Genomic DNA, 143,805 nt, shown 5'->3' with positions numbered 1-143,805 from the left:
TGTGTGTGTGTGCGTGCTTGTGTGTATGCCTGCGTATGTGCCTGTGCATGCAAGCGTACATATGTCTACTGTGTGAGTATGTGTCATACGTATGATTACTGTGAATGTATGTGTGTGTGTGTGTGTGTATCTGTTTGTGCACATGTGTGCACATGAAATGGGTTAACATGACCCCTGGAGGCAAACATACGGAAAAAAATGGTCCTCCTAAACCCTACGGTTTTCGAGATATTCACAGAAAACTGTGTCTGCCCTACCCTCCTTTCGGGGGGTCCAGTCCAGCGGGGGGGCTACAGATCAAAACGAAAAACGATGGTTCCATGCTATCCATGTGGGGTTACATGCCCACCAAGTTTCGTGTACCCCGGTCTTTCAGTGTCCCGGGAATCATTGACAGAAATTTGGGCATGCGCCGCTGCGCGGCGGTCATAATAATGTCAATTGTTATTTACTGCAGAAACATGGGCAAATATTTTCTAATCTGAAGTAAACTCAAATTTTCCATATTGGCACAATTTATGTATGTTCCATTTAAATTACGTTCACATTTCATTTGCATTGCCAAGACACTATAGACAGTACATAACAACTAGATAGATAGATAGATAGATACTTTATTGATCCCCAGGGGAAATTCAAGAAGTATGCAAGTAATTTAACATTTAAAATGCTGCAATACACTTCAAAACTCCAATTAATCTGTGACCATGATTTGTTACATAATTTTCACTAATAGACCTTTTCTGTGATATAACACTGAAATATGGCTTGCATGATTACATTTGAAAGATTGCCTCTCACTGATATTTGCTGGCAGTGCCAGTCTAGTGTTATTTTCACCCATTTTCTTGCACACTGGATATGATTCATATCCCGGACACCTATTTGAATGTTCCACCCTACAAATGTTTCAAACATCACCTGGCCTACGCAATGCCTGGCAATGCCTGACCAATGAGGTTTGCCAAATGTTAGCCAATCAAGGTGCAATATTATTCATGTCATATCTCCAGGGATTCTGACATCCTCCAATTAAATGTGCCATTATGTTACTAGTTTTGGACTATATGCCTGACCAATTATGGCTAATCATTGTAGAACTTGTAACCATTTGACAGATACACAAAAAAATATATTTTTATGAAGAAATGAAACAAAATGAATTGATCATTTGAATTTTATTCCACTTCATTCAAAATGAGTAGCTTGCAATAGCACACTTAAAGATTATGGAGGACAAAGAGGATTTGAGAAAACTGAGAACTTATAGAGAACTGTTTTAACAACATTTGAAATTTGCCAAAGCAATTGGATAAAATGTCATTAGGGCACCACACACTATTGATAATAGCCAGGAGAGCTGGACCCCATGGCCAACAGCCCTGCACTGGACACATGGCTCATCCTGTATTTATAGCACTGCCCTATGTGCATGCCACCACAGATGTCACACACAGACCCAAAGAAACACGGCTGTCAACTTTTACTGCCACTGTAGTGCACTCTGCTGTCTGTTGAGTGACATGTCTACCTAGATTCATTCGAATCAGATAGATAGATAGACACACACACACACACACACACACACACACACACACACACACACACACACACACACACACCTGAAATCACTCCCTATCAGGTTGGAGTAAACATGATCCCTGGATCAGCAGAGCTAAGAGGCCCAAAGCACTCCAGAGATCTCCACCATTTCGACATTCACTCATCTCAGCTTTCAGCCATTACCTTTCACGTCCTGTCTGCTCCTCTCCTCACTGGCCTTCTCTCTCTCCGGCTTACGTACTTCAGTCCTACTACCGGCAGGGTGATCTTCAACTTGTTTACACACAAACACACACACACTCACGCACGCCACACACACAACAAGGTCCTCCTCCGGCATGCCAGGCCATCCCTCACGGAAGTGTGTTGTTACACTTCCAATTATAGAACAATATCATCACACCACAAGGCCTCTGAGGAGGCGCCAGACTCCGACATAAACTCCTCCATACTCCATACCCGCCACTCCACAAGGAGCCGGGCCAGACAGCTGACACCGGGGCCCTCCCAGGGAATGCATGTATGGTCACCACTGCAGCTCTAAGGGACTGGGGAATAGAAATGGGCTTTATGTTTCCAAGTACTGAATCTGAGATTTAGGCTGATGCCTATAGGGCATAGTCTTTTGTGCAGCCAAGCCATAATTATTGATCAGGTAAACTGCAGCTCATGGGAATATCATTCATTTTGTACGCCTTGTACTTGTCCTGATGCACAGTATTTGCATTGAGGAGGTTTGCTTTACGTCAACCAGTTACAGTGAGCTGTCTGTCACTCCGGTCCACCGACTTTCACAAGTGTGTGGAAGTGGTGATAGGACACCAAAATAGAAAAGGGTAAACACAGAGAGTTGAGGTCAAAGGTTAAGATATCACCACCCTGGAGATCAACAGTGGTGCTAATATTAACTGTACCATTAATGATTAAAAAACAGAATGGAAAACATTTTACCGGTACTATATAAATGTGTAATGATGTAAACATTGGATAAATAAAAACACAGAAGAGAATTGACTATAAAGTATAATTTATTTAGTGAACTGAGGGAAAGTACATCATATTGTAACTCAAAACTAGATATTGACTCTGATGTAACAGCTGTTGAAGTCATGTCACATGACTATGTACACGGTACCAGCAATTTAATTGAATCTGGTCATTAAATTTCATTCACTTCACTGATCAATAAAACAATAGAACTGACATAAATAATGAATCAATAAATGAATTGAATTGGGAATTGATTGCAACCAAGTATTCCTGGGCTATCTAACCAAGTGAACTGCTGATGAGGTGAGGATGAGGGAGGAGGGTATTGTATTCTTATGCATTATAAGCTATATAGTTAGGGACTGAATGAGCATCTATATTCCTAATGTTGGCGCAACATTTGCTTCAGAGACTTTTGGGCTGTTACAGTACGAAGCCATTGATTAAGCTTTGTTTCAGCAAACTGCCACCAGTGTCCGATGTGGTACCAAATCTAGACAGACCCCCAATGACATGGCTAAAGTGCGGAACAGGCCGTAACACAGCCCCATTGAGAGAGGAGGGTGAGGCACGTGCCGGTCAGCCGTCAGCCGTCCACGCTCACGGTGGAGACGGTGGTGGTGGTGAGCGAGGCAGAGGTGCCCGTGTTGGAGCCGTCCGCGCCCTTGACCCGCGGCCTCATTTGCTCCTGGGTGTTCCGCTCGGGCTTGACCAGCAGCACGTAGCACTTGGGCAGGAAGATGCAGGCCAGCAGGCCGAAGCTGGAGGCCAAGATGGCAAAGATCTGCACGGCCACCATGAACTTGCCGCGCGTGCTCAGGTAGGCCGGCACGAAGGAGATCCAGACGATGAAGAAGACCAGCATGCCGAAGGTGATGGACTTCGCCTCGCTGAAGTGGTCCTCCAGCTTGCGGGCAGTGAAGGCGAAGCCGAACGCCAGCAGCGCCAGCAGGATGTCGTAGGCGAAGATGCAGCTGATGAAGACCACGCTGCCTGGGTCACACTCCAGGATGATCTTGATGTTCTGCGAGGCCATGTTCTTGGTGGGGTGCGGGGGGAGCAGGCACAGCCACACGGTGCAGGCCACCGCCTGGACGAGGGTGCACACCACCGCCATCGCCCGCTGGTGGGCCGGCTTGAGGGCGTCCGCGTCACTCTTGGGCGCAGGGGGAGCCGGCGTGGTCTGCACGACGTCCGGGCTCTGATCGGCAGCAGTGTCGGCGGCGGCTGCTGCTGCTGCTTTGGCGGCGGCCTTTGCGGCAGACCGGACTTGCTTGATGGCACGGGCGCGGAGCATGAGGATGACGGACTTGCCCATGATGGAGGAGAGGCAGAGGGCGAAGCCCAGGGCCAGGGCCACCTGGCTGGTCATGCACGACCAGGGATGCGGCTCGCCGAGGAAGACGATGGAGCACAGGAAGGTGACCACCAGCGAGAAGAGCAGGAAGAAGCTGAGCAGCGCGTCGTTCACCTGCACCATGGGCGTGCGCAGGTGCACCAGGAACACGCCGGCCACCACGATGGTCACCAGCGCCCCGAACGCAGAGATCGCAATCAGCGTGATGCCCAGGGGCTCCCCAAAGTCCAGGAACTCGATGGTCTTTGGCACGCAGGTGTCACGATTGGCATTGGACCAGTAGTCCTCACTGCACTGGATACATGCTCGAGAATCTATGGAGAGAGGCCAGAAAAGAGACCAGACAAAACACTTAAGGGGATAGACTGTCAGGTGCGGGTCAGTATTTTGATGGTCGTTATGGTGTCTGGCGAGGGGAGTGTCACATGATACGGGGTGGGCTGTGTTTGTGTGAGTTCATTTGAGCTCAGGCACAGCTGCTGCACTGCATTGGGTGTATGACTTCATACAGCACACAATCCCAAAGTGGTACATACATAGAGCATGAACAGGACTTCGACTACACTCACACACACACACACACACACTCACACTCACTCACATACACTCACACTCACTCAAATTCACACACACACACACACACACACACACACACACGCACATATGAAGATTTATTTATCTGATGTGTTTTTGCTTAATTCTTCTATTTTGATCTCTTTGTTCAATTCATATATAGCCATTTTGTACTTTACTATATTCATTTGTTTTCATTTGTAAAGCGTTTTGGATCAGCTTTTGTTGTGTTAAATGTGCTCTATAAACTGACTTGACTTGACTTAACCATGTGAAGTCCTCCTGTGTCCTGTTAGCAGCAGTGCAGACAGGATACAGCTGACATACTATATGCATATGCAAATAATGAGCAAATAGATATAGTATCTATTAAAAATCTATTAATAGATATTGGCTCTGTGAGTAACCAAAACTATTCTATCCTCAACTTGCACATAGTAATGTCGACTACTAAGATCATACTACATGACCAGACCACTTATACCAATTTTGAGCCTTTTTTGCACTCTGATGAGTTTGCCCAGTCACCTGTAGTGTTACTGATTTCTCCATCTGCACAAGGGATGCAGTCAAAGCAGCAGACAGGCTCCCCCTGCCTGATGCCTTTCCTGGTGCCTGGTTGGCATATCTCACTGCACACAGAGCGTGGTACCTAGAAACAACCAGCAGAGGGCACCATAGACCTAATGAGACTCATGAGTGTTTACAAGGTCAAGTCTGCGCTGCACATGTGATCTGACCAGACATATGATAGGCATTACTGGCACCACCCAATTAAATGTGGGCATTATGGACAATGGTAATGACGGACATTATGTCCCCACTGACCTCTAGGACGTCGTTGTTCCAGATGATGGAGGCATTGTTTATGGTCATCCTGGAGTTGTCTGGAGCGGTGCTGTTGTAGAACCCGACCTGTACGTAAGAGAGCTCCCCCGCTGGAGTCATCTGCCAGTTCATGATGTCATACAGGCCATCCACATCTCCGTCTTTGAATTCAAACCTCTCACCAGTGTGCCGTACAACGAATTGCACGTTTTTCAAGTAGTACATCAACTTCAGGGCGAAAAAAATTAGCATAGTTAGCATAATACACATGCCGTTGCACAACAAACCACATGAAGACTTTGCTGTTGTGGCCATGTTAAGTGTGTATGAGTATGTCTGAATGTACATCATCCGTATGTGTGTCAGTGTGCCTGTATTCATGGTTTGGGGGGGGACTGTGTGGACTGAAGTGCATGTGTTTCTACTGCGCAACCCATTACCAACAGCATACCCAGCCACCCACCTGCCAAGGTTCAAAGTTGTCAATGTCTGCGCAGGTCCCGTTCTCAAAGGGCCCTTTCCCTGGCTCACAGTGCTCTAGGTTGTGCAGGGCATGCGCTACAGTGTAGACGGCCTTGTAGACACTGTAGGTAAGCCGCAGCTGGGACACGTCTGTGTAGGTGTTGTTCAGATGCTGCAGGGACTCACGGCCTGAGCACAGGCCCTCCGGCACCACCCTGGCCACTGCCCGGGTCGCCGTGGTGTTGCTGGCCTCCAGAGCCGCCCGCACAGCCCTGGCCTTGGCGTTGCGCAGGGCGCGTCCGTAGTCCAGCGTGCAGTTGAACGCCGTCTCCCAGAACTCCTCGGTGAGCGGGTGCTCGTACGGGTCGATGTTCAGCAGGTGGCCCTGCAGGCCGGGGATGTCGGCGCGGCGCAGGCCGAAGCCCAGCGTGCCGCCCAGCACCTGCTGTATGCCCGGGTGGCGCGCGATGGCCGCCGAGGTGACCCAGGCCTCGCTGGCGATCCACGTGCGGTTGGTGACGTTCTGCCGGAGCAGCTCGTCCAGCAGCGGGCTGAGGTCCACGTCCGAGGAGAAGACCACGACGATCTTGGCAGTGGACTTCACCACTGCCTGCACGATCCGTCGGATGTCCTCGGACGAGCTGACCTTGGGCAGTGTCTCGGAGAAGGAGATGCACACGCCCGCCTCCTCCACCTGCTCCTTGAACTCCTTGATGCCGTACTTGCCATAGTCGTCATCAGACGCTATGGTGCCCACCCACGTCCAGCCGAAGTGCAGCACCATCTGGGCCATGGCTGAGGACTGGTGGACATCACTGGGGATGGTGCGCAGGAACGTGGGGAACTGGAACTGACTCTCCAGCACAGAGCAGGACGATGAATAACTCACCTGCAAATGATTATCATGAAATATACAATGGGATGAAAATATAGAATGATAATATAGGGTGTGGTGACGCATCTTAAACAAAACTGACGAAATGTTATGGAATCCTATATCATGTGACTATAATACATTAGAATTTCAGTGAATTTATTATGTTAGAAGTATATATGATATATTTGATATTGCATTGTAAAAATCACAGGCCTACTTAATACATAAAGTAATATGATGTCAGATGTGATTATGTCTTCTGTGAAAGAGCGGTCATGTCATGTTCTGCACCTGAGGGAAGTAGTAGAGGCCTAGGATGCGAGCTGTGGCGATGGAGAGGTCAGACCCGCCCGCCCCCACTAGAGCAGCCAGTGGGGGTCCAGAGCCACAGCGGTAGTTGGGCACGGCCTCGTCCTGCCCTGTGAGGTAGGTCAGGGTGCCCTCCACTGCTTTGGAGATGGTGAAGCACGAGTCATAGATGACGTAGCCCAGATCTGTCTCTGGCAGCAGGTCTGGACTAGCATTTATTTCCTTAATGGCAAACAGCATTGTCTGTGTCCAGCGGAAGGCACGGAAGTTAAATCTGAGGGGTTAATAATTTCATCAAAATATAGACCAAGGATAATAATACATTATCTAGCCTATGACAAATGCAGGAATCCAAGTGCCACATTAAAACATTTGATCAGTTGTTTAATTCATTATTCAGTTTTCTGTTGGAGGCAATGGTAATAGCGCAGTGTCTTTTGTTGGGTGTAAAATATAATTTTAGCCACCAGGTGACGCCAAATACATTCAAGTAAAGGAAAAGTCTTGAAGTGAAAGTCTGTGAAATCAATAGATTGGTGCTGGTTATTGTGGTGCATAAATCGTGGCTGTCATTTGATTAGTCAGTGAGAGACGTAATTTAATTGGTTCTACGTCAGATGCGGTGGTCGGGCATGACCACTTGGTTCTTTATCGTAATAGGCAGACAAGATGCCAAGATAGAATAGGCCTAACGGACATTGATATGAGACGCAACAAGATTAGTCTATTTTTAGTGAGAATAAACCATATAGAGAGTCATAAAGATTAACTAACAAAGCATTAGTGAAATGACAACAAAACATCTATGCCCATGTAAACTCTCAAACCAATGTCACGCAAGATCATGATATTCTTACCCTTCGCATCCAGTCGATACAGGTTCCGATGTCGTGTTGCTAGCAGTTGAAGCAAGGTGGTTGTGAACGGAAAACATGCCGCCTATGACCACCGTTTTCTTTTCCACACTTTTATAACCATTTAAATTGAATTTGGCCTTCAATTTACAACTCGCCTGCGCGTCAGCCGTTGTGCAAAAATAAATAACTACTATAGCATAAACTAGTAACTTACATTTAGTCTCATACCCCCTGAACTCCATGTCAGTGAGTGAGAAGTAAAGCCTACCTGTTGCGGATACAATAGAGCTTGCACTGATAATTGTTTTCACAGGTAGCGGCACCTTCATCATTTCCCAAGGGACTTTTCCTGTTGCATGAGTCAACCGCAAGGCTGTGCACAGATTATTTGAAAATGTTTCATGATTTTATTTCTAGACTTTATGTTGGCTATGGGTAGCCTATATGTGCAAACATAATATTATTAATAAAAATCAGGACATGAAGTTCACATTACAGGTGTTGAGGTCAGTTGTTGCACAGAGACCACTAATGTAGACTAGGCCTCCCACTACTAACCAACTCCTCCTCCATCACTACAAGTCTGCTACTACTACTAGGCTAATACTAATGATAATAATAATAATAAATAATAATAATAATAATAATGATGATGATAATAATAATGATAATGATAATATAATGTTGTTGTTTTGATAGCTTTCTGTAGCCATACCAGTGTTGTAACACCACAAGTTGTAGGTACAAGAAAAAAGTTTCCTGAATAGCCAACACACTCTGACCTAGAGGCCTCCTGCCTAGCTTAATTAAAATTTCAGAACTGGAACAGACAGCCATAGGGGACTTGACCTATCAAACAATGCATTAATTAACACATTCGAGAAACATTTGAGTGACTATCAAAACATTAAATGCTAGGGGATCCAAATTAATTACATAGTGCATGCAGTGGCTTGCAAAGACTCTGCTTGAAAGCCCACTTGTCATTAGGCAAGCTTTCCCCTGATGTGGGTAGCATGGTAATGGTCTCCATACAGTATCGCTACCATCCTCTGGGATGGAGTTGTTTAGACGTTGTGCTTGTCACTACTCGTCCTTCAGTGAGACGTGAGTCTCACACCTGTGCCCTGATGTGTCAGGGGAGCGGGGGAGTCAGGGAGAGTGCGCCTGCAGCCAGGGTTCAGCTGTCAGTTGTTTATGAGACAATGATGTCGGGGGGAAAATATTGTAATAACCTTAAAAAAGAATGATTTAATTCTACAGAATTATAAAATATAGAGAATACATTGTGAACATAATCACATGTTCTGGATAAACTGATGAATTAAGATGCACACATAACAAAAGCTTAGTTTCTATGTCAGCTAGTGGGGCTTGTTAAAAGAACAGAGGAGATGGTGTTCGATCCTAGAGGAGTGGTCTGAGGCCTGTGGTCATCCACAATGAAACCATCTCACTCACAGTGTTACTGTTTTTATTGATAGTTCACTGACCAGGAGCACACATTGATTCTGTTGCACACATTTTGTCTGGATTTCTTGCAGCAACTTGACCAGAGGTTTATGGTAGTCTTTTATCAGGTGATCTTTGGGATTTTAATCAGAAATGTTAAGCAAACAAGATTATATAACCTATCCATCTCACATGCCACACATTGAGTAACATATAGTGCCATTGGAGAAAAGGTTTAGAATATGCATTATATGAATTATATGCAATTATTATACATCTTAGTTATTAATTATTATAAATAGTCAAAAGGCTGGACATGTCTATTTTTTTATATATTTTATATTTCTTTTTTTAGTTTTGAAGGCCAAAATCATAAAATGACACACATGGGATTAAGTAGTAAGCAAATAGTAAGCAAAAAGGTGAAAAAGCAATACGTGTAATATTAGGCCCATGAAATGGTTTTCCAACTGTCCTGAAGAAGTTCCCATACATGTTTAGCACTTGTTGGCTGCTTTTCTTTCACTCAGGTAAATAAAAAGAATACTAGGTGACTCTCTAGCTTGTGAGGTCAAGGTTACATGGGGTCCTATAAGTACTGATTATGATACGTGAGGTCAATAATTAAGGTCACAAGGAGTCTTCTATGAAATACAGGGTTTGCGCAATATTGGCTGAATGGTTTGCCATATGTTCATCAAACCTTACATAGTTACTCACTACAAAGTCTAAATGCATTGATTACACACTCAAGGTTGTGGGGTCAAAGGTCAATGTTATGTCATCAGATGTCAAGATATAGTTTGCTGCAGTAAAGCAGGCGGCAGAGGCAACTCAAATGTAACTAAACTACTTTGCTTTGAATTTGCTATTATTTAACATAAAGTTTTCTTTTATAATGTTTTCTAGAATGTTTACTGTACATTTGTTCAGTACAATCAATTATTGTACACTGTACAATACTTTTTATGTGGTTTGATGTCCATGCTCTTTGCTGTCTTACCCTGTCTTTTGTGTCATTTGTGGATGCCTGTAACAAATCTCCCGCATTGTGGGACAATAAGATGAATACTGAATCTTAAATATTTTGCTGAGAAACGTTCATATGGCTACTCTTCATTTACACAGTGAAAATTGAACTGTCAAATCTTCATCTCATGTGTGTGACCTCAGCTCCTTCCAGCACTATCTTTTTACATTGAGTTTTGTATCACTTCACTTGAGCACTTACCACTTAATTAAGTGTGAAAAAGTCATGCTGAAACTGTAGATGTGACATTCCTTGAGCTGCACCTGAAACAAGTTTGCCATGTTAATGCTCTGACCTGTTAACATGGATACTGAAATGAAAATGGACAGGCAATGCAGGTACCCTATATGTTAAGTAAGTATAAGTAAGTATATACTCTTTTGATCCCGTGAGGGAAATTTGGTCTCTGAATTTATCCCAATCCGTGAATTAGTGAAACACACACAGCACACAGTGTACACACAGTGAGGTGAAGCACACACTAATCCCGGCGCAGTGAGCTGCCTGCATCAACAGCGACGCTCGGGGAGCAGTGAGGGGTTAGGTGCCTTGCTCAAGGGCACTTCAGCCGTGCCTACAGGTCGGGGTTCGAAGCGGCAACCCTCCGGTTACAGGTCCGAAGTGCTAACCAGTAGGCCACGGCTGCCCCAATAGCCTATAATAATAGGCCTACCATTTTGTTACTGCATTAACCATAGAGATGTTCTTATTGAACATTAAAAAATACTAAAATTAAAAAGTAAATTGCATTGTGGGGCTGTCAAGTGATTATTGCAATCATCATTGCAAAATCACATAAAAATCCCCCAGGCTACTTGGAACATCTCTTTAAATTGTGCTCAAATACATTTCTATGGAAGATGCTAGCATGGCGTGCTGGTTTAGCCAAGGCCTAAAGATCATGAAGGATAGTATGTAAGACATTGAGCCATGAGATGTGCAGTTTGCTCCTTAAAAGACGTGCAATGTTAATTTACTCACTGTTATTTTTATTTAATTCATCTTGAGATGTTTTAGGTTTAAATTTTAGCTCAGTAAAGCACTTAAAGCACCAACAATTCATTAAGTTACTTTTCTGGTCGGGGTTCGAATTGGCAACCCTCCGGTTACAGGTCCGAAGTACTAGGCCACGGCTGCAAACTGTTGAAAACTGACAAAAAGGGGAATTCCTACATTGTTACTTTAAGCATTGAGCTATCCTATTGCTGTAAACTATATATGATACATATAAAGATTGAGATTAGTTCAGCATAATTCCATTTTAACTCAGCAAAAAATAAACATTACATCATTTTCCCCATTAACTGAGGAATTGCAGGGTAATTGCAGGGTAAGATCTAGACCTAGATCTAGTTTGATATGTCCATTTCTTTAGTACCTGTGTCAAGCTGTGGACATGGACTATGAAAAGGATAACTCTTACACAGTCATTTAAAATACATCTAATATGATGAAATCAAATCTTATTGAAATATTCCACTTTGAACCTAATACCATCACATTGTAATGACATCTAAAGCCCACTAGTGGGCAGGATTGTATTATCCAAATAGTATGGATCTCTAAGCGAGGAAAGCATCCGGTATCAAAGACTGAATATTTTTTTGTAGATTACTGATGTACACATTTTGTGGGATGCAATATCAGTTTTGCTTGGCTAAAAAAATAAACTCTGTGCACCATAGGTTGTGTAACAAATAGTTAACTGGAAATCACGCCAAGCACATTAGGGCTTGGGAGGAACGTGACCGACAAGCCCACTGCCTTATGACTGCATGTTAGCAAAAATCACATTAGCCGATTCTTCACGTTACACATGAATGACATTTCAAGGCCACTGGTCAGGGAGTTCAAGCAGAGCTGTGTAGAATGCTGGCCAGTGAAGGCCAACGGCCAGGCCAATGTGTTCCCTCCTGGCTGTCCATATGCAAATAAATGTTAAAATAAAAACAATTTGAATTTGACTTTCAACAGAACTTCTTTATTAAAGCTTGGTTTTCATTATACAAATTTCAGTTTTAAAACTGCATGCGGTGGCTTGGTTTGAGGCACAATACTAAATAAAGGGGGGAAAAAGCATTGTTCATTAAAAAATAAATCCAAAACAAGGAATTGCATAAATTAAACTGAAATATTATTCCATATTGCAGTTCAACCCAACTACGTAACTGTCTATTCATTTTGTGTTTCTGTTTAAACATATTCTCTGTAAAATATACATGTAAAAAGGCGACACCAGATAACATTAAGAACAACTGTTTGCGATTTAAGACAATGGATAAAACTGATCTTGCATGGTTGTTTGCAATCATGACCGAAAAAGTTCGGATAAAAACTGAAAACATATAGACAATAAATACCTAGCATGTTATTTATATCACCACCACACTGCAACATGGATCTACAGCAGAGTTTCAGGTGCAGGGGGGGGGGGGGGTCTGTGGATCTATGACTGTCCATTAGCAGGCCAGTGCTAAGGTCATGGTGGGAACATCTGTAGGGTACAAAGACTCCTACAGTCCCCCTCAAGAGTCCGAGCTGACCATAACTTAGAAATATTTAATTCACCCGTTCTGACCACAAGATGAAGGGAAATGTTCTGCTTCACAGAGGACAGCAGACACCATCTCTTTCAGTCTCCACGTCATCCGTTACTGGGTAATTGAAAACGCTATTTCTCTAAATGCAAAAAAAAAAGCACAAAGGCTCATGGGTACACAGATGATGCCATTAAAATGTGCAAAACGTTGCCAAGGCAGTGAAACCATTGGCCATGATTATGTTTAATGAAGACACACCAAAGAGTCCGTCGCTACTCTCCCATACTCAATATCTACACAGCTTTCTTCTCATCTTTTAAAAAAAAAAAAAAAAAAAACGCAGCATGAAAAATGTTAGTCAGTCCACTGGGGATGGCTGTAGTCCCCAAATGAATGAAGGAAAACAAAGAGGAAAAAAAAAGAGGAAAGAGGCACAATTTCTAGACGACCCTCATCAGAGCGGGGGGCTTCCGTCACTCATGTTCACACACACTTCCGCTGTTCACAAGGTCAGAGTCGCCCTCTTAAGGACGAGCTTCCTCTGCCCCAGATGCGACATTGTCAACAAAATTTGGCAAAACAGTTAAATGAAGCTTATCAGCTTTTTTCTTTTAAAAAAGAAAAGTAAAGTAAAAGTTGATTGGTCACGTCACCATGCCGGGGCTCAGCTGTCTATAAGGGGTGTTATGGGTAACAAGGCCGGCTCAGGCCAGGCACGCAGAGCCATGATAAGTGAGGGCCAAAGCGCCAAGAGCCTCTGAGTGACCGGACGATCATCTCATCTCACTGCCGTTTGGCCACAACTTCATGAAACAAGGCTTTTGTTATGCGCCTAATGCTGCTAAGCTCCATGGTATGTAACGCTAAAACGACCCGGTGACATTCCGGGGCTGCTCTATCTGATGCACCAGTAGGAGGCACATGACAATATAGGAGGCAATCAACCTTTCTGCATCTCAGCTCTCCCATCCACCAATATACACCAACATCACTTGCAGAACTCAAAAGGTAAAATGACAATGCATCGTTACATATGGAAAACTTAACAAAAATAAAAAGTTATTATCATTATCGACAATAACAATAATAGCAATAATAACAATTAACCTTTTTTTATTCAACATTTCAACCGCCCCCCTCAAAAAAAAAGGAGGAGGTGCATAAAGGTAGCGGCTTCTGGTGTGCGCTGATCACAGTACAGCCTGCCATCGTGGGAATGTTCCGATCGCTGCGGGTCACTGTCAGGGCGGGGTGGGTCAGGGAGGGTGCGGGACAGGAAGGAGGTGCAGGAGGAGAGGCGGAGGAAGGAGGGGTGGAGATGGACCTCTGGTCTACTCCCACTCAGTGGTTCCTGGGGGCTTGGAGGTCAGGTCAAACATTACCCTCGAGATGCCAGGGATCTTCTTGATCTCGTTGACCATCTTCATAACAACCTAAAGGGAGAGACCAGATTGGTGGGAGTTAGTCAACGTCTTGACTTCTATTAGGTTCTTAAAAACTCAAAAGGAGCATGGTGCAGGAGTGTGTACTGAAACACATAAACCTAAAGCATGTATGTGGAATTTCACATGGGAATGTTAAAATGCCTCAAAGACCCCAGTGTTCATGTAACCCAAAATCCTGAGGGCAACATGGTAGCTTGAAATAGTTCTGAACATGGCAACTTAAAATCATAAGTCTCTTTCAGACCAAGTAGTTATAGGAACTTATTCCACTGCTTGGTTGAATTTCCCATTGTCCTACGTAATTTAGAACGACCATTAACCGTATGCTATTTGCACACCTATGAAGTAGATCCATTTTTTTGGCCGTATCACACTTGTATATTAATTCGCTGAACTCCTTGTGAAGTTCAAATGAACTATCACGTTGCATCCAAGCTGTAAAATGCAGACGTTCAGAACATGGCAACATTGTAGCATATGACGGAGGTGGCTTTTAGCTAGATGGATAACAGCAGGCTAAGTAAAATAGCAATGTTTCAAAGCTAAAGTTCATCAGAATCTTGGGATACGCCCGCTTGACAACGGGAGAGATAGAACGACTGGCCTTTGGCCGTAGCAACCATCCATTTAGAACTAGTAACGGCAGTTTGTCCTGCAAGTTGATGTGTCGGAAGAAATTAGTTCTACAAACAAGACAGTTTTAGCGATTAAAACGTTAAAATTGTATCAGGAAATGAACACAACGCAAGAGTCAACAGTGGAATAAGCGGGATAATGGACTCCACGGTGGTCTGTTCATAGAAATTAATGCACTTACGAGGTTTAAACGGCCATCCGCTTCGCGTCGGGGCCGTTTTACAACCTCGACCGTGCATTAACTTCTGTGAACAGACCACCGTGTTGTCCATTATCCCTTACTTAGTTATAGGAACAGTCCCCATCTAAATCACTTCTACTAACTACTCTGCCCCAAGACCCGTTTTAATTTGCATTCGCACTGGCAATACGATCCGGTACAAAGTCAAAAGTGACGTAAGTACGGCAAAGTTGTTTATAGCGTCGTCACTTGGTACGGGGTTTAAAATAGGCACCCACTCGCCTCACCAAATGAGAGTAAAGTAGCGTACAATTTGCAAATATTTGAATGACCCTCACTGTCTACTGTCACTTCAAACAAATCCTGATGCTACAAATGTTTTGCTTGTTTTGCTGTTGAAATTAGCATGCTAGTTAAAAGTAACAGATTAACATAATGCCGTTTGGCAAAAAGGATTTATTCCTGAGAGCTCATCGATGTTTGATTTCATTGTCACCAAAATAATAACTAACATCTGGTATTTAAGTGAAATTGATGCCGTGTTATACTAAGTTAAAGCTGCAGTTGGCAAGTCTGACAGATTGAGGGGACTTAGCAAAAATTTTGAATGTTTACAACTCTCATGCCCCTCCCCCACTACCACGACCACCCTCTCATCGAGTTTGAGCTTGTCAGTGCGCACCAGACTGTACCAGACTGTGATTGACAGTCAGATCTCACACAGCCCTGCTCTGATTGGACCAGAAGAACCGGAAGCTGTGGGGAAAAAAAAATACTGCACGTAAGAAACGAGACTAACTTAAAGTAGGGGAGAGCCGGGGCAGTTCAAACACTTTTTTCAAGCCTAATTAAAAAAAAGATTGTACCACACTGAAAGCTAATATTTTATCACTAGGCATAAAAAAAAAAAGGTTTGGTTCCTGTTGGTTGTCAGTTGAGGCCATGGGTCGGTAGGGACATTTTTTTTTTTTTTTTTTTTTTTTTTTCCAGTGGCAGTAAGGGATACAGTAGGTAGAAAATCAATCCCTCCAGGATTTCGCGAGGTTTTTTGAGACTGTTGCGACCTAAAATGCCTGGATGGAAGTTGCGGTGATTTTAGCTGTTTCTTGTGGAGAAATTGCGGGAGGAAGTGAAAATTGCAAAAATAGTTTAAATTTAGGGCAATTAAGGTTAGTAAGACCAAAATCACACTGATAATCTTGATGCTTATTAAATAGGATAATCAAAGGTAAACAGTAAGGATTACAGAAAATCAAAGTAGGCCTACTTTATTTGTGAAAATGCTTTGACTGAGGTAATTCACAAAGCAGTATAGTAGAACTGTCCAAAAAAGACAGTCACCTAAAGAGATGGTATCATGTCATATGTTTCAATACATTCATATATTTTGTAATTCATATTAAGTTCATATCTTTTTAATAATTCATAGTCTGTGGCCTGCATAATTACTAATATCCAAGTAAGTATCTAGTAATTTCATATTGATTTAAACTATTTGACTACACTTCTGTTTAATGTCATTACATTGGTGGTGTACGTCTAATTGACTGCCTGCCCCTTTAAGGACGTGCGAGTAGCCTAATTACATTTCTGAGTGGATTGGAAGGCTTGCATCTCACTGTGTTCGGCTACAAGTGTAAATCACTTTTGCATAGTGCATTTGTGGATGCAATTGGGAATGTCTTCCATGTCATTAGTTAAAATAAATGGTAAAAAAAACAACTCGAATGAAATTATTCTTGGATCATAGAAGAGGTAAATGTCTTGCAATTTTATTAATTTCTATGATTTTGGTAGCACTACTCAAACTAAGCCCACAAGCTAGCAAACATAAGCTTGACATAAACATGACATAAGCTAAAAGGACATATCCAGGTAAACGTTTGCCAATGGGTTGCATAGCCTACTCAAATGTCAGTAAACCAAGTAGGCCTTAACTTACTTTCATAGCCTAGGTAGGTTAGCAACACCAGGTTGAGAGATGCAAGTAAGCAGATCGTTAACGTTAGCCTTCTATTTATTGTCATCAAAACTGCAGAGGAACAAACACTTAGGGCAGTCTTTGGCGTCATATGCAGAAGGTGCAGAAGTGTGCCATCTGGCTCAATATTCTGCGCGAGGGACTGTTGCGGTAGGTGACATTTCACAGTGAAACTACGATGATTGGTCAAATTTGCGAAAAAGTTGCGGTGTTTGGACAAAATTGCGAGTGCCTTGGTAAGTGACGAAAACAATCGTCTTCGTGAACAGCTGTGCATAGGCTATTTTGTAACAGAGAGAATACGCTCATCCCTATACATAACGCAATTAATGTAATTATAGTTCGCCTTTTATTTGTGGATTTATTTAATGTAGCCTAGACTATTTAGTGTTATTTCTTCCCCAAGCTCATAAAATAAATTTGGGTCGCACATAAATTGACAGGGTCGGTCGGAAACCGGAACCCAAGAATTTTTTTTTTTATGCCCTAGCAACCTACACCTGTCCTCTGCCAGCCGTCTCTGAACAAAACCGTTCACAAATTATTTTAGCAAAAGTAGGACGTGCGTAAAGTTTCATTCATCCCGACCGCTGACTCTTGGTTGGGAAGAATGAAATATACAACTTAAGCCGTATAAACATCCCACACTTTACAACATACAAGGGAGTAGGTTTGGTCTGAGCTTTGGTGGGGACACTACCCACTCATTTTTATCACAGCAAACAGTGGCTAGCTAGCACCGTTTAAAAGCTGAGAAAAGGCTCTTTCATGTGATACATGTGTGATGAGTAGCCTACTTCTCGAGGAGTTCTACAGAGAAGAATGGGTGAATTTGGACGCACTTCATGCTTGTAGTGAAGTAAAGCTGAAGCGCTGCATGCTGCGGCTCACTGGTAGTTATAATAGGTAACTTCAAATCAGCGCGATTACAGGCTACTTACAGGCTACTGCACATTACAAGATCTGTACGAGATGATTCGCAGCACTGAAGTGAGAAATGATTTAACTCTGTGTAGCGCATTGAGTTTTTTCCCCATTTCAACCTGAATATTGGTGGGGACATTTCAGTCGTAATTTGACATTGGTGTGGACACGTCCCTCGCTCCCTACGCAAATCTACGCCCCTGACAACATATCATGAATGGTAATTCCATTTTATTTTAAATAGACTGGTGCTAGGCTATGTCCTAGTGAATGTCCGATATCAACTCTTTACCATCATTGTGAAGCGTGTAGCCCACCTCGCACTTATGCAGGGCTCCAGACTAACTTTTTGCACTGGTGCGCCTAACTTTTTTTTCTTAGGTGCACCAGCACAAAAGTTAGGTGCACCCAAATTTTCAACCACATCGCATTTAACACCGCAGCAGGTTCACTTTTTTTCCTTAATTACTGTCCTATATAGGTTGTCCTATGACTTATGATTTACAATTCTACAAGAAAAGTAACTTAATGAATTGTTGGTACTTTAAGTGCTTTACTGAGCTGAAATTTAAACTTAAAACATCAAGATGAATTAAATAAAAATAACAGTGAGTAAATTAACAGTGCACGTCTTTTAAGGAGCAAACTGCACATCTCATGGCTCAATGTCTTACATACTATCCTTCATGATCTTTAGGCCTTGGCTAAACCAGCACGCCATGCTAGCATCTTCCATAGAAATGTATTTGAGCACAATTTAAAGAGATGTTCCAAGTAGCCTGGGGGATTTGTATGTGATTTTGCAATGATGATTGCAATAATCACTTGACAGCCCCACAATGCAATTTACTTTTTAATTTTAGTATTTTTTAATGTTCAATAAGAACATCTCTATGGTTAATGCAGTAACAAAATGGTAGGCCTATTATTATAGGCTATTGGGGCAGCCGTGGCCTACTGGTTAGCACTTCGGACCTGTAACCGGAGGGTTGCCGGTTCGAACCCCGACCAGTAGGCACAGCTGAAGTGCACTTGAGCAAGGCATCTAACCCCTCACTGCTCCCCGAGCGCCGCTGTTGATGCAGGCAGCTCACTGCGCCGGGATTAGTGTGTGCTTCACCTCACTGTGCGTACACTGTGTGCTGTGTGTGTTTCACTAATTCACGGATTGGGATAAATGCAGAGATCAAATTTCCCTCACGGGATCAAAAGAGTATATATACTTATACATACTATTGCAATGACTTGCCATGCTCGATATAAATGTGTCCATTCAATTCACCGTACACAATTACCAGTTATACATGAAGGGAATATTCAGGCTTTAAATGTAGCAGCGATATTCGGTTTGCGGCAAATACCGGATTAAATTGATTGATGCCATCAGAATGAGTTTACACAACTCGCGCGCAAAACAAATATTGCTGTTGAAAACCGGGTTACTCCCTGCATGTAACTGCGGTCAATGACGCACTCCTTTTCGGCGATATCTGTATCTCTGTCGTTGGGGAAGGCCTTGTATGCATTGTTCGCAATTTTAAGACGTCTTTTCATCTGCAATGACTTTGGTGCAAGTGGCATTCCTGTACATCGGGTTTACGTTCAAACTATTTTTCTGATGAATAATTATTTCGGACTGAACTTGGTGAAGGGAAGTTTCACTAGGCCTATCGTAGGCAACGATAAACTTGATCATCATCTCGGGCTCGTCTGATCGGTTTGCTGCTGCCAGCCGCCGAAAGGCAGTGGGGAGAGGGGACATTTATCTTGGCCTATGTGACCACACTGTAATGCAACTACATCCACTCTGTTTATCTGATCTCTGATCTCTGATCTCTCTCTCTCTCGGCCAATTAGAGGGGAGGTCCCGCCCTTCACTATCTGTGATTTGTTTAAACCACGATATTGGCCAAATATGTGTCTGTTATTGAACCAAAGGTAGAGTTTCAATGCGAACATGTTTTCCGCTCTCGAATAGTTGGTCGCACCGATTTTTTTTTTAGTCACACTTTTGAAAAATTAGGTCGCATATGTGACCAAATTGGTCGCACTCTGGAGCCCTGTTATAGAAGTATCATGCATATGGATGATTCTGCCATTTTTATAGGTAGAACAGTAAGTGTTCCCATTTATGTTTCTACCGTGCAAAATGTTATTTCACTTGTTTATAGATGGGTTAGGCCACTGCACATCCAAATACGACACCCAGCACGTCAGTCTCCATAAGTTAAAGGTGCGATTTGTAGGATTGTTAACGAACGTTCTGTAGGCCTAAAATAAAACACTGGTGAACGTTCTCAAGACTACCAGACGCGAGCCTCTTCTGGGTTGCCAGATGTAATGAAGACTTAGCTAACGTTAGTTGACCTGCAGCTGCTTTAACGTTTCTCCAACCATGACCCAGCTACACATTACGGAAAAAGTGAAAACAAAAAATACCTCTCTAACCAACGTAACATATTTAGCTGAAGTTAGCGATGCAGATGAAGTTTAGCATAGGCTACCTGTTGTGGAGAAATATGGCCAGCTCTGCGTCAGACTTGATATTCTTAGTTTGACGAAGACGTCACCATCTCAGGAAGCTCCTCCGATGTCCACTTAATTTGTTTCTTGTTTTAATTTTGGAAATTTGCCTGCCTCTTGTAGGCGTTCATGACTACAACTGACAGCTGTTGACAGTTGGCCTTTGCTAATTTGGCAACCCAAATAGGAGGATGCGCTAGCCCATTATTAATACGCTATTCTAGAATTAATCGTTCAAAACATAAACGAAAATTCCAAGAGATTCCGCCCCGTAACTGATTTTTTTTCATGGGTTTTACGGGGTTTCACGTAATCGAGTAATGTTGTCAAATAAGCCATTACTTCAATTCATCGTGTTTCCTCACTCTCTGACAACATATGGTGATCATTTTTGGAATGGTTACAGTTTATTTTCCATTATTTCCTACATACTGGACCTTTAACATGGCTAAAACTCGATCCCCTACCTAACATCTTTCTTAGGCCCTATATGGATATATAAAAACATTATCATTGTTTTGGTCTTGTTGTTGCACAATTGACACTAAAGCAGTCAGTGAAAACATGCAGTGGGCTGCTTTACTAATGCAAATTTGCAAACTATTACAATAATTTTGTTGCATTACTCAGCATGGTTGCACAGAGCTTGCATGAGAAATACTTCCCAAAACACCAGTAATTGTAAGGATGCCATTTAGGGGCGTAAATCACAAGTTTCATCACGATTCGATACAATATCGATTCTTTAAGCCGATGTGTCACTAGGGTCTGTTGTCCATAGGAAATTATAGATTTTGGTTAATTTTCATGGATTCAAAAATGCCAAATCTTATAGGCTTAATTATAGGCCAAATACTATAACATAGACTGTGGAATCAGGTAGGTTACACAGTTCTCTTTTCCTCCCCTAAAACCTCCTGTCACTAGCTAGATGCTTTTGAATTTAACATGGTTTAAACTCATATGTTGCAGTAGAAGTAGAAGTGAAAGGAAACTAGCCTATTTGGAATATTCTGTAGGCCTGCTGTTCCTTTTATGAGAACAATTTAATTGACTGAACAAGCTTTCATTAGGCTATTGAATGGTTTAAATGTGAATGCTATATACTTAATTTACCATTAGCTACATTAGAGTGGTTCTATACACAGTTGTCATCTAAATGCAGTGTTTTGTAGGATATTCAAAGCATTTCCTGTTCATCACTCGTGGTGTAGGCCTATGTCTTGAGTGATCGCTGTCCATTTAAATGTCTGGGACTTTAAATTACGTTTTAACTCCGTGCTGTTTTTGTTGATGGACGGCGCCGCCTTTGATTCAGTTTTCCTACCGTTTTAATAACGACACACGCAATTGCGTGGTTAAAGTAAGGAATCGTTTTCTTGCAATTCCCACATAACATTATATACTAGGCCTAGGTTACATTACATTTTTTGTCGGTTCTTGTCTAGTTCGAACTTCGTTACTGACAGGTGGAATAATTTTATTATAGTACGGTTCTGGATGATCAGTCAGATGGCGGCGCCAGCGTCAGCGGAACGAAAGCTTATACACTAGCTTACACACTGATCCATCACAGCCTCACCTCTTCAGGGATGTGGTTGTCAGGTGTGGCCGGGATGCCGGTCATAAAGTCACTGGTGATGAAGGTCCTGATGACCACGGAACGCCGGCATGAGGGCTGCTTCTGCAGGGGATCCCGGTCAAAGTGCAGTGGCGTCAAGATCACAGGCATCTGACTGATCTTACGAGAGTAACCTGTATGGATAGACAAGAGGAGGTCATGGACCTTGACCTACAGTAAGATTGCTTGCTCACTAATCCTAAGGTGAAATCAGCTTGCCAAGCATGTCAAACACAAAGTGCTCTCAATGGGGGAACAAGGCACCTAATGACACTTATTAGCACTACAACAACAAGGCACGCGTGAGCTAATCGAGTGGAGTGATAATTATTTCAGCAGCACAGCAATGAACTCTCCTGTGGCCTCCACTGAGAACAATACCTAACAGGAGCTCATTTGTGAGATCTGAACATCAAAGCCACTCACTGACACCTAAGTGCTTTTGAGTGGAATTGAGATGAATTTGTGTGCCTACAAAATGAATATAAAAGTTAGAATAAAATAACAACCACAACTCAGACATTCTGCTTTTAGTTCTTACCAGACTCCCTCAGGATGGAGTGGGCCACATAATCCGCCTGTCTGAGCGTGCTCAGTACGCCTGTGGTCAGGAAGGTAGGGGTGATGTCGGTGGGTGGCTCCTTCACTGGCGTCCCAAACACATACACCACTCTGGTATCGGCAAAAGGAAAAGAAAAACGATGAATCACTGTGAAGAGATGAAATCCTGTGGAATACTCAGAAGAAAATGCCACCTGTCTTGGTAGTGGAGAGACGAGGGGGAGAGATGGTGTGGCATTACCTGTTGATGGTGTGGCAGATGCGTGGGATGAGCCTGGACAGGAACATCAGAGACTCCCAGTGAGGGGGATCTTTACTGCACACACCACACACATAGCTATAAGACCGCGAGTCACCCTGCACACACAAATGAGAGAAAGAGGGAGAGACAGAGAGAGAGGGAAGGAGGGAGAGGGAGACAGAGAGAGAGAGGGAAGGAGGGAGAGGGAGAGACAGAGAGAGAGAGTGAAGGAGGGAGAGGGAGGGACAGAGAGAGAGTGAAGGAGGGAGAGGGAGACGAAGGGAAGAGAAAGCACAAAGGTCCAGTCAGGCTTTCTGTTTAATGTGTCATACAGTCTAAACCTCAAATGACTCTCTGGGTCACGAGTGCTATTTTTACTTAACAACTTTCCAGACATATTTAACAACACTGCTGAGACCAGGCAATAACATTTCCAAGCTAGTTTTCTGGGCAAGTTCCAACTCCAAATATGTGAGCGATTCACAGTCTCAGTAAAGAGGGGAGAGGAAGAGGGCCTTAACACTCTGCTGACCTGCCTGCATTAGCAGCGGCGCTCCTGCCAGAGTAGATTTAGCCTTGTGGGGTGACTGAGCAGTGTGTCTGGCTCGGCTCAGAGAGCCAGTGCTGCATCAGTGCTCTCCCCGCACCGTGGTTGGTGTTTTCATACTGGGTGTGTGATCGGCTCGCCACTTCCCTCCCACTCACTGGTCAGCCACAACTCACTAACACAGGCCTCTAGACACAAACATCCTGAAGTCTTCCTTTCTCCCTCCTACACACACACACACCTCTATGATGCACTCTTCAACATACGACCATTCTACAGCAGACTAATCTTTCACGGTCAACATGTTTACCTCTCCAACATTAAAAGTCTATTTAAACCCCAAGACGCTCAAAGCTTACCAGGTCAAAAGAGGAAGCACATATAGAATAGAGCAGCTATTTTCAGAAAGCGCCAACTCATTCATTTATTACATGGACACGGCTACAGCTATAATGATGTGTAGCTGACGCAAAGCACAACGGTCTTAAAAAGACAGAAAAGGGCAAGAATAGGAATAGCGTTGTCCATAACCCCCACCACCCCACAAAAAAATTAACTTTTCCGTCCAAGTAAAGTTAACCACAGGGTGAGGCAACATGGCAAAATCACAGAAACAGCGGTTCCAAAAATACTTAAGGCTCGAGACAACAACTAGAAAGACCACTTGTGTTCAGAATGCCTGGGCAATTACAAACTTAAACTAAATGATTAGGCATAGGCAAGTCTGTTCAGAGAAGTCTATTTTCTACAAGCAGTCCCCCCCCCCCCTTCCACAATGCAGACATTGTCTGAACCCTCTATGGAAACAGCCATTTTTCCTTGGAGGAGAAGCCTGTTCTACTTCCCTGGCTATACAGCAGCACTGCCTGAGTGATTTAGCACAGTTGGCTGAGCAAGTGAGATGGCAGTTACTACTGTTTACTCTGAGAAACCTGTACGATTAACATTAACATATTAACAGTAACAGTAATAGCACACTAGTCACTGTTCTATCCATCCTGTCTCAGATCTCAGATGTACCAAAGTGAGCACTTTGAGTGCCGAAGTGCGGCAAGGGGGCACATTTAATGGCAGTCCTAATATGTACACTTCAACAGATTTGTGCAATGGACTTTCTAGTGTCACGTTCACTTACATGAAAATATGGCCAGATTTCATTTATATATACATCTGATTGGTACTAGCCCATTTACCATTTATATTGGGGACTGCATTTTTGGACAGCATTTTTTAGGGCAAAATACAAACAAACAAAAAAGACTATCAAGAGCAATTTGCTTTTCAAAAGAGTGTGTATTTTAACCTTTGATATTTTTTGTACACTTTTTGGTGCATTTCTTACTATGAAAAAAACCTCCAGACTTTTGAAATGGTAAGTCATTTTTTTTTCAGCTTGAAATTACTTTGATTTCTGTGAGCATGGAAACCATATCCCCAGAAAGTGGTTTACTCTCTCACTCACACACACACACACACACTCTCTCTCTCACCTGGACGCCCACTGTTTTGATGGGCAAAAGGAAGGCATTGAGTGAATGAAGGCTGGTGATCTGCATCAGCTTCTCCTCCTCTTCATCTGATATGCATGACTTTACCCTCTGGAGGAGTGTATGAGGCTGCATAAAAGACAGGTACAATTGTATAAATCATCTGTAACAATCAGTTTGCTAGCTGTAGCTGTTAAAGGACCACTACAATAGTTTTCCTCCAGAAGTCCAGAGGCCAATACCTTTTTGACACTGGCAGAGAAGTCTGTGATGATTTTAAGGATGTTGTTGGTCTCGGCAAAGTCTTTGCAGACGTAAGGCTCATCTGCACATATAACTCGGATGGCCAAGCCAGGACCTGTTGGACAGAGGTATGTTAAAGTAAAAGTTTGATGACCCATATTGATAAAGACAGCATATCAGAACATGCAAGTGGACCACACTCACCAGGGAAAGGATGTCTGCAAACAATCTCCTCTGGGAGCCCAAGCTCCCTGCCTAGGGCTCGAACCTCATCTTTGTGGAAGTCCTTCAATGGTTCTATTACTTTTCCCTGAAAAAAAGTGACAATCCATAGGAAACAAAGTTTGTTGTCAACTGTTCGAACTTGCTAAACAATCAATACCCTCCATTATTTACAATGGCTGAATTAAAACTACAGGGTCACACTGCCCAGTACCCATGCTGTTGGAAGGTTCGTACCTCATCCCGGAGCTTGCGGATGAGCTCGGTGTCATTGTGGTGCGTTTTGATGACCTCAGCCTTGCCACTGGCAATGATGGAGGCACTCTCAATCAAGTCAGGCCTCAATGTGCCCTGGGCAAGGAACACCTCCTCAGGCTTCAGGTTCATCTCCCCAATCACCTCATTGGCTACCTGTGGAGATAGAACCATCAAAATGCACATTACTACTCACGCTGCAATAAAAGTATTGCTCAACACAAAGAGACAAGACTATTTAGGCATCCACATGCCCACGCACACATGCACACACACACAGTTTTAACAGAAGGAATATCGACCAACACTAAGCACCTCATGATCAAACATCAATGAGCCAATTTCCAACAATGTCATTTCATCAATAGCGGCTTTGGTTAAAAACAAAAACCCATGGATTTTCCTGAGAAAAAAAGGCCCCATTATAGGCCATGAGCATGCAGCGATGCTAATACACAAATGAGAGTTAGTGGCATACCTTGACAAATGTGTCTCCGATAATCTTTCTCTTCTCCTCGGGATTTGTGGTCATATTGAGTGTTTTGCTAATGCGTTTCCTGGGGGTCCGATCTTCCTCAGAGATTGGCAGGGTTGTTGTGCCGTTATAGAAAGTATGTGCTGCGTTCACCACTAGATGGAACATGGTATGGCAAATTAATTATTATTTTGTAATCAAAATTACCCATGACAAATGGCAATAATAAAAATCACTTCAACTAGTCCATCAAATCACTCAATCTTGGTGTACAGTTACACTTACTACTACACAGTAAATAGAAAACTACTGAGTGGGAATTACTATAAAAATGGCTTATGGGTGTAATAGTGACAGTATGGGTGTGATAGAGTAACGGCGCTACACTCTGTGGGCATGTCCGTGATCCATGTGAAAACGGGTTTCGCGGATTTCTCCTTTAGCATATGGGAACGGGGTCCTATGCAGGCCATGTGTTGATGGTGGTTGGTAAATCAGGGATCTTACCTTTTAAATTGATGCCCAACTTTGTCAGCGCCTCCTCCACACTCTGGCTTTCCCGTTTCCTCATGAATCCATTGTCAATGTGCACAGCGATCACTTGGTCTTGGTTCAATGCCTTGTTGAGAAGAGCAGTGCACACTGTAGAGTCGACACCCCCACTGAGAAGCACCTGAAAGAACACCACAGCATAGTCCCATTTGATTTCAACCAAACAACCATAACCATTCAACCTGTCAACATTGAGGGTCAAGTTTTACATGTCAAACTTAAGTGTCAGTTTGTGGCAAATCAGGTCAATCCATGAGAAGGGTCATTAATCATACAGGGACACTCATCCCAATGGGACTTTTTTCTAGTACAAACTCTGAAAATGACAGTCATACATATAAAGAAAGACATAATCAATACAATTCAATGAATCCCACGTGCCTAACAATTTCATTCTGAATTGTGACTCTGTGAATTGTGTTCTTAGACAGCCTTTCTAAATGAGTCAGCCTGTTCGGTTTGGCAAAGACCACGGCTTAATTAGAGAGTTTTTGGTGGAATCAGCTAAACACACAATTAACTCGATAATCACCAATCCGCAGCACTGGGCAGACAATACTGGACTGAAGTGCATTGGATTCCTCTACTGCTCTACAGCGCAGACTATGCCAAGTGGGAGGGACTGAGTGAGAGGTTGAGTACATGATTTTCCAATCTAACCCATTTCACGTCCCCGGAGAGCAAACCCACTTCACAGGAGCTCAGGGGAGCCAGGCAATCACCTTCCTCCAGGAGAGAACGCAGATTAATAGGAACTCTTAATTACTTGGCACCAAATCCTGACCCCCCCAGCACCCATATTCATGATCCAATCTGTAAAGTCTGAACACACATTACATCACAGTGTGTTGCTGCCACTGTGCCATCCTGATTAAGTGGCTGAATGTTGTTTGATTAATCATTAAATCATTTCCTGGCGGTGATGGGGACCGAGAACACCACATTCCATCCCAGGCATTCAAACAGACTAAAGATAACCCGCCCCAGGTCAGTAGTAGTAGTAAGAGAAACATCACAATGAGATGTGACACTTGAACTAAAGCTCCCGTCTCACCAGGACTTTGGACTTGTCCACCTTCTCCTGGATCTCCTGAATGCAGCCCAGCTGGCGGTTCTGCACTGTGAAGTTGCTGCTGCAGCCAGCGATCTCAAACAGGAAGTTCTTCAGCATATCCATGCCATTTTCTGTCAAGTCCACTTCGGGGTGAAACTGTGTTCCGTACAGTTTCTTCTGTTCATTGGCAATGCCTAGCAATGAAACACAAGTAGACAGTCACTTAGAGGCACACTGCACAGGCTTGCAATCAAGTTCCAGGGTGTGGTAGCATGAATGGTCATACACTTCAAATCATGCATAAACACTGGCACCCCCATTCTGGTTGAGGAGCTTCCTTTTCCAATCCGTACCTGCAACAATGTTCCCAGACTGGGCGACCACTTTGAAGCCATCGGCGACTTTGTCAACACTGTCTCCATGAGTAAGCAGAACCAGCTCTTCCTTTTGAAGACCCCTACAGCGGAAAGAAATGTCTGTTTAAACCAAGTGGGTAAGTCGGAGCTAGTCACAGAAAGTTCTCAAGCAATGTGTGTGCGATAAGACTTCAGGCTTACCGGAAGAGAGAGCAGGAATTGTCAACGCCAATGCGAAACACACCATCCTCCCTGACACTCTTTCTGTGCACTGTGCCTCCAAAAACTTTATTCATCATCTATTAGGGGTAAACAGACATTAGAAATACATAGCTCAAGAGTGGCAAATAAATGAGTGTTGATTCCTAATTTAACAATATCCCTCAATGAATACTGGGATAAAAGACAATGTAAACACAATTATATGACTGTGGCTATTCTGAACCATCATCTCACCTGCATGCCATAGCAGATTCCCAAGACAGGCTTGCCAATCTTGAATATAGCTGAATCAAACCATGGAGCATCCTCAGCATAAACCGAGTTTGGACCACCAGATATAATAATAGCCCTGAAGACAACCACAAATTCAGTTAGAGCTAGCAGGTCAAATTTCAAGAAGATCAATACTCTTGTACACACTACACCCTAGGCATCATTGGCAATCTAAAGCAAAGGGTCCAACAGTGTGTCCTAACAGGATCCGAGCGAGTGAGCAACTGTCTTGTAGGGCTTGTAGCATTCAAAGTTATCTGTGTACACTGAATCCTTTAAGTATGCCCTTCTTTGCATCATATGTCTCATTCAAAATAGCAGAGCAACGCGAGCAACAGAAAGAAAATAGAAACGAGGCTTCCAACAAAAGCTCTCGCTAAAAGTTTGCATCACGCTGCACAGCACTGCTTCGCGTTGCGCACTGTTAGGACATTCCAATTGATGTAATTATGTAATGTAATTAAACGGATTTATTCGCTTGCATCGGATCCTGTTAGGACACGCTGTAAAGTTGTTCCTTACTGGTCTTCGTTTTTAATCATATACAACCTTATTACAGTACACATAGACAATATCAAACAAACTTTTGTCATGCTACCTCACCATTGCACCATTTTATAACGATGGTGTACAAGGAAATGACAAAATGATCAAGACAGAGAACACTCTGAGGAATCATCACAGAAAGTCCTCTCACTATGATGTGATATTTCCAGAAAGGCTGGTATTCTCTCACTATAATTACTCTGGAAGTAGTCACATAACAACAACCTCAGGAGTGTGAAAGACGAAGGCAGCCTGCATTCTCTAGATCCACAGACATTTTAGAGGCTAAAAATGGAGCTGGTGGTTTCAGTACTAAGCAAGGAGGAGACTAAGGAGACTGCAGTGAAGAGCCCACTGGTAAAAGCAGGCTGGGATGGCTGGATTGGAGTAGGTCTTATCCTAACCACGAAGAAAACATAGCACCTCACAGATGCTAGACAGATGAACATGCTTAGACCATAAAGGACTACCATTCCAAAGACAAACACATTTGACTTCACTCCTAATCTCTGAACTTTTGTCCTTTCAAGGTGGTTAATACTATGGAACCTCTAGTTCCTTCCTAACACGTCTCCACTGAACATCTATGTTAACACACAACAGCACAAGGGGTAATGTCAGCTGAAATACAGGGGGCTCGTTTGGAAAAACATTGATATCTGTTATTCTACTGAAAACTGAGGCTCATTTTTTAGTCAACTGAAACCACAAGATCAACATTTTATGTGCCTTTAGAGTACTCATGTAGCCATGTTAACTTTGGCTGCATATTCAAAAACTGATGACAGATGCTTTTTTTTAAAAAAATAACAGGATACTATGGGATAGGCCCAAGGGTTGGGATGACAGGCAACGTGCTTTACTCCTACAAGCAGACAACTAGTAAACAACTACTACAAAATAACTAAGGACTAATAATAGTCAACTATCTTCCTATTGCCTTTTCTGAAGCACTCATGCACCCAAGAGTTCAGCAATGACCTTAAATTTAAAGTTTAGCTGTGACTGCCCTGGTTTAGCCCTTAACCCACAGATCACTCATTAACACGATTAGATGAGAGATAAGAAAACAGACAATGACACAGACAAATAACTGGGACATTTCAAACCAAAAAATGACTACAAAACTCAAAATACGGAATCTAGCCATGTCCATAGTACCATATATAGAAAGCAAAATCAATCAGTTAGACATGGACATTTCAAGCTCAGGAGTTGCAAGAATATTATGGCATAGTTTTACTAATCAGTTAAGGTCATCAAAAAGAAATGTCAAATCATATTTTAGTGTTTTTTATATTGTGTATATCAAAAGTGCCTTAAGTATGGATATGTGCGTTAACTTTACAAGGTCTTACCGAAAGCCCTGCTCTTCGATGGCAAATGCTGGAGTCTCCAGGGGCAGGATCTCTGACTGCACGAAAAGCTCTCGCACACGTCGATCAATCACCTTTCCATACTGTGCTCCAGCATCTAGGATTACCACTGCACCATCGTACTGACACGAGCTGACTTTGGTCTCTCCACTGATGTCCAGCTGCAAATACATTTTTGAATTCCCATTACAAATCATATTATGGATTACCAACAAACAAAAAAAGTTTACTTTTGACATGCCCCCCTCCCAATTTCAGGATCAAAGTTAAATGGCAGCCATTAATTTCTTGTTTCTTGACGTAATTAAGTAACATGTGAATGCATGAGAAGTCGAAACTGCGTGGATGGTATTAGTAGCACACAGATGCCTTCACAGATTCATGTGGACAGTCACATGAATCTCAGAAGTAGGTGCAACATGCCCCATCTCTATATGGATACAATCCAGTTACATAAGCCCAGCTACTGCTGCCTACATGCAGGGGCTATTCCTGAGCTGAGGAATCATCACGTGTGTGGTATAACTATGGCTTTTAAACATCCTCTGGTTTTATACCATCACCATGATTAAATGCAGGCGTTTACTTTTCACTGGTGCAAAATACATAGGGAATCCAGTGTTTCCCACAGAATTGAATTCCATTTGTGGTGGTTGGTTTGCAGAATTAACTTGAATACAACAGTTTTTAACAAATTATCAAAGCGTGGTTATGATGCTAACCAGATTTAAGCACAATTAAGTACAACATGGAAAATCATTGTGTGGTGGTAAATGTTGATATTGTGGTGGGCCGCCACAAATAAGTCAATGTATGGGGAACACTGGGAATCACTAGTTATGGCTGGCATGCAACTGACCATCATAAAAACGCTAACGAATAAATTGTTCACACGAATGAGGAACAGCAAGTTGTGGACGACACAATAACATGACAAAGAACATGATAACGTTCTTTGTCAGGGATCTTGCACACCAGCCTGCTGAAGAAAGAAGTGCAGTGGAACTTTGACGTCATGAGAAGAGTAAGAATGTATCAGTTGTGATGACCAAAACCTGGAGAGAAGTACAGCTGGCCACTGTATTTCAATTTCAGTATGACTTCCTATGACAATTTACCGACGCCTTGAAACTGATCAGTTAGTGAGTAACTGATTATAAAACTTCCCTCGGGATGAATAAAGTATCTATCTATCAATCTATCTTTTTATCTGATAGCCTATGTCTGACAGGTGAGAGTTAACTTATGCTGCTTACTCAAATCGGCCAAGAGTAACAAAGCATAGTGAAAACAACACTATAGTCACGTTATCTGTCCTAATTAAGGACCACTCCCCCGTTAATTGCTTGCATTTATCAATCTACTAACTTCATCTAAGACTAAGTCATCCAATGCATACATGATAGCTAGGGTTATCACTCATTACTGTGCTTCCCTTTGAAAACGATGGGTAGTAAACGCGTGGTAGTTCCCACGTGGTTTCTGCGACTCTTCCGTCAATGCAAAAACAAAAAAAAGAAAAAAACTTGCAGATGGTGGTACAATAAACACTAAAATACTATCATCTCTGCATCAAGGGTATCGACGTTGAAGTATTAGTGCAGGCGTGTGAAGTCATCAGTGTCGGCAATCCAGAAGTGGAATGAGAGAATCGAAAATTGGTGGCCTATCAAATATCAACACACTACCGCTAGCTAGCTAATAAGTAGACTAACGTTAGCTGTAGCTAGCTGGTTAGCAAGGTGAGACATTCAAAACAAGCTAGAAGTCGATGTCATTTTGAACCCAGCGTTGATGTAGGAAACACTACACTCCCAACAAAAGCACAACACACAAGTTATAAATAGATAGATTCATAAAAAGTTACTGGAGTAACATAAAGCATATTCTACAGTCCGCTTAAGGCTATGGTGGCTAGCACTGTAAGAGTTCACAGCGGGCTTGCTGCTAGCTAGCTGGTTCATTCCACGCGGTTCAATAACAGGGTGCAGAGGGGGTAACGTTAACGCACTCTTCGCCGAACAACTCACTTTCAGGTAGAGCTGCATTGAGAATATATGATCGGTAGCACATGTGCTAATAGAACGTTTTTGAGCATATGTTTTTTTCATGAACCAAACCCCTATGAGATCGCAACAGGCATATCACCCTGTAGAAGCAAGCTGCAAGTTTCACCGAAACGACACAGGCCATAACCGGGGACTATCCCAAGGACCAAACCCCGCTCTAAAGGCATCCAGAATACCGCTGGGGTACTCCGGGCTCTCAACGCGAAAGAGACAGTGTTCGTCCATCGGTTACAAGCAGTAGATGTGCCAGCCAGCATACTGACCTTGGATTCCCCGTTACACACAGCCATGAATGCCTGGAGTGTGGAAACAGACTCTCTCTTCCTGGCCCTTCGTTAATGTGTTTTAACCGAGGGACTCAGCACGGGTTTTTCTTTCGCGCCGACTACTGCCACTGATTACAGCCTGCTCAGCGTTTCCCACAATGCCGCGTCCGAGCGTGTGATCTTCCACTACCTCCGTCTGGCAGGACCCGACTGACTAGCCTACTAGACTAGAGTTATGTCAGAGTTAAACTCGGCGACTCTCAAAGGAGGAGTTTCAGTGAGTTTCACGTGAATGGGAGATTGAGGGCAGAAAATGTTAGGGCCACGAGTCTACATGTGAATGCAATTTAAACCGTGCAACTTTAATTTGATCCCGGTTTCGCGGGTTTGATGTTTTTGTGAAATTGCATTCTAAGGGCACATGAGGTAGATGTCGGTATAGGCTAATCATAATGATTTTACTGTCACCACCTTTCTCAACTTCTTGTATTTCTGTATCAGAAAGGAGCATTATTTATGTACTATAAGGCAGAGTATATAAGGCCTATATATATATATATATATATATATATATATATATATATATATATTGTTTTACTCTGCCACAGTTTGACACAGTGTAGACCTAATATTCACACTATTTACACATATCTAAAATTAAAACCTTTTTATGGTTGTTCAGAAAAAATCTTGTATAGACTTGTGTTAAAGAGCATTTTGTTTTATCCTCTGCTTGAAAAATATGCAGGAGATGCAGATTTTCCTTCTCATGCATTTTGATTTTTCAGAAGTATAGGCTACAATAGTACTTTTTCTACTCGGCCTATTACCTTTAAAGACACAAAGAGTTGACCGACAGTGGGTAACAAGAGTGTCTCTCATGGCTAGTCTAGTCACATGCCATTGACCCATTACCAAGTTCACATGTCCTTGATTTCTCACTAGCAGTGCAACATACAGTCACTCATTACTTGAACAGAAAAGGAAATTGAACCTCCTGATCGAGAAGATGCCTTCAGTCATGCTCTAGTCAAAGTCTGCTTTATTGTCAATTTCTTCACATGCCCAGACATACAAACTAGGCGACTATCCCATTAATCTTGTCTGATTATGAAGTCAGGGATAGTAGATATTTAGTTGTTGATTTTGATGAGGCCTACCTGAAAAAAAAAAACTCAGTGTTAAATGTAATTAGGTGTCAGAATGTTAAATTGTATCAATCCAATCAATTATGAAATATGTTAGAGCTGTGGCCATCAGCCTTTCTCCAATACATTTCTTTACACCAATTGTGTACTTTCAAAGACCCCCTTTACTGTAGTGAGTTGTTGTAAAGATAAAAGCCAAAGAGAGTGTTACATGTTACCACCTACGTGATAGAACCCCCCCCCCCTTTTTTTTTTTTTACAAATGTCACACCTCTTGCATAATACAACTCAGATCAGGGAGTGCAGGTTTACTATTCAACTGCACCAGGTAAAATATATGTATAAATATTTAACATTTGTGTCAAGGCATGTTTAAATGCATCACAAGTTCAGCAATTGGTTCATGATTCACAGAGCTGACTGAAGTTCAGAACCAATGTACCTCCCAAGATGAAAGTAATAATGCAAGTGGTTGTTTTTACTCCTCACTGTGTTAAATTATGTGTAGCAACACAAAGTAGTAGCCTAGTAGTAAGGACTGAAATATGAATGATCAAAAATTACTTTAGTGTATGTAAATAATTGCTCAAGTAATTGAAAATAAATGTATCTAAACAGTGTGGTCATAAACAATTACAATTATTTTCGGCATTTCTTTTATTTATGTCTTTAATTAAAAAAGAGTTCCTAACCTCCTAGTCACCTCTTGTAGATTTGCCAATGGTGTCAAACTTGAGGCAGCCATTGCATTATAATACATTTCATAGTGTATTTGGGGAATTATTTATTCACATACACACTAAAATAATTTTGAAATCAATTATTTAAAAAAATCAGTTGAATAACCGCAGCCTTTGAATAGCCATGGTTGGTTTGAATTTGCTTTGCTATTGCCACTATTCAACAATATCGCTAAACTCATGAAACACAATGCCCACAATGACACAATGATTAAGAACAATATTATCAGACAAATATATGCACATGTGCTGCGGGTGCGAACTGTATTAGGCCATTTTAGAGCACCGGCGGAACAAAAATGTCGTGCTTAGTGACACGTCATCTGAAGTATACGGAAGTGTTTGAGAGACGCACCACTTCCTCAGTCTGCCTCATATCATCATTCAACGCCGGGTACTGATTTTCCTGAAATGCTGACTATTTCACCCATTTTAACTTTGCTTGAGAGATACTGGACATTCACGGGTTATAATACAAATATATGATTGGTGTTTTCTGACGTTAATTCATCCTTTTAATCGCTCTGTCTTAAGTGGCATGTGTTTCATCGTTTCAGGTAGGCTACTGCGCGTCACAGCTGGCACGAGATCGTTTGTTTTCGTGTTATGTTTGTGGCAAGGATTGTATGTTTTTCCCTATTATATGTTGTCTATTCGTATGTATTTATATAATTCACTGGCATTGTACTTTTCTCTCTTTGTGGTCTGTCTCTGTTGTTTTGTCCTACCTGGAAACCTGATCCAAGCCAGATTAGCCAGGGCCTGTCATTCAAACAGCAGGCTAGGTGTTCATGACCGTGTTGTGTTTTGTTTTTACTTTCATAGCATACTTCAAATAATCAAACAGCTACACTTTAACTTAAGTTCGTCCTAGACTTACCTCTTGCTATGCTTTTTCAGAGCTATTTCTCCTCTTCATTGGTGTTCAGTGTAGAATCTCAACTAAAGTCAATTGTCCTATTCCGTAGATCTTCCGTGGGCACAGCTGGATTGATGCCCCTCAAGTTACCATGGAGTTGCATGAATCAGTCACACACAAGAACGGGAGGCAGAGGAAGCCCGTTCTTCCTGCAGACAACATGAGACATCAGGAGGCTAAGTCCTCAGACATGGACACTGAAGAGGAAGAGACATTGCTGTGGACTGAGGAAAACAAGGTCCGCAAGGGCATCAAAGAGGAGCTGGGAAGCGTCTTGCTGCTCCTTTTCCTTTATGTCCTCCAGGGCATCCCGTTAGGCTTAGCAGGCAGCATCCCGCTCATCATGCAAAGCAAGAATGTCAGCTACAAGGATCAAGCTTATTTCAGCTTTGTCTTCTGGCCCTTTAGTCTTAAGCTGCTATGGGCTCCACTGGTTGATGCTATTTACTTCCAGCAGTTTGGACGTAGGAAGTCATGGATGGTTCCCACACAGTATCTGCTGGGCATCTTTATGCTGTACCTGTCTGTCACAGTGGACTCCTTACTTGAGAGTGATGAACACAAAGGACCTGATGTCATCACTCTCACTGCAGTCTTCTTCATGCTGGCCTTCTTAGCTGCCACCCAGGACATAGCAGTGGATGGCTGGGCACTAACTATGCTGTCACGGGAGAATGTGGGTTATGCATCCACCTGCAACTCAGTTGGCCAAACTGCGGGCTACTTCCTGGGTAATGTGCTCTTCCTGGCCCTGGAGTCTGCTGACTTCTGCAACAAGTACCTGAGGTTTGAGCCTCAGGAGAAGGGCATCGTAACTCTCTCAGGTGGGCATGTCAAACACAGTGCTAGTTTAAATATTGAAACAAGTCAAAAGATTGACCAAAATTGCTTGCACTGGCTGGATTCCTACTTATTATCAGTGTTTCAGATTGTGTCAATGTGTCAGTTAGCATCATTGTTGTTGTTGATGTTTTCTGGTTTATCATAGTTTGTATTATTTATTTCGCAAAATGAGGTGTGGCAAATCTCCACTAATTAGTTTCTTGCAATATTGTCTTGCTCCCACCACTTGCTCACTTGTTTACTGTCTGTCAGTGCTTTTTTATCTCCTCAATGAATGGCATGGCATGCAGGCTACAGTAACACAATACTGTGGGTATAATGGCACTGTTGTAACTTGTCCTTTCTTTGTATCTGTTTACAGACTTCCTGTTTTTCTGGGGGATTGTGTTTCTTGTGTCAACCACCCTTGTTGCCATCCTAAAGAAGGAGAATAACCAAAAGGACCTTAAGAAAAAAAAGAGGGAGGAAACACAGGGTGTCATGGAAACGTACAAACTGCTGTTCTCCATTGTGAAGATGCCCACGGTGTTCACCTTCTGTGGTCTACTATTGACTGCCAAGGTATTGTATAAAGCTAAAACTACTAAAATTCACACATTCAACTGTAATGTAATACTTGATCAAGCCATTTGTAAATTCATGTTAATTCATGTATGTAGCTTGTAACCGTTGTTTATATCTCTGTGTGTGTGTGTGTGTGTGTGTGTGTGTGTGTGTGTGTGTGTGTGCACCATTGACTTGTGTGTTCCAGATTGGCTTTTCTGCAGCAGACGCAGTGACAGGGCTGAAGCTGGTGGAAGCAGGTGTTCCAAAAGCTCAGCTGGCCCTGCTGGCGGTACCAATGGTGCCACTGCAAATTCTGTTGCCCCTCATCATCAGCAAGTACACAGCTGGTCCCAAGCCTCTCGACATCTTCTACAAGGCCTTCCCATTCAGGTACTCTCACAGCTTCACTTGAAATGTTTGGACTTGCAAGAATACAGACAATTCCTGTCTGTCCAGGTTTTGGATTTCAAAGAGGTTAATGTCCATAGGTCAGAGATTAATATCAGAATGCAGGGTGCATGTTTTAAGAGTTACTTTTCCATTTGTCTTAGGCTGCTGATTGGTTTAGGGTATGCACTGCTTGTATGGTGGACCCCGAGTGTGAAACAGGAGGAGGGATATCCTGTTTACTATTACGCTGTGGTGTTGCTAAGCTATGCTTTTCATCAGGTAAACTCTCCATGTACTTTGGCATCATTATGGGTGTAGCCACAGTGGTTTTCCACTTTAATCCATTATCGTAAAAGTACCAATTTCTGCCCCTTCCGTTCGAAAATCTGAAAACAAAAATGTTTAATACCTAAAGGTTTTTAATACTTAAATAATATTTGATTGATAATAATAATAATAATAATAAGTATACTCTTTTGATCCCGTGATAAGCCTTTGGAACCTGATGGAACCATTTTTCAGTAGCCATAAGTGTGTAGATTTGTACAAAATCTTGTTTGGTTTTTAACGGGAGCTTTTACAGCCTAAAATATCCAATTTTGTTTACCGTGCTCAAACTTTGGTGCTGGGCTGGTGAGTGCCCAATTTCCGCCCACTCACTCGGCACAAAATCAAAATTCCACTGGAGCTCCACGTGGTTTTGTACACATAGCCTTACAACACTGTTTACAGCTCTTCAAGTCACTGTACAATGCCATTTTTTTGGTACAGAGATAATTTAGATACCCTTATAGGAGGTGGGTGCTTGCATTTCTTTTTGGAATCCACTGTTTTGGTTAGAATAGAAATTAATATCAAGTGACACATAGATGCAAAAGGGCGAAAATAGGGAACGGGCGGAAATAAGTAACTTTTCGATGAACGTGTGTTGACAAGCGTAATGAATGTGTTTGTTTTTGCACAGTCATCCTGAGTAATCCTTATGAAAACCTGTCCCGATGATATGGTCATCTGTTTCTATCTTTTCCAACAGGTGGCACTGTATAGCATGTATGTGGCCACTATGGCCTTCCACGCCAAGGTCAGTGATCCTGTAATTGGTGGCACTTACATGACCCTACTGAACACTGTGACTAATCTGGGGGGTAACTGGCCCTCCACCCTGGCCCTCTGGCTGGTGGACCCACTGACCTCAAAGGAGTGCCAGGGAGCAGCCAGCCAGACCTGTGGCTCTCCAGAGGAGGCAGGAGTGAGTGCAACACCCAGTGATGGGTCATCTAATATTTATTTTGCTATTTGTGGTAGATATATAAGATTATGCCTTAATAAAGAAAGTAAAGAAACAAGAATAAACAAGTCCTGTGTAATTGAAGATTATAGTGTTTGATGAGGCTTGAAGTAGCCTTGGTAACCTGCTGATTTCCAAAGTCTATTCTCACAACGGTGGTAATTGGCTAAGATTGTTGTATATTGCCTTAATCTCTCTCTCTCTCTCTCTCTGTCTCTCTCTCTCTAGCTTTGTGTGAAGGAGGGTGGGACATGTGTGACTGTACTAGACGGATACTATGTGGAGTCAGTGGTGTGTGTTGTGATTGGCCTCACCTGGTGGTTGTTATTGGGCAAGAGGCTGAGACGGTTACAAGAGGAAAGCCCACAGGCCTGGCACTGTAAATCATCCAAATGAAAAGCCACAGCAACACCCTGCATTATCCCAACGCTCTTAAGGGACTCACTCTCATTACGCTCAGAGACCTCACAATGCCTTTTGTTTTATTTTAATTCACCCAACGCACACATCTGGCTACCGTTGAAATGTGGACCTTAAGAAGAAAAGTTCCCGTCTTGAATCTATATGTCATGATTACTTCCCAAGACATAACATGAAGACTTGTTTAAAGATATATGACAGATATATGAAGATATATAAATAGAGATCTGCTCCACCGGTGACATTTTCTGAATTTTGAAAATGTTATTAATGTACTTTGTCACTTCAGTGTATGTGCCTTTTTCATTTTGAGGTTCATGAAATTTCTGTGGGATTCCCTCATATGACACTCATCCGTAGTTAAACAGCATGGATTTGTTTAGGTTCAGAGCAGCTAACCTTCAATTGTCAATGTTTCCTGATCATACAGAGAAAAAGAACAGAATAAATGCAAGGATTAAAGTTCTCCGTCATAGGACGGATTTCCGTCAATTTGATTTTAGAAATGTCATATTTGAGATCGATGCAGATCCGATGAGAAAAAAAATAGGAGGGGGGGGGGACTGTCACCTTTGCTTTTCCTTTTTTAGGGCAACTACAAATATTAGGTAAATGTTTAAAGACCTAATAGTGTTCTTGAGAACTTTCTGTGTCTCAATCCGTGACCGCTCAAGTCCTATACGGCCTACGTCAGCCATGAGTTTCGCTTTGTATGTTGTAGCTACACACTTGTCTCGGGCGTTTGCTTAAAAAAAAGAACACGTATGGAGGACTATAACGGTCTAAAAGTTGGATTATAGTGACACAATCAAACTTTTTTGGATATGATATTGTGAGCTCTATGTGCGAATTCGGAGGCTGTGTTCTTTCCGTGCATCAATGTAGACACTTACTATCGCGAACTCTTGTCAGGGGAGGTCATTCATTTTGGGTGTCACCTATGACTTGAACAGATAGCCTGCTATGCCACCCGATGTAGGCTACTATTATTGTTACAGTTTTTAATCAATGCAACTAACATTATGTGTAAAGCGACGCAATATAAACCGTAGCCTATGCAATTTATTATCCCGTCTGTTATGACATACAACAATGTTTTTCACAATTTGCGACGGAAGGTTTTGACTGAGCGTGTCGAGTAAGGGGGTCAGTCGTGTTTGTGACGCACAGACAGCCTTGTAGCCTATTTTGCTTAGGCCTCACTTTTAACGACAATAGGTTGTGAGTGTATGTTGACAAAAAATAACCATACAATTAAAATAGTCAACTTAAAACTTTGCTTTAAAATATTATTAATTTATAGCACAAAACCATAACCAGTGGGCCTACCAGAAACTCGCATATTAGCGTCATGATTTGTGTGCGTCTATTTGGCAAGGCCACTAGCTGTCATGGATGCGTTGTTGCTAAAGGAAGGCAGGTGTCAAAAGTAAAAAAATAAATGCAGATGGGCAGCTGTAGGAAACGGGGGAGAACTAACAAGCCATGGTGTAAAGAAATTAAAGTGCCAGGAGTTTGCTTTTGCGCGGTTCGCTGCAAGAAAATTGTTTATGGATGCAATAGGAAAACGTTTTAGCATGCCACCAATCAGAAGACCGCCATAAGGTTAACGTTCGTGCACTTCAGGACATCTTCCCTACCTGGTGCAACTAGCCACCACGACAGAGGTAGGCTACGTTTATCTATGGCTGACCGTTTTTACGTTTAGAAAGTAGGCTACGCACACTGGCGCCTTAATGCAGGGGCTATGTAGATTTATTAACGCACCCGTGATAATCTACATCTCCATTTAAACCAGATGTTTTAGAGCGCACGTTGAGATGTATTCAGGGCAGGGCTGTACCTACACTGGCGCCTTAATGCAGGGGCTTACCTGGGCTTCAGCCCAGGGGCCTCGACCAATGAGGGGCCTCCTAATAATAATAATGATAATCAATAATAATAAACGGCGTGTCCGTATTCGTGGCGTCATTAGCCTACTCTGGAGCTAGTCTAAATAATTGAGCACATCGTACTGCTCTACAATTACATCCATGCAGAGGCCCCCTTTGTCTTCTCCAATTCTAAATTGTAACAAAATGTAACAAAACGTAATAAATCCCAACGGGTGTAGAGGAGCTAGAGGAGAGGCTGAAACTGACTGACAAACTTATCATACAAACTCTGGAGATAACGTGGGTAGGATTGAAGCAACGATAAACGAATGACGTGGATTCCTGTAACTGTCCATGAAAACAGAAGGCATAGCAGGTAAATATCGTAGCAAATAGCCTGGAAATGAAACGGCTTTAAAAACATGTATTTCACTTGTCTCATTGGAGTGGACGCAGAACATGGGCTGTGGCGCAAATAAATGAATTAGTGATCTGCATTTCCGTTCACCAACAGCTAAGTTTGTGCTAACCCATTCGCACATATTATAGTCTATGTTATGTTTACTCCATTGTTAACGTGAGATATGTCTCCATGTAGTGTAGTGATAATGCATAAGGTAGCCATGTTCACGTCACATGAGCCAGCTTGTTCTGTAGGCTAAAAGTATTTCTGTCCCTCCCAAACTGCGTTAAACTGGTGTGTTAAGTAGACAGAATTTCAAAAAAACTCCTGGGGAACCCCCGACACGACAAACACATGCACTTTTGAAAAGCTTTTAAACGTCCATATGTGTACCCATCTTTTAATTTAGCCTACAGCCAGAGTTCAACAAGTGTAAAAGTTCAACGCTTTTTTTCGTGCAGTAGGCTAGCCTTTTTGATAAGCGATGTCATGGGTAGGCAGACGTGATTCGAGGGCTTTCTGTTCCTGTTTATGTAAAGGTTTTACATAGGCTGAATAATGATAGGCTACACTGCATGTTATTAACCAAAAGCGCACGCTATGTGTCGGGTCAGATCGCGGGCCGGGTATCATTTAATCATAATTAATATTTGCGGTGGGGGGGGGGCTTAAAAAACATATAGCCCAGGGGCCTCGGGTGGTATTAAGGCGCCCCTGGCTACGCATGTTATTTCATAGCGCAACACGACCTGTCCTTAACCATATCGCAACCTCTTGTCAACCTTATACAATCTGTTGCTGAAAACAAAAGCGCCGTCTCCAGATTGTCGTTACAAATGCGCAGACCTCCTGCATGAGCCCACACAGTATTGCTGCTCATTGGAAAACTGAGTTGTCTGTAAAACTCAAAATTACCATGTTATCATTAAATGCGGATGAGGCAACAAATGGAAATATGAACAATATCTAGAATGTTCTGATTTGTTACTTTGATGAGGAAATGGGAAGTCTTGCAAACTTGATTTTATAGATTTTACTTGGTGTTGAATTGCATATTAACAAGAAAAAAATCTCCCCTTTAAACACTTTTGGCCTGAAGTAATTAAATAAGAGTGTGTTAAAGCCTTTCTACAATATTGCTGCAGTAGAAAAGAACAGCAATGGCTAATCAGCAATGGTCAGGGATGGTACTAAAATATATTTTTGTTCATCAGGAAAACTCAATCTCAATCAAGAACACTCTCAATTCGCCTTATTCACATGGCGGCCATTGGCGGCTAAAACGAGGCTACAGGGTACACAAACCATAGGATTGTTATGTTCTATGCATTCACCTGTAGGTGGCATTAATTATATAGTAAGTGTACCCTGTAGCCTCGTTTTGGTTTAAACAATGGCCGCTGTGTGAATAATGCGAATACTCCCTTTACTTTGCTGTTTGCATCTTTTTGTACATTAAAAACCAATAGGTCGCGACCGCAAAAGGGGTGCTATCTCTATAGGTAGATATGAACAACGTATGACTTATGGCCTGAAAAAAGTTCAGTCAAACGATTTTTTTTCACTTTAATCCCTGTAAATGTGTGCAGTAAACTACAGTTGCTGCACATTGGTTTCCTCACACACACATTGTATTACATTGCATCACATGTAACCAACGGAACAACCTATAGTTTTGTGCTGGAGTAATAATACAATGTGATCATGCAGAGCATTGTTTAGGTCCATATAAAATCATCTGCTAAATGGTGTACTAATCTCACAAGACTATTTGAATACTATGAAAGTGCTCACATGCACAATACACTCAGGCTGTCACAGAAACATCAGCTTTATTTGACAGTAGTATACCCTTAAGACCAGCATTTTAAAAGGGAATCGGTTAGGTTTCTGTTACTTTGTCTTCATGATTGCCTTTCATTTGTTTGTTGGCTTTTTAAAGCGATATCCAAAGCTTATACATGCCAGTGTATTTCAAGCTATTCCAAACTGAATGAGAAACACTTGACCTGTTGTCAGCTAAATCATATTTATGTGATTTACCAAATATGTCAAATCATGAGTAGTAGCCACATACTGTAATTTTAGTAGTCTGAAATTTGAAGACTTTGTGTTTGTTTTAGAAATGGTCATTCCTTCCACTGGTATTTTGATTTTATATCACTTCTCATCTTTCTATGGTCAGTGATGATTTTATTTGTAGAATCTTTGGCGGTTTATAGGATCAGTGAGATTAATCAGGGCATGTGCATTAAAGTTAATGCATATCTGTGAGCAGTTTATAGTAAGTAACCAGAAGAATTTCAGTCTTCTCATAATTGTATGCCTTATGCACACTAAAGTTGCCCTTCATTTACTTAATATGTTTGTGTTCTTGACATTTATAATGTTTTTGTTTCAGCCTATACACCATGCATGTCTGGTCAATATCCATGTAAACCACTCTTCCATGAGCTATGGAAAATGAATCACAAGAGACGACTATGTTTTGTGGCATTGTCCATCAATGCGGAAGAATTTTATACCAGCATTTTTTAAATGTAATGCAAAACAACTGATGTATATAATACATGTGCTGCAACACATTATTGTGCTACTGTTTTGTCTTCGTGAGCACCCGCGCGTTTTCAAAAAGTATGGCTCATTCGACGTGCCGTACTGCGTAGAGGGATCTCTGTTGCAGTGACAAATAAACAACATGCCGGATGAGCGACCTGACATTCTGAATGTACCAGATAAAGCAAAGACTAACCTTAACATTATAGCAATAGTATCAAAGGTTGCTGACGATAACTTGACGATTGTGCGGGTATGAAGGAAAATATCAGCATAAGATACCGGTCATGGTTATCCTCTTTGTGCAGTGTAGTCGCTTACAGGGGCAACTACGAAACTGCACACCACATCATAGGGTGTACATTAACTATGGAATGCTGTTTGTTTCCTGCAGAGTGTGAGCACTGGATTAGCTATCGTGGGCATTGTCATTTTAGGAAGGAGCATCAAACTGGTAAAGATGGTTTTAAGAGTTTGTATTTGTCAGTCTGTGAAACCTGTAGCCTTTGTGAAGCTAAAGTCCTGTGAATGCACGCCACCAACCAGCAATGGCACCCACTATGTTAAATTGTTTGGCATCAACCAAAATTACTGTGAAATTACACAATGAAAATAGGGATTTGTATTTCTCCTTTAGAGTCCCCCAGAAATAAAGGTCGAGATTGACTGTTTTGGGGCATAAACTGTATGTAGTCTATGCTTTGGAGAGACCTCTTTGAAATCACTAGACCAATCTGTTGTGTCATTTAAGCTATTCCTCATAGACTTGTTCGGATGCCTTTGTTTGCAGCTCACAAAGTTCAATGCTGCTTCAGAAATTCCCTCAAGGTTCATTGAGCGGAACGTTGGTCTTCGAGGGAGAGTATGCAGCATTACTGACAAGGGACTGGAAGTGGAGCACATCCCAATTTATGTCCCTGTCCTTTCCCCCCTGCTGATGAAATGTGAGTGCACTCACAAACACGTTTACCTCCAGCAGAACACAAAATCCTATCTGTTGTCTGCACTCTGCACATTCACACAACAGCTGTTAGCTAGACAACCCAGTAGTCCTACACCCAGACAGCTGTCACTAATTAGATTTTAATTAGTGATTGATGTGTGTCTGCTTAGTAAACCTAGTAAAAAAAGTGTTTTTTTAATGCATGCAAGCTAGTGGTATTTAGATTGTTATCCTTATTTGACCGGAAAAGTGCAGTTGGTTTATGTCATACATTGACCATTATGATTATTCTTCCCGCAGTGTTCACATTGACCACACTCATCCAGTTACAACAGGCTTACACCCTGACCTGCTGAATTAAAGATTAACCAAAACCTAAAACTGAACTGTTGTAAATTGTGTGCTTTGCTCTGTTCTCTCGTTATTGTTGACGAGTAGAAATTTGAACTTAGCATAAATTAAGCTGTTTCATTTGGGAAAATGTACCCTTATTTAATTTAGCCTGTTTTGATGGAATTACTTTTACCATCAAGACCTTGTATTGAGACACTTTCAAATGTTTAATGGAACTTGTTGTAAAGCTCAATTCCTGTGGTGGTGCAGATCAGGTTGGGGCTCCTCTGCAGGTTTGTCTGGCCGGAGTGGAGTTGACCCCGGAGGGCTGGGACTGGCTGAGACGGCAGCTGAGACCTGCGGAGACGGTGTGGCTGAAGCTAATTAGGAAAGAGGGCGACAGCCTGGACTGCTTTGTCTCAAGAGGCCGGGTGAGGGGACACCTTTAAAATCATGGCTCATCTCTGGCATGCTTCACTAACAAACTTTAACTGCCTCTTAATACATCGGTGGGACAAAAGGATAAAGATCTGATCTGAACAAAATGTCAACTCTTTTTGTCCATATTCTTTATTGAAAGCATTGCCACATCAGTTATGCTAACATGTTGGGTGTTTACTCAATGACCGTATAGCCGGCTCTTTGAGTATGACCTGTGACCTTCCTCCTGTTTACTTGTTCTCTGTGTCCCTCAGGGCTTCCTCTTGGGCACTAGTCTAAATGAGCAGATCTTGCAACAGGGCCTGGCCAGGTCCACACCGATCCTGGGATTGGACCACCACTCACGGGTGTACTGGAGACTCCACAAGAGACTGCTGAAGGCAGAGCTCAAGGCTGAGAGAAAGGGCCGAGGGCTGTGGAGGGAGGACGACCTCAGGGAGAGAGTCTCTGCGGTCGTCAGAGAGAACATTGTGGTCAAAGGCGTGAAAAGGCTTCTCTCACTTATTTCCGGGACCAAAGAACAGTGAGCACACATTAATAATCATCAGTGCAAATATGTTGCTGAATTATTTGTGCATTTTGATTGATCAACTCCCACTCCATTTACCTAAATGTAGTAAATTGATATTTATTAACACCCTTTCTGACCCCAGACAAACACACATGGATACAGCTGGTACAATGTTACAACTAACATTTGGTAAAATTATGTATATTTTCATAAGATACTTCATTGTACACATTTGTCACATTGTATTGCACATGTAAAATAATGTAAATAAAGCTTGAATACTCAAATTTACTGAACCTTACAACCGAAAGGGGCACGATAGAGTTTTTTTTCCTGAAACTAACATAGTACCTAGTATTACACTTGCCTAGCTTTGCTTTACTTAGACAGTATTTGTGGTTTCTGTGTCACATGTTTGAATTGCTAAACAGATTAATCAATTGTTATTTAGCGTTAGCTGCTATAGGACCACATGGGTCAGCATAATCTGCTTTTTTCCCCGTTCACTCTCATCTTTATTTCCAGCTCAGTCCCCCTGCTTCTTGTGCTTAGGATGAGCAGGTTGGGCATTGTGCTTAGCAGCAATCCATGGGGGTCTGCCTGATTACCCCACCCAGACAAAGCAAAAGTACTGTTGCCATGGATTCAGCAAATCTGAAAGACAAAGAGTGTCAAAAGGTGATGAGCTCTTAGTGGCCCCAAACTGAGGGAACAGAAAGGGTGACTGTATCGGAGCAACGTGTCTTGACGTTTAAAACTTTCGGTCCAAAGAATCTAAAATGCATAAGTGTAAACTATTTAAGTCTCAGAATATTATCCAAAAGTACAGTTGAGACTAAAGGCAAAATCCCCCTATATATACACACACACACACACACACACACACACACACACACACTCAACAGCCTGTAGTGAAAGTGGCATGCTGGGGGTACACCAGGGCTAAAACCGGGGTGTTTAGGGAGGGGACAGCAGCTTGCAGCTCACCCTCTCAATCTTTGTTGTGCAAATGTAACAAGCGGTGACTCCAGACTTCCCATTGGCTGTGCAGTTTGAACTGAACGGGTAATGGAGAGCTGATTGCAGGCACTGAAAGACTTTGAGCTGGCACAGCACTCCCTGGGTAGTGCGAGGGAGGGAGGGAAAAGAAGGAGAAAAGGGTCCGTTTTGCACAGACTGTTTGAGATAGTCAACAAGGCATATTTGGGTCAAATTTTCAGTTAGGCTTTTAAAATGATATCAGATTAGTAAACAGAATGTGCCTTTGCAACATTGGATGAATGGTTACTTATAATGGGCAATGTAGATATTGCATTAAAGATCAGCCATTTCTTTCTACAACAGTCGAGAATCCTTTTGCAATTATGTAAGCACATAATGTAATCTGAAAACTGCTGCCATGATGAAAAACAATGCAAATGTTCTCAGCTGGTATTCTGTCTATAATGGAGTGGAATGGAAATGTGTGTCTCCAAACTTTTGACTGGTAGTGTGTGTGTGTGTGTGTGTGTATATAAGCCTAATAGCCATTTCAGTAGACTTTATGGTGGTTGTGCACACAGGATTAATACTACCATATTTTATATGATTTTTCTTTATCATGTAACGTGGCTATACAGACTTACAAGAGAGGATGCATGAAATTCCTATATGAGGACATGCTTTGAGTTATTGGTTCCGCTCCGTGAATCCACTCCGGTTGTTCCCGTAGGCCTCTCCTCAAGTCAGTCACCCACCGGCCGTATCGTTTGAATGGGAGGTATGACATTGTGGCGGCAGCGTCTTACCCAAAGCTTGTGTGTGGGACAGTTGAACGGTAAACACTGTGTGTGAACTTAACTCTGGATAGACGGCTAAAGTATTGAAGGCGTTTTTCGCTGGGGTAGACCACCTGAAAGGAATGCCTTACTGTCGAGGAGAATTACTTATGCCAAACCATCTTGTTTCAGAGGAATAAAGACAAATCTGAAGTAAGTGATGATTAACGCTATTTGTTAACAAAGCAGGTGCCTCAAAACAAAATAGCTTTCCTGAAATAGGCTATATTAATGTATGAACACGTCTATATTTGGTCAAGTGATAGGACAGGTTTCTAGTTTCTAGATTCTAGTTTATAATAGGGAAAGTTAACACGACATGTTGCCTAATTCAAAAGGGGAAAAATACAACCGGTCACCTATTATGACCCAATGTGAGCACCCTATATTATTTCACCAATTCAATCACGAGCTTGCCATTCATGCAGCCTTTGTAATGAGATAGGCCTATATTTTAATGACCTGTCAAAAGCTTTATCTTCAAATAGCAGCTATACGTGATGTTAACTGAATTATAACAAACATTGCTTTAGAAAAAGGGGTGAATCACGGTTATTATGAACATTCTGTGAACTTTTGTTGTGGTACCCTATTCCCCTAAACTACCAGCCTATTAATAGTCTCAGAAGTTGGGTGATAATTTAAAAGGTCCAGTTCATTATATATTCTTGGCATAACAAAAAGGTTATATCAAACACAGCCGGTGGCAATCGAATAAAGAAGGGGACAGGTACCTCCCACTCTGCAGACTGCATCCTCTGGGATTTAAGAGTGGGTGGGGATATTGTGATTGATGGCAATTCCCAGACAAAGACACGAGGTGGTCCTCCTCTCTTGTCCATCCAATGTTATGGGGCCTCACTCACTTATCACTGCAAGTGAACTTTTTGTCTCATGGTGGGATTTTAATGATGTGTGTAAATGAGTAGCTCTCTAAACATACAAGTTTTTTTTTCCATATAGGCCTAGGCATAGTCATAGTTTAACATCGCAGCCTATAGCCGTTGCACTTGTTCAGAAGATAAGATAGAAAAAAGACAGCAATGTTGTGGCACTTTCATCTACTTTCCCTTTTCAGCATTAGACTTACTCACAACAAAGAGTCAGAAGTAAAACGATTCAGGACAGCTGTTAAAGTTAATAAGATCAAGCTGATTATTTAAGCTGTTTATCCTCTAAAGACACAGTAGAAGGAAATTGAGGCAAGGCAATGGTTTAGCTTAAGTATTCTCCCATTGCTTAAGAAGAGTTTTATACTGTCAAATGTCACCCTTTGGATCCATAAAAATGAACATCACTTATGTTATCCGGCTGGGTGAGGCAGGGAAAGAGAATAATCTCATGGCTGATGGCTTTCTAACAAACAAGCACTTGCTCTGCCACTGAGGGAATGACCCCACCCTTACAGGAATGTGAAACAATCTCATCCATGTCATGGTGATACCCACGCCATGCGTATATGGAACGTGAACAGGTAAAATGAGTCCAGTGTTTTTAAAGTCCTGGCCGTGTTAGTGTATCAGTTTGCTGGCCTGCTCAGGTAGGGTTGGAAACATGCCTCATTGTTACAGTGGAGCAATGAATTATTTAACCCCCATCCTCTGTGGCAGAAGAATGGATGTTGTGGGGTGTGCTGAATTGAACCCTTTGTGGCCAGAGCACAGAGCAGACTCTGAGGAGGTTCAGTGGGACTTGGAAAAAAGAGAAAAATGAGTCAGAGCTTGTGAGGAATCTTACACTGTCCATAGAAGTTTATGGTAACAGTCGACCCATACTTCTACCATGAGCTGAGGTCTATAGAGTCGTTTTAATGTCGGTATAAGAGACAGCATCAAGTTTACCATGTATTGGTACAATGTATTGCATCTGATATTGTTATTCCCTGTACTAAGAGTAAAAGTGTGTTTTAGGGTGTCCAAAAAGTTATCAAATAAGTTGTTCTGTTCATGAAGCGGATCACAGTAAAAAAATCTGTTTCAATTGGGCCCTGTTATCCCCATGTTTTCCCCTACTTGTAATGTCTGCAGATAGAATCCACAACAGCCCACACTTTTTATGAGCCAATTATAAAAATAGGATGTGATGTTCAACCCTTTATGGACTGCTGTTTTATTCATTGAGTAATGGTCTGTTACCCTTTTACCCATTGATTTGAGTACAATATTATGGGTTCAGTATTATCAACCTGCAAATTCTGAAATTATGGTTCAGATGGACTGGTGTAGCCTCTGGACCAGAAAAGGACTTAGTTAACTAGAACTAGTTGAGGACCAGTGACAGTCATTGTTCATTGTTTAGAATGACTTGACCAAACAGATTTGGTAACTTGCACCCACCTTTCTATTGTCCTACTGCTTTCAGAGTGCATTGAAACAATCTTTACAAAGTTACAGTGTTACAGGGGGTTTCCCTGCTCCTATCACTTAGAAGCAAACCACCACCAGGAAACCTGTTTTCTCCACCTGCACTGCAACCAAGAATGCTATTTTCCCCACTACACATGAAAGTGTTATTTTATGGCTTTTTCAGATAATCTCATGAACATTCCCAGACCTACAGCAGGGACTGGGAGACAGTGATGGTTTTAGATATCTCACAGCAGCTGGTGTTTGATGTGAGCGAGTGTCTTTTTGCATTTGGCTGGGTGTCTGTATCGTGGCCCCAAGGTCATGAGAGCTATCTATCTGAAAGCGAGAGATTATCTGGTGTGAGAGCCATGATTTTATTAGCTTCTGTGTGTGGGGGTGGGGGGCTGCTGCATTGAACTCATCCCCATGTCTACTACATTTCTGTGATCATAACACCTATTTCAGCACAAACACATTGCAATTAGGTGTTTACTGTGTCACAGTTTGGGTGACAGTTTGGTGTTAAATGTTTCTAAAACTTCAGACATGTCAAGCACCTGGGTGAATTCCACAAACAGATCCATTTGTGGGAAATGATTGAAATGATGCTGTTGCGCTGTGCTGGCGTGAAGTAGATGCTCTCTTTGTGTTGGTTCACCAGACCAATTTAATTTGGAAGGTGAGGATTTGAGGCTGAAAAAATGCAATCGATCACCTTTGACTTATTGAATTATATCCGCAAATCCTATTGCTGGTGATGCAGTTAGTGCGGCAGCCAGCTGCGTCCCGTTATGTGTGTGTGTGTGTGTATGTGTGTGCGTGTGTGTGTGCGTGTATGTGTGTGTGTGTGTGCGTGTGTTTGGGTGAGTGAAGGAGATAGGGATGGGGTAATGACTTAAGGTATTATATTGTTTTAAATTTCATGTTGCACTTTTTGGCACCAGATCTTTTTTTGAGGTCCCTTGAGTGAGAGACAGCCATGCTTACCTCACTCTTGCCTGGCTGTATTTAAAGGAATAGTTTACCTCAAAATGAAACTTGTTCCATTATCTATTTATATGTTCCTCTTGTTAGTGCAACGCAAGCCAAGTCACCCAGCAAAATTATGAACTGCTTTTCCACTCAGGTCAAACAGTCACACAGCATGTTTTTTTAAGTCATTTAGATCCCATCTCATGTTTACAGTAAGTGTTTTACAGCATGTTTGGCTGATGTCTGATTCAGCCTTAGCAGTCTCACACGATTCCTCCTCACCTCTCCTCACACACATGTTGGACAGTCACTTATCTTCAGGCAAGCTCCAACGGAGTGTGCAAGAACATCCATTTTTCTTCCCAGGACAAGAAGGGCTCTAGTCTGGTGGTGAGAGGTGCATCAATGTCAAATGAAATTCTCACATTACCATGCTGTTACAGTGTAATGGCCCCTGTAATAACTCTCATTCCCCCTCTCACCCATTAGATGAATGTGTGATCTCAAGAGGCCTGTCACCTTTAGAGTGGAAAGGTCCTCCTTCAGGTCCAGTAGGCTTTCCTCTGACTCACCGTTTTACATTGAACTCACATGACACATGGCTCGATTTAAAAAATAACATTTATTGTTTCTTTTATTAGATCTTGTTTTTGAGGTGTCTCCTCGTTTATAGGCCCTATGAAGTATTTTTAGCATGTCTGTCGTCTGCAGGCGTATTAAGCCTATAAGCCTTTAAACTTAAATGATCCTTGCACTGAATAAAAATGTTGTAAGGGAGTCTCTCTGCCAGCTGGTCGGTGGTTCTGTTTAATCTGGAATCTGTTATTCTCCAGTCTTTGTGCTGTTCTTACTCCATTTACTCACTCTTTACTGCGGAGTGTTGCCTCCCACGGTGAACCTTCCCTCCCTGTAGCCTATTATTACTTCTTTTCTTCTCACCTTTGTCCATCTTGCTGGCTTCTTATTGCCTGTTAACCCCTTTGTTTTTAATCACCTCCTGCCTCTGGCTCCCTTTTCCCACATTTCACTCTCACTTCCCTGGGAATGTCAGCTCCCTTACGGCAGCACCTGTTGCTTGTCTCTCTCTCTGGGTGAGCAACTGTCAGAGAGAGTTCCGGAAGAGCAGGAGACAGCCCGGCGTCAGGCCTTAGTGTCTGGTTTCAGCCCACCTGAGGGGAAATGTCCAGTGGGAGGTGATGGGGTCAGACTCACAGTCACAGAGGATGGAATGTCACCCATTGAAGTCATGCACTTTGACTTTATTCACTGCCTTTCAGGGATGTGAGACGGGTTTGCTTATTTCACTGCTCTAGAAGTTCAGCTTTTAAATTGTAAACAAAACAAAGCATATTTGTATTTTTCATCAAACATCCACAGGTGTTACCTCTCTGAGCCTCTGTTTAATTAATCAACCAATCAAAAGGATACACAAGAATTATGAATGAATAGTCCACTATTTGTAATATGTTTTAAAAAGGTCACAGTACTACAACAATTATGCCAACCTCTAATTATTCATGATTACAAATCATAAGAGAAAATGCAGTTTGTCAGCAATCAGCAGCAATTCCACTCCCACATCCATGATGGAAAAACAGGGATTTTGCATTTTTGACATTTTGGCCCTGTTAAATGTCACACAGTGTTACATCAGGCTTCCATCTCCTGTAAAAATACCCTTAGGTGCTTTCAGACTGAATGAATTACAGTGCCATTACACAATTTAATGCAGGATGTCCATTTGGCATCGCGCCAGGGGTTTGTGGTGGACATTGCTGTAGTATGTTACTTAGCTGAGCATTAACAAAAAATCCTTTAATGTTTGCTCACTAGGATATGTGATGACATATTACGTGTGATTCACATTTAAGCTGTTTTTAAGCCATTTATCTGAGGTTTACATGGCTGTGACACAGCTATCTAGGTCCTGCCCCTAATAGACTCCATTTTCCTCCCGTTAGCCTCTTCTTGCATACCATATCATGACTCATGCTGCACCGATGAGCTTTTAAGATTCCCTATTGATTAGAATCTTGTCATCACAATCAATGATGCATTAGTTGGCTTACACAAGTCTCATTCAGTGCTCTGCATTTCAGACTGACAAATGGAATGGTTTTGTCAAACTCATTTTGATCTGCTGTTACAAATACCAGATCAGTATGAGGCAAGACAGTCACAGATCATGGCATTGCAGCCCTTGGCTTCCTTGTATTTGTGCTTTCATGGAGAGCCCTGGGACCAGTGAAGGAATGACTGGGCTTTCTGGTAGTCTCCTAAAGGCTGTGGGACATCTGACATGGGAGCACAGGTCAGTGTTGCTGGGTTTGCTTTCCTCGTAGCCCTGAGGCTGAGATCAGTGTTGGATAACTAAAGGGATCACATGGTCTACTGGGCCCCCATCAGAGGCTAGCTTCTCAGGTGTCCAGTCAGGATCGTGTGTGTCTGTCTGCACTGTAGCCCTTGCTGCACTAGTTGGTGGGTGTGAGTTAATGTTCCATTGGCTTGGTGCTGGGAGACCAGGTTTAGACCAGAATTGCAGATGGTTGTTGTGACTCGGTTGACAGAGCTTGGTGCGACAGTGATTTGTGTGATGCCATTTCTATACTGCTTGAGTCTTTAAATGATTGAATGTGAATTCATATACTGGAGATATAGTGACTGATCACCACTTTCTTTCTCCCTCTCTTCCATGTCCTTCATAGACAGCACACCCTCCCCTTGATCCCTCACTTCAGCAGGCTGCCATAATGAGCTCCTGGGGGACTGAGAGCCAGGGTAGTCCCCGGTACTGCCGACACTTCCTCACTGACAACAGCATCTTCCATGGTGGGTACCCAGCTCTGTCATCATCATGTGCCTTTACTTTTACTTTACTTAAGGAAGTAGATTTCTAGACTTCGCAAGGACAATTGACGAAGGTAAAGATGTCCTTCAGAACTGAGGTTAGACATAGCTTAAATAAACTCTTTAGTTTGACTTGATTTTAGAGGACATAGCCTATTTTCTGCCTAATGCAAGTACTTTTTGGCCTTCTTGATTTCACATGCAGTTCAGCTTTAGTGCTTTTTATAAACACTTAAAGATATTGGTATTTATAATAATGCAAGTGGTAGAAGTAGTGAATTTTGATGGCTATGAGGTTTGTTATGCAATGTTACTTTAAATGCTGTATTTGTGTCAATGCTTTCCTATTAACAAAGAACCAGCAGGGGGCGATGTCATCCTCTCACCTCTTATGATGCATAACAGCATATCAGAGTAAAACTCCCAAGTGGATAGTTGCAAATTTCCATCATTAAAGCAACTGTGTAATTTCATTCATTCAAATGATAATATTGAGGCAGGTGAGGCAGCTCTCCTGGGAATCTTATTGTAATTGTTTGTTGTGACATCTCCCGGCAGCTAGTGAGACAGTTGTGTATTCCTACTACGGTTTTACAATTGAAATGCAATTTAAAAAAAGGCCACAGATGGTCATCAAGATGAAACAATAGTTAATATACTGTGATGTGAGTTTTTTTTTAATACAAACGCTTGCAGTTATTGGCCATGTTCTGTGATGGCCACTGGATTAAACACGATGAAATAATATAAATAAATAATTCACAAGAATATTAAAACCTCTTTATCTATATCTCTGCCTTTAGGCGGTCTCTGATGACTGCTAGCTACCAGCTGTGATGGAGCCACTCTCTTTCTTTCTCTCTCTCTCTCTCTCTCTCTCTCTCTCTCTCTCTCTCTCTCTCTCTCTCTCTCTCTCTCTCTCTCTCTCTCTCTCTCTCTCTCTCTCTCTCTCTCTCTCTCTCTCTCTCTCTCTCTCTCTCTCTCTCTCTCTCTCTCTCTCTCTCTCTCTTCTATCTCTCTCTCTCACTCACACACACACACACACACACACACTAGATCTTCAAAAATCAATTGGACCTCAAACCAAACAAACAAAGGATGCTATCTTCATATATGAAGCACAATCAAGATGTATTAATCAGTTAGATAGCTATTGAATCCACTGAAAATTCAGAAGACAACGTTGCATTAAATTATCTTCTGAGGCTTCTGTTTTTTAATGTGGGGAGATGCGTGACTGCTGCTAGTCTGTGGGTGGGTGGTTGGGTGGGTATGCTTGCCTGATAGTTTGTGTGATGCTCTGCCCTGCTCTCACTGCTTGACACAGCCTGACTCTGCTGAGTGGAGCCGTTGTTCAGTCCCCCACACCTTCACCACCCGGCGAGATCGGCCGGTGATGGATCAACCTCTCTGTGGTTAGAGAGACAGATGGAAGTGTGATGATCAAACATGGTGGAACCTGACGTGCTCTCCTTGTTCTTCTCCATGTCCTCTGACTCCCCCCTGTGCTCTCCCTGGAGCCCCCTCTTCCCCTTGATTGTGGCTGACAGAGCTGGTGACACTTTGGTTCCACCAGGAGGAAAGAAATCTTGACGATTACAGGCGTGGAAAATAGGGACCAAGCTAATCTGTCAGAGGTGTGGTGTCTAAATTTAAACTGGCAGTGTGTGGAGATTGTACTTTGTGTGTGTGTAGGGAACCTTAGAGAAGACACACAAACACACACACACACACACACATACATACACACACACACATACAGATAGAGAGAGAGAGAGAAAGACAGAAGGAATGTGAAGTCATTTGGGATCCTTTTTTGCTTATCAATTCAAAAAGAAGTATTGATTTTCTCACCTTTCACCCTAAATTGTGGGCAAGTCATCAAAAAGTACTTGTTTGATCAGACCTTTCTTCAGGAACCCATGAACTACTTAATCTAATGAATGCATTAGGGACACCACTAGGGTTGCAAAATTCCGGGAATTTTCAAAGTTGGAAACTTTCCATGGGAATTAACAGGAATATATGGGAATTAACAGGAATAAACGGGAATTAATGGGAATAAACTGGGAATTTTAATATGGCAACCCCATCTTGCAGTCTAATATTAGTTAAAACAACCTGATTTAATACAATTTCAGTCGAATTTCTACCCTGCACATATGTCAATCACATGTACAGCAATCGGCATAGGCTGCTAGACATAAAGGAAACCTATGGTGCGTTCATATGCATGGGGAAAAAATGTTCCAACCAATCGGATTTTGTTGTTGAGTGGTGTGGTGTATCTTAAATTCCCATTCATTCCCATCATTTCCTTTAATTCCATGAGAGTTTCCAATTTGGAATATTTCCAAAATTCCCCAACTTAACTTCCCATGGTAAGTTTCCGGAAATGTACCGGAAATTTTCCACCCCTTTGCAACAAGACACCACACTCTTGCTGTGACAGTTTTCTAGTGAGGTTTATAGATAATAAAGGGAGGAAACAGCTTCAACTTGCAGCGGGGACGTCAGCGAGGTAGAAAAGACAATCCAGGGGGATTTGAATCTCTCACATACACACACACACACAGACACAGACACACACACTCTCTCTCTCTCTCTCTCTTACACACATACACACACACACAGAAGAAAATGTTATTTTTGTGATTTATGTGTGGAGAGTGTCTGTGGGGATGTCGGGGAAGACTCTCTCTCATATATCTCCAGGCTTTATTCCCTTTAAAGTCACTGAGCAGTTGATGGATACGCGTCTCACTCCACTTCACTGAGACTGCTGTCTAATCTGAGTCAGGGGGGAACAACAGAGGAATCACTCAGAGGCAGCGCTGTAAACTGGATTTGCACTATAGGGGGAGACCCAGCAGGATGATGGAGCCATCAGATTAAGAGCCTGCATAGTAGCCAGCCCACAAGCCCCTGTTCAGCCTTGCATTCCGTTGGGAACGAGGCTGTTCGGTCCACTGTAATGATGAAACAATGGGCCATTATTTATTATTTTGGGATATAAAGATCACAACGGATCACTCAGTCCACTCTGGATTTTGGAGATATAATTTACCTCATTGCAAGCTGCATTATAGTGCAAAAGTGCCTTTACCTCCATTTTAAATGAGCTCAGCCGAGTCATGTCTGTTAAATCACAGTGCCCAATGCACTCCAGCTGCCAATGTGTGCTGGACAGAGGAGGAGGAGGGGGGGTGTCATGATGGAGACTCAGTGGGAGCCAGTGAAGCACTGAAACAAAACAGCACACCGAGAAAGAAACGGGAGGAGTCTGGCTGATTGTTGCAAGGGGAGTTGTATGGTTGATCTGTAGAGCTGATCATCCATTCCCATATGCCACGGCTGGGGATGTTATTGTCTTCAGGGGCACTGAGGTGTAATGACCCATGATCTGGCTAACTCCTCTGGGCCATACATTGCTGCAATTTTCCAGCTCATTACATAATCAATGTGCCCAATGACATCTGCTTTGTTCACAGTTTCCATGGGATGACATGAAAAATGCCAAATCTCTCAGATGAATACAGATTTCCTTGCAACATTGTTTAGGTGTGTTTGAAGTGGGTTTAGGCCAAATCTACCTGGTTTCTTCCCAGAGAGGCCCTGTGGCATGTGTGAAAATACAATAGGCTTAAGTATAAGGCCTATATGAAATGTTCACAACCCTACAAATGTCTTTAAGGATAATGTCCAGATAAGAACACTGTCTGCTTGTTGTGCGTTTTAGGCCTAATACTTTTTCACACGATCTCGGCCTACTTTTTCACACGCTCTTCTTTAGTACATTTGGTGTTAAGGTTTCAATCCACAATTTCACTCAAAACATTTATTTGATTAAAAATAAATTAAAAAAAGAAGAATTTACCTTGGACTGCTTCACTAAGGTGACGTGAATGCTGTTTTGTATATCCACTCACAACCTATCAAACGTTTTAGCTGCCTTAGTGGATCTTTATATCGTCTTATTCCGAACTCAGGTGCGAGATTGTTAAGCAATCTTTTAGTAAATAAAACAGTTTTACCCAGCGTGCATTTCAACACAATGATTGCCTGTTTGCTGCTCAACAGCTGAACTTAATTCACGTGTCGATTCTCACAGTCTGGCTCATTGTAAGAGACAGCCATAACGAGGGAACCCGTTTATTAGAAGCGGGGAAATTGGGTGGGATTGATTTCACGGTGTTTACACTGGCGAACAGTTTTGTCAAATGTGGAAACCTGTTTTGCATACTAAAACATATTTTGTTTGTTGGCTAAAAACGCGCACCGGCTCCATTCTTCGCCCTCTATTTACAAATCAAACTCATGGTGGCTTTTGCGCACTCATGCCCCAGAGCTCTCTTTGATCTGATGCTCGCCGTAGCACGTTCAGGATATTAAATGTCCCCAAATTCGTTAGAGTCGTCGTTTCATATCCTCGGACTTTGCGTGGGCCTATATTACACACATATAGTTCAATAAAGCCGTTTAAAATACACAAGATTATGCCAACATCGCCCGTAAAATGCATGATGTGGTGTTAACCTGTAGACTTATCCGCAACAATTACACCCCTCCCTTTCCCCCCCTCAAACCTCTAAACGGTTTCTCACAAATGTTTTGTATCAGATGGGTATAGAAATCTCGGACAGTCTGTGAGGGAACCTAACAGAGAAGGGAACTGGGAGAGGGTGACTGAAGAGCAGAGTCAGCGCAGACCAAGCCCAAGAAGACACATCTGCACGGAGGGGTTTACAGTTGGTCCGGTTCGGATGTATCGGAATTCGAAATAGAATGGATGAATGTTAGTTTTTTTCTGTTTTGTTTGGAGCTGCATACTTATCTTTCATTTTTGTTTACAAAAATACGTTTTTTCCGGAAAATTATGTCAAAAATAAATGGAGCAAGGCGTTGACTCAGATTTTCTAGACACCATCCCTTTTTACTCCACATTCCAGAAAGGGATTCTTTGGTTGAAGTCATGCGCGTCCATGATATACTGTAATGGCAGAACTCGAAGTTTTCAGAAATCTCAGTCTAGAAAAAGGTGAGTTCTCTTGACAAACACGTAATCGCGTTTATTGTAATCTTTAGTCCATATCTGACTTACGCTGTATTATGTTATAGTGTTTAGCATTCTTTTAAAATCAATAATTCCAGCATGACTTCAGCGGCATGATCCTCCTGCGTGTGTCAAGCATTTGTCTTTAAGAGCAGTAACTTGACGCACCTTTTGAAATGTTGTTAATTTTCATACAGTGAACTTCCTGCTATGTATCTTAAGCAACCTCCACTTAGACATATCATTTCCAACTGTTGTTTGGGGAAGAATGGTCCCTTTTGGAATAAACACTTCTGGAAAACAACGTCCATCCACACATCTGAGAGGTCTAAATGAAGTGGCGCGGACAAGTGGAACTCTCCATGGTCCTGTAATAGGGCGTCTGTCAACTCGTAGGATAAAGTGCAAACGATATACGGTTTACCATAGTAGTCCTTGCATGACTAACGATGGGAAGATAACATTTCAATACAATACAATATCGTTTGTGAACATGTGTTTGTGCTTACACAGTTATGCCATCTTGAGGCAGCGTTACTTGATGCGCACGTGATCTAATTGGTGGTTTTGCGCAGGAAAGGCCAGCCATCCTTCTAGCCTAGTATTAAGGAGCAATCTTATTCGATACATTTCAGCTAAGTCGGCTTTGTACAGTTGTGGTCTCAGCACATATTGATATTTGTGTTTGTGATATTGTGTTTTTAAACTTCTTCAGACAAACCCCAAACATTTTCTGTTCTCTCTCCCTGTCTTTCTCTCTCTCTTCTTTCTTTGTCAGTCAGCTTGCCTATGTGTGATTGTGTATTTCTCTGTCTGCACGAGTGTATGTATGTGCTAGTATCAGTTTGTGCCATTTCAGTTAGCACTTGATGCTAGATACCACTAGATGATCTGCTCGGGTTAATGCCCTTGTTCTGCTGATACTCCAAAAGCTCCTCAGCATATCATACCATCCATGGTCCAGTCATCACTATCTGCTGTGCTGTGGTAGTTGGGAACGTGTGGTCCTACAGGAATATATAAGAAACCTGCAAGTAACTAATCAAGCCTATGGTACTACATGTGGGCTGTATTGAATTTTTGTATTGCCTGGGAAATTATGTTAAGCCTGGGAAATTATTCTATGACTGATGACTTCTTTCTGCTGTTGCTTGTATGTGGCATGTGTCAAAAAACCAATGCTTTAGTTTGGTCAAGGAATTTTGAATTTTGATGCCTGTGTCTTCATGAAAGTGTTCCACCCCCTGTAACTGCTCCCCACATGGAGAAAATGTGTTTTCCATGTAAAATGTGGATAATGATGAATCTCTGCAAGACTTTTTGCTCGCAGGCACCAAAGCAGTGAGAGATTCCTTCATTCTCTCTCCCCCTCTCCTTTCTTTGTCCATCTCATCTCCTCCCCTCAGTGTCTTCCTTGTGAACGGAGAGATGGTATCTCTATCATTTTATTATACTGTATATGCACCGATGTGTTGCAGAGACATGCCACATAAATTGAAATGAATCAGTTCTGCCTCAATAATTATCCACCCAATTTTGAAAGGCAAGAATAGCCTTTACATGCAAATGATAGTTATTGCCTGATTTGAATAGGAATTGTCGAATGAAATTCTTGTGACACATGACCATCAGTATGTATGGCAGACTTGGTATATTGCTCTACTGTTCCTTCACTGCCCAGTGGTGGAGCTGTGGGAATAAATTGTGGCGTGTGTGAATTGGTGGAGATTAGGGAGATCACACAGGTCCCTGTGCCTGCCTGGAGAGATATCCGCATCAGCACAGCCTCATCATGGCTTTGGGTGGGGAAAATGACAGGGGATATAGGAATCCCCCCTCCCCCATCAACACTGCCCTCTCTCTCCACTTTCTACCTCCAAACACCAGACAACCAGGCTTTGATGGAGGAGCCGGGGTGCCCACGGTGGGAGTGACACACACACACACACACACACTGCAGTGGCAGCGGCAGTCATGAATACATTACAGTACTGTTATTTCTTACAGTGGTTGGATGGAGCACCCAGAGGGTCTCCTCAGAATAGATGTATGGTGTGGTGGCAGCTCCAGCATCCTCATTGTCTCTAATTAGCAGGCAGAGCTGGGGAGGAGTGCTCTCCCAGGCACTGGGCTTCCCTCTGCAAGGGTTGACACTGTGGGTGTTTGTTTTCTCACAGCTCTTTTGCACACACATACAGAGAAAGAGTGTATGTCTCCCCGAGTTTTTATCTGAAATATGAATGACCATGAATAATTACATAGACATGTGGTTGGAGGAGGATGTACCTTCTCTACTGGTATATTTCCTGCATTCCTGATTCTTATTTAGGTTCAGGGTGTTCTTTAAAGGTGGCATGAAATATTAAAGAGATAACATTATTGGTTGGACTTCTGCCCACTAAATTGGTCCAACAGGAATCCTTCCCAGGCAGCATTGGAATAGTAGTCAAAGCCCATAGGTTGTGCAGCAGAGCAATTGACTGATTTAATTTCATAACTGGATAGGTTTCATCTCCTCAGAATCTGTCATTTCAGCATGGAAGAGAGATAGGTAGATGGAGAGACATGGGCCAAGAATGGAATGGAAAACAATAAGATTTGCTTTGTGCTGATGTGAGATGATGGTGATGATGATAGGAAACATGCATTACATGCATTGCAACAGGCGTAAAAAACATGACAATACAATTTGCACGATTTGATCATTATTGTTCTACCATGCATGATACAATAATAACAAAAAGATGATCTTACCTTGGTGTACATGGAACAGTTTAACATGTTACAGGACCATATTTAGGCATTGTAATGTTTCAATTGTTTTTGAAGCACTGTGTTTGACAAGATGGAGTGCTTTGAGGGGATTGTGCAGGCGGGTGTGTGTGTGTGTGTCTCTCTGTGTGTGTGTGCTGTGTGGCACCATGCCTTTGTCTGTACAGTTTAAAGGAGTTATTTCTCAGTAAAACTTCCATCAAGTGAAAAGGCCTCAGCCCAGCAAAAGGGCCTCTGAAAGATCAATGCCCATTGATCTCCTGTAGCCTCCTCCTCACTCTCTCAACACTTGGCCTTCCCGGCTGTAATCTCTTGACCTGTCTGAAAAGAACATCTACACACAGTTGCCTGATGGGATCTCCTGGAGGAGTCACTCACTTTTTTACGCATGTATTATGTCATCGCACACAGATTATCGTTCCGTCCACATCTGTTCACTTCAGATGGGGGTGGGGGGAGGTGGGGTTGTCCTACGCACGCGTCCACAACAATGCATTATACGAGATCTCGTGGAATAAATCCGTGGTTGGTCAAACACAAATCTCCAAAAGTTCAAAGTGCTCCTTGTACAACAGCTGGATGGAGCTGGAGCTGGCAGATGACCAGTGGGAGGGTATTTGGGTGCTGGAGGGGCAGGACAGATGACTGGAGGGTTTGCGCCCACATATGGACAGAGCGTGGCCAGTGTGTCTGAGACGTGCGTGGCGGTGCCATGGAGCTGCTGTCTGAGTCTGTGGAGCGGTCATCTGTGGCCTCGGTCGCGTCACGGCTCGCCAGGAGAATCTTCCTCATTGGGTGCAGCGTGGCCGTACCACACAAGTGTCGCCTTGCTTACTCAGGTAAACAGACAGAGACAGACAACTGTGTGGATGAGCTCATGTGGGTGCCTACATGTACAGAGTGTTGCACAGACAGTAATGTGATCTGTGTTTGTTTTGGCTTTATGGTTATCATTTCATTTCATAGTTAGGTGATTTGGTTAAGCATTTCTGCTTTGAACGGAATGCTAAAAAGAGATGTATATTCTACAATAATAATAGGTATTTTATTACTAAAGAAGCTTCAGTCAACCACGATTACTGTAAATCTGAAGGACTTATAATAAGAGTGTCTATTTTTGTCAGCTGATTTGGGAAGTTGAGTGGCAGGGTATTTCCCATTATCCCTCAATTCCCTGTTTGGGTGTATGGAGGTCTGCTTATGAGAAGAGCTGGGCTGCTTTCGTGATACAGGTTTGTTCCTTTGACTCGCATCCTTGCTGACTGATCAAATCCAGTTAAAAACCGTAGCTACATGGAACAGATGGCAGTGAAAGCTATATGCAAACAGCATCGGCACAAGCTCCAGAGCTATTTATAGGATTGAGTTCTTGTTTATGATGCTGAACTGTGCATCCCTCTGGAGAACTGTCATCTCATGAAGTGTTAGTGTAGCATGGAGTACACTAAAAGCCCTCTTAGCGCAGACACGTGTGTATGTGCATGTGTGTGGACGTCCGCCTCTCTCAGTGCGTGACTGAGGGTTATTTTATGATCCTTGTACTGAGGAGGACTCCCGGTGTAGTTCCTGTTGTGTCATAATTGATCGGGCACCTTTATCTGAGTTGGTCCTCTGGGGAGGGGAGCTGAATAGCGAGGCTGAGAGTGGAAATCAGACAGTATTATCGGATGATGTTATATGAAATGAGAGCTTCAGTGATGAGTGATAGTGAAATTATCATCCGTTTTTCATAGCCCTCACTTCATTTGCACCAGACAGTCTCTCTTTTTCCACCTGCCTGGCAGTGTAAATGTACTGTGAAAGGATGGGCATTACAATTTCAAAAATCTGATTGTGATACTTTGTTCTCCCTATAATTCCCTGACATGTGAAAATGACACGGCTCAAGTCTGTGGTGATGGAGCCCAAGGATGGCTTTGGTGCACTGATAACATAATTTTTTCAACAATCTGATATGACATGGTTTGTTATAAATTTAGCATGAGGAGCGAAGGCTAAAGTTGGAACAGGTGTCTCCTTGCAAACTCACATTATAAGCATGCCTTAATTTTCTGTCTGTGTCTCATCTTTTAAATGGAGGCTTTTGTATTGCTCATCATAATAAAACGGTGTGGCTTTTTGGAAAGTATATGTCTTTATTACCAAAATAGGTCAAATGGTCATCTTGTCCATCCTCTTTGGTTTCTCACTCTACACTGGCCCTCTCTCTCTCTCTCTCTCTCTCTCTGTCTCTCTCTCCTATTGTGGCTCCTTCTCTTCCTCTCCTCTTTGCTGTGTGCCGAGCCTCTGTGGTTGTGTGGGGGTGGGCAGTGCGCTGTTTGAGGACGTGAGCATCAGAGGCTGAGGCTTTATGACCCAATTACCCTGCATTTGATTTCCTTTGTGCCCCTGCTCTACACCGCTGCTTTGATCTCCTCTGTCTGCTGCCGCCAGGAGCGGTGGGGACGTTTAATTCACCCTATGCCCCCTCCCCAACGCCTCAAGTCCTCTACTGGACAAACAAAACACACACACACACACACACACACACAAATGAGAGCATATAAGCATATAAACAAACACACAGTTTCTCCCTTACCACATAGATTGCTGGACATCACACCACTTCTTATGTGTTTATTTTTACCAGCCTGCAAAGCACTCTGGTCAATGTTGTATGTCTTTTTGTACGTGTGTGTGTGTGTGTGTGTGTGTGTGTGTTGGTTTGTGTGTGTGTGTGTGTGTGTGTGTGTGTGTGTGTGTGTGTGTGTGTGTGTTTGTGTGTGTGTGTGTGTGTGTGTGTGTGTGTGTGTGTGTGTGTGTATGTCATGTGGACAGTAAATGACACTTGTCCTGACATGCTCCAGCCACGTGTAGAGAATGATCCCTGTTAAAGAGAACACACTGTATTCTTCCGGTGACTCTGGTTCCATGTATTCTAGTGGTTGTTGTGACCCAGGTGAGAGAAGGGCCACCTGTGGCTCTGCCTCCACAGGGTCCTCCACTCCCATCTGTGGAACCTAATGAGCTCTCTCCACCCCTACTGGCCTGGCAGTGGAGGTTTGATGGAGATTTGTAGAGTGTTAATCAGCCGTGAAGGTTTACTCTCCTCACTCAATTGGGTTTAAATGAGCTGAAGAGAGAGGCTAATGACATGACTCCACATGAGAGAATAGACTGAAGTGGCGCAGAGAGGAGAACGTGAGGACAAGGTGTGGGTGAGGAGGGAAGGATGGTGTAGGGACCAAAATGTGAAAACTTGTTTTAGGTTGTTTGTTTTGGTTGTGTGTGTAGTCATTTAGTTGATGTACACAGTATATCTGAAGGGACAAACAGTGTGGACCAGTGATGAGCCAGTTGAATCAGGAATTCTATTTTGCCTCACAGTAAATCCAGGCACTTCTACCTCATCTTATTAAGATAAAATCCTCCCTAATATGCAGTGAGTGTAATAACTGACCCAAAGGTCAATGACAACTTGACTCACTCACACTCAAGACCTGTTACAGCCTCAAAAATCCCTTACTACCCCACCTAACATTAATTGCATTTCTGAGTGCTCTGTAACAGGTCTTCCACACATTAGCTACGTTTTTGTTGAAGCTAAATGTTCTGTAGTGTTTTAAACGGCAGTCGACCACAGGAGATGTATGTGTGTGTGTCTAATGAAAAGGGCTACTGTTTACTACCTACTATTATTTGGTTGACATTTGTTCAATGGCTGCACTAAAAAATACCACACCTGGTCAACTACTGTGTTTCCTTCAAAGCCTTGGCAATGGAACATGTCTGAAAAAAGTAATCACACTTATACATCTGTAGTAAAAAGCTTGCATATACATTCATAAGCAAATATCATAAAGCCCTTCAACATGAAAAGTAGGTCATAGAAAATCTGTATCTAAAAGGTACCATCCTTATGTGTGTTAACACACTGTTATCATACAGTACAGAAATGAATATCTATGTATTTCACAGGCATTTTCCATATGGTGAATTTCTGTGTGAAGACACGGAAAATGCATTGTACAGTATTAGTTTTCTCTTTTAACAGTGTGTGGTGTCTCGGAGGAAATGTTCCAATAATGAACTCTATGTTGAGTATATTGTACACATATCAATAAGATCATGAAAAGGCAACATCAAATGGTCAACTATCAATAAAAGAGGCAAGACATGGTATTTGTGGTGCTTTAGGCTAAACAAAACAAACTGGCCAAAAAGGTTAAAGTTGTGTAGTACAGGGTGTAGAGTTTTGATTGACCTTTACAAGAGGACAGACCAAGGCCAGGTGCAATAATGATCCAGTTTTGCAAACAAATCTGAATTACAGATCAGTTTGGTTTAATCAAACATTCATGGATATTTATGATGAGGATATGTCTATGTGGCCTTACATCTTAGTGAACTCATCACACCACTAGGGGTTTGTGTCTACTTGTGCCTAATCAGTTTTGCAAGGAAGAAAAATATGCGTTGGCATCACGTCAGCCTCAGTGGAGCCACTACCTTGAGTACTCTGAGCTGCCATACAGTAGCTCTCAGTGGAGCCACTACCTTGAGTACTCTGAGCTGCCATACTGTAGCTTTCAGGCTCGTTTGTGGTTCCAGTGTTTTGCAAGCTGATATGGAGAAACATGACCTGGAGAGTTCTAAAGCCTGACAGAAGCGGTCCTGTAGCTGAAGTGACTGGGCCCAGCCTAATGGATGTAGGAGTGGAGAGGTGTACTGAAGTGGTTGAGAGGAGTGGGTGGATGAGGCAGGGAAGGGTGCGGTGGCAAGAACATGTGTCAGCGCTGAAGAAAAAAAGATGGGAGTTTTCCTGTACAGAAAACTGAGGAACCATATTTATTTTGAATTAATTCAGCATGAAAAAGACCAAGAATAGTCACAGATAATGCATTATAAAAAACTCAAATAGTTCCCAAATAGTCAAAGGATTGAAAGTCAAAAAGAATAGCTCAAGAAATCCAATTAGGAGAGAGAAGTAGTGTGTGGTTTTTTTTTGAAGATCAGAAGTGTTTGATTCAGCTGCAGTCAGTCAGCTCGCCGGGTGAGAGCGGGCTGCCCTGAATCTTTCATAAAGCCAATGCTTCATTTATAATGAACAAGAGATGAGGTGTATTTAAATACATGGAAATCAAGTCCCACAGAGTATCCAGGGGAGCTTTTAACCCTTGTGTTCCTCATTCACTAGTACACTAGTACACTTCATTAGAACTCTTTCCTGTCTGTTCCTTTCTTGATATTTATTCACGCTTCCTCAGTTCTGCCCTTCATAATACATCCAGTTACATTCACCACAAGCACTAAGCGATGCTGCACCTCTATTGCTGTCATTCAGTTCAAATGTAACTAGATGTACCGCGTAGCGGTACAAAATATGACCGCCGCTCAGTCCTGCACATCCATTCCGCGAAAATAAATCATATTAATGAATTTGTCTCCATCTTCTACTCCATTCCCCACTCTTGAAACTTTTGTGTATGCTTGTTTGAAATGTGTGTTTGCACACATTCCGCACACAAAGTAGCCTACTGGCGCTGCAAAGGTGAATAGATTTGTTTCTGGGCCAAAAAATCTGTAACATTGTTATAAAACCTTTAAAATCTCTAAACAATCACAATTAGGGCAGTTCATCACAGTCCATCCATTGCAACTGGACTGATGAAAGGTACACCTGTAGGCTACATTGTATTTGGGAAAAGCAGAAGGTAGCAGCATAATGTATTTATTTATTTATTATTAAACAAAACAATCCCTGTCAGTTCCATGCAGTTTTCAACAGCTATCAAGAAGAGAGGTCATGTCATGGATTTTTGTGAATGTTTCTTCTTCTACATATGCATAAGTTTAGTCATCTAGTTCAAATGATATTCAGCTTTATTGTCAATGCACAAATGAAATACCAGTAGTCTAAAACAAAATGCCGTTTTTCCCAGTGGTGCAAATAACTAGCTGACATGTCCAAAGGGCCTTCATGAAATGCGTTGCGAGACTGTTCATACACATTTTAACGGGCAAAGTTGAAGAGCTACTCTCCGTTATTGTTTGTGCAAATAATATGCTGATTCATGTTCCCTTGCATTTTGCAACCATGAGGTCAATGGTTAAGCTCAATCTTTTGACGCAATCTTTTGATTTTCACCCAGCCTAGTCCATGGTAGGCGCCCGATAGAAATATTGTTTAATTTTGCGATTGAGATATCCACGCACTGGCGCCCCCCCTGCGACGTGTTCGCCCCCCGGTTTTAGAGCTATTCTAAATGCAAAAATGCATAGAGGGAGTTATGACAAAACCGTGACTGTTAACAAACTATAAGCTATATAAGGTAGGCCCTATGCTAGGCCTATTACACAACACAAATTGTCGCTAGGCTATGCTGGCGACCCAAATAAAATCTCCGTTGGAACCAATGGCTTACACCTTACAGTATCAAGCTGCCACCTCTTGGCGAAAAAGTTAATAGTTTTGCATATCAGTTAATACATTTCACGTAGCTGTGAATCACGGAAAGGGCGAATGAAGTGGACACTTCTAAACGGAACCCAACCCACTGTACAGTAGCTCAAGGTCTGTGGCTAAAGCAGCCATAATGAAAGCGTTATCATTGTTTGGATACTTCACACACACGTGTTTTTTAATCGCATAGACTACAACTACCAAGCTGGAATCAAAGCACATCGACTCCCCTCTCACACCCTAAACACGCACTTCGAACAAACAAAAAGCGCCTCAGTCTCACGGAATAGCCATAGGCAAAACTGTATCTGACCCTTGTAACGTTGGTACTAAATCATTCATCGCAAAGAATGATTTTTGTAGCACGTGCAACAAATATGTGTAGGTACAGCCCTGCCCTGAATACATCTCAACGTGCGCTCTAAAACATCTGGTTTAAATGGAGATTGTAGATCATCACGGGATCATAGACAGGTTATCTTTCAGGTAGCCTATATATTTTCCATTAAAAAACCATCACGTAGCGAACGTGTTGTGGCTAACTCACTTAGCTCCTGTTAGTAGCCTAGGTTATGGTCATAAGCAAATGAGATGACAGTCGAAAGATACAATTAGTGCTGTTATCGATTTGCTTGGTAGCTTATAAACGCATTTATGGTTTTCTACAAATACATCAATAATCAAATTGGCCTCCATCACTCAACCATGCTAACGGTAACATTATTTTACCTACGTTCTGCTATTGATAGGATTAACGTAGCCTACCTGCAGTAAAAAACAAGCATGTCCGATAAACATTCTCAGATTTATTTCGGCTTCAATAGGAAATGGGAATTACATGTCATGCAGAAATCATCCTACCCTTAGACGTTCTCTGCGGTAAACTACTGTAGCCTACAGTCTTGTCCTTGTAGGAAGCATAGTGTCTTTCCAACCCATTTAAGATTAACTTCCAACAAAATTACGTCTCACTGCAACGATGCGCCATCTAGTGGACAAACGACTACTTATCGCCAATACTGGAAATGCAGCCATGATGATGATGATGAATATTTATTTTGGCTTTCTTTTAATCCTACTGAATTTGTAATTATGTATCGGCCGTTCTAATACCGATAGTATGTGGGTGCCTGTGTGTGTGTGTGCATGTGTATATGTGTGCACCACCATCTACAGGCCAATGAGTGTAGTCACTAAATGTACACATAACTTAATTTTTTAGACCCCCCCATGGATGAAATTCTACGAAACTTGGCATACCCCCAGAGAATGTCAGGTTAATCATACACATAAAATTTGGTGCAGTTCTGAACGTCTTTACTGAAGAGAGGGGCGATTAAAGCAGAATGATATTGCATTTTCATTTTTTACCGGGGGGGGTGCAAATCACAAATGAGTGATTATGGGCTAAGTTGATGTGGGCCCTTGAGACCAACATACCATAAAAATTTCTTCATCCTCGGTGCCACGGTTCAGGTAGTTATTGAGGAAAAACTGCATTTTTTGGGTTTCGGGGGGCCCAGCGCGGAGGGGGAGTGGCCCCCGGGGACCAAACGAAATTTTTCCGTAAAAGTCTAGTGGGGCTACATACCCACCAAATTTCATGTGCCCTGGTGTTTCGGTGCCCCGGGTATCGTTGACCAAAATTTCAGGAAGTAGATGACGGGAAAAAAAAAAAAAAAAAAAAAAAAAAACTTTGACAATCCCTATATGACCGCTTCGCTAGCTTCGCTAGCGGCGGTCATAATAATTATATAATTATATTATTACTGATACAGATCTGATTGGGTGAATGTAAAGCTGCCTCTGTGCCAAGCCATTTCCCCTGATGAGTCAGTGAGTGTGTGTGGAATGGCTTTAGCTTGAGTTGGCATGTGAGTGACACAGCTACATTCATAGTTGTGGATAGTGTAATACAGTCTGAAGATGAAGATGCCCTACTTTTGTCTTGATGCACTTTAATGTGTGTGTGTATGTGCGCGTGTGCGTGTGTGTGTGTGTGTGTGTGTGTGTGTGTGTGTGTGTGTGTGTGTGTGTCGGATCTATATAGAGACCAGGGGACTGAGGGGGTGGTGGAGAACTTGTCTTTCATGCACATGGCAGTGGATAATTGGATTGAGGATTGTAGCCCAATCTGTGGAAAGCTGATAGGGTAGATGGGGATGGCTCAGCTAGTCGGGAAGAGGTTGTACGGAGAGCACTAGTACGCAGGACACCCCCCACTAATGTTATGATGTTTGTTCTGTCAGTCCTCTATGTTGAAGTGTGCCTCCTAAAACAAGGCAACGGGTGTCATTGTTTTGCCTGTGAGCTAATCCGTTGCTTGTGCCTCCCCAAATAAAACTTAGCTCTGTAGCCACCCTTGCTACCTCCAGGCCTTGGAACCTGAAATATGGGCTCAGTGAATTGGAGCGCACAGTCAGTCACACACTTCCCTCCCTGTCTCAGCGCCTCCCTCCCTACCACACTGCCATGTTTGAAGAGAAAAGCTGGGGTTGGAGAGAAGACGTATGTTTGCATCCAGTGAATTCTTGTCTGCACGCGTCAGAACAAAGCACACAAAAGGAGCAAAGCAAAGGCATGTCGCTTTGATTTAGTCAGAAAAGATCTCCTGGAATGGAGGCAGAAGCGGTGTCTGGAATGACAGTTTTAAGTGTGTGTGTGTGAGCGTTTGTGTGTGCATGTATGTGAGAGATTCAAATCCCCCTGGATTGTCTTTTCTACCTCCGCTGACGTCCCCGCTGCAAGTTGAAGCTGTTTCCTCCCTTTATTGGTGCTCTTGCCACAGTATCAAAGCTCGCGGTTTCAGAGCATCTGCTCAGTCATCCGTGTCAGCGGCATAGTAACGGGCTGATTGAGGGTGAAGGTGTCAGGCGCGGAGAAATCGGGCTCTTTATCATGCACACTGTGGAGGGGGTTGGAGGGGTGGAGAGGGATGGAGGGGAAGGGGAACGTTGGGTCTCTGCTGGAGCCAGGAGTGGATGGGCTTCAGCTGCAGCGTAATTACGCCAGCACACCTGGCTCAGAGCACCTGAGCTCTACAGCAATACTCCACAGGCATGTGGGAGAATGCTTTCAATTGTGTGTATGGGTGTATGTGTACATGTGTGTGTGTTTGTTTGTGCGTATGTGGGTGTGTACTTGAGTGGGTGTGTGTTTGTGTGTGCTGTGGCTCCAAGGGACAGATGCTGGCTCAGATCAGATCTTATCTTTCAAAATAGCTTCATTATTTCAGTTTTTGAAACAGATGCTTCATATGAGTAGGAGAATGAAGCGATATTGGTATTGTGTAAATCTCTTTCAGTCTTTCCAGTGCTACACCATGGTTATATTCTATTGGACTTTGAAGTTCGTAAATATATTAGTGCGTGTCTTAGTGGTCCCTGTAGATTTCTTTCCAACACAATGGAGAGGCAGGCAGAGGACTGCATAAACATTCAGAAAGATCTACCTGATTGTGAACTCCCTAACAGCACATAGCAACAGTCCCTGTTGCAGACAGAATTCCCTGGATTTGGATTTCTACGACCATGCCCATCTGTTCTGGCTCTTACATTTTCATTTGTGATAGCCAATGTGTTGAACTTTAGTATGAAGAGCTGGAACCACAATCATAATCCATATTATGGAGCTTGATGTCATTTTGAGACGGCTACAAATGGCACATGACTTACTAAAGTGTAGTTAGTGTTAGAAAAAAAGAATCATAGCACAGTGCACATATGTTTCATAATAAATACTCTCACCTATGATAACATCTTCAACTTTTCTCCCCTCCTTCAGTCGAGCGATGCATGAGTGCCATGCAGTCCGGGACTCAGATGGTCAAGCTGAAGAGTGGTTCTAAAGGCTTGGTCCGTCTGTTCTACCTGGACGAGCATCGCTCCTGCATCAGATGGAGGCCCTCCAGGAAAAGCGAGAAGGCTAAAAGTAAGTTTCCGAATATGCTCAGTCCACACACTGAATGGCCCTCTGCTTTAATGGAGCATATCTTACATATTTAAAGCCAAAGATGGAAATACATTTTTATTTAATACTCTCCCAGACCAAATTACAGCATTAATAATCACCATTAAAGCCCATTATGGTCCACTGTGGCATACTGCTGTGAAACATGATAGGGACAAATTGAAACAGAAAGCAATACTGCTTGGGGCATGATTATGGATTGCTCATAACTGTATGTGGAGGCTTAAATCAAATCTGGGCTTCTTGTTTACAAGGATGAAATAACAGTGTCGGCTGTTATCGAGTGCAGGTGTCAATCCAGTCAGCCTTGTGTGCTCCACAACTCGGCTGGTCTCGAGCCAAGCCATATATCATCTGCATGTATGGTCGTCCGGAACATTCTGCCTGTCAGTGTTCCTGACCCAGTATAGCCCAGATGGAGGATTAGGTCTCCACACTGGGATGCTCAGAAGCCATTGTTCTTTCTCTGTTTGTCTCACTCTGCTGTTGTGATTGGGACACTCGTGTGTAAGCCTCTTAGTCTGTCGCCATTTGCATAATTACAAAATGGTGAAAAATCACAAATAGTTGCTCATATTGTCTGTGCTGAGAGCTGCTTGGACTGGTAGTGCAGAGCCTGTTTACTGTGATGAGCAGTGAAGACTGTGATCCATAAGAGCCATTTGAAACAGATTGCCTTCTAAAATGTATACATTTTCTTAGAGCAGAAATGCCTTTAAGTGTTCAGTGAATTCAGACCAGAGAATCAGACGTCAGAATCAGAATTCAGTGTGCTGGTCAGATCCTAATGCCCTCATTCCCGGAGACGGTGTGCCCATAGCAATGTAATCGGAGAACATTGAAAGTGGAAACTAGGGTCACTGGCAAGCCTGTGGAAAGAATGGGAGAGAGGGTGGTGAAGCATACAAAGCGATGTAATATCCACGTATATTCCATCTCCTTAACATGTATTCTGCTACCTTATTCATACAGACATATCAGTAACTGTAATAGTTACTGTCTTCTCCAAATACTGTATATCAATGATGTGTATTATTTCTCATTTTCTTTCTGTCACAATGAATTGCTGCTGTTTAGCATTTTGTTCCCTTCACTTCCTTCTCTGATTTCTCTTCGGTGATCGTTTTCCCCCTCCTCTCATCACCTCTCTGCCCTCCAGTCACCATCGACTCACTCTACAAGGTCACAGAGGGGCACCAGTCTGATATCTTCCACCGGCATGCCGAGGGAAGCTTCGATCCTGCTTGTTGCTTCACCATTTACCATGGAAACCATATGGAATCAGTCGACCTGGTTACCTCCAATGCCGAGGAGGCCCGCACCTGGGTGACCGGCCTAAGGTATCTGATGGCAGGCATCAGCGACGAGGACTCGCTGGCGAAGAGACAACGCACCCATGACCAATATCCTTTTTTTCTCCCTGATACAGATACATGTAAAGAAAACGAGTGTTTGCAAATCGACATGTGGTTGATTTAGAAAATAGATAAGGAAACATAGTGAGAGCTATGGTCTGTGGCGTGTGAAATTTGCAAATAATTGGGGAAAAATGATTATCTGTGACATGGTATTTTTGCTCTCTTATTTCTCAACATCTGCTATGGGAATGGAAATTAGACACCAAGCACTGTGTCTGCATTTTTAAGCAGATCTGTTTTCAGACTAGGCGGAAGGTGTTGTGGAGCATGTTACTGTTTTGCATCATTAGTGCTTAAAGAGTGTTCAGGCGATTGCATTTACATACAGTATACCTCTCCACTCTAGTGAGTGGCCTGTTGGTGTGCTAGTACATTCTTGGCAGCAATACAGGTTGCACTCTAGAAAGCCATATATGCATCTTTAACTGTCATATTTATGGTAGACATAAAATACAAATGAAATCAGTATTTCTTGTCATAAGGCAGCGCCTTTTAAAACCTTTGCTTATTATATAGTGTGCCAGTCATAGCCAGCCACTGGTCCTCTGGGGCATCTGGATGACTCTCAAACTCACAGACCACCTCATCAGTTCCCTCCTCCCCCTCACTTGGCTCTGCTCCCCCCTGCCCACAGCTTTTTAGAATTTTACATGGTCTGGAGATGTTTCAGATGTTGCCATAAATCAACATAAGGTGACATTTTTCTAACACTTTCTTGTATGAGAAGTTGTATGCGTACACTCCAAACATTGGTTTGCACATAAAAAAAGTGTAGTGTGTTTTGCAAGCTTGATGGCAGAAAAACAATCCTAGACCCCCTAATTGTATAAGCTGCCTACATGTTGTTGTTTCCTTCTAATTTAGTTTGGCCATAAACACTGTATTTGGCCGTAAATAAGATAACTTCTTCATTGGTGCTGATTTCAGTCCATCACACCCCATCAGTTCATTTTGGTATGAAATAACACATTTCAGCATTTTTGACTTTGGCTTGTGAGATGCACATACATATGACGGAGGATGTTGTAGTTTTTTCCTTAACCCATGGGAACATGGATGAAGCAAACATTTGAGGAAGCCGATAAGAATGGTGATGGCCTTCTGAACATCGATGAGATGTACCAGCTTCTACACAAAATGAATGTGAACCTGCCTCGTAGGAAAGTCAAGCAGATGTTTCAGGTGAGGGCAAAATTGAAAGACTAGATTAGTGTTAATAACCATTTGGAACAGAGGTGTCAACCTGTACAGAAGATAGTTCCATTTCAGTGCATCCCAGGAGGAAACACTGATTGTACTTCTTTACATATTTCAATGAAATGCTCAATTTTCAATACAGATTCGCAGAATTGGAGCTTCAAGTCTGTATGTCTCTATATCATTTCCTTTCTGTCTCTCGACTCTCTAGGAAGCAGACACAGATGACCAACAAGGCACCCTCTCATTTGAGGAGTTCAGTGTCTTTTATAGGATGATGTCCCTACGCCGTGACCTTTACCTGCTGCTCATGTGCTTCAGTGAGAAGAAAGACCACCTCACAGTAGAGGAGCTGGGCAACTTCCTACGTGTGGAGCAAAAGGTTGCTACTCCAGTGCTGTTACATGACAAAACCATCTTTTGTAACCTTCAAAACCACCGCCTTTCTTGTAGTGATGACTGTTCCTTTTCAGTATGTGTCTACGCAGTGCATGTAATGTAAGGACCCCTGGATTTTTGAAATGTTTGATTAATTGTCAGGAGGTAATAAGCTGATTTCATAGAAACCCTTGCACATTTACTCTGTATGGTCCACTGACCTAATCTTTATCTTTGAGGAATGTCCTACTGATATTTTTGGTTTTGGCTTAGTTCCTCCTTCCTGTAATTTCAATAGAGTGATCTCACAGTCAACTTCATGCCAGACTTGCAGTATTATAGTTGGGATTATCTTAAACCTCCCCCAGTGTCTGCCTTTTAACAAAGACCTCTTTCCCATGTTTTCTACCTCCTTCCCCTTTTGTGCTCTTATCATCTGGCCTTATGCATGAATGCTCTTTGAGGCCCTCTTTGAGTTGAGTTCCCCCTCCCCTCCTCAACATGCGCCGCTCTGCTCTTTCGGCTGAATACACTCACAATTTTGAACTGGCCCTGAAATAAAAAAATAATTTTAAAAAAATAGATAGAATCACTACTGTCCAGCCAGGGGGCTCAACAGGACAATGCACTCGTCCAGCTACCAGTCCTGCTTTGACATCTGTGCACTTCAAGGATGTGGATAGAGAAGGCAGAGGACACGGGGGAAAGGCCCAAGCAGCCAGTGTGAAAGAGACAAAGAGAGAAACAGATGAAAAGATTGCACATGAGGCCGAGAGAAGACCTCTGAAGCGTTTTGACAGGAGCTCAATAAATAATGTCTGCATTGTCACTCTCCTCCGTCCTACAGATGCCAAATGTGACAGGGGACTACTGCCTGGACATCATTGATAAATTTGAAACCTTAGAGGAGAATAAGCAGAAAGAAATTTTGGGCATTGAAGGTGAGATCTGCCTGACTAAGTCTACCCTTTTTTTAACATGGCACCCTTTTTAAATGTGGGACCACTTGAGTTCCCCTAATTAGATAGTACCATTAAAACAAAGCAAAAGTTTAGTGTGTGTGTGTGTGTGTGTGTACTTGCATGCTGATCATACCACTAAGTGAGAATAAACCCTAGTCAGCTCATTTACGGTAATTCCACTGCACTTAAATCTTAAAATAGATTTTAGTAGGCCCTCCCTCTGACTTCCAATCAGTTTTATAGCCCTGAGTGGTGCTCTAATGGATTTTATAGAACTTAATTGTATTATTGGATGATAGCTATCTTAATAACTGTATACATTTTTTATGATCTAGAGTATTATGTGAGTCCTGGTGTCAATTTGGACTAATGCCTTAATTGCAATGTCCCCCCTCCCCCCTCCCCCTCCCTTCTCTGCCTCTCTCTCTTTGCCTTATTCTGCAGGGTTCACCAACTTCATGCGTAGTCCAACATGTGACATTTTTAATCCCACACATCTGGAGGTGAACCAGGATATGGATCAGCCCCTGTGTAACTACTTCATCGCATCGTCCCACAACACCTACCTGACCGGAGACCAGCTCCTCTCCCACTCCAAGACGGACATGTACGCCTGGGTGTTGCAGGCCGGCTGCCGCTGTGTTGAGGGTAGGAGCACTGCTGCACATTGGATCCAGTCACATTTTAGTCATCTTAACTGGCATAACTGTGTTCCAGTATTGCTAAAGCTATGGGGTGGATTTACAATAACACAAAATGTAAAAAATAAATATACAAATATTTGACATGAAATAGTGTACGTTGGTAAGAACAGAATAATCAACACACATGAGTAATCTATACACATACACATAATATTTATAAAAATAAGCTAATAATAACAAAATAAAAGTTATTAATACATAAATAAAAGTAAAATAAAATACCAATTTTAGCCAATCCATGCACCCATCTGTGAGTATGAGTCAGTCTGTCCACCCCCCACCCCCCTCTCTCTGCAGTGGATTGCTGGGATGGCCCAGATGGAGAGCCTATGGTGCAGCACGGCTATACGCTCACCTCTAAGATCACCTTCAAGTCTGTTGTAGAAACTATCAACAAGCATGCCTTCATCAACAATGAGTAAGTGTAGTTCTATTTTCCGCTTTATCTGTTTTTCTGCCAGTGTTGTAATGTAGTATTATACTTTTGAAATGAATGCAACCAGGATGCCTGTACACACAAGGTCTGAATTTATGAATCATTTTAAATTCTTCGCGCTAATATTGCTCTGCAGATTTTGTTGATCTGTTTTTGGTGAAATTGAAGTCTCTCTCGTGATAAATTGATGCATTTTTGGCTACTGACTATACAGTGTCCCAATACTAATAATTTGTCTAAATTAAATCAGTAAAATGTGAGCCTAATTCACTAATGAGACTGTACAGCATACAGATGCCCAGTAATTTCAAACATTTGATGGATGCCAACATTCTTCCTTTTCCGCATCACATTTTATCTCTTCACAGCCACCTGTTCTCACTAATAGCAGCTCATAATAGAGGAAAGGAGAGTGTAAATCACATGCAAATGACATAATTTGCCTTGGCTCTAGAGGGTGTGTGTGTGTGTGTGTGTGTGTGTGTGTGTGTGCGTGTGCGTGTGTGTGTGTGCCTGTGTGCGTGTGTGTGCGTGTGTGCATGCATACATACATGTGTATATGTGTATGTGTCTGTATGTGGTGTGTGTGTGATGTGTGTGTGTGTGTGCGTGTGTGCATGCATACATACATGTGTATATGTATGTATGTGTCTGTATGTGGTGTGTGTGTGATGTGTGTGTGTGCGTGTGTGTGTGCACACATACATACATGTGTATATGCATGTATGTGTCTGTATGTGGTGTGTGTGATGTGTGTGTGTGTGTGTCTGAGATTAGTGAGGGCTAAGGTGTCCTTCACCATGTACAGCGGTAAGCCCTGAGGGGCAGCCCCATCTTTTGGACAGGCTTGACATTTAGACTCTGTCGCTGTCTAGATGCCATTTCATTTCAGCATTCCTGTAAGGGACCAAAATATGTAATTTCATTTCTGAGCTCACACTGATGTGTCTCCCCCATAGGCATGTAGGTAAAAGGTAATGTGAAAAAATATGTTTCTTTTTAAATGTTTCATATAAAAGCCAGACAAAATCAGGGTACTCTACAAAACTTTGAAATGTTTTTACTTAGTTGGCATGGTAAAGGAATTTAGTTTAATATCCTAATGTTGGGCCCAATCAGTATTACAAAACCTCAATGACTCTCTCTGATTACCATCCCATACCATGGAGACAAGTTCTCTTATGGTGTAAATCAGTAGTGAATAGTTTGTTGGATCAGTCTGATTGTTAAGTGCTAGCAGCAGAATTATATTGTGTGTTTATAAGTTCTAGGTTCCCTGTCTCTATTGGATGTGTGCAGAAAAACTTGGTTTGACAAGATGGTGTTGATCGGTGACATATTTCTGCTTTGATGTGCAGACTGGCTCACTTTGAATATATGTAAATGACATAACTCTGAAAGGCTGATGCAAGCATATCTGCTGCATAACATTGTGTCACAATATGTCTAAAAAGTGGAATAGCTATGATATGTATATCCACACTGAGCAAACATGACTCTGTTGGCAGGTACCCGGTCATCCTGTCCATTGAGAACCACTGCAGTATCCAGCAGCAGAAGAAGATTGCCCAGCACCTGAGGGACATTTTTGGGGACAAGCTGGACGTGGAGGCGGCTCTGAGTAAAGACCCAAAGCAGTTGCCCAGCCCCAACAGCCTGAGGGGCAAGATCCTCATTAAGGTGCAGCGCCGCTTGGCACTTTATGGCTCTCTTCATCCCTTCGTCGATCGGTTCTTTCTCCTCTTGCGTCGCCCGTCTTCCTTTATCTCTAGACAGTTTCAGAGCTCACACTCTCGTAATTTCGTATTTTCATCCTTATCTAATCTCCCTTTATACTTAATCTCTGCTTTCCTTGGCCCCTCCTCAGTTCTTTCCTCTGGGATCATGTCTTATCCCTTCTGTCTCTAGAGGTTAAATAATTTGCATCCAAGATATTCATCCCCTGAATCGTCAGAACAACACAGATACTTTGTCAAGTGTCATTCTTAAGTTTTTTGTAAGGAGCTGCAATTATTCCCATGTTTATTTTCTTGGAGTAGTGGGGCTAAACAGTGGAGAGCCCCTTTTTCACAAGTGAAGAGACACAAAAGAGAAATAGGAAATGTAGGTCTCTGTGTTAGTTATGGAAGACTGCAAGTGTGAATCAGAATTGGGTATGAGGACACGATGATAGCTTCTTGGCCAGTTGCCATTATACAGTATACTACACACACACACACACACACACACACACACACACACACACACACACACACACACACACACAGAACATAAACAACAACAGCATTCCTCAAGGCTTTTTTTCCTTCTCTTGCACAATGAGTAACACACTCCATTACATTCAATATGCACTCCCCCCACTGTCTGTTGCTTTAAAAAATAAGTAGCCGTCTTGTCTATGAATAGACATGGAGAGTAGAGACAGGCCACAGAAGGAAGAGATGGTCCTCTAAAGAACAGGCAAGTGGGTGGCTCTGCCATAGCAGAGGGAGGTGAGGACAGATGGTGCCAGCAGTCTGCCACTCCATGGGACTCTCTCCTAATGAGTGCATCTCAACGTCAGATGGAGCTGTCCCCAGACAACACACCATCACACGATGGGCTCCGATGGTGAGCGATTGCAGATGGTTAAACTTGGCCTTCAGAGCAAAGTTTGTAGAAATGCAAAACCAGTCTTCTACTCCTCAAAAAGTTGGTCTCATAGCTATAGCTGACATAATAGTCATAATGATGACAAGTAGGCATCAGATAGAGAAGACTATAGCTCACAGCCATCAGGCCTCTGAGGCTGATTGTGTTTGGGCCTGGCCATGCAGTACAGCCCCGATGTGCAGCATTCTACCAAGACTAGACAGTAGAGTGCCCTCAACCTGTTGTCCAAAGAGGTCTTGATGCCTCAATACAGTGTTGAGAGTACTGCAAGGTAACTGGGTGCCATCCCCCCAGTAAGATGTGAAACTGAAGTCCAAATTGTCTATGATTTTAAAGGACTCCAAGAGTTAGAGTACGGTAATGATGGTGGCTATGATAATGATGGTAGAGTTGGGAGCTAGAGTACAATAATGACGGTATCTGACTTAAACGGGCTTCCCTATCATAGACATTTAAATGATCCCCTAGTTTTCAAATTCTCTGTCTTTATATTTCACTGTCAGACAGTCTGTTCATTAGTACATAATGGCAGCTGTTGCATCTATGTCCCATTTATACTGTATTAGGTAGCCTCCTAAATTAGGCTCATCAGACTCCCATCATAGTGTACTGTAATGGCTTTTGTTAACTTGGTTTATGGCAGAATCATTGATGGAAAGTAAAGCATCAGGTGCTTCAGGAACGTTTTTAATTGTTCCCAATAAGAAAGGGGAAAAAAGGTTGAAAAGACATCAAAGGGAGTTGGAAAATTGCAATATTTTACACCTACAAAAAGACCATGAGTATTTTCCTCCTACACATGTAATGGATTATAATGCTGCTTTATGGAATTATCGTTAAATGGGCAACATGCATGTCTCTTACAGCGCCCTTGATCTTTTGCATGCATTTTGCAAAGTGGGAGAAGGACAAAGAGCAGAATGTCGAGGTTAATTCCTAAGACTCACCAGAATGCTCCCACAGATCATTGGTTTAAAATATAACACCTCCTAAGGGTAATGGATTCCTGACAGCAAATATGTATGCCTCCCTCAAAATAACAGGTTGTCTTGTTAAATGTTCTGTGAGGATCAAGGGGCATTCATGGAGGATCTTGTCGCTGTTGTGTTCTCTGCAGGGTAAGCGTCTGCCCACACACCTGTCAGAGGATGCGGAAGAGGGGGAGGTGTCAGATGAAGACAGCGCCGATGAGATTGAAGATGACTTCAAACTGAGAAACAGCACCGTAAGTGCTAAATCTGAACACTTCCACACACACACACACACACACACACACACACACACACACACACACACACACACACACACACAAACACACATACACACACACACACACACATAGGTGACCATCGTCACACAGACGTGGGAAATGTCAGGATTGGTCAGATGAGAATAATTCTCCATCAAAAGTTTTGTTTCTCCTCGTTAGCCTCATACTCTCTGTAAGGCCTGACTCATTGTATTCATTTCTCTGTTTGTCCCTCTCACTCTGACTTTTCTCTAACCCTCTACCCCCCCCCCCCCCACAAATCACACTTTTCACCATTTTCTCTGATGGTACCAAGCAGACCAGCTGTGGCAAACTAAGGGCAAACCGAGTTGACTGACGAGTGCCCAGCATGCCTTGCTGCTGTACAGAAATAGCCCATAATAGTTTAAATTGGCTGTCTCCCTACAAACAGTAGATGTTTGCACATTAGCTACAGGCCTTTATGATAATGGGAATCAACAGAGATATCCATGGGCGGATTGGAAGAATGCTCTGGAAACCACTGTTCTTTCTTTGTGTTGTGGATTATATAATTATATGGAAGTGGATTATATAAACCAACAGGTTACTCAATATTGAATCTGATTTAGTCCATTACAGTGTTCATTCCAACTCTACTTTTTCCCCCAGCGGGGTGCTTATGTGTTGGCACTGTGTCAAAGCAGCCTATCTACACATATCTGCTCCTGCTCCTGCTGCATGTCTTTGCTTGGTGTGAAACTATGTTCAGAATTAGCATCCTCCAGCCTCATTTGCTGTGCTATCGTTATGATTGTTATGCTAATTGATCTTATTAAATGATACCTCGGCACATTGGGTCCTCCTACGATGCATCACTGGCTATTTACTTTTATTGATGGCCACCGCAGTCTTAAAATGATTCTGTTTCAGGTCTGATTACGAAACGCTCTAAAGTTAGTAGTATTACAAAGCAGGCATTGGTGACTGGAACACACAAACACTTTATCACAAACATTCATTACACCTCGTTAAAAAACATTCATTACACCTCATTACAAACATTCATTTGGGTTAAAAATATGTGCTTGATATGATGTTAAGTTCATGGAATAAGAATTGTATTCTTTTGCTTTGTTAAAGGTAATTAAGGTGTGAAGAATGACAATGTTCATGGGGGGAAATAATTATATGGTTCAGTTTATTTGAATGAAAAGATTTTAGTTTTTAGTTTTAGTTACAGTATGTTTGAAAACTAATTTATTAGCACATTATATTGTTTTACTATCTTTTTGTTTTGCTATAATTGCTATCTTTTTGTTTTACTATAATATATTATTATACAATACTATACTTTGCAAACATTGAATTTAGATTAATATTTGTCTTGTTAATCTTTAAAATGTTGTTCTTTCGCTGTGTCTTAAAATAATGAAATTAACATTATACTTATCAATGCAACACTAAGAACAATAGGGTTGTTATCAGATAACTAATATATCCTACACTAGATAACAGTTTACTGGTTGCCATTACAATACATCTTAGGATGCCTACTCTCCATTATTTCAGCAAAAAGGAAAAAATTATTTCACGCTTGATGGATCCATTGTGAGAACCACCTCAGAGGTAGTCACTGACAGACCCCGTGGCTAGAGAAGCTACTATGGCCCCAGCACTGTTCACATCAGTAATTTAGTAAGGCTAGCAGGGAAAATGAAGACGCATCTGGACTGTTGCCAGCCCTGCAATTAAAGCTCTGCTTTCCCAACTCATTGGCCTGAGGATAGATATTGTCCTTGTTTATTTCAAGTGTAACGAAATGGTACTAATCCGTGCCTTCCTCACTCTCATACCAGAGCAACAACCTAAGTCAACACCAGGTGGAATCCCACATCAGGAAGAAGCTGGATTCTCTTCTGAAGGAGGCAAAGATCGGCGACAAGGAGGACACAGACAGCTTCTCCATCCGCGCCCTTCTGCGTGCCACTCACGAGGGACTCCACAGGAACCTCGGAAAGGTGAAGAGCTGCAACAGCAACACACTAGGCACACACAGGCTGTGTCATACACACACACTAGGCACACACAGGCTGTGTCATACACACACACTAGGCACACACAGGCTGTGTCATACACACACACTAGGCACACACAGGCTGTCATACACACACACTAGGCACACACAGGCTGTGTTATACACACACACTAGGCACACACATACACAACCTATTTTATAACCACGCAGTAGAAACCAGACTCTACCACCAACATTTTTGCAAGCACAATTTTGTTGCTTCAGCTCTGCCATGAAAAATGTTTCCTAGACAATGTAGTGCAATAAAGGACCAATGCCCATCTCTTCTCAGATTTAGTTGGACAAATGTCCTGTCCAATGTGTCATGTTTGTTAGATCCATTGAATAGAACTGAACTAGCGGCAGAAGGAAGCTCTACTGTGAGCTCCACAAATGCTCTGGAAAATTTAGCTTCTGCAAAAGCTACTGCACTACATGGTCAAAAAAACAGGTTAACTATTGAAAAGCTATCTGCTTCAGAAAATAGCTACACTACCACCAAGCTACTGAAAAATTTAGTTAAGCTAGTAGCTTCGCTACAAGTAGTAAGCTACTGCCCATCACTGAAGGAGCTGACAATAAGGAAATACAGGAATCAGCATGGAGCATGCCCCCAACATATTTCCAAATGGAATTGCAGTATACATGTATGTACCTCTGTGAAGAGCATAATTCGCTTCTAATAAAGTCAATCATTACATTAGAACCATACACAATATGACAAGGAATATGAGACAAAAAGATTGTTGTCTATACATACAATTATATCACAGCCTATTTCCCTCTACTTTCTGATTTCTGTGATTACTTTCTTATTGAAGACTGTCTGGATGCCTCTTTGAACTCCTGATTGTAGTCAAACACATCTAGAGCAGCATCTATTAATGTTTAATTTATTCTGCCTGTGTTGTACAAGCCCTATTGTTCATGTCTTCAGCTTCAAAGTTTCTTTAATGTTATGTGTGTTACACACCGAAGGTTCCGGTACTCACTCATACTCACACTGAAAGGCATCAAACAGAGAAAGAGAGAGAGAGAGAGAGAGAGAGAGAGGGAGAGAGGCAGACAGAGAGAAAAGGCCAGTGAGAAAGCCGGAGACAAAGAGTGGTGGACACATGTGGACTCCCCTGGGCTGGTTGGCATAGAAAAGTGAAAGCAGTGTGTTAGTGGCCTGTGGGATATCCAGGCTTTCACTCCCCAGCCTGTCCTCTGATTCCAGTGGCTGAGGGGACAAGTCCTTGCAGCTTCCTCTGTCCGAATGAAGAGGGACATCTCCTTTTGTCCCCTTCTGTCCACCCCATTCATGTAGACTACACTGAGTTATCCTCATATTCCTGCCACTCTAGTGTGGTCATTCAGTCCTCATGAAATTGCTTTGGATACCAAACTTCAGGGATAATAGCAGAGAATATTGTGTGGAGAAAATGAATTACACTGTAGTAAATTGTAATAATATGCCTAGATTACAAATGTGTGATTTTTTGTTTATCCTCGCACCAATACTTTTAATCCAGAACTCCAAAGAAGGCCTGAAGAAATCCCATAGTCGGTCTTTCATCAGCGGCATCAAACCCAAGGTAAGCAAATGTACTGCTCTCTGCAGCAAAAAATAAAACATAAAACCCTTTTATTGTTTATGTTTTCCCCAGGCTGCGTTATAATCAATTATGCATAATGTGTGTGTGTACATAAAACACACAGGATGTCCTTTGCAAGAGTTGCTACAGTCATAGCTGTGTTATTTTGTGACATAAGCCTTGATTTTTATTCCTCAGAGGAATTCCAGGTCCAGACTGAAGTGTCAGAGTGTGGACACGGATGACGAAGGGAATCAGGACGTCTATGGGAGGGAGTTAGTGGGAATGCCCAACAGGTGATGACACAATCACAACAGAACAGCCAGTGGCACTTTACTGGAATATATTTTACAGTTGAACCCAAAATGATCACTTTTAAGTTTTGTCAAGCATATGAGGTCAGGAGAAACCAAACGTGAAACAGGCCAAATGACCACACTAATTCCCGAGCCACTGCCACCCCATCTGGTAAATACTGTAGTTTGACACGATGTGACATGACATCATGTGACTTTGGGGTTGGTCAGATCCAGTTAGACAGAGGGAACTCAAAAGCCGTATGTCCCTTTGTGTTAAAGAAGCAATGTAGATGAAGCTGAACGCATGAAGGGAAAGGACATGGCACACAGATGGACAATACTGTCTGTGATATGACCATCACTAATGGACTGCATGGGTCCTATGGGATGCCATTAGAGTCAATAAGTCATTTTTATGTATTGAAAGTGTCAAGTGCATGCTGTGCAAAATAACTACCAGAGTCCAGATCTGAGTCTTAGTAAATCAATTTCATTATTCCTCTGTGTTTTATCTGACCCCAATACTCTACCTGTTCAGTGAATCAAATAACTGACTATATGAAAGCACCCACTTATACTTGAACTATGAACTACCAGGTTCAATACTGTTATCACAGAAACCAATGTATTAATGAATGAAACATTTTGCCTAGTGGGAGTATATTTCTCTATGACCATGGAGTATGTGCTCATCTGATTTATTACTGCCCATGTGCATTCATGTATGACTGTGTGTGTGTGCGCGTGCGTGTGTCTGTGTGTGCGTGTGCGTGTGCGTGTGTGTGTGTGTGTGTGTGTGTGTGTGCGTGTGTGTTTCCTAATGTAGAGCTGGCCGGCGGCGGAAGACCATAAAGTTGAGCAGAGATCTGTCTAGTCTGGTGTTGCTCACCAACTCTCTGGCCGAACATGAAGATCTAGAAGAGGGTAGGACTCTAGAATACTGTAGAGTACTCCTGTTTACTCAAATGTATCTGTTGTCATTCAGATTGCAGTACAATTATTACTATGTAAAGAACAACAAAACAAAGTCAAATGCAATTTTATTGAATTTTTTGTGAACTGCCAGTCTTTTATTTTACTTATTTTTTATGTCTGGTGCTGTGTGTGTCAGGTGGCACAGGGAATGTACTGTCCTTCAGTGAGACGAGGGCACAGCAGCTTGTCCACCACAGGGCAGGAGAGTTCCTCCGCTTCAACCAGCTGCAGCTCTCTCGCATCTACCCCTCGGCCTACCGCATCGACTCCAGCAACTTCAACCCACAGACCTACTGGAACGTGGGCTCCCAGCTAGGTGAGAGACTGACAGGTGGACACTGACAGAGGTAGACTTACACACACACACACACACACACACACACACACACACACACACACACACACACACACTTGTCAAGTTACAGCATACATGTACACATACACAATGTGTATTTATCCTCCATTAATTTATTTTGCTGCAAATGCTTAAATTGCACAAATGGGGTCTAGTCAACTTTCCATTATCATACTAACTGTAGACTGATGAATGTGGGTTCTCAATGACAGCTGCTGACCTACTGACCTTATCATGGTGTATCAATATGGGGTCCCCTCTGCATGGCCATATGCTCCCCCAGACACCATCTGGACTGTACTGTACCACCCTATACGCACACGCACAGCATCACCCAACCACACCACACGCACATCAACTCCTATTGCAGTCACACTAATGAATGTGGCGAATGAAGACTGGTATGTAGTATGCACACACACATGCAGCTACTGTAGATAGACACACACACACCCACACAGACACACACACACACACACACACACACACACACACACACACACACACACACACACTCACACACACACACACACACACACACACACACACACACACACACACACACACACAATGTGAAAGAGATAAATGGACAGAGCTAGAGAACAGGCTGGTGATGTCCCATGAGGAGGAGGGGCTTTGCTATGCTTATCTCTGTTTTCTTGTCTGCCATTCTGCCATGCCATTGTTTCTTGAGCTTAGTACCCAGTGTGTTTCAGTTATTAGACACAAAGTCTACTGTTTGGCTTGGAAATAAAAATGTTTAAGTCCTTGCAAAGTTATGTGTCATGTATACGGAATATCTACATACATCAGTGAACCAGTAATGACATCCACATGGTGCATTTCTCTCCCTGTGGGCTTCAGTGGCTCTGAACTACCAGACAGAGGGTCGAATGATGCAGCTGAACCGCGCCAAGTTCATGGTGAACGGCGGTAGTGGCTATGTGCTGAAGCCTGAACCAATGTGCAAAGGTGAGTTTTCCACCAAATAAGATGTTTAGGAAAATATTATTATATTATATTAATGCTGTTAGTCACATTGCATGAAGTCTGATAAATTATGTATGCACTATGAAGAAACACAATTCCATAATAGTTACTCATTACTCATTAGATGTTTTGAAGGAATCACTTAAGGGGAAACTCCACCACCTCCAGCTGTTCTATTTTTCATCATCTAATTGTAGATGTTTTAGATTCAAACTTTCACTGGGGGGACAAAAACTATGAAAATGCTGTATTGAGCTACTAAAAGAAATGGTAGAAAATAATGTAGTGAACAGTGTATTTGTGGAAATCTACTAAATAGGATTGAAATGAAGTTTGAAATAGACATCTGTGTCTCTCTTTCATTGTCCCAGGATCCTTCAATCCATTTTCTGATGACCCACTCCCAGCATATCCCAAAAAGCAACTGCTACTTAAGGTCATTAGTGGACAACAGCTCCCCAAGCCACCTGACTCCATGCTGGGGGACCGGGGAGAGGTCAGTCTCCTTCAGCACCTTATCTTACATAGCCCTTCACTACCTCACAATGAGAACTACACCACACACAGAATAGAGCACATTGTGCCTCATGGGCATCTTTTGTCTCTGACTCCCTTTCCATCGATGCTCCTGGTTGACCTTTAGGATGTGTGTTCCTGCTATCATTCTGTCTGTCCTCTCAGATCATTGACCCTTTTGTGGAGGTGGAGATCATTGGTCTTCCAGTGGACTGCTGCAAAGAGCAGACACGTGTGGTGGATGATAATGGTAGGAGTGTGTGGAACCTTGGGTGTGTCTGTGGGTGCAGTAGATGCTGTTTCTGCCAGAGGGTATATGTGCTCTGACAGCTTTCATTATATACCAACATAAATGATATGTTTATGTAAATGCATGAAAGAACACAATTCATAAATCATTACATGAGATGATATTTGTATTGTGTAGATTATTATTGTTGTTTGTGTTGTATCCTGTTGTGCGCGTCACCGGATCAGTGAGTAACCATTGGTTGTTTTGAAGGGTTTAACCCAGTGTGGGAGGAGACTCTGTCCTTTACTCTGCACATGCCAGAAATGGCACTGGTACGGTTTCTTGTCTGGGACCACGACCCAATTGGACGAGACTTTGTCGGTCAGAGAACCGTAGCATTCAGCAGCCTTATGCCAGGTAATTAGTCAGTTAGTTAAATTAGTCAGCTATATCATTGCTAGTCATGCACCACAAGGAGGGAAATGCAATAAAAAAAATCATTCATTTATTCATGTTATATTTTATTTTAGAACACAATCTGTCCTTCTGATTTTGTTTTTGTTCTGGTAGGTTACAGACATGTTTACCTGGAGGGCCTTACAGAGGCATCCATCTTTGTTCACGTCACAGTGCATGATGTCTATGGAAAGGTAAGAGTGACCTCAGGACTCAAACTCTTGTTTTACCAGCTAGCTAAGTTGTTACGTTATCCCTTTTGTTTCTGAGAAAATAATGACACTGTACACTTCCAATGAATAGCCAGGACTTCTTCCAAATGGTCTAAAGATATGTAAATGGTTAAGCATCATCCTGTTTACTTTCCAGTGGAGTCCCCTAGTCCTCAACCCCAGCTATACAATAATGCACTTTCTAGGAGCTAATAAGGTATTCTGGATGTTCAGTGTATTGCATGGCACCGCATGATCTGTTGTATGTACTGGACATTGCTATGTTGTGCATGTGTACAGTTTACATGTGTTGTGAGCATAGCCTGTTGGGAGTGTTTTATCTAATTCTACGGTCTTCAGTACATTTAAATATATCCACATTGAAGGTGTAACAGGTGTAATTGTCTATAAATTATTCATATTTTTTTGTATCTGTGAAAAATACCTTTCGCAGTCCGATACAGGCCAAAAAGACTACTCAGATTATGAATGATCTTTCACTGTATTTGAATTTGACAACCATAGCATCTAGTTAATTTACAGATACCTAATAGATAACTGTCTGGACTGGTTTGTTTAAATTAACAAAATTAAATTTTTCAAATTACTGATTTAAATATAAATATCTACATCCAAACTACCACAAAACATGTCACAATAATGTAAATATCACCTTCCCACTCCTCCCACTTCCATCTCTTGGCTGACATTTAAAGCTAAAAAACAAATATCTCCTAGGTCACAGAATTTTATTTCCTTAATGTATTTCCTTTATATATTTACACTTCTCAATATCCAACCCAAAAAGAGAGTTGCATAATTCTACAGTATTTCTACACTGATGTTTGTTAACACTGTGTATTTGTCGTTCACAAATGTGTGAGCATTGTGATGTAAATGTTGATGTGAGGCAGCATTTCCAGGCTGATCCAGTTTACACTGTACTGTAGCCTTCCAAGTGGATGGTGCTGCCATCTCTTGGCAGTTTGTGATATGGCACAGGTTCCAAGACGAGATGAATCAGACTCATCACTTAGGAATGTCTAGCTGTTTGCACTGCTTGTTTGTACAGCAATTTACTAAATCACTGTTTAGTAATTGCTGTACCAGATCTTGTGATTTATGTTAGGCATGCTCATTCTGTGTGGATTATCTGTTATGCTTTTTTTTATATCTTGACTGGTTGTTGTTATCAGTATGCAGTGGTCATTTGAAGATGCCCATTTCTTGTCCAGCACTTTTACATAATTATGATTTAATTTAATTTAATTTTATCTGTACTTCTGTGTGTAATTCCTGCAGAATCGTCAGCTGAAAGGTATCAGAGGCCTGTTTAATAGGGGTACAACAAAGACATTGGTGGACACCGGACTGCCCGTGCGAAAACGTTCCCTCAGCGATCACCTCCTGCGGCGCACAGCAAGTGCCCCTGCCAAGGGCCGAAGGAAGACCAAAATGACTCTGTCTGAAGTGACAGAGGACAGGAAGTACAGCACCGGCGAAGCCTTGCAAGCACAGGAAGTGGCAGTGGGCCGTCGCAGCAGTCCTCGCGCTGCTCTACAGCACAGGCCGGTCTCCATGCCCCTAGAGAGGCTACTGCAGGGTCAGCTAAATCTGACGTCCCCAGACCAGGAGAGGCCTGATCCAATCACAGACACCCTCATTGGTGAGTCACACTCCATACACACATTCTGCCCAGACACCATAGAAGACAAAAAACCGAGTGTGTCTGGCTTTATTTGGTCATTTATGGTTCCCTGAAGCAACTTTGCAAAGAATGGTGTTATCTTATCGGAGACTTAATGGTAGTGAGTTCAGTCCAGTATGACAGTTGGCTGAGATGCCTATTCATATCAGAGAATCTTTTGCCAATTAAGGATCAACACGTTTACACACAAAATAACTCATGCTGAAAAGCTTTAGTTTAGCTTTTGGATGAGTTTGAGTGTGCATTTAAGATATTCAAAAGTATTCTGATTATTTTTCATCTCTTCTCCTATTTTAGTCACAGTATGTATGTGTTACCCTCCCCTGTGAGAGAGACACTGATAGGTTTACAATTTTCTTTCTTAACACCTTAACTTGCTTTTGTCTTGTTCTGTCTCTACTGTTGTGCTTCTCTGTAGTAGAAAACTGACTAGGATACCCTGGCAGGTAAACCAAAAGCCTTACTAAGGTTGTCTCATCCAAAACATTCCAATATTACATCATTCCACGGATGTAATTTTTATTTCTAAAAAGAAATACAAAACATATCTTTCTCTCCAAAGATGCCATCTGGTCACATCTTTCAAAATCTGTGTTTTATGAATTCGATGTTCTTTCTGCACCTACAAAATTTCATTCTCAAATCCCTCCACTCACAGTCTGACTTGGTGGTACATCACATCTGTCTTTGTGTTGGGGTTGGCTTGTGTCAGCGTTGGTGTTCCATCCCTCATGAGATTCTGTTGCCATCGCTGACATTATCCTTTTCTCTGCAATGTCTTCCACAGATTTGGTGCACTTTGAACGCCCCAGATCCAACTCAGTTGATCTCCTCATTGAAACCACACCATCACACAACTCTGATGACCATTCCACTGCAGTTGGCAAGATCCTAGGACCAGACGAAATGAGCAATACTGCATATCTGGTCATTGGAGATGGACAGAGAAATGTAGATGATCCCAACACAGACCCTTCAGTGGACTGTGTCACTCATCAGACCAATGCCGAGGAAGTGCCAATTCCACGTGGCTCTTCACCTGTCCCAGGAAGCAGCCCAGCCTCCCAAATAGAACCAGACTGCCCAGAAAATGTGTCTTTTAGCCCAGTGAATCACAAACCTTCTCTTTCTTCGCCTTCACCTCTTGCAGTGGACCAGTATGACCAGCAAAGTCAGCTTTCTCTTCAGGACAGTACCATCTCAAGGCTTATTGATGCTGTTTCCTTAGGCAATGAGTATGACACTTGTGGATCTATATCAGCCTTGATTGGTCAGTTTGAACTCACAATGGAACATGGGACCCCTAAGACAGAATCAGGACAATCAATCTATTGCCCCCCTCTCTTCAATGTAACCCCAAACTTACAGAAAATATCCCACAACCATAATAAAGGCAACACTCTCGAAAGCACAGACACTTTACGTAGCCCTCTCAAAGCTATCCCAAGCTCACAAAAACATGCTTCCCCTAAGAAAGTCAGCCAGGACACTATTAGTCCATATAAAGTTCCATTCTATTCAGAACCTTTACTTCTCTCAAGTCCAGAGACCACAGATCCTGCAGTATACACTATTATTGATGAAGAGGTGCTGACTCCTGTTTCTGTAAGTAACCAGTCCATTGGTGTTGAGAAGACCTTCCAAGAGAACTTACATGATAGAACATTAGATTCTTTCCCTACTAAACAGAAAGTCAATGGAGATCTCGAGGACAGTGAATCCTGGGAGCAAGACAGAGAGGATGGCCAAAGAGGCCAGTACCCCACCCTCAGATCAGTCCATACCTGGAAAGCAAATGGCTACACCACCTCTGCCACTGCCAGTCCAAACTCTGACCACTTCCTTTTATGTCAGGACTCCGCAAGTAGTAGTTTAATGGAGGTAGAACTCAATGTAGATGAAGATCCTCCAGAAACTACACATTTATTCCCAAGACGTGGTTATAATTGGAATGGCCACAGCCTTACTAATACCATTTCTGCTGATGTACACAGTGCCCATTATGCTTCCCCCCTGCATGACAGACCCTCAAATGGGCCCTCAACTCTTTACAAACCCACCCTCCAGCCCCTTCCCTTACACAGATCTTCTGGTCAGCCCTCCCAGTTCACCCAACCACAAGGTTCTTCTGCTCTTTGCCAAGATCGCTACCCAATCAGCAGCGCAAGGACTGACTCCAACTACCACATTACCACTGATAGGACTTTCCCTAGAGGGTATCAGCAGGTCTCTTATGGGGGATACACGACTAATGGGAAACATGGAATGTCACAGGAAAGAGATGATGAGAGCTCCAGTCCCTTTCATAATAGAAATTCAGATTATCTGCCTGAGCCCCAGAGACACAACTCCACCATGGGCAGGGATTTGTATTCACCTATCTCAGACTGTGATATTCCTTACAATTACACAGAGAATGACTTTGCTTCAACCAAATATTCTCAGCACACCCAGGGCCGAGCCCCCCTCCACACAGAGCCCAGTTTAGCTCTACCACGGGTCACTAAAGCCCCAAGCCCTTGCAAGTCCAAGAGTCTGGGAGACCTGACATCTGAGGACATCTCCTGCAACTTCCAAAGCAAGTACAAAGTCATCAGCCGCAGCTTTATCACGCCGTCCCAAAACAGCAGGAGGATGGGCGGCCTGAACCAGCGGCCTCAATCTGCGGACCCCTTGACAGAGCAACTACGCAAGCTGGTGACCTTGGAGCAAGAAGAGCGCCACCAGCCATCACTCCCCTATCCGATCGCGCCCAAGCCCTTGCCAACATCCTTGCCCACTCTTCACCCTTGCCCTGCCAGCTCAGCAGAGGCTGCGGACGATCTGGAGGATCCACCACCTCTTCTCAACCGCCGGCTCTCCTCTCGAAGTCAGAGCCGAGTGCGGCACATCGCCAGCCGCGCCCGCGAGAAGCAGGAGGCGCTGAAGTCCCGGCCGGCTGCCAACAGCAACCAAGTAGTGTTGCGACACAAGTCACCCGGCGCACAAAATCCAGGGCCTAACAGGCACTCCACTGGCTCCTATATTGCGGGATATCTGGAGCAACTGGAGGACCGAGGTCTGCCTGAGGGGGCCTGTACCACTCTCCGGTACAGTTACGGCGATCACTTCTACACAGATAACTCAGCACTGACCACTGATTCCTGTCTTCCCTCAGAACCCGAGGTCTACTTCCTGCTCAGACTATGATTTTCCTCATATGTGATTTTAAGTATATGCCCACTCAACCTCCTGCTCATGCTCTCAACGAGGGTAGTCAGCTGTTCATTAAGACAGCATGGTGTAAATATACCTGTTTTTATGTGTGAAAAGTCCTGTCCTTTTGGCCTACAAGTTGTTTGTCGTGACCTTACTCAGATTAACTGCTTTGATTTTGAGTCAAAGGTGATATGATGAGCAGTATGGTCCTTGTCCTTTGATCTTTCTCGTTGTGCTCTGAAAATGTGTATGTGCATAATTATAAATTTGGCTCCTATTTTAATAGAGCTGTACAGTCTTCCTATGTCTTTTGTTCTGTTTGTATATACAAATGTTGAGTTTTTATTTAAAGCACCATGAAGTCTTCTTTGTTTTAATTACAATGTTGACTATGTTAGTAACGCATGTTATCAGTGAACTTGTCAAGCATGACTATGCACCGACTTTTAGATGTTTTCATGCTTTTGCACAGATTAAATTTTTTAACATACTGGATGCAATACATACTGTAGACATGCTTGCTGTCTTTTAGTCATGAGTTCAATAATGGCAACAAAGGAATACAACATATTCTTAAACTAATTTAAACTTTTATTTTTCTAATTGCTTTGATACCAAAAGCAAAAACCAACCTTGTGTGACTTGTATTTGTTACTTTTAAAAAGAAAACATTGGTTTCAAGCTAGACTAACATATTTTTGGTGTAGAAGTACTGGTATCGGAATCTAATGTTTGTATTCGCACCTAATGGGAAACTGAGCATTTTCCTACCAATGCAATAAAATCCTGAAAAATTGATGAAATGATGGGAATTATTGTCATTCATATTGGATCATGTGTTCCCTCCTCCATCCTCTTCTATACTACTTAATTACTGTGACAGGCAGAAATGTTGATTTCTCTATCAGAATTGTCTCGGTCAGCACATCAGTTATTCTAGCTTCTTTGCTCACCTCTTCCTCTTATTGTTTCAAAGGCCTCTGTAAGCAGATGCGAACACCAAATGTGTTTACTTCAGTCATTAACTGCCCAATCTATGTAATCAAATCATTACCTGTCCCCAGGCAGCATCAGTCAACTGTACATTCATCACTAATTGTTGGGCAATTATTGCTAACAGTTTGTCTCTTGAGAGAAAAACTCTTTGCTCTGCAATCCTTGTTTTTCTCATGTCCTCTCAGGACTGTGTGGTCTGAACAAATACCCATGCTTCCAATGCTCTCACACACTGAAGGGGAGGCTGGCAGTGAGTCAGGTCAGGAGAGCTTCACCCATGCCCAGCTCTTCTTCAGCCCTTTTGCTGCAGGCGTCTGCCAAACTGCTGCTTCTGTGGTGGCAGTGGCCAGAGGCAGTGATGGCTGAGGTGGCAGAGAAGGAGCAGAGCTGTTTGCGTTGGGACCAACCTGAGGAGATTGACTACCGTGGCCTCTCTCAGGATGGAGATGTGGTCATTGGAGGGCTTTTTGTTGTGCATAACCAACCACCTACTCCAGACCTAAGCTTTATCAGGACACCTAGTCTCAAACCTTGCTTCGGGTGAGTGTCACACTCTTAAAAACACAAATTTTCTTAATCCATGTTAATGTTTTTCCTCCCCTCGTTGAGAAGATATGCATATTGCATCAGATTTGCCTCAGGCTGTGAAGGGTAAACAACCCTTAAAATCAATTTAAAAGTGTGTGATGAAACTACTTGATGTTTGATGTTTAAACATCAAGTAGTTTCACAGTGTCAACAACAACCTTATGTTGTGTTTACCCTCTTTTCCAGACATCACAGGGCTGCACCCTGTTACTGAACCTGTAATTATGTGTGTAATGTAAAGTGATGTAAGTTTATGGCCTCTGTAAATGCTCTCTTGTTTTACTCATGGGTTGAGTATGTTTATGATACTTATAAAATACTCAGCTGCTCTCTGTCCCACATATTAAATAAGTTGTCTTACTGCTTTTCAAGGGAAGATATCAGAAATGTTTATAAGAGAACCATCCTGGTATTTTGCCATCTTGTCTTGATAATCTTGATACCACATCTGATGAAGGGAGAGGGCAGTCACTCCTGGCCTGGCCTCAAAATCTAAATGCCACATCCTGACCTGCAGTCAGTCACATACTGTCAGTTTTTGCAATCTGAATTCTTATTCTTATAATTTTAAATTGTGCTTGTTTAATGATATATTATTCAGTAAAGTAGTTATTATGAATTAATCTTAACTTAAGTCTTAAGTCTTTAATGTCAGTGTCACAATATATTCACATTTGTAACAAACCCAACAATAGCTAATTGTAAACAACAGAAAATCCGGGTCTGTGTTTATTAATCAAAAGTGAATTAAGTTGATGTTTACATTGTGGAATAATATTTTTTGTACATTTATTGTAGGATATTCCAGTATATTTAATTAGGAAATCCACAAAACCTCTAGGAAAGGGTTTAACTGATTTAAGGGTGTACCCGATTTTGTGATGTGGGCATAAGTAACTAGTTTGGACTGTGAAGCCGCATACATGTGGCAACCTTTAAAAAGGTTCTAACTATTGTGTCTAATATATCAGTTTCCAGAAGCAACCTTACCGTTGGGCCCATGCTTTGGTATTTGCTGTTGAGGAGATAAACAGGAACCCCTACCTCCTCCCAGGAGTGCGGCTGGGCTATCAAATCTTAGATAACTGTAGCCGTTACCCCTGGACATTAAGAGCAGCAATGTCTTTGATCAGCGGAGGGAATCATTCATGTAAGTCTACTGGACCTGTGCGAGTTATTATAGGGGATGCATCTTCTACTCAAACTATCATGCTGTCCAGAACCCTCAGCCCTCTGCAGGTGCCACTGGTGAGTCTCATATAGAACTCATATTCATAGGGTTAAAAAAACTTTTATGACCTTTTATTGAAGTCATGCAATCAAAATAATATGCTGTGAATGGAACATGATCTATGATTTATAATATTTTATTTATGATGCTGATGTTTATGATTGGCTATTTACAATCTTTCACACTCCAAACTCATTAACTTCTGATGTTTGATTCATACTCATTTTACTTGATTTAAAACCTTTACTTCACAGATCAGCTATCAAGCCAGCTGTGCCTGTCTGAGTAATAGACGAGAGTTCCCCAACGTTTTCCGCACAATTCCCAGTGATGTTTATCAGGCTCGCACCATGGCCCACCTTGCTGAGCATTATGGGTGGACTTGGGTGGGAGCTGTGGTTGTGAATAACGACTATGGACTACTGGCAGTGCAAGCCTTCCGAGAGAGGGCACAGGGCACTGGGACATGCCTGGCTTTTTTTGAGACGTTAAACCGCGAGACCTTGGCCCAGGACGTGGATCGGGCAGCAACTACTGTACAGATGTCTTCAGCACGGGTGGTGCTGGTGTTTGCCTGGTACACAGATGTGGAGGCACTGCTGCTGGAGCTTGCCCGCAGGAACGTGACCGGTAGACAGTTCCTGGCCAGTGAGGCCTGGAGCACCAGCTCATACCTACTCAATAACCCTGCCCTGAGAACTATTGGGAATGGAGTCCTGGGAGTGGCCATTAGGAGTGCACCCATCCCAGGACTAGAGGCACACTTGCGTAAGCTTCATCCCTCCCAACACCCTGGAGACGCCCTTCTGAGAGACCTTTGGAGGGAGGAGTTTGGTTGTGACCCTGACAGTGAGTCTGGTCCTGACTCCTTACCACCCTGTAGTGGGACAGAGAGTCTGGAAGGGGTGCAAAGCACCTTCACAGATACAACTTATCTTCGGGTGACTTATAATGTATATCTGGCTGTGTATGCTGCTGCACATGCCTTCCACTCTCTACTGTCGTGCAGTCCAATACACACAGAGATAAACACTAGCCAGCTGTGCTCCAACGACTACAATATCAGTGCGGCTGAGGTGAATATTGATTCTCTCTGAAAATGACACCCTATGATATTATTCCTGTAGTTATCAAAGCTAGAGCTATATGTAAAACAGTATTTTTTACAGTTATTGTCGGAGGTGTGGACAGGCCTTTACAGTCAGCATGTGCTTTTTTAAGGTTTTGCAACACCTCAGTCAAGTGAATTTCACCACTCAGCTTGGGGAGAATTTTGTCTTCCATGGTGGGGACATCCCAGCTGTCTATGACCTTGTGAACTGGCAGGAGGCCCCCAACGGAGTGCTGAAGTACATCACAGTTGGACGTGTGGAGAGATCCAAGCTGCATCTGGAAGAGTCAGCCATCTGGTGGGCAACTGGATCCCAAGTAATAACATTTTAAGCTATGCCTTAGTTTATACTGTTATGCATAATAAACTCATTTATATAACTACATTTCAGTCATTCCATATTCTACTGTTTTGACAAGGTGCCAGTATCTGTATGCAGCGAGTCCTGTCCTTCAGGAACTCGAAAAGCGAGTCGGAAGGGGGAGCCAATCTGCTGCTTTGACTGCCTTCCCTGTGCAGACGGAGAGATCAGCAACACAACTGGTGAGGACTTTTGTACCTGTTGAGTGTTGACACACTGTAGATGTTGTCAATAGAAACACTGAAACACTTCCACCTGCTTGTTTATTGGATTTGTTAGATTTAAAGTAAGATGAATAATTAGATTTGTGCAGTGATATAAGCAGTTCAAGGATGACAGAGCTTTTTTGCCAAACAGATATAAATAATTTGTAGTGTGATGACTGGCATGATTATTTGGAATTGTCAATATATTACCATGAAAAAGTAACGCATTATCTTGTTTGCATCCTTAAGATTCTCTGACTTGTGATCGCTGCCCTCTGAAGTTCTGGTCCAATGATCAGAAGAACATGTGTGTTCCTCTCACTGTGGAGTTTCTCTCTTTCACTGACGCCATGGGCATCACTCTCACAACTGTTGCTGTGTCAGGTGCTGTGATGACAGCAGCTGTAGCTGTTGTGTTTCTGTACAACAGACACACACCCATTGTGAAGGCCAACAACTCTGAGCTCAGCTTCATGCTACTGATGTCACTCAAGCTGTGCTTCCTGTGTTCTTTGTTGTTTATGGGTCAGCCAACAGACTGGTCATGTCGCATTCAACAAGCAGCTTTTGGGATCAGTTTTGTCTTGTGCATCTCCTGCATCTTGGTAAAGACTATAGTGGTCCTGGCTGTCTTTCGGTCAGCAAGACCTGGGTCTGATTCTGTGATGAAATGGTTTGGACCAGGTCAACAAAGAGGCAGTGTTTTTCTCTTTACCTGTGTGCAAGTGGTTATATGTGCTGCATGGCTATCTTTGAAACCTCCTCAGCCTCACCGTAACATTGGGCTAAAGGGATCAAAGATCATTCTAGAATGTACTCTGGGATCGGTGGAAGGCTTTGCGACATTACTTGGCTACATTGGTCTGCTGGCTGCCATTTGCTTCTTGTTGGCGTTTTTTGCTAGGAGGCTTCCAGATAATTTTAATGAGGCCAAGTTCATCACCTTCAGCATGCTCATTTTTTGTGCTGTGTGGGTGGCATTTGTCCCAGCCTATGTGAGCTCACCAGGAAAGTATGCCATCGCCGTGGAGATCTTTGCTATTTTATCATCTAGTTATGGCCTCCTTCTTTGCATATTTGCTCCAAAATGTTTCATTATATTAATAAAACCCCAAAAAAACACCAAGAAATTTCTTATGGGAAAAAAATGAAAACAAGCTCCTGAATGTTGATGTAAATCCCATTCATGCACAAAAGAATGCACTTTTAATGAATAACTCAATGCTCCATGATTCAATAGTCCCAGTAATACATATGTCCTATGTAAAAACATGTAATGTGCTTACTTTATTATTTTAGCCACCTAATATTACTTCATCTCATTATTAAAGAAATGACTTACTATAAAATTGACCAAACGTGAAGTTATTTCAGAAATTGCCAGGAAACAAGTTGAAATGGTAACAATTTTGTTTGCAAGTATTAACATAATGTATCTAATTCTTAAATGGTGGACCCCTTGCTCTATTCTAATAGAGAGAGAAATGGCCTTGCCTTTCTAGTGTTTGACTGCCACCCTCAGAATATTATGGAAGGGAACATCTCTGGTCAGTTATTTGCTGAAAAACATATGTATATGAACCATTTATATATAAATATTTACTCCTTTCTTTTTTGAGTGATGCCTTTGTAATTTGTGATTGTGGACAATACAACTATACCAAAAATACCAATACAGAGTTATTATATATAGTCACTATCTGTCCACAGTGAGGGCTGAACGCTAATACCGTACACACAAATGCACACAGTAGGCCTACTGTAGATGTATTCAACCTTTCCAAATCCTCCCAAAAATGTACTGAATGAAACCTCCCCTCTCACACACATGGTCAGCCTGCTTAATTTGATCTATCCAATATCAGACGACACAATGAAAAGGCACACCCCTCTTTATAAAACAATTGAGAACAAAGAGAGGGAGGCAGACAGAGAGCAGACATGCAGGTCTCTCTGGGTCTCCTTCTGCTGGCCTGGACAGTGTCAGCAGCCACTCTGCTCTCTCCCACCCTCACCTCCAGCTCTGATACATCTGACCTCTGCCAGCTACGGGAGCAGTTCAATCTCACTGGGATGCACCAGGATGGAGATGTGATCATAGGGGGACTGTTTGAGGTCCATATGTTTGCTAATTTTCCAGAAATGTCTTTCAGGACTAAACCAGAGCAGCTCTGGTGTCATTAGTGAGTTGAGAAGCTGCTCTGATGTATTGTATTGTGGAAAAAGGTTAACCAACTGAAGATATCTTGAATTTCAATTATGAGTGTGTTTATGCAAATGCACATAAACAAAAATACCAAAAACAATGTAATGTCATAATGACTGCTATAAATATAGAAAGTTTCTATATTGAGTCACTCAAATAGTCACACAAAGTGTCTCATGCATGAAGCTACTGGGAGGCATGTGGAAGCATTGAGCCACTTTATCAGTGTTTGTGCTTATAGTGCTTATAGGATCTTGCTAATTGTGTTCAATTTTACCTCATTATCATAAGTTTTCATTAGACTTTATTATAATAATTATATATAATATAAATATAATAAATTAGTGCCTTTCATGTTATTTACTGTAATTTTCAAGAAGCCCAACTAATGCGTACTTTATGATTTTAATATCTATTTTAATTTTCAGGTTTAACTTGGATGGTTTCAAAAGAGCAATGACAATGGTTTTTGCTGTGCAAGAGATCAACAGAAACCCAAACCTGCTCCCTTATATAAAGTTAGGCTATCAAATGTATGACAATTGTGTGAGGCTGGATGTTGCATTCCGAGCTGCCACAGCTCTTGTCAGTGGAACTGAAAAGTTTTTTTTCCATGCAGAATTGCACTGGGCCACCTCCTGTGTTAGGCATTGTGGGGGATCCTGCATCCTCTTACTCAATTGCCATATCTGTACTCGGACTGTTCCAGGTTCCTATGGTATGTAACTGCAAGGAATTAAACTGGAGTACAGGCATATTCTCAGCCATCTCTATTAGCTTCCATGACAAAATAAAGATTACCAGATCAGATGTCTCTTTCCTCATATCTCCAAAATATGTTTGCAATAATTCAAATTCGGCAGTTGCAATGTTTAATGTATGTTAATTAACTGAAATTAGACAGCTATTAAATGTCAGAATTGTATGTGTTTTATTCCACCCGCCTAAACTGATTAAAATTGCATTATTTACAACAGCCTCAAACTGTTTTCTAAGCTTCATAACATATAAGCATATTCAGACTTGCAATGCAAAAGAACTTAATGTTTTTCACTGTCTTTAAGGTCAGCTTCTTTGCCACCTGTTCCTGCTTAATTAAGTGATAGACGGCGCTACCCCTCTTTTTTCAGGACTATTCCAAGTGACGCCTTCCAAGTGAGAGCTATGATTCAGATATTACAGCACTTTAGGTGGACTTGGGTGGGTCTTATCTATAGTGATGATGACTATGGCCGACATGCTGCTCAGTCTTTCCATGAAGATGTCACTGCATTTGGTGGCTGTGTAGCATTCTCAGAAGTGCTGCCCAAAGACAATGATATTGTGGATATCAGAAAAATAAAGCAGGTTATTAAGACATCCACTTCTCGAGTGATTGTGGTCTTTTCAACTGGGTCATACCTACTGCCCCTAATGGATGAAGTAGTTCGTCAGAATGTGACACGGCAGTGGATTGCCAGTGAGGCATGGTCCACTTCTACTGCATTTCTTATCCCTCGCCTGCTTCCTTTATTCAGAGGCACTCTGGGCATTGCCATCCGGCGTGGAGAGATTGAAGGACTGAAAGAGTTCCTGTTGAGTGTCCGCCCCGACAACAACACTGACAGTATGGTGAGAAGATTCTGGCAGGAGATGTTCAGTTGCAGGTTTGAGCCAGAAGAGGCCTTGGCCGTATCTGAGGGAAGAGTGTGTACAGGAGAGGAGGACCTGAGCAAAGCTGATTTGGCGTACAGCGATGTGTCTGACCTCAGACCCTCCTACAATGTCTATAAAGCAGTCTATGCCCTGGCACATTCTCTCCACAACCTGATGAGCTGTGTCCCTGGGCAAGGGCCCTTTAAAGGGAACAGCTGTGTCAGTCTACATGACATGCAACCCTGGCAGGTACTGAAAAATGTTCATCAAAGGATCACATGTCTTTTGATGAGAATGGCGATGCCTTGGCCATCTATGACATCTTGAACTGGCATGGGATGCCAGATGGGACAATGAAGGCCAGAACAGTGTGTGTTGTTGATTAATCGCAACCAACTGGGAAAGTGCTCAGTCTAGATGAGGGAAAAATCTTCTGGAACTTTCAATCAAAAAAGCTAATTTATCCTCTTTTAAGTTGAAAGTCAACTATGACTTTTAAAATGTTAAGTAGAATTTTGTTGTCAATGAATTCAATTAATGAAAAGTCATAGCAACCTGGTCCATTTGAAGACCTACGTTACAAAGTTTGAACAAAGCTTCTAAGTTAAACAGTTCAAGAGGAATTACGTAAGGAAAAAACGGTGAGCTGAATAAGAGGAAGAAGAAGATGAAGCCTAGGAAGAACAGTACAGTGCATTTTCATGCACTGTTATAAAGAGATTAACAGAACAGAATAATTCTCACAAACACATAAATACAATGTTGTATTATATTTATATTAATATTGTAGCAATTTTGAGGGCTTTCCCCTTGAGGTTTCTAGCAAAACACAGCAGAGTGTACACTCCATTTCAACTCCAGTTAAACACTGGCTACTTGTTAGATCAGCCGCAAACATGATGTGGTTTTATTTATGTATGGTAGACTGGATAGAAATGCCACGTCTCAAGCAGTAGGGCCTAAGCTTGTTTTACCGACTTCAGGGAAAGCCCTGGTCACTGTATGTAGGCTAACTGCAGCTAACAGGCAGGCTGTTGTGTGTTGTTCATGCAGATTACGTTCAACACAAAAGTTTGTGCCAAACATTTCGCTGAGGAGTGTTTTGTGCACCACGATGAGTCTGGTAAAACGTGCCTGCTGCCAGGAAGTGTCCCTCAGCTGTTTGCTTGGACAAAAACATCTCATAAAAGACAAATGAGAGTTATAGAGGTAGAGAGGTCAGTTAATGAAGTTTGTTTCATACGTCTCCTAACGTCATGTAGCCTTGTCCTATTGGTTGGTCTAAGTTACAAAGTGTTGATTCATTGTAGTTTTTCTCATGTTTTATGATTACATATACAGCAATGAACCTGCTGGAGAGACAGAGGATGCCAGTGTAGGCCTGGCTGGAGTTGACACTGGGTAAGTAAGACACTTATAAAGTATTGCCTATGTCCATCTTGCAAAATATCACACAGCTGCTACATAAGACATAGGCTACATGTAGCAGCAGGGTATAACATGTAATCTACATTAATGAAACAAATTCACTGTAGTAGCTTACATGGTATACTATACAACTTATGTGATAACACATGAAATTGGAACTGAACTTTTTTTGATTTGTCATTGTCTCCTATAGTGCTGGCCAAATTGTTAAGCCAGCACCCCACCCTGACCATGATTATGCTGAACCCTCTCGGTCACTAGAAGATCAGCTAGAAGCAGCATGGCAGGAGATCACCCGCCTTACACAGGAGAATAACATCCTCAAGGCATCCCGTTTCAGCTTGAAGCGTTTTGAAAATTATTCAAAGTTGTTGACCTTCTACACTAGATTTCGGGTGAATAATAATCAAACATGCAGTCTTTTTCTAGTTTTGTTACTACAGTACTTTTTACAGTATTAGCAATACTTTGGACACAAAAAACTCATACAGTAATTTATTTTCCTTGTGCATTAACATTGTGCTGATCTCTGTATTGTTCAGTAAAAATAAAAGGTGTCGATTTTCTATTTTCTGTTTTCTTCTATTCTATACTTTTTTTTATAGGATTACGAGACACTGAGAGCATTGTTCTTGTCCCTTCAGCCAACTGCAGAGGGCATGCTTAGGTGGAATCAGGCACAGAACATGGTCAAACAGGATAACACTCGTCAGGAAATGGCCCTAGTGGGCTTCAGGGCAGAGAGCTTATGTTTATTTGGGCTACGTTTATACGGTGACGATGAAAAGAGAAGACGCAGAAGTGGCGTCTCGTCTTCATTTTTTTATTCGAGTTTAGACGAGCATTCTCAGGGGGAAATCTTTGTTTATATGAAGACGCAAGAGTATGTGATATTCGATTGGATATGCATTCCAGACCGCTGGGTGGTGGTGTGATAGAACCCCGGTACGTCACGCGCAGACATTCTAATTTGACAGTTTAGCCAGAGAGGTAATCAAGGATCTTTGGTTTAGCCGTTTAGACGCAACCCGGGTCGTCTTCAAAACTCTACACTCTGGAAGGAGTCTTCAGATTTTTGCGTCTTCAAACCCCGATGGCGGGGTCGCCGTGTAAACGAAAGGCACTTATGATAAAATATTTTGTCGTCTTCCTTCGCAATCGTTCTCGTATAAACGGTCCCTTGATCAGTTTTTTCTCTTTCTGTGCCGTGTAAGAGAGGGAGCATTAGAAGAATCACTGGCAGATCGATTTCATGTGTCCCAATCCACAGTTAGTAGGATAATAATATGGTCAAATTACTTATTCTTTATGCTTGGTTCATTGCCCGTATGGCTACACAGATCAGCGGTGAATGCAATTATGCCACAGTGTTTTAAGGACACATTTCCAAGAACAAGGGTCATTTTGGACTGCACAGAAATTTACATCGAGAAAGCAAGTTCCAAGGTAATAAGTTCTGAAACCTATTCAAACTACAAGGGATCAACAACTCTAAAGGGATTGATTGGTGTGTGTCCTTCTGGTGAGATAACGTTCGTTAGCAGTCTCTATGAGGGATCAATCTCTGACAAGCAGATTACCAAACAGTCAGGCATCTTGTCACTACTTGAGGAGGGGGATGAGGTAATGGCAGACAAGGGGTTTCTTATTGGAGATCTGTTGTCACCTATCAATGCTTCACTTGTTGTGCCACCATTTCTTAATCAGAGGAGACAGTTCACCAGGGAGGAAGTCACCACAACACAACAAATTGCCAGACTCAGGATACATATAGTGAGAATTAAGCAGCATCATGTGTTTGATGGAGTCCTTCCCCTTTCTCTGTTGGGGACTGTCAACCAACTATGGTATGTTTGTGCCATGCTGACCAATTTTCATTTTGCTCCTGTAAGAGCCATCTGTCCCTTGATTTGTAAGTGATATTCATGCCCATGCTTGAGGGAGAAGGTTCCATCCTCTGTTCTTCTCAGGTATGAGCAGTTTGTATGACACTCGGTTTGGGCATTTTATTTCAAGTAGGCCATGGCAAGTATCCGCATTCAGATCAGTAACTCTACGGTCAGGTGTGCAGCCTAGATGGGGGGCATTAATGTTGATCACAAATCCACAGGGGAAATTTTCATACCAGTGACCTCAGAATATAATTTGGCAGCCACTGGCTCTAACTCAATTCCTCTCTTCATGAGTTTAGTTTGGCTAGTTTTCTTCTGTAACAGAGACAAGACACTCAAAATCTGCACGCCGGGAACAGATGCGTTTGAAATTTGAGGCAGTTAGCTGTTGGGATCGCACTGCATGCCATACTGTGCTATTGTTTTGGAGCCTTGTTTCTTCTTCTAATTGTACAGCTTCATCACAGGAAATTTTGAAAGTATCATATAATTCAGATAAAACTTTGGGCAAAACATAAGAGTAATTGCATGGCTGTGCAGGAAATGTAAAAGTGGGTAAGTTGTTAAAGAGATCAGGGGTGGTTAGGGTCTGATAGGTGAGAGGTGATCCAAATGGGAGATTCCCAAATTCGGTGGGGATGTATGTAACATATTGTGCATTGTTCTCTAGATGTCTGGACATCTGACAGTCGCTTCCAATTGACTTTAAGTTGTCTAACAGTGAACTGGCAAATGATTCACAGGGTAGGGGTAAAGGAACGGGAGAGTACAGTTTTGGGCCAATACCGTAATTTTTATTTACCGAACTGTGATCAGTCTTGTTGGATTTTACCTTGTTAATTTTCAAGAGAGTGACAGGTTTGGGCTCTAGGCCTAATTCTCGAGAAGGGATGTGCCAGGTTTGGGGTAAGGAGGTTTTACTTTTGGTTAGGGGGACTGATTTGTATCCTAATTTTGAGTAATGAGCAAGAGTATACAGGAGGCCAATAAGGTGTGAGCAGTGGCCGAGACCTGCTTTACAGGCACAGCTGGTATGCTGAATCCGCTGATCAGTACTGGACAATTCAACCTGGATAAAAAATAGATAGATAGATAGATAGATAGATACTTTATTGATCCCCAAGGGGAAATTCAAAGGTCTCAGCAGCATACAGACATCACACACAACATGCACTTACAGCAGAAATGGTAAATATAAGTATAAACATATAACCAAACTCCACTGTACTATAGAGACAGTAGAAGATAAGAAAAACTAACAAAACTAAATACTAAATATACTATATAAATTAAATAAAAAAAATCCACAGTGTGCTTGAGGGTGATCAAGCATTAGACGCTTGCAGTGACAGGGCCGGACTGGCCTGTAGTTCTGTGTACATGGTGAGGTGCTCAAGAGAGAAAAAAAGATAATATTAAAACTTGTTCATGGCTTAAGTCTTTGTGCAAAGCCTGTTGATGCTCAGACCACACACGTCTAGGGAAAAAATATATAGAATGCTAATTTGACATCATTAGCCTACCTGTACCCTGTAAGATGGCTAATTTTTACGCATACTCGGGGGTATGCCTTCGCCCTGACCCTGACAGTATTGGCATTAGTCCTATCCTCCTCAACCCTGACTTAAAGCAGAACATAACTTTCATTAATAGACAACCTCGCGTATTGTTAAATCTCTGTGAAAATAAGCCAATAAAATAAAAGGATAAACAGGGAGATAAATTAAGCTATGACGTGGGATGCACAAACAAAATTATAGCCTAGTAGGCTAGCCTATGTAAGACAGCCTGATCGGCCAACAGAGTAGCCTTTAGCCTAGTTTAGCCTTTAGCCTAGTTTAGCCTACATCTACTGTTACTGTTACTGTTGACAGTTTAAGGCTAACGTTAACACTGACGTAGGCTACGTAAGTTAACATTTTACTTCAAAATTCAATAGTAGGCTGTCAGGATCTGGCCCTGTCTGCTGAGTTTGTGCCACCCTGGTGGTCATTTTGTGTCGTGTCCTGTGTTTTGGTCTTGCCTGTTCCCCATGTGCTTTGTGTTTACCTGCCTGTCACCTGTCTTTGTCTCCGCCCCATCTCCTTATTTGGTCATGCTTCCTGTCTCGTTTGTTTTCCCTCCAGTTCTGCCTCCTCACCTGTTCCTTGTTATTGTCTCGTTGGTTTTGTCCAGTCCTCTGTCTTTCTGTTAATTGGTATGTGTATTTCTACCCTCCTGTTTCTCTGTTCCCTGTCGTCTCGTCTCTCTGTTTCGTCAAGTCCATGTCCTGTATTTATGTATGTAAGTAAGTCTGTAATAAAGTGTGTTTTCCGTCAGAAAGAGTCTTGCGCTTGGGTCCTCCTTCACAACCCTGACAGTACGAGCCAACCAAGAATGGACCCAGCAGACTCTGGTTTCTCGATGGAGAAGCTACAAGAGGTGGAGTACACCCTCAGTAGACTTAACTCTGAGCTAGTGAAGTCCACTGACTTGGAGCGCCGGCGGGCTATCGTTACCTTGATGCAGAGGACTATTTCCTCAAGGCCCTGGCTACTGAAGGTTCCAGGAATGGCTACCCTGGCCGACCAGCTGTCAGGTCTTGGTAAGAGCCTTCAGTCTCTCCTTGTTTCCTCCGGCAATCCAGTTTTTGAGGCTGCTAGTCTCCCGCCTGACCCTGCCCCTCCAGTTCATTGCCAGGGGCTTAGGGTGGGCGTGCTGCGCCTGCAGCCGGTCGCTTCAGGTCCAGAACCCCAGCCTGAGGAGTTCCAGTTCCCCCCTGAACTCATCCAGGTCCCTCAGGCTCCCTCCAGGAGGAGACGTGCTAAGCGTCGGCCAACCCGGTCATCCAACACCATGCCTCCTGTGCCCAGCCCAGAGACGCCCGCTCCTGTGCCCAGCCCAGAGACGCCCGCTCCTGTGCCCAGCCCAGAGACGCCCGCTCCTGTGCCCAGCCCAGAGACGCCCGCTCCTGTGCCCAGCCCAGAGACGCCCGCTCCTGTGCCCAGCCCAGAGACGCCCGCTCCTGTGCCCAGCCCAGAGACGCCCGCTCCTGTGCCCAGCCCAGAGACGCCCGACGCCACGCCTGCAGCCCAGTCGCCCGACGCCACCCCTGCAGCCACGCCTGCAGCCCAGTCGCTCGACGCCACCCCTGCAGCCACGTCGCCCGACGCCACCCCTGCAGCCACGCCTGCAGCCCAGTCGCTCGACGCCACGCCTGCAGCCCAGTCGCCCGACGCCACCCCTGCAGCCACGCCTGCAGCCCAGTCGCCCGACGCCGCGCCTGCAGCCCAGTCGCCCGACGCCACGCCTGCAGCCCAGTCGCCCGACGCCACGCCTGCAGCCCAGTCGCCCGACGCCACGCCGGCAACCCAGCCTCTGCCTGTCTGTCCAGCCCCGCTTCTGCCCGAGCCGGTTCCGCCTCCCTCTGACACTCCGGCCCCGCCTCTGCCCGAGCCGGTCCCGCCTCTGCCCGAGCCCTTCTCTGTTCCTGTCTCTCCTGAGTGGTCTGTCCCTGTCGCTGTGCCTGTCTTTGTGCCAGTCACCATCCCCGTCACCGTGCCAGTCACCGTTCCCGTCTCTGTTCCCGTCACCGTGCCCATCTCTGTCTCTGTCCCAGTCACCATCCTAGTCACCATTCCAGTCACCGTCCCTGTTACTGTCTCAGTCACCGTCCCAGTCACTGTTCCTGTCACTGTCTTTGTTCCTGTCCCTTCTCCTGCCCCTCAGTCTGGCCTGCCTCAGTCTGTCCTGCCTGAGTCTGTCCCTGTCCTGCCTGAGTCTGTCCCTGTCCTGCCTGAGTCTGTCCTGCCTGCTTGTTCACTGCCCAAGCCCTCCGAGTCTGCCCCGTCCGAGTCTGCCCTGTGTTTACGGTCTGTCGGACCGGTCCCTCTGTCCAGGCCCCCTCCGCCCACCCTGGTTGGACTTTTCTGGGGACGCCAGGAGGCGTCCGTTGAGGGGGGGGTACTGTCAGGATCTGGCCCTGTCTGCTGAGTTTGTGCCACCCTGGTGGTCATTTTGTGTCGTGTCCTGTGTTTTGGTCTTGCCTGTTCCCCATGTGCTTTGTGTTTACCTGCCTGTCACCTGTCTTTGTCTCCGCCCCATCTCCTTATTTGGTCATGCTTCCTGTCTCGTTTGTTTTCCCTCCAGTTCTGCCTCCTCACCTGTTCCTTGTTATTGTCTCGTTGGTTTTGTCCAGTCCTGTCTTTCTGTTAATTGGTATGTGTATTTCTACCCTCCTGTTTCTCTGTTCCCTGTCGTCTCGTCTCTCTGTTTCGTCAAGTCCATGTCCTGTATTTATGTAAGTAAGTCTGTAATAAAGTGTGTGTTCCGTCAAAGTCTTGCGCTTGGGTCCTCCTTCACAACCCTGACAGTAGGCTATATCAACGTATGAAACGGTCTCACTGGCTATAAATGCAAGCCTGAGTCTTGTTCTGGACAGAAATGATAAACAAGGCCATACCTTAATACAGGTTTATCAGTGCAACCCAGTTAGCCTACATAAACGTTATTAAGTTAGCAGTTAGATTATCGTCTTACCTTCAACATCGTGGATATAACCTTCTATCCAGTTGCTGTATCCCTTTTTTTGAATTCTTTTAGCGATGCCGACCTGTTCATCTGGCCATGTATCGATCTCTTGGAATGTCAAGGCTGGTAGAAGTTTTTGTACCATCTTGCCATAACTGGGCTAATAATAATAAGACACCGAACAGCTGACAGTTTTGACAGTTATTTGTTTGGACTTCCCCAGAGGATTCCCACCCCTGAGTATGACGTCATAGAAAGATGGCCGCCGTGTGAATATGGTCAGAGAATGTCTAATAAGGGGAGAACCTTCACTCTCGGAACTCTTCCGGTGTGGTACTGCATCTAGGGGCGCTCGCGGGCGTGTCCAGAATGAATGGAGGTCTATGGAGCTGTACCCCTCAAAATCCACTTTTCTCGGGATATCATTTTTTTTCAAGTAATTTGAATATTGTAATCGAAAGGGGAGACAAAGACAATACACTTGGTTGAGTATTATATTTTTTAAAGTCACTTAATTGTTCTAAAAAGCCTTTCAAACGTGTCAATGACGTCATTCATTAGCATGATCATAGCATAGCATAGCATCAATGCTAGCGTGTTATGGGCAACAACGACCCAACCTGTAAGAAAACGAAAGGACATGACAATGTTGAGTACACCAAAGTTTTATGATGGAAATATATAGTATGGGTTTCCAGCATGCAGAAACTGCCGGATGCTAAGTTGCATATGATGGGCAATTTGTGTAATTTAGCTAATTAGCGTAAATTAGCATAATCACCTATATTGATCATATTATAAGAGCTGCTTGGCCAAAATGGACCATGTTAGTATGTTTTTAGGGGTTACTGGAGATGCTGAGTCTATATCTGACATTTTCAAGATTCAAAATCACTATTTAAACTTGGTTTGGTCAAGTTTTTACTCTCATTAAGCTGATTTTGCTGAGTTTTTGGGGGCGATTTAGACGGATTTTTGGAGGAAAAAAATGTTTAGTGTTTAGGAATAATTTGGATCCTCAAGTTATTTTTGAATTCCACAATCATTTTGGAAATAGCTATTCACTGGCCCTCTGCTGTGACTCACAATTGAGTAACAAAGGGAAGAACTAGCCTCTACTACTCCTCACTGTCCTCATCCGTTGTCCTGTCGCCATGTTCTCCAGACTCTTCATCCCTGTCCTTCTGCTGTTTTTGCTGTGTAAATATTTTGCCACATGTAACATCACTGCCTTTGCAGAAACAATAATTAGTACAGGCCAAGCCTGCAGCTGCACAGCTGCACTTTCCAGATACGTGTATACACAGTTTTAACCCAGCTTTGCAGTTAAAGCTGATAACATATAACAAATCAGGAGGAGCAACAGGACTTGAATCGAGGGTGGGCAAGTTCCTCTCCTTTCTTCATACCTGTCTTCTAACCTCCTCCAAACGCGGTTATATCCACAGCCGGTGGATCAGGACGGTCTGCTGCTTTCCAAAGCAGCACCTGTAGATGGGCACGTTTTCCATGCTTTCCAAAGCAGCACCTGTAGATGGGCACATTTTCCATGCGTTCTTTAGGAGACCGTGTCTTCAGTGCTAGAGGAGCCGGGAGTGGGAGACCTCACTGCCAGGGATGAATTACTGCACGGGCCTACCGGGCCTGGTCCAGGGGCCCAAGGGGTCAGGGGGCCCCTAAAGCCTTTGCATGAAATCATTGCCTCAAGTCAAAGTCTGCTTTATTGTCAATTTCGTCACATGCCAAGACATACAAAGAGATCGAAATTACGTTTCTCACTATTCCACGGTGGAGACAAGACATATTTTACCAAATTAAGTCCACAGACAAACATAACATTCAGTAAACAATAAAAAGTAAATAAGAAGGCACATACAATGAAGAAATAAGAGCAGCAAAATTGGGTTGAAATTGTGCAATTGTGCATAGACAGTCAATATAATAGTGCAAAGTCAGGCCAATAAATGGCTGAGGTAGTTCTGTTTGACCTAAGTAAGCAAGTGGCATAGTGGTGCAAGTTATGTAAGAGCAGCAGAAGTGTGTTGTGTTTTCAGGACAACAACAACAAGTTGCAAAGTGTTCAAGTGGAGTAGTGCAAGTGGAGTAGTGCAAGGCAGCCATTGTGGGTCCAAAGTCCAGGATGTTATGTAGCTGAGGGTGGAGGGGGGAGGTGCGGGAGCGCAGGCTTCTGTACCTCTTCCCAGAGGGCAGTGGATCAAACAAATTGTGAGCGGGGTGACTTGCATCACTCATAATTGTGGTCGCCTTGCGGGTAAGGTGGGTGGTTTAGATGTCTTTCAGGGAGGGCAGTGAAGCACCAATAATCAACACATCAGGATGTAGGCTATGAATCTGATTGAATTTAGTATTGGCCATCCCTAAAATGCACCAGAATACAGGAAATCACATCAAACAAATTAAAACATTTCTGACCCCCAAACCCACCTTCCACATATGCGACAATTAATGGGGGGCCCTTAATACATCTGGGCCCAGGGGCCCGAAAGTTCATAATCCGTCCATGCTCACCGCTAGGTGGAGGCCCAAGCAAAAGGATCCGAAGAGAGCCCCTTGTAAGGGGTACTAAAAAGCTTACAGAGGCCTTCAGTAGAAGCCGCGGGAGGAGACCAGCCGTCGCCTGGGCCTGGCTACGGGAGGAGTGCTTGCCTGAAGAGGGTCTCGATGCAGTGGCCACTGCGGAGAAGGACTTCACGCGACTGGGAGAGCGGCCTGAGGAAGCGGCCTTGGAAGATGAGATAGTGACACCGGCCTGGGTGCTGACTTCACCGTGAGAAGACCTGGAGCCCCTGCCCCCGCCGGGCAGCTTTAGGCTGGAGTTAGCGGTGGCCCTGGCTGCGGAGCAGAGCAGAGGTGGAGCGGCAAGGAGGTGGTGCCTTGAGGACGGACGGTTGGCGGAGCCTGTTCGAGTCGGCCTGTTCGCCGGTGCTCTTTAGAAAAATAAGGGGGGAAAAAGTTTGTTGTGTGAAATCCGATGACACGAGCCAGAGAGAAGGTCTAGGCCTTGGCGCGATCATGGTGGTGTGGAGCGGCCGGAACAGCGGAGGACAGCTCTGCGACAAGGCAGCAGAGGAGGGACGCCAACATCGGTAGCTGTGTAGCTGTGATTGCGCAGCATGGTCCGGCTGCGATGGAACTGACTGGCGAGACGACGGAGTGGAGCATCGGAGGTGCAGTGCCAGTTACGGTGCTCAGTGCCGGGGAGTCTGTGGCAGTGGAGGCTAGGCCCCGCCAGGTGTTGGAGGAACGTTGCGGTGGTGCACACTGCGAAAGTGCGACCTGAGGGCGTTCTCTGAAGGGAGCTGGGGACGAGAGGCGACAGACCAGGTGACTGCTAGCACGCCCCGCATTGGGCCGCTGGTGGTTGTGGTTCCCCAGGGTGAGTAGGGCTCTTGCGGTGTGTGCACCCCACCTGCTGTGTGGCAGTGCTAGAGACTAATTGTTGGACTGAATGTGGGAACGCCCGCGCCAAGGATGGCAATGGCCTGTTGGGGGAGCTGTGCAACGCCAGCGTGCTGGACTGTGCTTGAGATTCCCACGATGTTTCGCGCTGGGGATTCTGGGAGAACTGAATGATCATCTCAATACCAATGTTTCCCAAAAGGCTTGTCCCAAGGAGAACAGTATTACCTTAAACACACATGAGGAAACTGAACAGTCCAATCAGTAGACTAGGATAAGCTAGCCAACTATGCTACTTTGTTTACAATATTTTCAGGCTTCAACCAGACAGCTGAGTGTGCTGTCATAAATATCAGACAATTAGTATTCTCTCTTTTTATATCAAGATATAAAATAATAGAGATATATTACATTGTAATCCTCTGGTGTTCTAAGGTAGGCTATTGAAATGTCTAGCCCCCCCCCCCCCCCCAAAAAAAAAAAGAAAAAGAAAAATTGAGGTTCGTATCAAACCGTGGGTCAAAAATCGTGATACGAATCGAATTGTTAGGTTGGTGTATCGTTACAGCCCTACTGTATATTGCTACAGCCCTATCCTCCAAAAATCTGTCTAAATTGTACCAAAAAAATCAGCTTAATGAGAGTAAAATGTGATTTTGAATCTTGAAAATGTCAGATATGGACTCAGCATCTCCAGTAACCCCTAAAAACATACTAACATTGTCCATTTTGGCCAAGCAGCTCTTATAATATGATCAATATAGGCTATTATGCTCATTTATGCTAATTAGCTCAATTACACAAATTGCCCAACATATGCAAATTAGCATCCGGCAGTTTCTGCATGCTGGGAACCCATACTATATATTTCCATCATAAAACTTTGGTGTACTCAACATTTCCGGGTCCACAATGGGGCTCTATGGGCTGTCCACCGGACTAATATCCATTTCGCGAAAAATAAAATAAAATCTGAGGGTTTCAGTTGTCAAATAGGTGAAAACAATAAATGTAGCCATGTAGCTCCATAGGACCCCATGTATTTTGGACTCGCCCGCGATCGCCATCTAGGTGAACTCTGGTGAACTGCAGCCAAATTCGGTTTGTATGAGATTAATAGAGAGTGGGGAGGCTCTCCGTAGACGGGCTCTGATATGGTGAATTGACTTAACATTGCCGATTGTGACATCACAATCCGGCCATTAAGCAATTAGAATCCTGTGCCAGGTGGTCAGGCCACCTGCAGCAACTGCCAGTCTCAGGCTTTAAGTATACAATCTGGCTCTCTTAAGACTACATATCCTGTTCAACTGTTTCCTCTGCCAAAAAGTCCTCATTACTAGCCTAGAAATCTAGACGCACCCTAGCGGCGGCAAATTAATTTGCTCAGCCTGTACGTCTAGTATCGAACCATAGGAATTTCTATTGGCTTAACACCGTGGATGTTCTCCAATCACAGCGCTCTATTTCGTTAGAGAGTCTTAAGGCGGGCTTAACAGGATAACGACATCCTGCGACGGTGAACAACAAGGAAGGTGGCTATGGCGAACGAAGAGCGGTTGTTTGAATCGGCGTTGGCGTCAACTTTGGAGGAGTTGGACTTGTGCTTTTCTTTGAAAGTAGAGCAACACAATGCACTTAAGTCATTCCTTTCGAAGAAGGATGTATTTGCCGTTTTGCCGACCGGATACGGATATGGTCGTAGCGCTGGCCTATTGCATGCCTAAGCAGTTTGAAAGACAATTCTCTGCCCGCCCCTTGGATTAAGCAGGTGAATGATTCGATTCCAGACTATACATTTCAATGATATAGGATGGCCCGCCAGGCTACCTCATTACAATAACTCCCTATTAAATAATTTAACCACGCTGAACTTTTTAACTGTTCAGCCATTCCAACTGTCACTTGTCATCAACTACCCAGACGGCACACATAAATCTTACCGATGTCGGGCCGATGAATGCCATTACAGTCTAGAAGACATGGCATAGGAAGCGTTTGCTCATTGGCAAGACATCGCCGGGATGTCGGCAAATCATCGAAAACGACAATAAGCCAATGTTTCATCGACTCATCGTTTGCTCATTCAGTCCCCCTATAGGATTTCGCGAGGATTTTTTGAGATTTTTGCGATCTAAAATGCCTGATTTCGCGACAACTTTTTAAAAAAATTGCGATGGAAGTTGCAGTGTTTTTAGCTGTTTGTTTGCGATTTAAAAAAATAAAAATTGAATTGAGGGCAATTAAGGTTAGTAGCCTAAGACCAAAATCACACTGATCATCTTGATGCTTATTAAAAAGGATAAGTAAAGATAAATAGTATGGTTTACAGAAAATCAAAGTAGGCCTAGGCTACTTTATTTGTGTAAATTCTTTGAATGGGGTAATTCACAAAGCAGTATAACCTTTCGTAGAACTGTCCAAAAAAGACAGCCCCCTAAAGAGATGGCATCATGTCACTATGTTTCAATACATTCATATATGTTGTAATTCATATTAAGTTCATATCTTTTTAATAATTCATATTCTGTGACTTGCATAATTACTAGTAGCCAACTAAGTAATAATTTCATATTGGTTTAAACTATCAGATTACACTTTTCTTTAATGTTATTACGTGGTGTTTAAGTCTAATTGACTGCCTGTCACTTTAAGGGCGTGAGAGTAGCGTTTTCTAAGTGGATTGGAAAGCTTGCATCTCACTGTGTTCGGCTATGAGTGGAAATAACCATGATGATTGGTCAAATTTGCAAAAAAGTTGCGGTGTTTGGACAAAATTGCGAGGTCGCCCAGAATTAACGTAGATTTGCTGAATTTGTGTTAATTGTTGCGATCGCAACATCGCAAATTCCTGGAGGGACTGGCTCATTGGCAAGACATCGCCGGGATGTCGGCAAATCATCAAAAACGACAATGAGCCAATGTTTCAACGACTCATCAAAGCTATGCCCACCCCCAAGCTTATACGACCTTTATTTATTTAGGTCGGAACTTGAGATTGCACATTTTAGGCTATAAATGATTAGATCTATAAAGACACAAGAAAGATGCCAGAAATATTTTCAATTCATTTTATTGAATGTTTAAAAAAGTCTGAATGATGAAAAAATGCTGTTAGAAAATGTTCCCCCAAAAATCAGGTTCTCCTGCAAGAGACAAAAACAACAATTAATTCACCGCAACATTTTCATCTTTAAAGTTTACCCTTACCGATTGCTGTTAATGAATTTTCATAGATGCAGAGAACCACTACCGAGCTCGGAGAAATAGATTTCAAACCCATTAGAATTACCTCAGCTGATATTTCAATCAAGCAGAGCTAATGCCGTTTCTTGGCTAGCGCACTAACGCCGGCCAAAACACAAACTCTGGAAGTGACTAGAGAAAGTTGGGACTGAAACGTAGCCTACATTTGCTTTGGGAACTTCGGCTGATGCATCTGTGCATTTCCCACTCCTCTCCATACAAAAACGACAGCCTTTCCTGGGTTAAGTCTCACGGTCAAATAATAACTTGCTATTCTTACACCCAAGCATATTGCTGTCCTTGTACCGGTAATCATGGATAGTGTTAACATTTCGCCATAGCCGCTAGCTAGGTTTAACATATTTTCCAGTGTTAGCTCAACTAGCTAACGTGAATTAGTTCACAACGAAGTTGTAATTACCCCAAAACAGCTCTTTATAAAGTAATTTACACCAAGTTATGGCTTAGCCTAGCAGGCAAAATATATAAACTGTCATACAATTCACACAATGCCTATTTTCTGACAATTTGCATGAGTGAATTTACCAACCTGAAAATCGCTGCTCCAGGAGGCTGATCTGACGTGCCTGGCTGCCTGCTACACACGCAAAAAAAGAACAGATAGAGCGGGATCTGCGTTGGGTAGTAGGAACGATCAAAAGCCAACATACATGGAAGCTGGGGTAAAAAAAACAGATAGCGGGATCTGCTTTGGGTAGTAGGAACGATCAAAAGCCAACATACATGGAAGCTGGGGTTAAAAAAAAACAGATAGCGGGATCTGCTTTGGATAGTAGGAACGATCAAAAGCCAACATACATGGAAGCGACTTCAGGCCGATACTCCTGCGACATTATTATATGGGAGGATTCCATGCTGATCTGAAACCGACATCGGGCAGATGTATGTGTGCTGTCTGGGTATGACTCCCACCAACTGTAGCTAGCTAGCATAGTTAACATAGTTTATATTGTTAGCATTTTTAACAAAACTGTTAGAAAACATTAGCTAAGTTAGCTAAGTAACATAGTTAGCATTGTTAACATTATTAGGATTTTTATCAAAACTGCTAGAAAACATTAGCTAAGTAGCATGGTTATCATAGTTAACATTGTTAACATTTTTAGCAAAACTGCTAAATCATTAGCTAAGTAGCATGGTTAGCATAGTTAACAAAACTGCTAGAAAACATTAGCTAAGTTAGCTAAGTGGCATGGTTAGCATAACATTAACATAGCATACCGTAGCATAACTTCTAGAAAACAGCAGAGCCATTCCAACTTTCAGTTATCATCAACTATCTACCTATACACAGCCATTACACTATTTGAATATCAACATTCATTAAACTATCTGCCAATCAACATCCATTAAACTATTTGCCATATATATCAATATGCATTAAACTACCAGTCTATCAACAACTTTTAAACTATCTACTAGGGATGTGACGCTCGAAGCTGACGTTTCGAAACAGTGTCGAGCTTCCGAAACGCAAGTGTTTCGAACAGTGTTTCGAAGTGTGGTTCAAAACGCCCATGTCACGTGACCATGGCTTCGTGGTGTTTCAATTTGGTTTGGACCTTACCGCGCGAGCCAATTACCCGAGTAAACACCTGTTTGATCTAAATTACAAAGTCCCAGAATGCTTAAAAGTCATTCAAACACATCCTATCTTTGTGGGTTTTTTGTGAGGAGAGAGATTTTGAGAGATATAGCGACATATAGAGATATAGCGATTTATAGTGCATTTTTGTGATTGATAGGTTAGTGATATAGATTAGTTGACAGGCTAGAGACAGACAGTGAGCGATAGTTTAGATAGATATAGTCTAGTGACGTTAATATTTAGATAGTAGCAGAAGTAAAAAAATATATGACTGATGCCTTTATTTCAAGAACAGCTGACCCTTTGAAATACTGGCAGGAGAGGAGAGTGGTTTATCCAAACCTAACTGTGATGGCCAAAAAATATTTGTGCATGCCAGCAACAAGTGTGCCTTGTGAAAGAATTTTTTCCAAGGCTGGGGAGGTTTATTAAAAAACAAGAAACAGATTAAATGCCAAGACGGCAGAACAACTGTTATTCCTAAATAAAAATGTATGTTGACATACAAAAAATGTGTTGTTTATTTTTCCCATGTTGTACCTGTTTAGTCTAACGCATGTATCCTTTATTTCCCTACAACATGTTCCCAAAAAAAACCCTGGGCCATAAGCATAGCCTACATTTTAAAACCATTGTAGCATTTTCCTCTCCAGCATATTCCAAAGGATAATGTACTATGAAACTGAAATAACAAAACATCTAACTGGCAGATATAAAAATATTCTTGTTATTGAAGGCATATAGTCTGAAATTTCTAAGCACCAGCAGGGAATCGAACACCGGACGCTCCGGCCGAATGCAAGTGTGTTAACCACTCAACCACGTAGCTGTGGACGAAATCGTGCGTTCCATGTTGGCTATTTATATTCTTCGTCTGAAGCAGTTGTGCTTCACGGTCAAAATGTGATGGTGACATCTAGTGGCTAGTTTTGCTAACATGGAGTTACGGGTGTCGGATTGTTTCGAAACCTCGACACATTCCGGCGCAATTGCTTCGAACGTTTCGTTGTTTCACAAAGCCTCGTTCTGCCCATCCCTACTATCTACATTCAACCTTTAAATGGTCTACTTTTAAATTATCAACTTTTATTAAGCTATGCAACCACCATGTCTATCCAAGTGTAGCAGGCAGACCTTGTCTGCTTGCTTGCTCTTTCTTCCTGGTCTTTCCTGGCCCCTCTGCTAATGAGTGGGTGGGGCCAATCATTCAATTAGGCCCACCATGTGCTACTTTAGGAGCTCTACAGCAAGAGGCTCGGTAGGTTCCACTGTTTGTCCCTCGGCTGAGCACTGGGGTCTACCGGCCATCAGGTATGTTGCTGCCCTAATGCTGTAGACTAAAATGTGCTTGGTTTAGCTAAACTCCATTTCTCTGTAGCCCTAGATGGATGGATAAGCTATCCTCATCTGCTGTCAGTGGAAAATTGCCATAGAGAAGAATATGGGTATGTATAGCTCTAAAATAAATTGATGTTTGGGGAAATGGTATCAGGTTTGATGTGTTTTGTTTGTCTTCCAGGTAGCACGGCTTTTCCATCCGCGTTGCCCTCAGCGTAGGTCGTGCTGCTGTCTTGTCTGTCTTAGTTTTGTTTGGTTTCTGTTTAGCTTTGCTCGCACTTGGCAACTGCTTGCATTGTACTTGTCCCCTTTTGTTTTACTTTACTTTATTATCTTAGTTATACAGTGTGTGTTTATTGCATAGTCTGGGAGAAACAACTATTAACTATTTGTTAATTTGGCAGGCAGGGTTCTCGCTGGCGGGAGGCTAGTCCGTTACCTAGTGGTGGTGCAGTAAAGATGCACATTTTGGTGTGGTCTGCGGTGTCATGATTTGATCTTTCTTGCTGTGCGTGTGCATGTGTGTGGGCTCTAGGGCACGTTATCAGTAGTCTGCCTCCCCCCAGGTAAGCCCCTGCCTTGCTCATCCTGCTCCATCGTGCCTACCCTATGGAGCCTGTGTTAGTTGTGATCATTTTTAATAAACAAAAGTGCAACAAGAAACATAATAAATATTTTTGTACTTTCCTAACCCAGACTAGTCTAATGTCTTTTTGCAGCTCTCCCCCCTTCCTTTTCCTTGGCTTCAGTTAAATAAACTTGGTCATGTTTCAACTGGAATTCACGTCTCTGCCTCGTGTATACGAACCTGTGTGCTATGGTGCAATAGTGTGTGCTCTTAACTCATTCCCTGGGTGCTAGGCCCAGGGTGGCGTAGTCTGGCTAAAGTGATTGGCATTTAGTGCCGCTTTCCCTCTTTGCAAACCTCGCCCTGCTACACAAGCATCACCGTAGTAACCATCTCTGTATTATCTATTTTAACTATACATGATTTTTTACATCACAACTTTAGCATTTTCATGCACTGGTATTTCCTTGGAATTGAATTTCTAGTTCCCTTTGCTGTTCACTTTGTTTCATTTCTAGCTTCCCATTTTTTTGTATTTCAGATTCTCTTGAATGCTTCAGATGTCCAAAGGAGTTCTGGTCAAGCCTGCAGAAAGACTGATGTGTCCCCAAGGAGGTTGATTTTCTTTCCTATGAAGAGGCTTTGGGCATCTCCTTAACAACAGTGTCCCTCCTTGGGGCGTGCATTGCTGCTGTGGTCCTTGCAATATTTGTTCACCACCGTCATACTCCTAGTAGTACGAGCCAACAACTCCAAGCTGAGCTTCCTGATTCTGCTTTCACTAAAACTCTGTTTCCTGTGTGCACTGCTGTTCATTGGCCAGCCCAGGCTATGGATCTGTCAGCTCTGCCTTGCAGCATTTGGTATCAGCTTTGTACTCTGTGTCTCTAGCATTCTGGTCAAGACAATGGTTGTGATTGCAGTTTTTAAGGCCACAAGACCTGAAGGAAAAGGGGCCATGAAGTGGTTTGGGGCAGCCCAGCAAAGAGGCACTGTCATCGTCCTTACATCTCTCCAAGTGGCCATCTGTGTGATCTGGCTCTCCACTGCCTCTCCTACCCCTCACAAAAACCCTCACTACCAGAGCTCCAAGATTGTGTTTGAATGTGCAGTGGGCTCACTGGCAGGTTTTGCTACATTGTTGGGCTACATAGGCCTTCTAGCAGCCATTAGCTTTTTGTTAGCTTTCTTAGCAAGAAACCTCCCAGATCATTTCAATGAGGCCAAGTTCATTACCTTCAGCATGCTCATCTTCTGTGCTGTGTGGATTGCTTTTGTTCCTGCCTATGTCAGTTCTCCTGGTAAGTATGCAGATGTGGTGGAGATCTTTGCAATCCTGGCCTCCAGCTTTGGCCTACTCATGGCTATTTTTGCTCCAAAGTGCTACATAATTCTCCTACGTCCAGAGAGAAACAACAAAAAGGCACTTATGGGTCGGACCTCAAAATGATACACCAGTCTAATGTAGCATGAGATGATTCTTTTAATTTACTTTACAGCAATTTTAAATCAACATTCAAGTTAATGTTGTATGTAATTAATGATTAATGTTAATGATGTTTGTAATTAATCTGTGTTTTACTGCAGTTCAAGGCGTAAAATAAACACATTTTCATTAAGTCTGAAGTAGTCGCCTAATAGGAGACTATCTAGAATTTACGTTACACTGAACATTGTGTTGGTTGCCACAGTAACATTGGTACTGACTTTGGAAAAGCATGCAGTTCCTTCTTCCTGTTCTTATGTTGAGTTGTATTATATTAAGCGCTGTATTATATTAAGCGCTATTACTGTAAGTTCTAACATGGACAAATCTTTCAACATGAGTAAAGATGTTTTCATCTCCTCTTCCACCAGCCTAGATGCAGAACCTAGCGGCAGCCAATGTAATTTGCAGCCAGGGTAGTCTAGCAACTCTCCATTGGCTTGCGAGCTAGAAAAATGAAACTTTGATCAGGCCAATCACATCGTGTATAGCCGGTGGGCTGGCTTAACATAATGATGGCAGAGTTGAGACGGTTCCGTGTGAATTCCCTGCTACTTGAAAACAAAGAAGATGAATGCTGCTGCTGGCTAACAGCGCGACACAAGTTAAGCTTTTTTTAAGTTGGCAAAAGTTTGATCAACTAGCCAACAAGCTCCGCTGGTGGGAAACCGCATGAGACTCATGAGTTGTAGCGCTATCCTATTGCGTACAGAGGGAATTTGAAAGACAACCGTTTATCCCGTCCCTCGGATTGAGCACTGCGAATGGTGTGTGGAACTGCTGACTCATCACTGCATTTCTCTGGTCTGTAACCACAGCAACACCGTCACAACCAGGCTTGGAATTTCAACATTCTGGGGGCAAGGCCACTTGGCCTTCAGTTGGGCATATTTGGTGGAGGGCACAAAGGCCAACGTTAACTATACAGTAGTAGGCTGTATGATCAAATGATCTAATGATCAAAGTTGTATTTAGCCTATTCACTGCAGTAGACCTGCATCACTGTATGAAACATTACAAAAACATGAAACATGACACATTACATATAACTGTAAATCATCTGATTATCTAATATTTACAGATATCTAGGCTATATTTAACATTTATTTGATATTTGGCCTGTTATGAAATCATGTATTGAACAATTTAAGCACAGCTCAGCTTTAAGAAAGTCAAATAGCCTAGATGCATGCTTAGCATTTTGTGATCATTAAGGCTACTTTCACAAACTCTTAGTCAGCTGTCCTCTGATTTACCGATATCTAGGCGACATTTGTAATATTTATTATGACCGCCGCGCAGCGAAGCCAAATTTCCGTCAAGTATTCCTGGGACACTGTAAGACCGGGGTACACGAAACTTGGTGGGCATGTAACCCCACATGGATAGCATGGAACCTCCTGTTTTCGTTTTGATCTGTAGCCCCCCCGCTGGACTGGACCCCCGAAAGGAGGGTAGGGCAGACACAGTTTTCTGTGAATATCTCGAGAACCGTAGGGTTTAGGAGGACCATTTTTTTTTGTATGTTGATCTCAAAGGGCCATGTCAACCCATTCCATAACCACTCATTTCATGTATAGCGCCACCTAGTTGAACACAAAAAAGTAAAAATGAGGTGTTGTAATCGCAGGTATCTGTGACCTAACATAGTCAAAACTGCACTGAAATTGGAAGTGTAGGATCATTATGACACCCTCTGAATGCACGCCAAATTTCGTGGAATTCCGTTCATGGGGGGCCACACAATAAATTAATTTATGTTACTATACACCAACTGGCCTGTAGGTGGCCGGAGACAGCTTTCTGTGAATATCTCGAGAACCGTAGGGCCTTGGAGGTCCACCTTTTTTTTTTGTATGTTGGTCTTAAGGGGGCATGTCAACCTATCCCATTACCACTTATTTCATGTATAGTGCCACCTAGTAAAAAATTAAAAAGCAAAACATTTTCATCACAATATCTCTGGCTGACATGGTCAAAACTGCACGAAATTGAAAGTGTAGGATCATTATGACACCCTCCGAATGCATGCCAAGTTTCGTGAACTTTCGTTCATGGGGGGCCTTACAATAAAATAATTTATGTGTACATTTAGTGACCGTACACCAACAAGGATTCCCGGGACACTGAAAGACCGGGGTACACGAAACTTGGTGGGCATGTAACCCCACATGGATAGTAACCCCCCCGACTGGACCCCCCGAAAGGAGGGTAGGGCAGACACAGTTTTCTGTGAATATCTTGAGAACCGTAGGGCCTAGGATGACCAATTTTTGCGGATGTTTGCCTCCAGGGGTCATGTAAACCCATTCCATATGCACACATGTGCATAAACAGATACACACGCACACACATACATTCACAGTAATCCTACGTATGACACATACTCAGACAGTAGACATATACGCATGCATGCACATGCACACACACAGGCACATAAACAGGCAAACACACAAGCACATGCACACACACACCCACACACACATAAACATGTACACGCACACATGCACACAATTCAAGAATTTCTCAGAATTATGAACAGGCAAGATGGGGGTGGGGTTGTATAAAATGTATATTACATGTGAAATCTATGAACTAATCATGTTCTGGTACTTGTTGTCTAGCAGATACCAGTGAGAATTGAGTGTGCATAATGCAATTCAGTGAGACAGTTAGAATCATATATGCCTTTCAGCGTGACTTATTTTTGTGGAAAACATGTGCTGGACTGGGCGGCGGTCATAATTTGTACCGCTCTGCGGTACATCTAGTTTTGTATTTGGCCCGTTATGAAATAATGTGGAACAATTTAAACACAGTGTAAAACTTAAAGCCCAAATTTGGTGTGTATGTATGTTGACATTTACTGCAAATTCAAAACGAGATTACTCTGGAACGGCTAACTGTACAGGGGACTGTTTACACCTTTGTGTTCGGTAAGGTCGGCTGTTTATTCTGATATATGGTTTGTCATGTGTTAAACGAGGGGTTCGTGAAGTATTCCGCCGAGATGAATGGGTAGGGAGATGGACGCAAAACCTTCAGTAGAATTTATGATTATTGAATGATATTATTTACTTTTCTCGCGAACCGTTCATCACAGCAATTAGCGGCTGACATCGTTAAAAAGCTGAGAAAAAGCTCTTTCGTGTGATATTTGTGATGTCTGTGTGATGAGTAGGCTACTTCGCAAGTAGTTCAACTGAGAAGAATGGGTGAATTTGGACGCACTTTATTTCTTGCGCTAACTTCTCCACTGCGTAATTTGCGCTGTGAATGCTAAGATTGTTTTGACAGGCCATAGGCTAAATATATATCGCCATGGCCGTCGTGGCCGCCGTGAAATTTCTACCCTGGTCACAACAGAGCTGTCCAGTACCCTTGCACCTTGATTTTTCACGCCAGCTGATGGAATTTGCAGGCCTGACAATTATCAGCCACCATTACATTATGTTAAATATCAACCACTGATCCACCTGTTTACACATGTGCCCAGCATCTAGACCATAACAAATTGGCCATTGCTACGGAATAATTTTACTTCATTGAATGGCATTAAATGGTGACTGTTGACCATGCAGCGACTACAGAAACCTGAATTATGTGACAACCATAGACCGCTACCCCATTCCACATATTCAGATATGTACTACACAACCCAAAATCCTGAAGTGTAAAGCAATGTCTTGGTGGATATCAAAGTTGCCATGGAAATGTTTTTGATTTCAAAAACAACTCCTCAGCCCATGCTTGTTTGTTCGAAGATGGTGGCCGATATAAAAGTATCTTATCAAATAGTCGTATTGGTTTGCCTTTTGAATCAAATGTTTTGTGGTCATGATGCACCTTGTAGCTGGTTGGCCTGAGTCTACTCAGCCCCACCATCCTAAGAATGTCTCAATGCACTGCAGAACTCCGGAGCTCAGCAGCGACTATTTAAATGTGTGTAGTGTCATTATTCTCTACTTATTCAAGTCTGCTTTATAAATGCCATAATGACTGATGAGATGATGAGTTGGAGCATTTGTTTGTGCATTCAGCTTCATAATCTTACATGATGTGATAGAACTGTAACATTGTTTTGGTAGTAGATTTGTAATATAATTATTAGTGATGTAATATCATGCAAAAGTATATACTGTACACTTTTTTACAACAGGCAACTAATAATGTTTAAATACAAATTATGATCGTACTGTTGGTGACTATTATGAAAATGCAATTCACAATTCTCAATAGTGATAATAGTGCATAAACATATAACCATAAACATGCCAACCAATAGTGAAAGCGTTCCCTCAGCAATTACATCCAGCCACACACAGCCTAGTGCCATTGCCAAGGGTTGAAAGAAGACCAAAAGGGCCCTCTCTGAGACTGTAGAGGACAGGAAGAATAGCACAAGACATGGCAGTTGACTGTTGCATTTGTCTAACAAATGAGATTCTGTCCTATGTAAAACACGTTTTATTATTTTATATTCCTTACGTCATTTGTTATTACTAAAGAAAATACTAACTACAAAATAACCAAACATTTTGTCATTTTAGAGATTTTCACAAGTCAGGAAACCATTTTGGTAATATACAGGTAATGGCAATGTACCGGTAACACCAGAGTCAAGAATGGGAAAAATACTTGTGACATTGCCCTATCTTTTCACATAATGATTCTTAAATGGTGTACAGTAGGTTTAAATGCTTCCTCCTTCTGATCAAGAGAGAAACCAGTCTTTGACTGCCACCCTCAGGACATTCTGAAAGAGCCAATGATTTGCTGTAAAGCCTAATGTGCATAACAACTACCTAAAATGCATTGTAACTTATATATATATATATATATATATATATATATATATATATATAAACCTTTCATTTTTTGGGTGATGCCTTTATGAAGTGAGAATATATAACCAAAATATTCCAATACAATAAAATGTATACAGTAGGCCTATAGGTTTGTTCAACCTCTCTAAATTCCCCCAAAATGAATGAAACCTCCCTTCTCACACAAATGGCCCATTTGATCAATCTGATCTGTCCAATATCAGACAACACAATGAAAAGGCACACCCCTCTCTATAAAACAATTGAGAACAAAGAGAGGGAGGCAGACAGAGAGCAGACATGCAGGTCTCTCTGAGTCTCCTTCTGCTGGCCTGGACAGTCTCAGCAGCCACTCTGCACTCTCCCACCCTCACCTCCAGCTCTGATACATCTGACCTCTGCCAGCTACGGGAGCAGTTCAATCTGACTGGGATGCACCAGGATGGAGATGTGATCATAGGGGGACTGTTTGAGGTCCATATGTTTGCTAATTTTCCAGAAATGTCTTTCAGGACTAAACCAGAGCAGCTCCGGTGTCATGAGTGAGTTGAGAAGCTTCAGGCCAAGTAGTAGGAAAAAAAGTTGATCAACTGAAGATATCTTTAATTCAAGTTATGTTTGTGTTTATGCATATGTACAAATCTGTTGTATTGTTCCATAAAAATACTAAAAATGTAATGTAATAATGACTGCTAATGTATACATATAAAAAGGGCTTTATTTGACAACCAATTTTCATATGTTGTAAAAGTAAGCCTGTTAAGTAGCCTAATCATTATGTACTTAATTATCTTAATGGCGATTTTTTTTTTGTCAGGTTTAACGTGGACGGTTTCAAAACAGCACTGACAATGGTTTTTGCTGTGCAAGAGATCAACCGAAACCCAAACCTGCTCCCTTATATAAAGTTAGGCTATCAAATATCTGACAATTGCATGAGGCTGGACGTGGCATTCCGAGCTGCCACAGCTCTTGTCAGCGAAACTGAAAAGTATTTTTCCATGCGGAATTGCACTGGGTCATCTCCCATGTTAGGCATTGTGGGAGATCCTGTGTCCTCTCACTCAATTGCCATATCCAGTGTACTGGGACTGTTCCGTGTTCCAATGGTATGTAACAGCAAGGAATTTAACTGGAGTGCTAACATTTTCTCAGCATGCGATGCTGATCAATGGCGATGTTGATGTGTGGCTACCATGTCTATACCAAAGGAGATACAGCTGAAAAATTAGCTATAGATCACATGTCTCTTTTCTCTGTTATCTCCAGAATATGTTTGCAAGGATTCAAATGTATCTTTTGGGAACTATGTTCATGTTGATGAAATGAAAATAGATAGCTATCATACTGTATGTCACAGCCATGACAGAAACATGGCACTAGAATGTTTTATTCATCCATGGCCTCTCAATATAAAAATAAGATTCAGTCATCATACAATGTTGTTTGAATAATGTAAGGCTGTTATGACTGTTTCAAACAGAATCCTGCAAAGATCTTCTTTTGGTATAACTATTGATAATATAGATAATTATTTTTAGCGCTCTCCTTTGTGTAATGCCACCACTAACTAAAAATGGTAGTTTACATCTGTATAAATTAATATTAACTTATGAACCATTAAAGAAAAGGATGTTCATCTTTAGTTACACTAAACTGTTTTATCAGCTTTATAAAGTAATCAGACTTGTCATGTAATTTAATACAAGAACTTAATGCTTAAAGAACTTCATGCTTTCCATTGTCTTTTAGGTAAGTTTTTTCGCCACCTGTTCCTGCTTAAGTGATAGACGGCGCTACCCCTCTTTTTTCAGGACTATTCCCAGTGACGCCTTCCAAGTGAGAGCTATGATTCAGATATTGAAACACTTTAGGTGGACATGGGTGGGCCTTGTCCATGATGATGATGACTATGGCCGACATGCTGCTAAGTCTTTCCATGAAGATGTCTCTGCATTTGGTGGTTGTGTGGCATTCTCAAAAATACTGCCCAAAGACAATGATATTGTGGGGATCAGAAAGATCATGCAGACAATTAAAGCATCCACCTCTCGAGTGATTGTGGTCTTTTCAACCGGGTCAAATCTACAGCCCCTCATGGATGAAGTAGTTCGTCAGAATGTAACACGGCAGTGGATTGCCAGTGAGGCATGGTCCACTTCTAATGCCTTTCTTATCCCGCGCCTGCTCACTACACTCAGAGGCACTCTGGGCATTGCCATCCGGCGTGGAGAGATTGAAGGACTGAAAGAGTTCCTATTGAGTGTCCGCCCCGACAACAACACTGACAGTATGGTGAGAAGATTCTGGCAGGAGATGTTCAGTTGCAGGTTTGAGCCAGAAGAGGCCTTGGCCGTATCTGAGGGAAGAGTGTGTACAGGAGAGGAGGACCTGAGCAAAGCTGATTTGGCGTACAGCGATGTGTCTGACCTCAGACCCTCCTATAATGTCTATAAAGCAGTCTATGCCCTGGCACATTCTCTCCACAACCTGATGAGCTGTGTCCCTGGGCAAGGGCCCTTTAAAGGGAATAACTGTGCTAGTCATCATGACATGCAACCCTGGCAGGTATAAATAAATGTTTGAATGTTTTTTATTTACTTGAAATGCAGAGCTTTTCCCAAAGTATTTGTGTTGTGGTCTGATATTTTCCAAGTAAGAATTTCCATTGTTATTCCTCCATCTTGTTTGTATCAGCTGCTTCACTACCTACAGTCAGTGAACTTTACAACAAGCTTTGGGGATCACGTGTCTTTTGATGAGAATGGCGATGCATTGGCCATCTATGACATCTTGAACTGGCATGGGATGCCAGATGGGACAATGAAGACCAGAACCGTGGGTGTTGTTGATGAATCGCAACCAACCGGGAAAGTCCTCAGTATAGATGAGGACAAGATCTTCTGGAATTTTGAATCAAAAGAAGTAATTTAACCTCCTTTTAAGTTGAACATAAACATATGCTAAGAAGGGCCATGTGTAGGACGTTTATTTAAATTGTTAAAAAATTATCCAGAAAAAGCAATAGAATGTGAGTAATGACATGTGATGTCAATAACTATATAAATAAATAAGCACATCAAAATGCTTTCCCATCTACAATATTAAAATCATTCCACTAGGACTATGAATGCAAACAAATTTAGTCTAATGCCTAAGAAAATTCAGGTTTCAGAAATTCAAATGACTTAGAAAAACACTAGTTAAACTAGTTTCAAGTAACTAACTTACATAGCAACTCATATCATATTTATATAGGGGAGCAACAAGTTGTTATACAGTATATCATAATTGCAACATGTTTCTTTCAACCTCAGCCTCCTAGGTCAGTGTGTAGTGAGTCCTGCCCCCCAGGAACTAGAAAAGCCATAAAGGAAGGACTACCTGTCTGCTGCTTTGATTGTATCCCTTGTGCTGATGGGGAAATCAGTAACACTACAGGTAAAATGACAACAAATGTGCTAATCCTTAGTTCAATACATAAACATTTAAACGAAAAAGGCTTAATGCCAATGTTTACTGTTTTACCCAGCATTATGTTCTGAGAGTACTTCCTCTCCATATTAAGTCCATATTAAGAATGCAAAGCAATTCTTACCAGTGTATCTTCATTGGGAATCAAATGAAAGCAAAGAAAGTTACAGTGCAGCAGGCTTGAGGCAACACAATGTATTCTTCAGAAATATAGCTGATATAAACTGAAATAAATGCTATACCAGAAGTGCATGCACAAAATGTACACACATTATAAAGGACATAACAAACACAAAAAATGCCATATAGCCTATTCATTATCTTTGAGTTCAGTTGAAAATAAGGAACTTTTCATATTGAGAAATATGCACAAATGCAAGTGCAAAATGTAACCTAGGCCTAGCCTGGGTGTTCCCATGCTGCCTTGCGCGCGATTTGATTCACGCTGCTAAGGCAGCCTGGAGACCAGGGGGTCAAGAGCGTGCAGATTAGCTTCGGCATGTTAGCATACGCCATTTTCAAATATGGCGCTGCATGGAGCATTTGGAACCAGCTCCATGCACGAAAATCCGTGTTGGGCACGAGCTCTCATGCGCGTACATGTTGGTGGGCGGGTACCTATCCGGCGGCTACAGCCAAACGTTATTCAGTGCGTATTTCTTGAGGATCCTATGAGAAGACGTGCATATTATGGTTGTTTATCCATCATATGACAAATAAACAAATAAACAAATAAAGAAAATTGTATTGATCTTGTTTCGTTGTTGTTTGTCCCGAACAAACATAGCCTAAACATGATTAAAGACAATAAATTGAACAACAGCGGCATAAAGACCTTGTCTCGTTACACCATGGGTCTCCAACACGTTGCTCTCAACCTATAGCCGCCCGAGCTTGCCAGAGGCTGAATCACTAGGCTACTACATTTAAACACAATTATTGCCGCGAGGCATTCCAGCCTACGAATTTAATAAAAAGTAAACCATGCATAATTAAAAAAAAAACTCAGTCTAGGCTACTTCGCTATGCAATTAGGTTTCCATTAGAGCACAGCGCACGTTCAATGAATGAAGGAAAGGCCTTGTCTCGCAATAAACAGCTGGAAATTCCAACACTTTTTCAACTACACAAAACTTTACAGTGATCATCAAATACCCTCTAGATTTAAATGCACATCAGTCTCAACATTTAGCTATATAATAAAAGTCAAAAAGTAAATTAAATCCCATACCAAAACCGAAAATCGTCTGCGTTTGATAGCCTGGTATGCCGCTCCAAACAAAACGCATGTCTCACAATAACGTACAATGTAAGAAATAAAGGTCTGCCTCGAATAAGCCTACCTCAAATAAATACCTGTGCTTTGCAGCCTAAGTAAATAGCAGACCCTGGACATAATTTAGGATTTACGGAAAGTATGCAATCATACGATGTTGGACGCCTGGCGATGCTCTGGCCGTTTACTGTGCCTCTGACACCGCTGCCTCATTTGGATGGTAACTCCACAGGTGAGCGCGAAGATTGGATGTCGTGGATGCGTAAGTAAACTGTTTTTTGCTGAGTCCGCAGACAACATTCTCTTTAACCGTTACTTTACCATCTGCGGTGTACAACTCAAAGTAAAGACACCACATTTTAGATGAGTTGGGGACGTAATTGTCCGCTCAGGCTGACCGTTCTGTGCGTTATCTTCAATACTATCTTCAATATTATTTTCAAAACAGGGTGGCTATTGAGGGCTCTGGCTCCAGTCATTATTGTGGCTACTGGCTTTTATTGGCTTGATTTGGTCATGGGCCAACGCTAAAATACGTTTAGAGCACCCGCTGAGATGGCAAACAATAAAATAAAAAACAAACTAGACTGTAAAAATGCGCTACACTTGGCACTAAAAACCGAATAGTTTATTTATAGTTCGACTACGGATATTTCACGTCATGTTCGAATGCACATTTGCAGCAGGACAGCAGGCAGACCCACTGATCTATAATAGATCAGTGAGGCAGACCGCTCTTAGTTAGAGCCGCTGTGTTATCCAATGAAATTAAGTTGCGCTTCAGGCCGACTCCACTCGGACTCCATGCGCGTTCCCGATCAACTTTTTCTTCTTCTTGTTATGAGGCAAGGACTTTATGTGCATTATCGCCACCCTCTTACTGGAGGACGACTCTCTTTTTACAGAATATCCAATAAAAATCGACGTTGGTCCATGCGTCATTTCCAGCTTTGTAACTTGGCGCATGGTCAGAGCCGACTGGCGCTGGATCCGAACCCCAGTGTTCAAGATGGCGTTGACCATAGATATATACACTAGATGTCGCCTTCTGCTTCTCAGCATGCGTCAACACCGCCGCCATCTTTGTACAGGGATCTGAATCGCTAAACTAGTTCTCCTGTATTGTCAGCGTTACCTATTTAGCGACGTTTGGCCATCCCCAGCGATAGAAAACCTTTTTAGTGATTAGCGACAAATTTGGGAACTTCTCACAATGATGGCAGATCGGCTTCTTTGTTGTTGAAACGTAAGAAAATCACCTTTCTCATGGCTTTGTCATTTATGAATTCAGCTACATCTCGTTTGCCCATGGCACTGACCCATGATTATAAAAGTAACGACTGGCGTAGCCTATGTAGTAGCAGAGGTAAATGTTCTACAGATCTACAGCAACTTCTGGTGAGATTACAACTTACATGAGTAAACGAGACGAGGGGTATGTGGCCTCAACCAGAGCCTGTCTACGAAGAGCCTGTTTACTTTCATTGTATCGAACCTGGTTGCAGTTTACTCATTGTTCCTCTAGGGGCCGCCGCTAGCTAGTGCAGAATGAATGGGAGTCTATGGGGCTAGACGGGTAAAATGTATCTTTATTATCGTCTTAAGCTTAGTTTTCTGTAGACTCAACCATAAATACATGCCTGTCAGTTGGAACAACCCAAAAAATTAGATAATTGCTTGAGATTTTGACGATTTATGGTGATTTTATTTTCGCTAGATCTTTGCCCAGATTGACGCTAATGCATTATAGAGGAGTGGATCACTGAAGCAAGATGGCGTCTCGATTGACGCATTCGTTCCAATGAACAGCAGTAGTCAAGGCGACATCTAGTGTATATATCTATGGGCGTTGACTATGAATTGGCCGGATTTACTAGCCTAGCCTCCACCATTTATTTGTATGGAGGGCGGGACTTAGTCACTCTCTCCAGTTATATATAATACCTCCATGGTGGCGCTAGCCAGGCTAGCCTAGGCCTACGGCACATTTCAATGAAGTGCATAACAAACAGAAATAGCCTAGTCCATATCTCCATTAACTATGTTTAGTTCACCTGTAACTGTGTAGGAGTGTTAGCCTAAACAATGATTAGCTCGTAGATTATAGCTTAAACTTGAAGTGCTTCAGTCATATTTCAATTCCATGTCGACTGAGCCGACACCGGCACTGACATGAGTGCACCGTCACTTGCCACACACATCAGCACTCAAAGTTTTTAACTGGCAAACAATGGATTTTATGTAGCGGCGGTGACAAAATAGAGCTTAAACGTAAGTTAAGGGGGGTTCACATTGTACGCGTAAGTGGCAGCGCTGCGCTATGAAATCCGTTATTGTCAATGGCTTACGTACGCAAGAACTGGACTGACGCTGCACTTTGTGCTGAACCATGTTGAACTTTGACCGCAGCGCGCTGTAAATCATAGGTCTTTTGCGCGGAGCCCCGTGGCAACCACAACAAAAAAATTTCGGACATGACCTCAACCAACTTAGCGGTGAGGGCAGTGCATGCCGCGTACAATGTAAAAGCCGGCAGCAGCAAAGTGCGATACTGGTGTGTGGAGTTGTATTGAGAACAGCGGAATCTAATGTAATTGAATGCCGAAAGCGGGTTGCGTCTCACTCATGTCAGCGCCAGTGTGTGTCCACAGTGTTTAAACCGCCATTCAGCCGACCGGGAGTTCAGAACTGCCTTGGTGTTTATTATCTCCACGACTACAGGAGGAAGACTTGGAGGAAGCCTTGAGGACAAGAAACGGGGCATCAAAGGGTCAAAATAATAGCAGGCCAAAGATGATTGTTGCTAAAAGAACAAGTGACTGTATAAAATAAAATAAAAATAGCGTTAGCATTATGCTCGGTACTTAATCGCAATCGCATTTCCTCTTCATTTCAATTCACTTCTGATTTTCTGTCTTTCAGATTCTCTTGAATGTGTCAGATGCCCAAAGGAGTTCTGGTCAAGCCTTCAGAAAGACCGATGTGTCCCCAAGGAGATTGAGTTTCTCTCCTATGAAGAGGCTTTGGGCATCTCCTTGACAACAGTGTCCCTCCTTGGTGCGTGTATTGCTGCTGTGGTCCTTGCTATATTTGTTCACCACCGTCATACTCCTGTAGTGCGAGCCAACAACTCCGAACTGAGTTTCCTGATTCTGCTTTCACTAAAACTCTGTTTCCTGTGTGCACTGCTGTTCATTGGCCAGCCCAGGCTATGGACCTGTCAGCTCCGCCATGCAGCATTTGGTATCAGCTTTGTACTCTGTGTCTCTAGCATTCTGGTCAAGACAATGGTTGTGATTGCAGTTTTTAAGGCCTCAAAACCTGAAGGAAAAGGGGCCATGAAGTGGTTTGGGGCAGCCCAGCAAAGAGGCACTGTCATCGTCCTAACCTCTCTCCAAGTGGCCATCTGTGTGATCTGGCTCTCCACTGCCTCTCCTACCCCTCACAAAAACACTCACTACCAGAGCTCCAAGATTGTGTTTGAATGTGCAGTGGGCTCACTGGCAGGTTTTGCTACATTGTTGGGCTACATAGGCCTTCTAGCAGCCATTAGCTTTTTGTTAGCTTTCTTAGCAAGAAACCTCCCAGATAATTTCAATGAGGCCAAGTTCATTACCTTCAGCATGCTCATCTTTTGTGCTGTGTGGATTGCTTTTGTTCCTGCCTATGTCAGTTCTCCTGGTAAATATGCAGATGCGGTGGAGATCTTTGCAATCCTGGCCTCCAGCTTTGGCCTACTCATGGCCATTTTTGCTCCAAAGTGCTACATAATTCTCCTGCGCCCAGAGAGAAACACCAAAAAGGCACTCATGGGCCGAGCCTCTACATGATATGCTTGCAGGGTGTTGCCTATTCCACTTCCAGTAATGAGTTAATTTTAAATTTAGTACACTCCATACAGTTGCCACACTCTTCTCAATCCTGCATTATATGGCAAGACAATGCTTTGTAATCACTGAAGTAATGTTTCCACTGTAATCATTCATGTTTACATGCCTTGCCTATCATTGAAGTTTAATGCATGAAATAAAACACCTTTTCATTCATTACATTTTTTGTTGCATGTGACTGATAATGGCTAATGAGCTTGAAAATGAAAATAAATTTGGACTCTACATTAGAAAATAGTAAGGGCACTACTGAACTAGATTTTAATGTAATTATGAACATGATATTAGCCTAGATATATGATGAATCTGAAAGTATATTGAATTTCAAATTACACCTATCTCACTCCCTCACGTCACAGTTATACGTTGTATGGACTCCGCCCTTCAACAGCTCCGCAGATACCAATCCCTTGCTGCACTGCAGCCTTCATGAAAAATGTGCATACCCCGCTGGAGGGGGCTACCCTATATACAGTGGGGAAAATAAATATTTGAACCCATGCTAAAGTTGACTAAAAAGAGGAATATAAAATCATCTGTTAGAAATTGAAATAGAAATCTTAATGCCTTAATTAAAAAAATTAGTAAAAATTCAACCTTTAAGGATACCAACTTTCTTAGTGAATGAAGAATGTATCGTAAATAAATAAATGTTCTTCCTTAAATTACAGGGGCAATAAGTATTTGACCCCTATGTTAAATTCCCATAGAGGATTTTTTAATTTTAAAGGCCACTTATTTCATGGATCCAGGATACTATGCATCCTGATAATGTTCCCCCTGTATTTTGGAATTAAAATTGCTCCACATCATCACATACCCTTCACCATACCTAAAGATTGCCATGGTGTGTTTTTCAGTTAGCCTATAGCTGGTTTGATTTGCATTGAACTCAATGAGCATCAAACCAGTTAATATAATTGAAAAACACACCATGCCAATCTCTAGGTATGGTGAAGGGTATGTGATGATGTGGGGCTATTTTAAATCATTGTGTTCAGAAACAAGCTGAACCTCATCTGATTTAAACTAATGTATAAAGTGTTACTGCTACAGATTTCGCGAATTGCTTTGCTTGTAAATGAAGTTGTAGGCCTACTTTCCTTGTGATTGTTGAATGAAGTTGTAGGCCTACTTTCCAATGTGATTGTTGAATGATGCTGGCCAGAAAAGAATATAGGTGAAAGTTTCTGTGTCATATGTCATAGGCCTTCCTCTCGTCTCATTGCTACTCGGGCAGTCTCAGCAGGGAGATGCAGCAGCTGGCAGGACGTTATTGCGTTAAAGCTCCTCTATGCAGCTTAAGCGATTTCTTTGCTGTTTTCTTGTTTTTTGCTCTCAGGTTTCTCTGCAGTGCTCCCACTGCAGCTTCAGAGTATATATTTTACCACACTCCTCAATCGGTCAGTCTACAGTTTCGGCTTTCCCTGTTCCTCCAACAACGGTTTACTCGCTTTCTTCTTCTTTTCGCTGGCTCTGCCATGACAATGTCTGAGTTCTGCATTAAAACACATCAAATAAGCCGTGGAGACAGAATTTTTCGTTGATCAACCACTACAGAGCTTGCCCCGGTATACGCTATAGCCCCAAATCGCAAACAGTGGATTAGCTAAGGGCAGTGAGCCAAATGCTTCCCAAATAGCATTTTCTAACCAGTATTGTTCAAAACAGCACCAAACCTCGCCAGTAGCTTGCTCGGGGTCCCTACACATAAAACAAAGCACCAACAACATAGTTAGCGAACCCAGAGTTTATTAGAAGACTGTTAAGAACACCAGCTCCTCCAACCCAGTATCGCAAGGATTCATTGTACTGTCACGTTTGGTTAGGCTAATCTATTATTTGTGATTCCTGATTAACATGTAAATGGAAACATTCCCTATCTTAACACTTTGCTGCAGATACAAATATCTTATTCTGGATATACTGTAGCCATAACCCGAATATCAGTGTGGAGTAGATGTGTTAACATATCAATCGTGATTTGCATACAAATGCCTTGCAATACATGACCCAAAATTAATCACTACTTTGAGATGACCTTGCCATCTATTTATCTACAGTATCTACCTATCAACCAGCATAGCATCCACTTTATTATGACCGCCGCGCAGCGATTTTTTTTTTTTTTTTTTTCACATGTCCAAATTTCCGTCAATGATTCCCGGGACACTGAAAGACCGGGGTAGATGAAACTTGGTGGGCATGTAACCCCATATGGATAGCATGGAACCATCGTTTTTCGTTTTGATCTGTAGCCCCCCCGCTGGACTGCACCCCCCGAAAGGAGGGTAGGGCAGACACAGTTTTCTGTGAATATCTCGAGAACCGTAAGGTTTAGGAGGACCATTTTTTTTTGTATGTTGATCTCAAGGGGCCATGTCAACCCATTCCATAACCACTCATTTCATGTATAGCGCCACCTAGTTAAACACAAAAAAGCAAAAATGAGGTGTTGTAATCGCAGGTATCTGTGACCTAACTTAGTCAGAACTGCACACAATTGGAAGTGTAGGATCATTATGACACCCTCTGAATGCACGTCAAGTTTCGTGGAATTCCGTTCATGGGGGGCCACACAATAAATTAATTTATGTTACTATACACCAACTGGCCTGTAGGTGGCCGGAGACAGTTTTCTGTGAATATCTCGAGAACCGTAGGGCCTAGGAGGTCCACCTTTTTTTTGTATGTTGATCTCAAGGGGCCATGTCAACCCATCCCATTACCACTTATTTCATGTATAGCGCCACCTAGTTAAAAAATTAAAAAGCAAAAAATTAGGTGTTTTCATCACAATATCTCTGGCTGACATGGTCAAAACTGCACGAAATTGAAAGTGTAGGATCATTATGACACCCTCCGAATGCATGCCAAGTTTTGTGTACTTTCGTTCATGGGGGGCCTTACAATAAAACAATTTATGTGTACATTTAGTGACGTACACCAACAAGGATTCCCGGGACACTGAAAGACCGGGGTACACAAAACTTGGTGGGCATGTACCCCCACATGGATAGCATGGAACCGTCATTTTTCGTTTTGATCTGTAGCCCCCCCGCTGGACTGGACCCCCCGAAAGGAGGGTAGGCCAGACACAGTTCTCTGTGAATATCTTGAGAACTGTAGGGCCTAGGATGACCATTTTTTTCCGTATATTTGCCTCCAGGGGTCATGTTAACCCATTTCATGTGCGCACATGTGCACAAACAGATACACACACACACACACACACACAGTAATCATACGTATGACACATACTCACACAGTAGACAAATGTACGCTTCCATGCACAGACACATACGCAGGCACACACACAAGCACGCACACACACACACACTCACACACACACACACCCACACACATAACATAAACATAACACAAACAATCAAGAATTTCTCAGAATTATGAACAGGCAAGATGGAGGTGGGGTTGTATAAAATTAATTTTACATGTGAAATCTAGAGCCCGACCGATTTATCGGCGAGCCGATATTATCGGCTGATATTAGGCATTTTCCAAACTATCGGTATCGGCATTTATAATGGCTGATAAATGACTATTTTAAAAATAAAATAAAAACGGACGAAACACCCTTCAACCATGTCATGAGTGTTGGCGTTGTATAGTTTGTCCACCAGAGGGCACTCTACACCGTCCCTGCTGGCAACACTCGTTTATAACGCGCCACACATCCTGCAACCTGCTGATCCAGCCAGAGTCGGGCAGAGAGAACCAGTTATCCGAGAGAGAGATCATCAGTTAAGTGTGTTCATGGTGATTTGGTATAACAATTGAAAAGAACATCCCCATCAGTTCTCTTAACACAAGTAAGCATGACAAAATTCGTGAAAACAATGTCCAGTTTTGCTGCTGTTAAATAAGCCGAGTGAAGCGGAATTAGCTAGTAATTAAGTTACTTGTTACAGTGTAGTTGACTGTCTGTCCTTTTAACTTTTGACAATGTGACTGAATATGACTCTAACGTTATTTCTTTAATAGCGTGACAGTTATAGCAGTGAGACGTATCATCTCTCCCCGGCCTGTTATTTTGAAAGCGTATGTTTTACAATTTGCAGTATGACGTTATCCATTGCTAAATTATGGCTCATCATAGACTAGCTAACCACAAAGCTAGCTAATGCCATGAATATCAGTGGAAGACCGCTAACGTTAACATTAATGAGCTTGGAAACCACAACGAATTTATTCTGCCTAATAAAGTAATGATTACTGTATTTATAACTAGTATATCTGTAGTTACAGTCCCTGCATTGTAAAATGTAAGTTAGACGTGCGAGGAGTGAACATTTAGACATAGAGAAAAAGTATCAAACGTAGCTTGTGCATAAAAGTTAGCTTTTCTTTTAAACGTGTGTGAAATCCAATGACGCCAAGTGTGCGTTTCAGACTGTCGTTCAGCCGCAGCATTAACAAGTTACATAATGGATTTAGATCACTAAATAGTAGGTTTTAAAAGGCAGGCAGCAACTGATGATTGAAAATGGTTTGATGTAGCTTGATGGAAATAATTTTAAAAGTGCAGGTAAAGGGATAAGCAAGCTGACATTGTAATTATAAGGTAACTTATAAGGCAATAGGGACTAATTATTACACACGCAAACATTTAGGAGTGACCTTTATCTTGTTTAATGATAATACAAATGATGATGATAGTAATAATGTCATCATTATTTTTTGTAATTAAGTCTTAGTTCAAAGTTATATTTATGAAGCTTGCCAAGTCTTTTAATACTGGTAACTTTGATTTGGTTGTTGTTGTTATTGTGTTTTTGTTCAAAAGACTAAGTTTAATATCTTAAGTTTCTATTTTTATACATTTTATTTATCAGAACTTTAATATATTTCGATGTTCCACTGTGACAATATTATTTAAAAATAAATAAAAACAAGTTTGTTTTTAAAATGCATTATCATATTATTTTAGTCAATACTCATAAATAACTACAAATAACTAATGTTAGGGAAATCTGTTAATGTTTTGTTGCGCGTTTCTAAAAAAATATATATATCGGCCGATATATCGGAATATCGGATTTTTAAATCAACAAATATTTGTATCGGTATCGGCCTTCAAAATCCTTTATTGGTCGGGCTCTAGTGAAATCTATGAACTAATCATGTTTTGGTACTTGTTGTCTAGCAGATACCAGTGAGAATTGAGTGTGGATAATGCAATTTAGTGAGACAGTTAGAATCATATAGGCCTTTCAGCGTGATTTCTTTTTGTGGAAAAAATGTGCTGGACTGGGCGGCGGTCATATTTTGTACCACTCTGCGGTACATCTAGTTTAGCATAGCATAGTTAATGGTTAAAGTTAATGGTTGAATAATTGTTTTGGTTGTTTGTTTATTCCTTTCAGGATGTCACCCAGGCAGATTTAATAGAATTGTCAAAAAAGCAATTCATTTTTTGTGCAGTTGATGGCCTTGTGTCCCACAAAAATAGGGCTTTGGCGTTCCCAAATAATACGGTTATTCCCCAACAGATTAACATCCATCTTAGCTCATCTTCACTGATCCCGACTAAATCGGCCCGCAACTTGGGTGTCACAATTCATGACAGACTAAATATGTCTGAGCAAGTCTGCAACAGCAGTCATAGTCAGTGTACACTACATCTGTGCACAATAGTGGGATCCTAATTTGAAGGGGATGGGGAAGATGGCTCCATTGTTGAACTCTCTGGGTCTTCTGTAACAATGCTCCTGAGCACACCTCTCGTATCCCCCAAAGGGATGCCCAGAGAGGCTGCTGTGCCTGCAAGCAGCTGCCTTTTTCTTCGACATGCTGGAAAAATCCTCCCACTTCTTTCATACATCAGGGTCGAGCACCTGTCATGGCTGTAATTTTTTGGCAATGTCTGCCCACAGCTTTTTGTCTCTGTTGATTGGTGTAGGTGCCCTTAAATCAACTGAATAATACAGAGTTGTTAGCTTAGCTCCCCAAGGAGCACTTGTAATTCTTCAGACCTGAACCTTTGATTTCTGTTTCTCTCCATTTCCAAAACATTTTTCTAGGTTTATTGTTGGCCTTATAAAGACAGTACAACTTTATACAAATAAGGCCACTTAGTGAGTGGCCTTTCCTTCCCCGCACATCTCATAGCAGTACTGGGTGACGAGACATTTACATAACCTGGACTACTTTCATGGTGCACTACACATCTACACATTTTTTTATTCGCTGTCTTACTTCCTGCATCACACCAATTAAGTACTTGAGTTCCGGTGATTTTGGGATTTCATGAAATTTATTTGGGTTTACAATGCATTCTGGAAAGCCAATCTAGGCTTGTTTACTCTACAAGCCTTATGTCAATCTCAAATCTGGTTGTTTCTAAATTATTCTGAGAAACCAGCTAAGGGCTTGATTTGTGTTTCATTTTGATAGATAAATCAAAGTTTGTAATTAAATAGATCAATATTTTAATTGCTTGACCCCACCCATTATTTTGTCTTACATGTTATAACATACATGAACATTTACAGGACAATAATTAATTTGAAGACGTTGATGATGGCTTAATGTCAAAAAACTCTTGTCTTTCAACATGCTCTCAAAAATGTTCAGGAAAGATTATACACTTGAGTGTGTTTTTTCATTCTTATTAAACCATAAAAACCACCCTACACATTCACCATGCTCACTTAAAAAGAAATAAAACATTTTGAACTTTGTGATGTCTGTGGCACACTATAACCAAACTATCCTAATCCTGAGCTATTGGTAAACACTAATGCAATCTTTAAAATGCACACTGGCCTACGGCAGGCCTACTCTAGCTTTTTTCTCCCTTTCTAAGTTCCATAAATTTCAACTAAATGAACGTCCCGTCTCAAAAGAATGGCCAACTTACCCAGTTTGACATATCTAATGTCAGACGACACAATGAAAAGGCACACCCCTCTCTATAAAACAATTGAGAACCAAGAGAGGGAGGCAGACAGAGAGCAGACATGCAGGTCTCTCTGGGTCTCCTTCTGCTGGCCTGGACAGTGTCAGCAGCCACTCTGCTCTCTCCCACCCTTACCTCCAGCTCTGATACATCTGACCTCTGCCAGCTACGGGAGCAGTTCAATCTGACTGGGATGCACCAGGATGGAGATGTGATCATAGGGGGACTGTTTGAAGTTAATTTGCTTGCTCTGTTATCAGAGATGTCTTTCAAAACAAAACCAAAGCCGCTCTGGTGTCACAAGTAAGTTGAGAAGCTGCAGGCCAAGTATTAGGGAGAAAAAAATGTAAACTAGCTGCTGATATCTTTAACTCAAATTATATGTATATGCATATGTGTGTATCTGTCATGTTTACTGTTAAACAAACCCACCAAAAGCAATGTAATGTAGTTAATGTAAAGAGTTTTTATCTTACAAGACCCTTTCATATATTATTAACAAGCAACAACTTAGGAGCATAACTAATACCAAATGTATGGCAATGATGACAATAAGTACTGGTATAATTTTATTAATATTTATTGGTGTTGTCAGGTTTAATCTCCATGGATTCAAACAAGCAATGACAATGGCTTTTGCTGTGCAAGAGATCAACAGAAACCCAAACCTGCTCCCTTATATAAAGTTAGGCTATCAAATGTATGACAATTGTGTGAGGCTGGACGTGGCGTTCCGAGCTGCCACAGCTTTTGTCAGTGGAACTGAAAAGTCTTTTTTAATGCGGAATTGCACTGGGTCACCTCCTGTGTTAGGCATTGTGGGGGATCCTTTCTCCTCTCACTCAATTGCCATTTCCAGTGTACTGGGACTGTTCCGTGTTCCAATGGTATGTAGCAGCAAGAAATGCATGGAGTTGTGGCTATAAGGTCAACATCAAAGCAAATATAGCATAAAGTGTAGTAAAATTAGTCAGATCAAATTTCTCTTTCCTCATATCTCCAAAATATGTTAGCAAGTATTCAAATTTAACTCTGGCCAAACTGTTTGATTTATTGATCCTAGGGTTAGGGATAATGAAATTAATTTCTTTGTGTGTATATAGAGTGTGTGTCTGTCTGCTTCAGAATAGACACTGATAAAAAGACACTGTTTGTAAATGTCCACAGTATACACTGAATCGTTAAAGAGAACGGGTGACATAGTCTTTAATTAGCCTATACTGTTTTACCATAAAGTAATGTATATAACATAAATAATAAATAAGTTTTTCCATGTCTTTTAGGTAAGCTTCTTTGCCACCTGTTCCTGCTTAAGTGATAGAAGGCACTACCCCTCTTTTTTCAGGACGATTCCCAGTGACGCCTTCCAAGTGAGAGCTATGATTCAGATATTGAAGCACTTCAGATGGACATGGGTGGGTCTTATCTATAGTGATGATGACTATGGCCGACATGCTGCTCAGTCTTTCCATGAAGATGTCACTGCATTTGGTGGCTGTGTAGCATTCTCAGAAATACTGCCCAAAGACAATGATATTGTGGAGATCAGAA

At 42.4% G+C, this 143,805-nt stretch overlaps 9 protein-coding genes and 1 pseudogene across 11 annotated transcripts in view; 7 read left to right on the top strand and 3 right to left on the bottom strand.

Annotated features, from left to right (window-relative positions):
• The window catches only part of kcnab1a (potassium voltage-gated channel subfamily A regulatory beta subunit 1a), a 75,711-nt gene extending 73,883 nt beyond the window's left edge, over nt 1–1,828 (bottom strand). Inside the window, exon 1 of the mRNA XM_076281977.1 lies at nt 1,747–1,828. The gene's annotated coding sequence lies outside the window, so the exon portion shown is untranslated. The remainder of the gene's footprint in view (nt 1–1,746) is intronic.
• A 1,311-nt stretch (nt 1,829–3,139) lies between these two features.
• On the bottom strand, nt 3,140–8,058 carry vmn2r1 (vomeronasal 2, receptor 1). Its single transcript, XM_076283116.1, has 6 exons — nt 7,817–8,058; nt 6,942–7,233; nt 5,775–6,662; nt 5,312–5,539; nt 5,012–5,135; nt 3,140–4,224 (listed from the first exon to the last, which is right to left on the bottom strand). Exons 1-6 carry the CDS (start codon nt 8,056–8,058, stop codon nt 3,140–3,142), a joined length of 2,859 nt encoding a protein of 952 aa, XP_076139231.1.
• Nucleotides 8,059–12,257: 4,199 nt separating this feature from the next.
• On the bottom strand, nt 12,258–33,107 carry gmps (guanine monophosphate synthase). Its single transcript, XM_076281971.1, has 16 exons — nt 32,892–33,107; nt 30,542–30,720; nt 28,599–28,713; nt 28,344–28,441; nt 28,140–28,243; nt 27,787–27,980; nt 26,688–26,853; nt 26,184–26,335; nt 25,688–25,861; nt 25,433–25,538; nt 25,228–25,343; nt 24,989–25,114; nt 22,952–23,067; nt 22,691–22,821; nt 22,111–22,283; nt 12,258–14,271 (listed from the first exon to the last, which is right to left on the bottom strand). The coding sequence occupies exons 1-16, from the start codon at nt 32,916–32,918 to the stop codon at nt 14,170–14,172; spliced, it is 2,079 nt and encodes a 692-aa protein (XP_076138086.1). The 5' UTR covers nt 32,919–33,107; the 3' UTR covers nt 12,258–14,169.
• A 2,021-nt stretch (nt 33,108–35,128) lies between these two features.
• Nucleotides 35,129–39,685, top strand: slc33a1 (solute carrier family 33 member 1). 2 transcript variants are annotated; one of them, XM_076281973.1, is made up of 7 exons: nt 35,129–35,176; nt 35,751–36,525; nt 36,906–37,105; nt 37,296–37,480; nt 37,642–37,759; nt 38,514–38,729; nt 38,997–39,685. In XM_076281973.1, the coding sequence occupies exons 2-7, from the start codon at nt 35,793–35,795 to the stop codon at nt 39,162–39,164; spliced, it is 1,620 nt and encodes a 539-aa protein (XP_076138088.1). In that variant the 5' UTR covers nt 35,129–35,176; nt 35,751–35,792; the 3' UTR covers nt 39,165–39,685. The 2 variants fall into 2 exon arrangements, with proteins under 2 accessions (XP_076138088.1, XP_076138087.1); XM_076281972.1 differs by having other exon boundaries at nt 35,131–35,339.
• A 3,362-nt stretch (nt 39,686–43,047) lies between these two features.
• On the top strand, nt 43,048–46,559 carry c18h3orf33 (c18h3orf33 homolog (H. sapiens)). Its single transcript, XM_076281974.1, has 5 exons — nt 43,048–44,274; nt 44,416–44,475; nt 44,812–44,965; nt 45,568–45,728; nt 45,993–46,559. The coding sequence occupies exons 1-5, from the start codon at nt 44,164–44,166 to the stop codon at nt 46,263–46,265; spliced, it is 759 nt and encodes a 252-aa protein (XP_076138089.1). The 5' UTR covers nt 43,048–44,163; the 3' UTR covers nt 46,266–46,559.
• Nucleotides 46,560–72,283: 25,724 nt separating this feature from the next.
• On the top strand, nt 72,284–94,789 carry plch1 (phospholipase C, eta 1). The gene is made up of 22 exons (XM_076281486.1): nt 72,284–72,430; nt 73,629–73,872; nt 74,940–75,069; nt 75,296–75,466; nt 76,310–76,403; nt 76,869–77,072; nt 77,426–77,546; nt 79,073–79,244; nt 81,334–81,441; nt 83,304–83,465; nt 85,036–85,098; nt 85,297–85,394; nt 86,224–86,321; nt 86,509–86,688; nt 87,592–87,699; nt 88,089–88,213; nt 88,399–88,483; nt 88,736–88,882; nt 89,036–89,115; nt 89,291–89,350; nt 90,436–90,799; nt 91,629–94,789. Exons 1-22 carry the CDS (start codon nt 72,295–72,297, stop codon nt 94,028–94,030), a joined length of 5,352 nt encoding a protein of 1,783 aa, XP_076137601.1. The 5' UTR covers nt 72,284–72,294; the 3' UTR covers nt 94,031–94,789.
• A 496-nt stretch (nt 94,790–95,285) lies between these two features.
• Nucleotides 95,286–99,891, top strand: olfcr1 (olfactory receptor C family, r1). Of its 2 annotated transcripts, none has more exons than XM_076281484.1 (6): nt 95,286–95,575; nt 96,595–96,871; nt 97,109–97,930; nt 98,076–98,282; nt 98,385–98,508; nt 98,782–99,891. In XM_076281484.1, the coding sequence occupies exons 1-6, from the start codon at nt 95,313–95,315 to the stop codon at nt 99,681–99,683; spliced, it is 2,595 nt and encodes an 864-aa protein (XP_076137599.1). In that variant the 5' UTR covers nt 95,286–95,312; the 3' UTR covers nt 99,684–99,891. The 2 variants fall into 2 exon arrangements, with proteins under 2 accessions (XP_076137599.1, XP_076137600.1); XM_076281485.1 differs by having other exon boundaries at nt 98,076–98,263; nt 98,782–98,868.
• A 662-nt stretch (nt 99,892–100,553) lies between these two features.
• Nucleotides 100,554–121,862, top strand: LOC143121561 (extracellular calcium-sensing receptor-like; annotated as a pseudogene).
• Nucleotides 121,863–127,073: 5,211 nt separating this feature from the next.
• LOC143121092 (extracellular calcium-sensing receptor-like) lies at nt 127,074–135,275 on the top strand. Its single transcript, XM_076281483.1, has 6 exons — nt 127,074–127,237; nt 127,513–127,804; nt 128,448–129,263; nt 129,393–129,620; nt 130,013–130,136; nt 134,368–135,275. Exons 1-6 carry the CDS (start codon nt 127,128–127,130, stop codon nt 135,273–135,275), a joined length of 2,478 nt encoding a protein of 825 aa, XP_076137598.1. The 5' UTR covers nt 127,074–127,127.
• Nucleotides 135,276–142,345: 7,070 nt separating this feature from the next.
• The window catches only part of LOC143121091 (extracellular calcium-sensing receptor-like), a 4,080-nt gene continuing 2,620 nt past the window's right edge, over nt 142,346–143,805 (top strand). The window contains exons 1-3 of the mRNA XM_076281482.1: nt 142,346–142,557; nt 142,850–143,141; nt 143,538–143,805. The exon at nt 143,538–143,805 is cut by the window's right edge and continues 548 nt beyond it. Coding sequence (XP_076137597.1) covers nt 142,448–142,557; nt 142,850–143,141; nt 143,538–143,805 — 670 coding nt within the window. The 5' untranslated portion in view covers nt 142,346–142,447. The remainder of the gene's footprint in view (nt 142,558–142,849; nt 143,142–143,537) is intronic.

This window comes from Alosa pseudoharengus, unplaced genomic scaffold (assembly GCF_046254945.1).
Source record: "Alosa pseudoharengus isolate Yale_2024_CS ecotype anadromous, Long Island Sound unplaced genomic scaffold, YU_APseudo_1.1 YU_APseudo_1.1_scf_13, whole genome shotgun sequence".
Taxonomy (NCBI): Eukaryota; Metazoa; Chordata; class Actinopteri; order Clupeiformes; family Clupeidae; genus Alosa; species Alosa pseudoharengus.
This window is presented reverse-complemented; position numbering and strand designations above follow the sequence as displayed.

Excerpts from the sequence above, each read along its gene's own strand:
- plch1 (XM_076281486.1), top strand. The coding sequence starts at position 72,295 with ATGAGTGCCATGCAGTCCGGGACTCAGATGGTCAAGCTGAAGAGTGGT. Across the intron at positions 75,070-75,295 it reads AAGTCAAGCAGATGTTTCAG|GAAGCAGACACAGATGACCA; the intron begins GTGAGGGCAAAA and ends TCGACTCTCTAG. Across the intron at positions 89,116-89,290 it reads TGCATGATGTCTATGGAAAG|TGGAGTCCCCTAGTCCTCAA; the intron begins GTAAGAGTGACC and ends TTTACTTTCCAG.
- c18h3orf33 (XM_076281974.1), top strand. The coding sequence starts at position 44,164 with ATGCCGGATGAGCGACCTGACATTCTGAATGTACCAGATAAAGCAAAG. Across the intron at positions 44,275-44,415 it reads ATAACTTGACGATTGTGCGG|AGTGTGAGCACTGGATTAGC; the intron begins GTATGAAGGAAA and ends TGTTTCCTGCAG. Across the intron at positions 44,476-44,811 it reads TAGGAAGGAGCATCAAACTG|CTCACAAAGTTCAATGCTGC; the intron begins GTAAAGATGGTT and ends CTTTGTTTGCAG.
- olfcr1 (XM_076281484.1), top strand. The coding sequence starts at position 95,313 with ATGCCCAGCTCTTCTTCAGCCCTTTTGCTGCAGGCGTCTGCCAAACTG. Across the intron at positions 97,931-98,075 it reads ACAATATCAGTGCGGCTGAG|GTTTTGCAACACCTCAGTCA; the intron begins GTGAATATTGAT and ends TGCTTTTTTAAG. Across the intron at positions 98,283-98,384 it reads GGTGGGCAACTGGATCCCAA|GTGCCAGTATCTGTATGCAG; the intron begins GTAATAACATTT and ends TGTTTTGACAAG.
- vmn2r1 (XM_076283116.1), bottom strand. The coding sequence starts at position 8,058 with ATGGAGTTCAGGGGGTATGAGACTAAATGTAAGTTACTAGTTTATGCT. Across the intron at positions 5,136-5,311 it reads GGAACAACGACGTCCTAGAG|GTACCACGCTCTGTGTGCAG; the intron begins GTCAGTGGGGAC and ends GGTTGTTTCTAG. Across the intron at positions 4,225-5,011 it reads AGAAATCAGTAACACTACAG|ATTCTCGAGCATGTATCCAG; the intron begins GTGACTGGGCAA and ends CTCTCTCCATAG.
- slc33a1 (XM_076281973.1), top strand. The coding sequence starts at position 35,793 with ATGGAGTTGCATGAATCAGTCACACACAAGAACGGGAGGCAGAGGAAG. Across the intron at positions 36,526-36,905 it reads GGGCATCGTAACTCTCTCAG|ACTTCCTGTTTTTCTGGGGG; the intron begins GTGGGCATGTCA and ends ATCTGTTTACAG. Across the intron at positions 37,106-37,295 it reads GTCTACTATTGACTGCCAAG|ATTGGCTTTTCTGCAGCAGA; the intron begins GTATTGTATAAA and ends TGTGTGTTCCAG.
- LOC143121092 (XM_076281483.1), top strand. The coding sequence starts at position 127,128 with ATGCACCAGGATGGAGATGTGATCATAGGGGGACTGTTTGAGGTCCAT. Across the intron at positions 127,238-127,512 it reads GAGCAGCTCCGGTGTCATGA|GTTTAACGTGGACGGTTTCA; the intron begins GTGAGTTGAGAA and ends TTTTTTTGTCAG. Across the intron at positions 129,264-129,392 it reads ATGACATGCAACCCTGGCAG|CTGCTTCACTACCTACAGTC; the intron begins GTATAAATAAAT and ends TGTTTGTATCAG.
- gmps (XM_076281971.1), bottom strand. The coding sequence starts at position 32,918 with ATGGCTGTGTGTAACGGGGAATCCAAG. Across the intron at positions 25,862-26,183 it reads TCGGAGACACATTTGTCAAG|GTAGCCAATGAGGTGATTGG; the intron begins GTATGCCACTAA and ends CTATCTCCACAG. Across the intron at positions 23,068-24,988 it reads TCAAAACAGTGGGCGTCCAG|GGTGACTCGCGGTCTTATAG; the intron begins GTGAGAGAGAGA and ends TTGTGTGTGCAG.